The following is a 119,060-nucleotide window of genomic DNA, read 5'->3' as shown; positions in this document are numbered from 1 at the left end:
TACTAACTATTACTAACGTGAAGAAAACCCGGAAAACTGCATGTGGTCAACCTGTTGGCGAGGCGCGAACCCACGACCAGTGTTCAATGGTTTTATCCACTTGGCACCGCAAAAGATTGGCTCTTAATATCACAGATTTCTACTAAGCAGTTGTCTAGAATACTTTTGGTAATGTAGTGTATATACTTACATATGCAAAATAAATATTAATATATAATAGCGAGGTTGAGGCCGAAGTTTTAAACACGAAAACGTGTACGTCGGACGTTCAGCGCCGCTTTTCTGCAAGCCTAGAAATTTGACAATGGCGTTTGGAATGTCGAGCATGATTCTACTGACTTTACGAACGCCATTGTCAAACTTCTAAGCTTACAGGAAAGCGGCGCTGAACGTCCGACGTACACGTTTTCGCGTTTAAAACTTCGGCTTCAACCTCGCTAATATATAAATTAATCTGATAATTGCAAGCAAGATTATCGGAAAACGCATACAACAAAATAATAACACACGTAAAGGATTTTAACACTGTCGGGATTTTTCAACATCTTTCAATTACCGTATTTTACGGACTATAAGACGCTACGGACTATAAGACGCACCTGAATTTTGGAGGCAATTTTTCGAGGAAAAAAGTGCGTCTTATAGTCCGTAAAATACGGTATTTATTTTATGCCGTTACTCTGTTATATTTTACGTACAAAATTAATGTTTTCCCGCACCGAATTTTTTAAAAAATTTACAAGAGAAGAGAAAACACAGTTTTTAATTTAAAATACGGAATTATAAATGGCGACTTTTAGCGCCATTTATCGTTCATCTCGATTATGCATTAAACAAGAATTTTTTTTTTACTTTGTTATTAAAATAGTGTAACGACGAATTTTAAATTCTAAATATTATACGCAGAAATTTATAAATTGAATTTATATCAGTAATTGATTTAAAATTTCTTCCAATGTGAAGAGAGATGTCACTAGAAAATATCCCGATTCGATCAAGATGGCGGATTCAGGTTAGATTTTTGTTAGAAAATTGGAGTTTTTTTCGTTTCTTCCTCTCCATATTTACTATAATGTATTTCGCAGCTAAGCAGAAGCGTATTAAATGTTATAATACGCAGTAAATATCCATTATTACACTATAGTATCTTCCTTAATAATGATAACAATAAGCTACTAACAGGATTAAAAAAAAATTAGTCTGAATGTATGTCTGTATGTAGATTAGTCAATGGGAAAGTGTATGTTAAATAGTTTTAATGATATTTTTTTTAATATTTGGAGGATTTTGTAAGTCATTATTTACCTCAGCTTTAAAATTTAAGCTAAATTACAAACATGAAAATCTGATCTATATTTTATACATATATAAGGATAATAGTAATTGTGATATTATAATTTATCAAATTAATCTGTTGTAACTTGCCTGAATGATATATTGTAACTGTTCAATTTATTTATTGTATTGTTGTAACTGTAGTTACTTATGTGAATATTGTAACGCCGTTTTTTGCTATTTTGATGGCAAAAAGTCCGAGCGGAAGATGAAAAAGTGTTAACAACATTCGTCTATGTTTTATTGCTGTCTGCTTGCTTATATATAGATCAAGTATATTAATATATATACAATATAATATACAGAATAAAAAAATTCAAATATTTAATATTCTAACATAACAATTTCCATAGAAACACGTGCTCCACCGGAAAGTGTGGTTTGCATAGAGCTACAGACATAGACGATATTATACTATTAAATTTTTAATTAAAAGAAATTAAAAATTTAATAGTATAATGTCTGTAGCTCTATGCAAACCACACTTTCCGGTTGAGTGCGTGTTTCTATGGAAATTGCATCAAAATTCAAATTTTTCTTAAAACAATTCATTAAATTCTAATAGTTAAGCAATTAACTATTAAATTTATAATAATATTTGAGATTTACTTTAAAGAAAATAAGTTGTTTTCAATGTTATAGCCTGGCATAAAATTGATGGATTTCGTCTCTTTTCCCATTGTTTTGATGGAGCACAGTTATTCTGTTATTGAGTTGTTATTTATTTTGTAATTTTTTTGCTAAATTAATAAATGCTCATAAATTTCATTTGCTTTTATGTATTATCAAAATTAAGAAATTTTATTTATTGTTTTTATATTTTAGTAATTAAGAAGTTTATAATTAGATTAGTTATAAGTCATTTTTACCAGTCAAATATTTTCACATTTACATACCATATAACTAAATATATATTCTACTTTTCTAATAACATGTGGTATGATTGAATGGTTTATTTGATATATTTGAATTTATTAAAAAATGTTAATTGAAATGTAGATTGTAAATGTTAACAATACAAGTTATGGGTTGAAAATATTAAGAAAAACAAAAATTACAGATGTGTTTTTTTTATACATCTGTACAAATTAAATAACCTATATAATAAATAACTTAAAAATTAAATTGCCAATCCAATATTTTCTGTATGGATAATAATAATTATTTACAAGAGCTGTATTCCAAAATTATATTGGGTTGTTCGGAAAGTAATTTTGTTTTTTTATTACTAGAGAAATTAGATGTATTTTTATCAGTCAATTTGATTTTAAACCACATTTTAAGCTGACATTTTAAGGCTTATTTGTAAAAAATTTTGTTTGATTCTGTACAATTGTTTTTTTTTCGGTGACCCATCAAATATGGAAAATCGAAAGCATCATTTTTGGCATATTCTGCTTTTTTATAACTAAAAAATCAAAATGCTGTTCAAACAAGAAAAAAATTGTGGTACGTGTTTGGAGAAGATGTGTTGAGAGAAAGACAGTGCCAAAACTGGTTTACAAAATTGCGTTCTGGCAATTTTAATATCGAGGATTCACCACATTCTGGATGGCCATTTGAAGCCAATGAAAACAAAATAAAGGTACTGATTGAAGCAATCTGCCGTATAACAACACGTGAAATCACTAAGAGATTAAATCTGTTAAATTGAACCGTTTATTATTGCTTAAAATGAATTAGTTTCATTTCAAAGCTCGATACGTGGGTTCCACACGTTATTAACAAGAGATGCTCTGGTGGGATTTGAAAGAAATTTGCTTTTGAGCTTTTACCAGACAATTTAACAATTGATTCGAAAGTGTACTGCCATCGAGTGAACAAATTGAGTAATATCATCAAATAGAAAAGGTCAGAATTGATCAACAAAGTGTATTGTTTTACCATGATAATGCCAAATTTCACACAAGTTTGGTAACTGGTCAGAAACTGTTATAGCTTAGATGGGATGTGTTATCACACCAACCATATTTGCCAGATTGGGCACACTCAGATTATTACTTGTTCTGGTCTATACAAATTTTTTTTAACTGTAAGACATTTACTTGAAATGACAATGTAAAAAATCACTTGGATCAGTTTTTTGTAAACAACGATCAAAATTTTTATGAATGTGAAATCATGCTACTACCAGAAACAATGACAACAGGTATTTGACCAAAACGGTCAATATATAATTCAATAAAATATTTATTTATTATAAGAATATTGCATTTATTTTTCTATGGAAAAAACGAAATTACTTTCCGAACAACCCAATAGCTTGGTTGACAAAACCAAAAGCTGCAAAAATATAGAAATAAAGGGGTTAGGGAAAGAAGGATAACTATGATACTTAAATAAATATTGTGTAATATAAAATTAAGTTTAATTAAATTTACATAAAAAATACAACAATATAACAAATATTCTTTAAAACATCAGAAAATTTTTAAATAACTTTACACTAGTTGATATGCACAACTCTTCTTTAAAAGCTAAGAATCTATAAGAAAAATCACTTTTAAATTCCAGCAAGACTAATATAATTTAATATAAATTAATTTTTTGACAAAACTTCTCAATCTAAACTAAATTATAGTTTTGCTGGACTTTGAAGATGTTTTCTCTTATACTTTACCATTCCGTTTGTTCATTTTACAAAGCTAGGAATCAAAGACCGGATTGTTTTGATCTTCAAGTTTTTTTGAATTTCTCTACAGGATTTTGACAATGCTTCCAATTCTTATTCAAAGTTCACATTTCATTCACTTTTAAATCACATTTTGTTCACATTTAAAGATCAAGCTTTTGGTGACTGGATCAATGCTATAAAATGATAGTTGTATGCCATTGGTAATAGTGATAAATGCCAAAAATTGAATTATTTTTTTTAGTTATGTAAACACGGCATCAATTTCTGTTTTATTTTAAACTTCTTAAATAAATGTTTGATAGCCAAAGTATTAAATAATAATACAACATTGTAAAGAACTCATATATTCTTTCATTAACTTGTTCTTGCTAAAAATCACATTAATTCAAGACCACATTTGACAAGAGATACCTGTAATTCAATATATATATATATATATAATTTATTATTACAAAATTTTACAGTTAGTACTTAAACAGTAGGTGTGTATAAATGTTTAGCAGTTAATGAAAAATTATATTAAGAGTTGGAGTTGGAGTAAATTATTTAACTTTTGCATTTAAAAATTAATGCAAAATATAAAATTAAATGGATAAAAAAGATGATTAATCTTACTATCATAAGATCAAAATTCAAACACATGATTAGAAAAATTTTATTATAAAAAATGGATAGAGACTATATGTTTTGAAAAATTTGTACGATTAATATGTATTTTTAAATTAAAGAGACAATGTATCATAATTTTTATATCTCTTATTATCAATAATAATCATAATAATAATAATAATATAATCAAAAAAATTGTTACTGTCGTGCAGAAAATTATCAGATATAACTGTAAATCAAGAATTATTTGTTGTTTTTACATTGTTCTATTTAAAATTATATTAATAAATTAAGGTTTACTTTTAGAAATATAATAGTTTAGTAATAAATCAGTGCATTTTTAATTACATGAAATAATATGAAAATTTTTATTTTATTATATTTGAAATATTATACAACTACTAGCTTTACAGTGCAGAATTTATTTGATTGGTTTTTTTTATTTCTTATAAAATAAAAAATAAAAATATAATTATGTTATCGATAACATCAGAGACAGCAATTTTTTATAATAAAAGCCTATACGGTTTGACATATCTCCTCGAAATATAGATACATAGAACGAAAGAATAACCGAGATTTATTTCTGACAGAAAGATAGTAGAATAAGACATTACGGCAGCTTTTTTTTCTTAAATGTATAAAACATAGGCAGCGTAGACTATCAGATTTGACTTTGGCTTTGCAGGTAAATTTTATTGTTTCTAGGTTTATAATAGTGTATAACTTGTTGTGTTTTATGAAAATTTTAGTTAAATATTTCCTATGTAAGGTTTTTTTTTATTAAATGAATTTTTGTTTTCAATAAATTTCTTTATTTTTCATTTGAAATTTTTAAACTAATAAATAAATTAAGTATATAACAGTCATGGGCAAATGCGGCTCTTTTTGAGTTACATGCGGCTCTTGCACAAAGTGCTATCCTTCCCAGCCTTACCATACTATCCACCACAACAGTACAGAACTGCGGCTCCCATGCATTTTGCAAAACCTACATTTCGGCTCCCACCGAACTCTTGCTTGCCCACCCCTGGTATATAAGTTATAGGTAAAAGGTAACAAGCTAAGCAGAAAGTTGGCATTTGTACAAAAAAAGTTCTTTAAAAAATATCTGTCCTTGAAACTATGAATCAACCTATATTAAACTTTATTTGACATTTCTGATTATTTACTACACTGTATTTCTATAAAAACAAATCAATATAAGAAATATTAATTAACTAATAATTACTTACATTAAAGATAAAAATAATAATAATTTTCTTCTCTTCTCTCATCATCATTAATAGTTTGAAAATCACTTTTCATTACTTATTTATTTTAGATTTTTTAATGATAAATCTATCACTTCAGGAATTCAAAAATAAAAAGTCATGCATTCGTAGTTGTTAAAATATATATGTAGTTTAATATATGAAGTATTTATTATGCCACTCTAAGTATTGTATATTGTTATAGGAAGGATAAAATTTGTATTAGACTAGTTTTGTAGCTTATTATTATTTATCATCATATTATTAATTGATATTGAAAATTTCTTTACGATGTATTATTACAGCAATGATTTATTAATGATTGAGTAGATATTTTTTTAAAATCTAATTTATATATATGTATATTTTTCCCTTTGCAAACATCTTTTCCTTATAAAACAGAACTGTTTTTACATGCAAAACATATCTTCTACAATAGAAAATATTTGAAAATTATATAGCCTAAATAAGAAATTTCAATTTTTAATTTGTAAAATAGAGGATGTCAAAAAACTTTGAAGAATTATTTAAATATTTTATTTGTAAATAATTTTACTGTGAGAATGAAATACTTATTCAAATTTTGTTAATATTTCAGATGATTTAGAATTAGATTCAGAAAGTAACACTGGTTCGGCACAAACTCCGACTGTGCGTAAAAATATTTCCCTTAAGCTAAAAGGGAAAGCGAGAGGACGTAAAATTGGACGAAGAAGTGTGCGAGCAAGAAAAACTCCTAGTAAAAAAGCTGCTTCCCATTCGACGGGTAATTCTAGATTTGAAGATGATGATGGGGAAGAAGATCAAGCAGAAGAATCTACAGATAAAAAGTGTAAGATGCTTTAATTAAATATACCATAATTTATAATAATACAGTGGAACATCACTTAACGAGCATAATTCATTCCAGAATCTTACTTGTAATGCGAAACATTCGTTAAGCAAAACAGTTTTTCCCATATAAATTAATGTAAAATACGATAATGCATTCCATGCCAAAAAAAAATACTCAAATATTTTATGTATAATGTTTACTTAAAGAAAATTATAAAATATACATTGTTAAAGAGCATGAATCATCCTCATCTTTTTTTGTAGCTCAAAATGAACCATCCTGGAATGCAAATTCGATTTGCAGAAAACAAAAAAAATCGAAAAAATATGTCAAAATGATATGCCAAATTTTTGGGCTATGTATAGGCTATAATTAAATATTAGAAATTAATTACTTTGACTAGAGGTAGGCAGTTATGTTTCCATCTCATATTAAATTTAATAATTATAGATAATTAATTTTTAATTTAGACATTTCTAAAATTTAATTTGGAATTGGTCATTAAATTTAATACTAGATGGTAGCGTAACTGCCTACCTCTAGTCAAATTAATCAATTTCTAATATTTAATTATAGCCTTTACATAGTCTAAGAATTTGTCATATCATTTGGCATGTTTATTATATAACGGGCTATGGTTTTGATGTTTATACGTAACATGTGTGAATACAAGTTTAGAAAAATGTGTGATCACAAGCGACACTAAGATGCTAGCGCAACGTATGCTAAACACAGACTGATGGAGCATACGCACAATCCGAGATTTCCCCTCTCCTCGTCACTCGTTATGTGAAAGGACGTTCATTAAGCGAGTCATTTTTTTTTACAATTTGCTTTGCTCATTGTGCGAGGTATTACTTTAATATAGAAATGATTGTGTATGTATGTGGTATGTGTAACAGAAAGAGAAATTAAAATTGTAGGTCACTTTTAGAGTAATTATAAAAGAAATAAAATATATTTATTAAATTAAGACATACAGTATATATTGTAATTAATTATTGTATTTTGTAATTTGTAATTTTAATTATTATAATGAAAGAAATGATTAATTTAAGTTTAAAAAATTATTCTTATATCTGCATTTACAAATAACTAAATTCAGATTAATGTTAAATAGCATTTTAATAAAATTAGCAAAGGTAATGAACTTTGTTACAATAAATATTAGTTAAGTCATAAGTAATAATTTTTTTTTTAATAAGTTTTAATAGACCTTATTTACATTTAAAAAAATATTAATTTATCCAACATACAATTTCCTTCATTAGATGTAATATTTTTCCATCTATTTTTAAGTTTTCTGGTACCTTTTGTGTAAAAATCATCGGATTTTTATTCCAAAACATGTTTCTATGTGCATCTTGATAGCTTCTTTAGAATTAAAACCTTTTCCATTAAAATTATTTTGAAGGGATCAAAAGATATGGTAATTTGTAGAAGCCAGATCAGGACTGTAAGGCAAATAAGGAAGAACTTTCCATTATGCTCTCAATTTTTTTTGGATGACTATTGCAAGTTAGGGTCAAGCATTATTGTGTAACAAAATAATGCCTTTCTGTTTGTCAAATATGGATGTATCAATATTTCTTGGAGTTTTTCATTAAGTTGTTAAATTCAAATAGTTGCTGACAATATAAATTAGCATTTATTGTTTTATTTGGATTCAACAACTCAACTTAGTATTCCTTCATATCCCATTAAACACATAGTAACAACTTTTGAAAATGAAAACTAAACTTTGGAGCTGGAGTAGCCTTTGGATTGAACCACTCTGACAAATGATGTTAGCGTGTAATACCCACTTCTCATCCCTGGTTACTATTCTGTCCGGAAATGAGATGTGTTCTTTTCTATTAAGAAGTGAAACACATGATCCAGATGATTCTGCTTGGTAAGATTATGTGGAAACCATGTTCCACACTTGTTTATCTTTCTCACTTGTAACTGTTTAATTACTGTTGATTGAAACACTCCCAAGTTTTTCTGCAATTTCTTGTCTAGATAGATTGGGTTAGCTTCCACTACTTCATCACTTTCAGCATTTTTCTAAGTTAGATCTAGGGAAGTCTCATCTTCAAGACTGAAATCATCATAAATTTTTTGAACTGATGCTGACATTTTAGGCTTTACTGCCATGCATATGACTATGTTATTTGTTGTTGTAACTGTAGTGTTGTCTTTTTTAAATTCATAAAACATTACATGCCATAAAAGTTCTGAGAAGTTCATTTTGAATGACACTAATAATTTGACTTTTTTAAAAACATTCGAAAATTGTTATGAAAATCATTATTAAACTGTTAAGTAATTGAAAAATTAGCATTTGAGCTGATTGATAGGTTACATTAACACAACTTATGCTATAAGCATGAAAATAATGCTTAGAAAAAAACAGCATTTTATACGATTCAGTTCAATAAAATATTGTAATGCCATGTGTATTTATTGCACTACATGTTTTCTGTGAAGAAGACATTTTAATATTTATATTGTTAATTTAAATTTAAACTATTGTTTGATTCTATAACATTCAATGTTTCATTGCAAAAATTTTCTGTAACTAAAGCTGGCCTAAAAAGGCCAAAAACATTTGGCTACCTGAAAATGCAGTTGGATTTCTATTTTAGAATGTGGTGTGAAGAATTTTGCAATTTAAAAATAACTAAATTTTCTGATGATCAAAATTTATAAATTTGTAAATTTGAATACAGTATTTCAAAGTTAAAACTAATATATTCTTTCAAAAACGGGTATAATAATTTCAAATAAAAATATGGAAAATGTAAAACAGTTTTATCTTATATAAATTATATACTACAGTTTTCTTTAAATCACTTTTTAATGAAGCAGTAAATCAGTTATAAGAATATTTAAATATACAGGGTATTGCAAAAAAAAAAAAAAAAAATGTATCCTTCCTGGAAATGGGTGATAGAACTCATTGAGATAAGCAAAAAGTGTAGAATGACATATTTGCAAATTCATGATAGTTAAAATATGCAAGTTTAAGTTGCAAATTTGAACCTACTTTTTTCAGGAACTATGCTATAGTTATTACTATTTAAACTATCATTTTAAGGATAGACATTTATTGAACTGAACAACATTTTAACATGAAAAAAATGCAGTAGTACCTGCTTAGTTTTGCACAGTAATTCCGTAAAAGATGTTTCCAGGCAGAAGTGTATCTACGAAAGGCGGGGGGCCCGCCCCGGGTGTCACCCGTGTAGGGGTGACACCTGGTAGGCCTGTACCTAAAAAAAAAGAAAAGAAAAGAAAAAGGTCAACGGCTCACTTACCATCACAGTTTCTTCGGTATGAGGAGACGCCACAAGAGCTCGCACCAACTGAAAATCTTACTAAGATTTATTCTATAAATCTAAACTCATACGTTGCGACATCGCATATTCAATATAGCGTTCAAGTTGCTCGAGTGCAAAGATATTACAGTTCAACAGTGTTTTATAAAAGAGTTAAAAAGGGTGACACCACAATATCCGCACTGGGTGTCACCCATGCTAGCTACGCCACTGTCTCCAGGTTATTTTAGTATCTGTGTTGCCTGAAGAGAAAAAAGTAACTACAATGATGAGCTTTTTGTGATTGCTTTTTAATTTGTCCTTCCATTTTCAGTCATAGTATGTCTGTAATGGCAGCTCATTCTAGCATCATTAGGTGAAACTTTAACCTTAAATATTTTGGTAACTATCGTGAATTTGCAAATATGTTGCTCTACATTTCATGCTTATCTCAATGAGTTCTATCACCCATTTCTAGGAAGAACACGTTTTGCAACACCCTATATATGTACTACAAGTTATTTTGTATATGATTACAAAAAATAGATTCCCATTTTATTTGTGGTGATATTAACTTACGTAATCATTTTAAACTTTAAGAGTTTTTCTTTTATATTTAATATAATTTATTAATCATGATTAAAATATAAAAAATAAAATGTTTTTTATAGTTGACATTGAAGAAGATATTTCAAAATTGGAAACTCCAACATTCACAACACTGGAACGTGGTTTACCCGAACCTCTTCACAAGAACAAAAAACTCAGATGGGATCATAGAGTAAGAATTACTAAAACTTTTTCTCACAATTTTTTCAATTTTAATAATTATTCTGCTTTTATTCTGATTGTATTTTCACATTTCACTGCATTTAATCAAGATTAATAAGAGCTAAATTTGGATTAAATTCTGTTGAAAACTTATTCTTCACTAACAATGAAATTTCTACTCTTCTCAATTCTTCAAACTCTACTTTCTCACAGAAAGTAGTCTATCGTACTTGATTTGAAAATATCTTTCTCTGGAAGTGAAGACATGAATGACAATGTTACTAATTCTTTTATATTGTACTGGATGGAAGCATTTTTAGATATTGTTATCTGATTTTAAGTAATATCTCCTGTAGGATTTGGGAAATAATAAGGCTAATTAATGATTAAAATAATTGGTCAAACTGTACATGGTTAGGCTGCCATCTTGTGTAAGGTGACCAGATTTTAACATTGAAGTGGGACAAAATTGACGGGGGGAGTGGTTGTCTTGTTGAAAAAAATTGTTCTAGAGCAACAAATTTTATCAAAAAACACAAAAATGTATTGTATTATATTTTTTAAAATTTCAACATATGTAAAATTTACAAATATAATAAATATATATACTATTATAAATCTTTAAAAACCATTTATTCTTTAGAATATTTCTCAGTCGAATTAACTTTTTTTTTCTAGATTGCTGTCATTATTTAAAGTGTCATGAAATTTTTTGCAAGAATTTGTTAAATTACATTTCACACATAATATGGCTTTCAAAGTCTCAACACTTAATTGTGATTTATCAGATGTCTACACTTTATTTATGGTAGAAAAAATGCATACAGTTGTGGCATTGGTTCCTGGTAAGGACAGTGCGTATTCCACAATTTTTAATGCATTATTGTATGGAACAAGGTTTGTTTCAAAATGATGAAGTATTTCTAACCATTTGTTCTCTGTTGCAATTTTTGCCAATCCCCAAGATTTAACCTTTTCCTTATCAATATATTTTTTAAATAATGATACCTCATTAAAAAGATTGTTTTCGGAAATATTACTATCTGGAAAATGTTGACTAATGTGATCGAATGATTTTTGCACATCTTCCCAATTAAGTTCTTGTTTTAGTATAACCCAATGAAAATGTTCAATGTCATTGTAATATACTGTACCGTCCACTCTTCTAAATAATCTAAGCAGTTACTATAGAACTTTCTGGCATGATTCATGAAATTTGTACAATTTATTGTGCCTTGTTCTTTTAACAGACTTATACTTTTGCGGATGGTTAACGAAAGAAAAACGGGGGATGCGCTACTCTGTTGCTGCAGCTGTGCACCTCAAACCATTTTCTGTCAGTCTTTGCCACAAACAAAGAATTTTGTCAGCGCAGCATTCTTTATTTCCAATTTTCACGCACACCTTGGTACTGATACATGTGATACAAAATGATCTTTATGAATCTTAAGCATAAGACACAAGTTTATGACACATAATTGACGAAAACTTAATCTTTCTAAAACTCGGGACTTTTTTAAAAAGCGGTGGTACGCGGGACAAATTGTTAAAAATCGGGACTGTCCCACCAAAAATGGGACATCTGGTCACCTTAATCTTGTGTTAAATTTAAGACACTGACAATTATGTTAATTAATCTATTTAAAGAAATCTAAATTTCTGATTTATTGACTGTTTAAGTTAATAAACAGAAATAAGTTTAAACTTCTTAATAACTGAGTTAGGCAGCCATTTCATGTTAATCTTTTGACCAAATTACTTTGCTTAATTAGCTTTATTTTAGCCCAAATGTAATATGGTAGTAGTTATCTGGTTTATTGAATTATTTCAGTTTTCTGAATATTATTTCAAAAATTTATACATAAGAAATTTTTAATGACATTCACATCAAAGATCGTAATTTGAGGTTTACATATTATTGATAGCGATGTCGTCAAATTTATCCTAATAACAATAAAATAATGTAATTTCATTTTATGGTTATTGCAAAATTTTTTTTTTTATTACGAAATGCAAAAATTATGTTGAGATTTAAAATATGGCTTACAATATGAAATTTACTTTTTAATAGTATTCATTCTGTAAGAAGTAATACTATTAAATTGAAAAGGATATTGAAGTGAAATAATTCATATAAATGTTATGAATTGATTTTCATTACTTCAGGATTAACTTCAAATTATTATAAATAATTTTTACTTGAAGTTTGCTGATGATCAGCATGATTGCAATAGTGAAACATCTAATGAATAAACAGTGTAAACCATAGAGAAATCCTGCTAGTCAAATTATAAAGAAGAGTAATAAATCAAATACGGTCAAACTCTTATGACGAGCACTAGCGATCCAGCAACATTTCCTTGCTATAACCACTACTCATTATATCCATGAAGAGCAGTGACATAATTAGGAGGAGAATAGGCAGCTGTTATGGTCACAAACACATAAGAGACACCCTGTGGGTGACAAAATTTGTTGCCCATAAGAGGCCTCTTACATGTTTGCCTCTTAAGTGGTAGGAAACCATTAAAGTAGTGCTTCATCTATGTTTGCATGCTCACACTTCCTAAATTTTTTTTGTTTTGGTTAAATTATTCTCTTGTGCCGCCAGATAAACATCTTTATTTTTCCATAATGTCAGTATTGTCAAAGAAGACAAAACCTTTCTACACTGATATTTTTAGTATCACATTCTAACTCATGAATAATTTCTACATTTTCTTTTTTTCATAGACATCTTTCTCGTGGAAGGATTTGTTTCTAACTACAGTACTTTGTAATTTTACTATTGCGATAATTAGGTAAATTGGCAAAGTGGGAAGCTAGCCAACAGGTCTCCAAAAAGAAAGTTAAGTGATTAATACATAAAACTTAAAACTGAAAGGGTTACTTTCTATTCCAAGAATTCAGTACAGCATTTCTTACTATTTGAACAATTAAAAATGTTTGTCTGCATAGCTACCAACAATTTGCTCAGTATATCTGTGAAGTACACTCGTTATAACCGTGAGCAAATTTACGGAAATATGTGTAAATTAAAATTGTGGCATTTTGCCCGTTATATCCATGTTTGTTATAAGTGAGTTTGACTGTATTAAGTTGAATCAGTTTTTCTGTTTTATGTTTTAGAGCAGTGGTTCTCAAAGCTGGTGCCACGGCACCTTGGGGTGCCACAAGTACGCCACAAGGGTGCCGCGAAATTTTTAAATAATTAAATTAAAATTACTTAAAATAATGGAATTAAAGTATTAAATTAAATAAATATTGGTTTTTTCTACTAATCTTGTTACGTCGCCACTTGTCTCAGTGACTCGGTAATTGGCGATACGTAAATACTAGAAAAAGAAACGAACTAGTTACTAGTTGTCTGTTCTTCTGTTCCTGCAGCGAGTAGAAATGCAATATAAATGCGTTGAATGCAGTAATTGTTTTTATTATTGTTATATGTTCAGACAATAACGAAAAAGCATCATATACAAATATTTTTCTTCTTTACAAGAAAAAATAAATTATTAACTTGTAATTAAATTTTATAATAAAATATTGAAGTTAATTATGTTGTTCAATATCATGAATAATTTTTTCATTAAAAAAAGAAAACGTGAAGATTTTAATGATCAAGAAGTGGTTACTGGTAGCAAAGCTAAGGAATCAATTAGCACTAGTAAATCATAAAAAATTGAGAGCTCATTTTATCACCAGATACCTTTATAATAATAACTTTTGTTTTGAATGTTTTTGTGTTGTTTGGAAATAAACTTACTTACTTTAAAAAACTTTTATTTTTTTTCAACGACTTTTCATCCTTCATATCTTTACTAACCGTAAAAAAGCAAAAAAAAAATTAATAATAATAATAGGGGTGCCGTGAATTTTGTTTAATAATTTCAGTGTGCCACCAGACAAAAAAGTTTGAGAAACACTGTTTTAGAGCAAGAGCTTTAAGACTTGTCATACTTTTAATGTTTGTATATTTCAGGTTGATAGTGAAAATTATATTTATAATAGCAAAATGATAAAATTGTCAAACTAAGCAAAATTATTTTAGCTTTACTCTTGTTTTACAATGACTTCTAATATCCTACATCAAGTATATTAACATGGTTAATGTATCATACAAAAATGGCATGATAATTAATTTGTATTGATTATTATTCAATTTAATTAATACCAAGACTTTCAAAATGTTTATTAACACATGATAACAGATAACAGAGGCTACACTCGTAATACAAGGTTGCCAAATATCCGAGTAGCTTTACGGCCAATACTATTTAGTGCATTAATAATAAATTTCTAAATTCTTTAATTTAGATAAACTAACATTATTTAAAACACTATCATTATATTATCAGATTACAATGAAAGTCTAATCTAAAAGACGATAACTCGCTAAATTTTATCATATTTTATGAAAATTGTTTGGCCATGACAATCAATTTTTTAAAGCCAAGTACTTCCCCCATATGGCAGATTTAAAGAAATTTTGGTCATAAACACAGATGACGAATTTGTTAGTTATGTATGAATTGTCTTTCAACTCATTTGCTAAAAATGTGCTAGTAGCTTGTAAATATTAATGTGGCCACTTTTGAGGACAGATTAATTGATATGCATTAATCAAGGAATTACTATTTATATTTTTTATCATCAGATTTTTGATAGCATACAATTTATAATTTAGATTACAAAATGTAGTGTATGCGTATACTGTATGTGTTAAATAATAATTATTTGCTCATTTCATTTATTAGTACTATTCGGATATTTTATTAGAGAAATTTCAAGACATCACATGTAAAAAAAAAGAATTATAGAATATGATCTCATTAGGAAATATTTGTTTTTGCTTGTTCTTTATTTTCTTTATCAAAGAGTTTTTCTTATTTTATACTCTTTTCATCAATACATTTTATTTCATAAAACTGGAATATGTAGACTTAAACTGTAAGAAACTGTTATGGCTATATATTTTAATTTAGATAATTCTAAAAATTAAATATTTCATTATTTTAAATAGTTTAAAAAAAAAACTTTTTTCAATTTTCCAAGAGTTTTGTAATAACCAATTAGATAAAAATGCAATCCATTCATTTAAATAGTTTGAAAATAAAATCACTACTTTTTCATTCCTACTTATTACACATTGAGGGTTTCATATTATATCTTTATTATTCATTAAAAAATTACCAATATTTCTTATAAATCTAATTCTTATGCATGTTTTATTTATGTGATTAATTAGCATTATTTAATAACAGATCAATTCATTTTCTATTGAGAGATGCAATATTTTAGATTTGTAATCTTTAAAGAGATAAATTACAGCGATTTAGGAAATAATAACTCCACTAATTGAAGTTTTAATAATAGAAATGAATTCTTAATGATCCTATTTATATTTCTTTTATAAGTAGAATGATCTTTTCTTAGTCTCTGAAGAAATATGTATCGTAACAAAAACATAATTCATGGTGATAAAATATAAGTAAATGACCTAGCATGATATAATCAGTGAATATTTAAAAAATATGCAATAGGCACAATGAAATACAAACAATTGGTAGCAAGCCATTATTAATATTTTCTACTCAGTATTAAAGAAAACTGATATAATTGAATAATATTTTGCCACTATTATCAGGATTTACGGACAGTGTTTATTGAAGAGAAAAATTTTATTTCAAATCAGTTTTTTCTTAACTATTTTGTATCTTACTATTATATTATTTGTCATTGATTAATAAGCATATATTTTCAACAGGAAATGAATCAACTTTATAATATTTACAGAAAACAAATACATATGATGTTATAGTTTAGAAACTTTATTTCGTAAACGCAGTATATATTAAAATATTTAGTCTAGTTTTAAAAAGTAAAATGACACTTCAAAATTTATTGTTTTATGCTTACAAATTAGATATCTTTTTTCCTCTTTGAGCAGTAGTAACTTGTAGCTCAATTTTTATATATTACAAAATGCCTGAATAGTTTGGATATATTTTGTGATATTCAAAAATTAACTTCTGGAGTATGTTAATTAATATTTAATTTTATTTATTATACAGTTATATTTTAAATCTAATAAAAAATTGAACACTTCAGACAAGTTAGATATTATTTATTATTAAAGGTAAATTTAATTGGAGAAAAAGTGATTAATCCAATGATCCATTGCTGTGGAAACTGTTCACTTCCAATACTGATGTATGGACGAATGGTAGGTATTTTATTCTGTTTTATTTTTTCTTACACTTCCCTGTATATTTTAATATGATTCTGAAAATATTTTATTATATCAGATTCCTTGCAAGCATGTCTTCTGTTTAGATTGCACAAGAAATTCACAAGGAGTCTGTTACCGGTAAGATATTTATATTTAACTCATTTACAAGTATTAAGAGATTATTTAAATCACATGGTAATACTTATAGCAATAAAATTTAATATTGTAGATTTTATAGTTTTAAACGTCTTGCATATTCATACATATTTTTAATATTTTCTTTGCACTTACAAGGAAAAATTATAAAGTGATACAAAAGTTTGGATAATATAGACATATAGAACATTTGTCTACATCATTTTTTTTTCACTAAAGTGCATGAGGATAGAAATGTCAATTCAAAATAAAAATTAATTACTGTATTCTTATATATCTGTAAAATCAAGATACATTAATTTCTTTGCAAGTATATTAAGGAGAGCCCACAAACTCAACTAATAAACTTCCCCATTGTCTTGTGTAAGAACCTTCTCTACATAGTTTTAAAAACAATTTTCAAACTTTTCTTCAAAGAATTTGAATTTTAAACATCTTAAGACTATTAAGTTTCTATATTTATATATTTTTTAATATATTGTCTGATACGTTGATATCGAATGTACCCACCCTATGAGCATTGACGTTGGATGAAAAATGCACACATTTCAATCACACTTAAACTTTTGTGGAATTTAACAAAATCCAGTTGAAAGTTGTTTTATTTTTATTAAGGTGTAATATTTTTTTTACAATACAAACTAATGTCTTCAGGTCTTCACGATTCACATTGATAAGAATCCAGTGGAATCCACCAGGAGACCTGTAGAATACAACTAATAGAGTATTGCAAGGACATATATTAAACAATAACCAGAACTTTAATGTATTTAAACCTTTCTTCATGCCTCTCGAACAGCCCAGGTGGCTTTTGTACTTTCACTTTTGGTTCCTTAGCAGTGGGAAAAGGGTGGAGTTATATGACCTGTGTGCACTAGAAAAAACTGAAATCTATAAATCAGCTAAGAAGGTAGAATGTGTCAACTCCAGAGATGTAAAGGAGGTTGCATTATAAAATATTTTAATATGTTCTTTGAGGGGGTAGACTGTACTACAATTTACACAAAAAGCATACATACTACGTGTCCGGTAATGTTGGAGATGATGGATGGGATACACTAGTTATTGAAATATTTAGAATTTTTGGAAATATTGTTTAAATAATAATAATAAAAATATACAGAGTTTTTGAAATTTGAGATCTGAAAATCCGAACTCAAATGTTGGTTACAGTTCAAATTCTAGAACTGAATATCCTAGACTAACATTTTTGGACATGGCAAATGCCCTTTTTCATCTCTATTGTGAATAAATTTTGCTGAACTGTAAGGTGAAATAGTTTTTCTTTTCTTTTTTTGCTGTAAGTCATATTAGAAAAGATAATAAACAAATGTTATTCCAGAGATAATGATACTTTGTTGAGGCATTAAAAAAGATAAATAGATGGATATTAGAAATTCAAAAGGAAAAATAAAATGCTTAGCATTATTAAAATAAGTATAAATACGTTTTTATTGCACATTTATTTCTAATTTAAGAGGAAAATTAACAGATTTGATATTACTTAGCAGATGAGTAACATGAGTAGTGGGGTGTAAATAGATGCAATAATCTCAATTACAGCAAAATATCTTATATATTCATCAGTGTCTAAAAAATTATTCAGTATGATTTATAATAAATAATTGCAGTTTTGGCTCCCAATATGATGGAAATATTTATTTTCAGATATTTTTGAATAATCAGGTCTTTGTACCTAACAAAAATTGCATCATTTATATGATGCACTTTTGAAATATATGAAATATGCAAACAGTCCAAATAAAAGATTTGTATTAGTTGTTTACAATTTTCAAAAACTACATTGCCAATTCATGCTTGACTCCAATAACATGATGAGATGAAAGGCTTTATCTAACATGTTAACAGTCAGATCTCTTAGTTCCTTCATGCAGTATTCTTTATTCATCCATCTCCTATCATTGCTTCCTTGACTGTTTTTTCATTCCATTTATTCCAGTATATACATGTTGGTTGTAGTCCAAGATATTCCAAGTAGTTGTGGATCTAGAGACATTTCAAATGAATCTACTTTTTCCTGCCATATTTCCTCAGGGTCCAAATTTCACATCCATACATTACAACATAGGAAATAACCATTGCTTTCACAACCCATCTTCATAGACATTACAGGATCATGAAAGATAAAGAAACTTCAGTTTCTCCATTGTTTTCTTGTATAAGAGTAGACTCCATTTTCTCTCTTTTTCTGACATTGAGCTCATGTCTGTAAGTTTTTTTGGCAAAATTACATTAGTGGGTTGACATTGTCCTTTTCTGAAACACTTACTGACCTCCCAGTCTAGATTGACACTGTTCAGTAAAAATAAATATCAACATTTCTGAGGTGCCATCATGCAACGTAGTTCCGAAGATTATTTATTTTACCCTATTAAGTAAAATTATTAAAATATAACTAAATACAATGAATATATTTAGATACTAGTTATTCTGACCTACTGCATTTTAAATAACTATGCATATATAGGTTTTGAAAGTTCTTGCAATTTAATTCTTTTACTTTTTAAATTATTTAGATGTAATGAGAGAGTTACAAGGGTAGAACAAAGCAAATTGGGTACAGTATTTTTATGCACTTTTGGTGGTACAAGACATGGCACTTCGGGTTGTGGAAGAACTTATCTAAGTCAAAGAGATCTACAGGTAAACAATAAAATAATTGTTTAATTATATTTCTTCTAAGTAACTAAGACCTTGTAAAATCTTTTAATAGGCTCATTTTAATCATCGTCATTTAATAAAACCTAATCCGGCACCTACCGTTGAAACCAATCATGCACAATTAACTCATGCTGCACAAGCAGCAAATAGTATTCCAGCATCTCAAGTTGTTCACAAGACATCTCATTTACCTGCCGGTCGTGATCCTAGAGATCCGAGAACTCATATGGTTGTCGACAACGTTCACGGACCATCCCACACACCACCTCAAAATCCACACATGCATGCTCATCTACAGTCAGAGCATCCAGAAACATCAGACTCTTCACGTTCTGCATCAGGAAGAGGTAGCCCTGCGGCATCATCTCGTTCTTCTCACATATACTCTCATCCTACTACCACCATACATGCAGCATATCCATCTACTATTCCGGCAGTTAGCACTCGTCCAAATCTCATCACCGTGCCCATTCAAGACGACAGTACTGCTTCAAATCAGCACGGACGACTTCAGTCACATTCAAATCAGTATCCTCCTAGTGCAGCCGGGCAGAGTCATCAAATTCCTCCAATGCAACATCCAAATCCGCCAAATCCTTATCCTCCGCCACATCATTATCAACATCCCCATCCTTCTCCTACGTCGTCATATTCTCCAGTACCACCAGTTACTTACGGTTCATCTATGACCAGCCAGTCTTTTAATCAGCCGCCACCACCACATATTCCACCCCCTCCAATGCACAATCCCAACCAATCAATATATTCTAATCCACCACCACCAGTACATCATCCACAGCAGAGCAATTATTCCGCTCCTCCCATCGGTTCGGTGTCACACGGCATTCCACCGCCGCAACGATTCCCTTCCTCCTCCTCGTACGACGACAGTTCGTATTCCCAACCCTGGGGTTCCGGTCCACCTCCCTCTCATAATCCGCATCAGTCGAGATCAATACCAGGACCACAAAACAGTCCAAATATGGCTCTCTTACAACACGGTCCCGGAGAAGCAAATTTTAGGCCTCCATACTATTGACTGACGAAAAAACATTACTTCCAAGTGTATCGATCATAGTAATTGTATATTGTCATTTCTGTGTAACTAAAATACAAATATGTGCGATTGTAATAAAACGAATGAGAATAATTTTTATAAGATTTATTTATCTAGTTACAGAATAAAAATACATTTTTTTTCGTTTTAAATATATATATATACATAATTGCATCAACATTTTCTTTGTGAAATAAAACATGGAAATGTATGTATAGTTTATCTAAGTTTTTGAGTATGTATGAATATAAATTCATTGTAAAAATGAAAAATATTTTCTAATTTTACAATTCTTAAATTGATTCATAATGTAAAATACTAACATCTTTACTCAAAAAAAAAAAAAATAAATGATGATAAAGTATGGTTTGATATATTGAAATAATTAACATAGACAGAACAATAACATTTCCATATTTTAAATCTTCAGTTAGTTTAACAGAAGCACCTTAAACTAATATGTACATTAAGTTTACAATTAACTATTCATACATTATCACAATAAGTTATCACTAATACATTGATAAAGTAAAATACCAATGCACTGGATTATAAATTTATACATTTGCTACTAACCAGCAACAAAAAACTAAAATGCATATTCCTGATCATTAAATATTATGCAAATAGATTTAAAGATTGTTTTTTTTTTTTCCTGAAAAAATTAATTATTGGTCCACAAATTCATGAGCGGTAATCTCAATGAGCAAAATAAATAGTGTACATGTATGTATATAATATAGTAAATGCATATGGCGCACAAAATGTCAACAATATAAATTTTAGCACAATGTGAAAACTAATTTGACTCAGATTTTTTTAAAATTATAATCAGAAATAGGGCATGCAATACGTCGTACATGCATTTCTTTTTTATATATATATATATTTATATACAAGATTCGACAATGCACCGGTCTGATTAAAATATAATTCTGTCGAGTGTCCGCAACGAATTTTATCAAACTAATTCGATATTAATTAAAATTTGGCACTTTCAATAATTGCTATTTAATCGGCATTTATTACAATTTAATTTGACAGAGAGCAATCAAATTGATTAATCTGTTTCAAAACAGATTAATCAATGTGCATTTGATTATTAAAACCATTAGATATTTTTTCTTAACATGTTACGTACATACTTAATCCTTTCAGTACCATTTTTATACAAAAAAAGAAAAACTTATTAATTTACATAGTCTATTTTAATTCAGTTTTATTAAATTATGCAAAGAATATTTTTAAATCTTTATAAACAGTCCAAGCAAAACAGTAGAATGAATATTTGAGATCAAATCTCAATCCATCAGCAGAGAAAAATTCTTTCTTTGCAATAATGGCTGGGATTCAGTCTTAAAAATTATTCTATTATTTTGCTTGGACTCCATTATTTTAATGAATTTTTTTGTCGTAAAGACTCAAAGAAAATGTCTCGCTATTCTATCGTATTTTCTTGAAAAATCTAATTGTAAAATAATACAAAATTTACATTTCAGTTTTTTAGGAATGATTCGTGGTTATTAGTATATATAGTTATAGCATAAGATAAGAATCTAAATTCAATTGCATTTTTAAAACTATGTAAGTTTTAAAAAGAAATGAGTTTAGATTATAATTTTGAATAATATATAGTAAAAATGTTATCAATTTTATAATTTCATTTCAGATATGTCTTATTGTTTGATTTTATAAGTTTTCTAGAAACACGCACGATTTTTTGAGAATGTAAAATTTGGAATGGTAAGAACTAATAATCAATGATTTAAGTTAAATTATAATCATAAAATATATACGAGTAAGTTAAGTTTTATTTAGTAATAAAGTTGCTGAAGTGATGCTCAAATGATTATTTCATTAATAATCATAATTAGACAAAATCATGTGACTCATTTATACTCATAACATACCGCTTTTGATTTTAATTGAAGTGCAAAGTAATAAATTACATGATTTGACAATTATTCAAAGCTTGAAAGACAAAACTAGATTAACTAATTGGCATTTAAATTTAATTAATTAACTAATCAATCAATCTCTCTATTTCTGATAATGACAAGATAATTCACTGATAAATTAACTTACATCTTAAATTAACAATTATTAAATATGTAATTTATGTTACTATATTGTTGAAATGTAGCCAATACTTCTGTTCCTATTCGAATTTGAATTATTTCTTTCACTAAATAAGTACATTCACCAGAAAAATAAGTCAAAGACAATATGTGACTAGTTTAGATACAATGTAACATCCTAAGAAACAAATCTTTAAGAAAATTAGAATTTCCTTGTTTTTATTACTATTTTTATCTAGTCTGTCCAATTATAAACAAAATAAAAATTTTCTAGGTGAGTTTTTTGTGTTTACACTACCTAATATTTTGTTTTTTCTATTCCTTACGAAGCAGAAGACATGAAATTCAATAGACAATATAAAAACTTTTATTTGATATTCTTGGAATGCCAGCAATTAGATATATTAGGATATGTCCAAACTTAAAATCCATTTTTCAGAAGTGATTCATTTACATTTGTAAATAGAATATTTGGCTTATTTAATATTCCAAGCATGAATGACTGAACTATTATTATACTTTTTTCATTGTTATTCTGCATTTCTCTAGTTACCTTTGCCTAATGTAGACTCAAACGTTGTAATTGCCAGTGTTGCCAAAATATATGCAAAAGAATTGATACGTGAAATGATTCACCAAATATATTAAGGGAAACATTAACATACGTCATGTCAAGCATCCCCAATTGTGTTAATTAATGTGTAAACATGTGTGTTGTCACTTCTCAAAATAGGATATAAAATCTTCATTAACAAAAGTCAGTCTAAATCTTTGATGTATCATCACTATGATAATGAACAGCTAACAATTTTTTCAGTATGGTTCATCATAGACAAAGACTACTTCCCATACTGCTTTATATATGGTATATAAAACCTTCATTTGATCAAGGAAAAGTTTACTTACAAGGTGTATGTCAGTGAGAGAATTTCAAATGTTATCCCTCAAGTCAGTAGTAAATAAATCTGAACATTTAAGTGTTTCTTGTGATAAGTAGCAGGCCATCAACAACCATGGCTAATTCACAGCCTCACCAAATCTATCGTCTGCAAGTAAAGTTTTAATTTGATCCTAATAGACATATCTTTATCATTTTCAATGCTATAATTTTAAAATAAAATTTGATATAAATATTTTATTTGAACAAATATTTAGAATGTCATTTATAATCACTGGAATGTAATTTTCAAATTTTAAATCATTTAGAAGTTTTCACTTCTATTTGTATTGGAATTCTGCATCTCATCTCCGAGCGATCTCGTAAAGTCATATATCATTGCAAGTTGCATAAGTATGTTACAGTAAAGCCTGTAAAAGACTGAACCTCCCTAAGACAGAAAATGGAAGTTACTAATATACCATCAAATTTTTTCTACAGAATCTGCAATCCATAAATAGAAAGGTATGTTATGCCTCTTGTTAATTGCTAATGTATTAATTAGAATCTTTAAAAAGGAAACTGAAATGCGTGTTGAATAGAAAAACCTGACACACTAAATTTGATTTCATTCCCAATGCTTTTGTATTTATTTTAGAAATTAATGATTTTATTTAACAAAATTAAGTTCATAAACATCAATAATTGTTTCAAAGACATATGTGATATGGACCTAACAATACACCAGTACACAAACTACAGTTAATATGTTCAACAAGAGCTTAATATTGAACAATAAAATATAAAGGTTTACTCATTTTGAGCATGTTTCAACTAATCTGGAAAATATACATTAAATCTTATGCCAAGTTTAGATTTCAACATCATTCAGATCCTACACATGCCATTGATGAGTACCGCTATTTTTCATTCACTCTAGTCACAAGATCTTATCTTCACAAGAAGTTTTTTCTGTTGGCTACATTCCAGTAGAAAATTTCACAGCACATAAAAATAAACTTGCTCTGGATGTTTAGTTTAGGCAGAAATTAAAGAAAATATTTTACTGTGTTTTAAGCATATGTTGTGTTAGCTTAAGTTTAATTTGGTTTAAAAATAGTGAAAAGATTGCTCTGATTACTTGATGCATTGACACATTTTAAGAACACAATACTAAAAATGTCAAATATTTGAGGATTGTATGAGTAAGACAAATGCAGAGTGAGCTGAAATTTGAGCAAGTAAATTAACCAAGATGGCATTTAAGTCATACTGTTTTCTCACTGAAAATGCAGAGATTTCACTTAGAATACATGCATGAATATACAAATATAGTTACTGAAATGAATTAAGAATATCTAGATCAAAACTTGATGAAAAAAGTGCTCACATTTTGAAGTAGTGAGCATATTCAAATATTTAAAGCCTGTCTAAGATTGTAAAGGAACTTAAACCAGTTCTTCAAAGTCCCTGCAATTTTGGCTTTCACAGGTTTTACTGTACATATGATTTAAATTGTAATGTATATGTATTTTTGAGATGTTTTTACTGAAAAGAGAACAGAAAACATTTTTATAACTCAGAATTAAACTTGTACTGTTTTATATTGTTATCAGGCTCCCATGGCCTAAAGACATTAATTTTAGAGTTAATTAATAAATATATGTATATATTTTCTTCTAAACAAAAACAATTTCAATTCCAAATATAAAGAAAACTCTCACAAACAATGGTTTCAAGTTCATCAATCAACAATTCAAAATGTATTTTATGTAATACTTTTATGACAAATCCAAGTTGAATATATATACAGGTACTCCTCACTTTACGACCTATCTGCTTAACGATCACTCGCACTTACGACCAATTGAGTTTCGACTGCAATTCAGGGAATCCCCTTTCTCAGCTTGAGTGTCGATCAGTGGCGAATAGTGACATGTGCACTAAGCGTACTATAATAGTCTTATAGTACTATAATAGGCTAATAGCGTACTATAATAATCTTTTTATGAATATACAAATTATGCAACAAACTTTAAATTTAATTTTACAACGATTTTATATTCCCAGTGCAAGCTCCTCACTTATCGACCAATTTGCTTAACGACGTAGTCGTCGGAATGGAACTCAGTCGTAAAGTGAGGAGTACCTGTAAAGTAAAATTTTATAATTTATGTATGTGTATATAACCTCATAATGTATAAATATGTTGTTATAATTGTAAAAGCAAAATATTTATATAAAAAAGTGATATATCAGTTATACTATAAAAGTGAAATATAATATAAAAATGCATTCAAAACTAAGTATAAATTTTAAACCAATGGATATGATATGTGCAGGGCTGGTACTAACTGTAGGAGTATTCCACTGTGGTACTCTTCAATAAGAAAAAAGTTAATTTAGCATAATATTTAAATCTGTTATTTTGTTACATATTGCTAAAGTGTTATAACATTTTTTTTTTATTAAAAAGAGTTAATATTCAATATATAATTACTTCAATCTGCTTAATTTAAAGAAGAAGTTGGTTCCCTCAAATTAAGCAGATTGAAGTAATTCATATAATATGGTACCAAGTATCATGAGTTATTGCAAACAGATAGCCAGAAGTAAAAGCCAGCTATTCCTATCTGAACTACAGAGCAGGAGAAGACAATGCTATTTGTGATATGGTGCCCCAAGCACTGCACTGGATATGTGAAACTTTTTCTTTTTGCACACTGATTAACAAAATGAATGTGATACTTTAAAGTTTTTCATACAAGTAGTATGAAAAAATTGATTCCTTTAAATGACAAATCCTACTAAAAATTAAACTGCATGATGTGAAATTCAAACTGACATTTATAGAACCCAGCCTAAAGATTGTTCATACACAATTGTATTTGATGACTTTTTATTGTGTACTTTATTATCTGTTCTCCTCCTACTTAAAATATTTTATGATTGAAACTTGATAATGTAAAATAATACACTAAATGTAACACAAGTATATATGCAAAAGCTGGGTCCACAAAGACCTAATTGTTCCTAGAAAACTATCAATAAACAAAGTGCCATATTTCTCATACATTTTCAGTTTGACATTAGTAAATCTAACTTAAAAGCAAAAAATTTTCTATTTTAATTAAGACTAGTATAAACTGCAAAGTAGGCATCTATTGTATATAGAAATATACATATTTTATAATAAACAATAAGAAAATATTTCAGATCCTGTTATTTTATACATTGACATGGATGATGATCAGAAATAATGTAATATAATGTATATAGAAAGCTGTTAAGGCATTAATAGGCAAATTCAAACTAGAACTGTATACTTAATAGCATTCCATTAAATACTAATATACCATAAAGAATGTTATATAAATACCCTGAATTAAACAAGGCCTATAAATTCATATTTGAAAGGAAACTGTCAAGAAAAATTAATAAACGTTTAGTGATTAGCTAGTCACTAAAATAAAATACAGCAAATTTTATTGCAATAAATAATAGGCAAAATACTTTGTTTAGTAAATACAAAGTTGCATAATTTAATAGTAAATAGAAGCAAGAAAAATGTCACTAATCCTCATGAATTTTTGCCTCAAAGAATAAATACAAATATGATATGAAGGATTTAACCTACATTTAAAGTGAAATTTAAAACATCCCACTTTATTGGTTAACTTCTAACTCTTGATCCTTGATTGTGAATATGAGCATTAATAGCATGTTAGATCCCTGCAGGTATATCGTGCTCGTATTTATTCTTTGAGGAAAAGATTCATAAAAATCAATGTCATTTTTAACAATATTTCTTGATTTACCTCAATTATAAAAGGAATAGAATTTCTATAATAATAAAAATAATATGTACATAACATTAGTAATTCAATATATTATATTACATATATGTATATATATATATGAGTATGTTATAAAAATAATATTTTCTCTAAATAACATGAAAACATACATACCGTAAATATCGTATTGGCAAAAATATCTGGTTCTGAAAGGATTAGTTTTCAAATCGTCAATTATTGTTCACCATAAACCGATCGGCAACAGCTTTAACATTCCATTTAATCCCATCGCCTTGTAAGTAATTGTATCAAAATTGTACTACCCTATCTTTTATGCAATACAAATCTTTAAAGTGCTTTATTTTTATTTTTTTCAGTTTTTTTTGGAAAATCAGTTATTATAGAATATAACTGAAATTATAATAAGACTTTTTAACTATGGAATTATCAAAATTACACAACATAGAATGTGCGAGAGTCCGAAGTTTTATGATATGGACTAACTGTTCTCCATTGAGTGCAGTCCAGATGCCTGTAAATAATTAAGAAAAAAAATCAGTATATTTTTTTATATTTCAGAAACAATTAAGGGGAGAACATCCGTACATACCTATCCCCTAAATTTAAACAATTATTAGAACTTCTTTCGGTCGGTGATAGTGTAGAAAACGGTGAAGTTCTGATTTTTAATCAATAATTCTATCAGTCTGATTGTAAATATGAAATTTTAAATTCAAAAATAAGATACTTACCTAATGTGATATTTTTGATAATAACGAACATCTCTGAGTAGTGTATGTGCAGAAATGCTTAGATTTGCCTGAAAGTATGCGGAAGAAATAATAAATTTTATAACCGAATTATTTGTAAACTGTTACTTAATTAGTAAAAATTCAATTATAATTCACTAGAATGAGTTTTTATAATTAAATATTTAACTTACTGGAAAAGAATGTGAACGAAGTTCTCTCAAATCAATATGTCTAAAAAATTCTAACCGAGATATCTGTAAGAAAATGGAACAAAAATATTGAGCTTTTGTTTTTAATTCTGATTGTAATTTCAATTAATTCTGGATTTTCCATCCCACAAGAGTATTTAAAATTAAATTTTTTAAACTTTTTGGCAATAAATAAAGTTCCTTACAAACTGAAAAATTTTTAAAATTTGTAATATTATTGGCATAATATTTATAAACTATTAATGTTTAGAGCAGATGTGATAATGTATAAATATTTTTACATTATTTTTGTCTTGTTTTGAAGGATTTGACACTGAAGAAAATATTATAAAATTAAGCAAATAACTGGTTCAAACTGGTACATAAGAACAGATTAAAAGCAGATTTGATATCAGCTGTTGTCACATGTTGTGTTATGTTATAATTACTATCATTTTACTACACTGTCTTGTCTTTTATATGCCGAGCTTCTACATAGCTTTACAGATGATGACCTGCAGCACTGTGCAGAAGCAGAAGGAAGGATCGTACATTGAAGGGAAATACAACTAAAGTGTGTATACTACTCAAGATTTAAAGTTCCGGCTTCAGTCTCATTATTTTCTAGCCACACCTTGTAGTTTTCTTCTGAGTTTAATTTATTGACCGTATTTTAGAGAACAACAACAAGAAACAAACATTTTTAAAATTTATTCTTAACCTAACTATAATAAATCTTTTTTCACTAAGACATTTGTTTTATGTTACTATATCCTATATATTTAATTTTCCATCCTTTCTATTTATTGATATTTTTTGCAGGACTTTAATTCAGGTGCATTTTACCTATAGGGACAAATTATGAACTTCATTTCAAAATGTGCTAAGTTATAAATACAGTAGAGCATCGGTTATCCGACTTAATTGGGGACTGGGGTTGGTCGGATAACCGAAAAGTATGAAAAAATACATTATTAGTATAGTGTATTAGGCCTGGTTTAAATACTAGCCTCCCTTTCATAGTCAAGCCAGTGCTGCCAGCTAAAACATGCAAAAATTTAACAAAAATAGTATTAAAGTAACCTAGACATAACCAAATATTGTAGCGCCACATCACTAGCGGACATTTGAATTCGGTTAATCGGGGGTCGGATAATCGATGCTCTACTGTATATATATAAATAGTATGCACTGTTTAACATACACATGATGGTGTTCCTGTAATGTTCTGTGACAGTTTTGTTTCATTATCTCTGAAATATTAACAGCAGATGACATTTCAATATTTTATTTTCTTATGCTAAATAGTAGTAGTTTCATCTTTATTACTTACTAAAGTAGGGGACTCAAACTCAAATGCAGCAAAGGGCTAGTCAAATACATGTACCGTATTTTACGGACTATAAGACGCATTTTTTTCTTCAAAAAATTGCCTCCAAAATTCAGGTGCGTCTTATAGTCCGTAGCATCTTATATGTATTTTATATGTATTTAAAAAAAAAAAATGCTTAAAAATTAAAGTGCGTCTTATAGTCTGTAGCGTCTTATAGTCCGTAAAATACGGTATATCAGATGCAAGACGTATTCAATATTATCTGATAAACCAAAACATACTATAATTTAAAAAAGGGTTCTAAAAAAGGGTTCTAAGAAAGGCCCTTTTGTTGCCAGTCCTTTACAACTTACATAAACAGTTAGACGTTTGAATTTTTTCTGTTTTAATCCCTGCAAGATGTTAGAAACATTTACTTTTAGAAAAGAAATCATCAAGGCTGCAGGCCGGATATGAAGTCTTAATGGGCCGCCAGTTTGCGACCCCTACACTAGTGTAATAGAAAGAGAAAGACACTATTATTAATCAGAACAAGAAAATAAAATTTAGAGACTTGACTAAGCTGATTGGGCAACAGTTGGCAATAATTTTAACATTGAGTATTTAAATAATTTATAATTACAGGCATATATAATTAATTTTTGTTAATCAACAAATATTTATAACAAACTACTTTATTATAAATGTCCATGCAGTGTCCTGTAGCAGAAAGTCATCAATCTTAATGAGCACGTCATTCCAACCGCATCTTATCCACTTTGAAAAATTATTGTAAAGGAAAATTTCTAGTGTAAAAAGAAACTATTATAATAAAATATTTTCGTCGTTCAAAAACAGGCTTATAGCATTCTACATGTTAGTTTATAAACCAATGTTAGCATTGTCGAGTTTAAAGCTTTAAGACTTTATTGAATATGAAAAATGAATACAATGCACCTTGAAATGACATGCCTCTTATATATAAAAGTAATGAATAAACAACTTACTTCTTGTATAAGAGGATAATGAATGCCTTCTTGTCTAAAAATAAATTTTAAGACCTGAAAAAACGATCATCATTGTTTTAAAAAGCTTTGTTTATAACTTTTTAATTTAGAGAAAAAGACAAATTTATTCTATTTTTACTTTTTTTTTTAACTACTAATGTTTTGAGATTGCCCTGTTACATTAAGAAAGATTAAATTATTTTGATTTTTATAAATTTAGGCCAATTAATTTATTTGTTAACTATTCCATTAAAGAATAATAATAAAAAAGCAATAATTAAAAATATTTGTTGTTTTTTCTTTTTGCATTTTATTCTTTTAAAAAAATTTTCGGTGTAATTGTAATAAATATAAACATTCACATATTTTCTTGAACATTTTTCTTTTAACTATTTGTTACTGCCGACATCGCTAGAAAAGTGTTAAATATTGTAATTTTTCAAAAATTTCTGATAAATTTTTTGAAAATGATCCTTTAATAAATAATTAATGAGATATTTAGACAAGAAATCAGAAAAAACACTAAAATAAATTTAAAGTGTCTTCACATTTCTTCCTTTTTTTACAGTGCGAGAGCATAAAAGTATTAAGGTCAATTTTATCCTGAGGCTCTCGTCCCTTCAATATGCAAAATGTTAAAAACTTCCAGCAGTTATAAACTTACTTTAATAATCCGTGGACAATGATTTAAATCCCTGTAATTCTTTTCTTTTGGATAAGGAGTATTGAGTTCGTAACCAGCAGCCATCTCAAACAAAAGATGACCTGCAAAGTAGATTAATAAAAAACAAAGATAAAATTTTATAATATAGAACATTAAGAGATTCAGCTTTGTTTGAAATTAACTTGGAATAAAAATTATATTCGTTAATTAAACTGATTATTTTGAATTTATTAATAAAAATGTTTTCTCTCTACTTATTTCATTTAAATGCAAGTACAGTCAAACCTGTATATAGCAAACACCTGTCATTAATGGAAAATTTCTTTGATCCCTTGAATTTTTTGCAAAAAGTGATGTAAATTAACCTGTATATAGCAGAAATTGGGCCGTATAACAGAAAAATCAATGTCTTTATCCAATTTAACACAAATTTAACAAGAAGTTTACAAGCCTAGAATGTATAAATCATTAAAAAAAGTCAAAAAATACACATAGCAATACAGAATAGCAAAATATGACTAGTATAATATAGTAATTTTATTGAGATTTGAACAAAGTAGTTTTATTAACAGCTATTTTTACTTAACATAAATATGTGATGTAATTATAAGTTGTGAAATTTAACATGTTATTCCTGACATGAGATTTTATTCTTTGTTTTGAAGCTTATTTTAAACTTTTTTATATCACACTTTGTTTGAATAAAATCAAGTCAAAAATGTCTGCAGATAAAATGCACCTTGCCATGCTTTTTAAATTTCTTAAAGGATATCATGCTATACAAACAGTAAAAAATACTCGTACTGTGTATGGAGAAGACGAATGTGTCAACTGTGGTTTTGAAAGTATCATTCTGGAAATTTTGAATGAAAGGATGCAAAATGCACCGGTCCCCAAAAGCCGTTGAAGAGAAATTGTGGGAAGAAATTGTTAAAGATTGTTGAATAACAACTCTTGAATTTGCATCAAATCTTACTGTGTCACAGACATGTATTGTCAAAACACTTCATCCACTTGACATGGTAGTAAAACATGGTGATAATTGTGTTTTGCAAACAGTTTGTTTTTTTGTCACTTATGAAAAAAAAACAACTGAATTGAGTATAATTTTGTCTGACAAAGATAGGCAGCTGTAAGATTTTATTTTATTTTTAAATTGGTTATTCATTTTTAACTTAGAGAACTTTTTTACAGATGAATGAAAAAATTAAAGTTAAAATAAAAATATTTGTTATTAACCGAAAATTTGTCCTAGTGGGTGGCGATTGTTCATTCGAGTACTGAGGTACGGTACCACTGTATTTGATTAATGCAATTTTTATGTGCACGGTAACATTGAGAAATTTATTAATTGCATTAATCAAGGAATACCTATAGTAGGAAACCTGTCTACTACAGAAGAGTTATTCAGTCCCTTGAGGTTCCATTAACAGGTTTGACTGTAATAACATATTATATAAACTGTAGATATTATTATACATGAATAAACAAAATCAAAATGCTGGATTATTGGCAATCTCCTGCAAACCAGACAGGTATATTATTAATTATTCTAGTAGATGTAGTTGATCTTCAGTTTCAAATACAATATCTCATTTAACAATTCAATTAAATTTAAATATATATACCTGTCCAAAATGAAACCCAAATAAAACAGAAATCTACCTAATTAAGAAAAATTCTTTGGAACAGAGTGATTTTCTATGTTAAGAAAAAAACAACAATTCAAAACAGAAACACGCCAAAATATTTGGAAAAATATTTTGTACTGTGTGATTCTGGTTTATGAAGGTTTTACTGTATACAAGCCACTCAAAAATTTCCAGGAATGGACCAAAAAAATCAAAATGTGTTATTAAACTTCTTTATATCCCTTTTCAAAAAAATCACCTGAATTTTCATTGTGTACCAGAAACACATTTAATTAATAACCAATTTCTTTGAATTAAATTTAAACTTACTTTAATTACTATCGTTATTAACTAATGAACAAAATATACATATATTTTATAACTTACCAAAACAAATGCTATCAACGCAATCTTGATTATCACAGATATACTTCTGAAGTAGAAAATAAATGCGTGTAGTATTTCCTAATAAAACATTTTCCAATCCGGAAATCCTAAAGATGTTCGTTAATAACCACTTTAAAAATCTGATATTACATGTTAATTATATCAATTTCATGTTAGACTATAATTAGTTCTCTTTCATTCTAGAAACTTAAAACAATCTTTTAATTTCATTATCTGCTTGTAATAACATTAATTTTGGCACTTTATTATCTTGGTAATAATTAACAAGAAAGAGTTTCTATAAATTAAATTATTATTATTATTATTTAATTTATTACCATATATATCCACGATGGCCAAAATGAAATTTGCAACTGCATAAGGCTCTTCTAGACCCTTACACAATTTATTTTTTATAAATTTGGTATACATACAGAATACACTCAAACCTGTTTTTGTGTGGTCTTTTTTTGTGCGATTTTTTATTTGCGCGATTTGTTTTGTGTGATTTTTTGTATGCGGTATATGAATTTCAATCAAATTGGTATACTGCACAAAAATAATTGCACAAAACACATTGCACATATAAAAAATCGCACAAAAACAGGTTTGAGTGTAGTAACTATTTGTAAGCAGTAAGTTTTCTATTATGTGATGTCATGTATACATGGATTGTAAGTGTAAGTTAAAAATATATTTATCTAGTCAATTGTAAAGTAATCATTAAATAACAGTAACATTTACTGTAATATTTTAACTATATATAATATAAAATACCACTTCTAATGTGGCTCCTAATATGACAAATTTTGGCCACTTGATATAAATATGTAAATAAAAACCTACACCTATACAATATTTGAAGCTAAAAAACTAATACTGTATGAAATGAAGCTTGAGTTTATTTGTTAATTCAAATTATTGATACTTTTTGATTATTATTATATAAATTATTGATATTTTTGCTCATATTCTATGTAAACAGAATATGTTTACATAGAATATGAGCAAAAATATATTCCATAAAGGTAACCAAACACATTAGTGAATGGAGAAGATAAATTTGGTAATAGCCAAACTGATATGTTTATTTGGCACTAAATAATATCTGCTGGTATGACACACTGGCATGTTCCAGGTAAAAATAGCCCTGATTATAACAACAGACCACTTTAAAAAATGCACGGACAATAAATGTGATTGTGAACTTAAAATGTTCAGCATCTCCTTCGTTTTTATGTTTCACTGCCCTAAATTCCACCAGCATAGAGCAAAATTTTTTAGGGACACCATCACAAGTGGACTAGCATGGCCACCACAGCTGGCAGACATCTTTGCCAACAAACAGCTGTGGTGCAGCCTACAAACATTCGTCACGAAGACAAAAGAACTTAAACCAGACTATCTCAAAATACAGCAACAGTCACGAAATGACAATAGTCCAATCCACCAAACATCAGAAAGCGAAACTGAAGAAGATAGCAAGGACAGTTTCTGAACATATATGCTATGTACTGTACTGTACATATATAACTTCACCTCTGTTTTACATTAATTGTTTGGTATTGCCTTATATTAAATTGTAAACCTTAACCCTGTATACTGTATATATTGTCACACCATTTATTTTATATGGATTTTTCATAATTGTTTATGCTGTTATTGTATTTGTTTTGTTTATTAAATAAAGGCAATGCGGTGCCCATGGATCCCATGGTCACTTCCTTCCTCTCTCCTATCTATCTAACTTCCTCTTGCTGCTTATCACCTTACCTTTGAACTGTCTTTCCGTTTCCTATCTAAAAGGGCTAAGTCAGTCAGCTAAACAACTGACAGCTCTCTTCTCACCCTCTTTTACAACTACAACTATAACAACAGATGGCAGAATGAGTTTTACGAGTATTTTACTATTGTAAAATTTAAAATATAAATATTTTGTCTGATGATACAATTGACAAGATGGTAGACACAGGTAAGGCATTGACCTACTGGTGAGGATATCTGAAATAAAAATTCAGATGAAACTCTCCATAACTTTTTCATGGGGATGTGTTAGGCCCATTCTCACTCCATGGCCATCCCCACTGTGGGCTTGGTTAAACCCATGAAAGGTATGTGAAAAGGCCCTCTTAATGTTCAAAGAATTGTACAGTTGTCTGATATTGGCTGGCATCATTATCAGAAAATGCTCTGTCTTCATAGTGTTAAAAAAAATTATACAATTGTCAAAACAAGATTTTATGTTAAAATTGCTTTAAATTCTAAGTTTGATTATTTTATTATTCATTAAAGTTTAAAACATTTAATACCTGGCTACTCCATTTTGAATGATAACATTTCCACAATGAAGATGGCCAAAGGTTGGAAAACCGTGCTCTCTCATAAAAATCATTCCTTCTAAAATTTGACGTCCTAACTGTTGTATTTGAGATTCACTGAGACCTGTGCCGTAGTACTGATATTTCTCTCTCCAATCATGTTGGCAATTACTCTTGAAAGATAAATTGTATATATAAAATTAAAGCAAAAACTAGTATTTTTAATACTAAAATACAGTTTTCTTTTTAATTATAAACCGTTTATCCTTACCTGATAAATTAAGTCCTTAAGACTTCCTTTGTCATTAAAAGGCATTATAAATACTACAAACTGTTGTTGATTTAAGAATGTAAAATCTACATCTAAGATAGGATATATATAAGGATGTTGAAAAGCCACAAACAATTCGAGGAGTGCTTGTCGAGTAGTAGTATTGCAAAGAATTGGACAATTGTCTGATACTGGCATCATTATCAAAAGACGGTCCGTCTTCGTAGCGGTATCTCGGACAAGAAACCAATGTTTGTCGACCCTGCTTCCTAAATTTAAAAGAAAACTGGCATTTGTTGTAATCTTAAATTAAAAAGAGAAGTCATTTTAGTATCCAAATGCTACATAATTATTACTTAATATAATAAGTTTTTTAATTTTATTTCAAATAATTATTTTATTCATATTTCTGCCTACCTAAATCATTTAGTTGTTGAATAAATACGTATCTTAAAGAATTCTGGAGATAATGTTGACAGTTTATCAGAGCCAAATCTAGTAAGAAAGTAATTTTAAAGTGTTATTAATTTTATAATTTTGTAATTCATTGTAAATTTTTAGTTCTTATATACATTTCTATATGCTCAACTTTATAAATACAGTTTAAGGAAACTATTTACAAAACCTTTAGGATAATGTCAGATTTTGTATGATGATTTATGTAAAATTTATAGGAATTTATGATGTAAATGTCATAAATTCCTATAAATTTATGACATTCACATCATAAATTGTTTTTTCATATTTTTTCATATTTTAAAAACTGAGGCATCGTGTTTGCTTGCAGTTTTAAAATATACAAAGAAAATATGTAGTTATTACAAGGTGCAGTTAAAAAGTTCTGGGACTGGTGATATGGCACTTAATCAGCTATGTGTTGAACTTGCACCAACTAGGATGCATAATAGACATTGTTATTTAGCTTCCCACCAAATTTTATGCCATTATTGTATATAGTTTTTTTCCCTATTTAGATTAGATCAGTGCTCTTGTCAAATTTGCAATTTTCATTGCTTTGTAAAATGAATTCTTTTAAGGAACAGCATGTTTGTGTGACATTTTGTTTCAACCTTGGCAAGACTATAACAGAAAAGAAAGTGATTACAGGAGACAAAATATGGATTTATGGCTATGACCCCAAGACCAAACAACAATTGACTCAATGGAAAAATTGTGACCCACCCAGACCAAAGAAAGCAACCCAAGTGAAGTGCAATCCCAAACAAATGCTCACCGTTTTTTTTTATAAGACAGAAATTATTCTTTGAGAATCAAACCACAAAGCCAATCTATGAATCAAAAGTTTTATATGGATGTTTTGAGGTACCTACTTGAAAATGTCAGACGAAAAAGACCAGATCTTCGGAAAGCTCAGAACTGGTTGTTGCATCTTGACAACTTTTCTGCCCACTTAGCTATCTCTAATCAACAGTTTCTTGCCAAAAATAAAATGGCCATGGTTCCTCATCCTCCTTTATTCACCAGACTTGGCACCATGTGACTTTTTCTATTGTGTGGCTGAAAAAAAGCTGATATGCCAGTGATTTGAGAACATTGATGACATTCAAACAGAACACAGAGTGCACTTAACAATGTCACAAAAAAGAGTTCCAGGAATGTTTTGAAAACTGGGAGAATCTATGTATAGCTGCAGAAGGAGCTTATATATACACAATGAAATGAACTCAATAGACACCAGGCTGTACATGTATCTTTATTCTGCTGTTTAGCTGCTGATACACATTTCAGGCACTCACCCATCTTCTGTTGGCTTTGTTATTCCATATTTAACAAAGTGTATAAAACATATACATTTTCAGAGTGGTGAGAATGCCATGTGTTTATAAAAGACCACTAAAAAATTGGAGTTAGCATTGATATGAATATACTAGATTCTTTAAGTCACTTCATGTACTCAGATTACCATGTGTTTATATGTTTTATACACTTTATTAAATATGGAATAACAGAGCTGACAGAGGAGGGGGGAGCACCTGAAACACATATCAGCACCTAAACAGCTGAATAAAGACGGATATAAAGTAAAGCCTGGTGTATATTGAGTGCACTTCATTGTGTAATAAGGATAAATTGTTCTCTTACTGTTAGTAATATTTCATGTAAATATTCAAAATACAGTAGAACCTCACTAATCTGAACGAACTAAAGTCAAAACCTGTTCAGATTAAAGTATTTCAGATTATCCCCAATGTATTTTTTATGTTAATATTTCCTCAATACACTGTGTATAATTAAAACAGTAACAGCAATTCATTGAGTTGCAGTTAGGAATACTAATGCAAGAGAAAATGTGTAAGGTTCCAGACAGAATTCAAAATCAAGTTAATTGTATATTATATAAAAAGAAAGAAAATGTTACGGTAAGATCGGAACAAAACTTGTGTAAGCTTTGTAAGAGAGAGGAGAGAAATGTAGTTATCAAAACGATGAGACACAGAGGTGAAAAGAACAACCCAGGACAACTCTTGCATATGTTAGACAATACATCAATGTCAACCAAGAGATCGAGCCTTGACATCAGCAATCATAAGCAACAGATCAAAGTTAGAGTAAATTAGAAAAAGAGGAAGGTTTGACGGTCAGGAAGATATTGCGCATAGTCATTAAAATTCTGAATTGACAGGGAAAGGAAACAGCAGACTAAATTACAAGTGTAGGGTTCTTGGTTATATCAACATCTCCCAGTAAGATTCGAAGGATGATGTTGAATAAACTTTCTGAAACATACCTTTCCTGCGACCCGAAATGGTCTGTTTTCACCTGGAAACAGTAAAAGGACCAATCGGGGAGTGTGACAGGGAATTAAGAACCAATCAGAAATGACAATTTACTGCAAAATTCTATAAAGACCCTGAACTGGAAGTCAGGAGAAGTCTCTCCTCAACTGCAAAATTGTTACCTGTATGCAAATCTTGGAGCTGTGGACCCGTCCCGCCTTGCTCCAACTTTCTGTGAACACTAAGGGCCGTTTGATGTCTGTCCAACTGCAGCCTTCCAGCATCTGATCCAGGGCAAACCTTTCACATAAATGGACTTTATTGTAAGACACTTGTCATCCCTGCCTCCTCACCATCATTCATATATGCGAAACTTCCTTTGCCATTCCTGACACGGGATTAAAGTCACCCTCTTTCATCGAGCGTACAAATGCCAAAGAATAAAGCAGCGGTGTTGTTATGAAACCAACTTTTCCTATCCAAATACCCTACTCTTGATGGAATTTTCTTTATAATTAATTAGTGGAGAAAAATCTGTCATTGCAGAAACATTGTGTTCATGTCTAAGTAATTTTATTGATTCAAGTTATTATTAGTTGCTGTTCAGGGTATTACTTTTATTTTATCATTTATCTGTTATGACTGGTTAGTAAAATGACAAGTATATGAAAGCATAGTTCTAGTTTAGTAAAACAAAAAATTAGAAGTGTTAAAATATTTGAACAAAGGAGAAAGTGCAACTAAATTAGCAATGGAGTTTGGTGAAAAGTTATGATAAGCGACTGCCAGAAAAATTGTAACAAAACTGAACAGTTTTGCACATCATCATCTCAGTGCATCTTGATAAATGGTATATATCAAAGGTTTTGCAATTTGATAAAGTTGATGAGGCACTTCACAGTTTTCACAACAGAGGAATTAAAAAGAACGTCTAAGAATAGTCCTCTTATACAAGAAAAAAACCATTGACTAAACAATCATATGCATGGTGGTGATTATTATTTCTACCAATAAATGGCTGAATCATTGGAAGAGGCATGGAATATGTTAATTATTAGTAACAGGCTTAAAGTTATCAGTTTATCATTGCACAGAAGAAAAATATAAAACTAAACTTGACAACTTTGTTATGTTCATGGGTTACTTGTCGAAGGAAATGTACAGTACAAGCCTGTGCTGTCTGTACAAGTAAAATGTACAGACAAAACAGGCTTGAATTTCAACATTTTACCATTGAGAAATGAACACATTACCATCTTTTTGTGTAGCATTGCAATTGGCACAAAAAATTTCCTTAATGATTTTTGGGAAATCAGTAAAATTGAACGCTTTAAAACATAAATATGAACTGTCTTCCTGTTTATTGTACAAACTAAAAGAAAGTGTAGATGGATGGGAGCTCTTCAAAGAATGGTTTAAGGAACAGTTTGTTGCTGCAATCAAAAACTTCACTAAAGAGAAGGGTTTACCTGCATGAGTCCTACTGGTAATTGATAACACAATCTCATCTGAGCCATTCTATCCTGTAGAGAAATCAAAGCAGCTCTCCTACCTCCTAATGCAACTCCATTATTACAATCAAAGGACCAAGGTATTCTTCAACATATAAAATATGGTTATAAAAAGAAATTTCTGTACACCCTTATTGAAAATAAAGACTCAAACTTTTCAAAGCTAAAAAATTGAAACAAACAATAATTAAAGATGTTAGTTATTGGATGGCTGAGTCTTGAGACCATGCTAAACAGGGCTTATAAATCATGAAAAAAAATCTGGTCAGACATTATGGATACCAGCAATGAAAAGTTATTTGAGAAACCTGACAAAATTCTACCATGTGAAACAGATTCCAGAAGAACTTGACAAGAATGATGTAGTCAAGAGGGAAACAGCCTGTGATGACCAGAGCCACTAAATATACACTGACAGCAACATTATTTCCATAGTCCAGAGGGAAAAAACAACTCAGAAATGAGGAGGAACAAAACATCAAGGCACCGGTATCACACACAACAGCTGATAGTGCCTAGAAATGATACTCTGTTACATCGAATATGTTAATGTAACACCAACAGATATAATGCTCATGCAACGTTGCAATACATCATGTTTTGCTTCTCTAACAAAATAGTTGACTAATTTTAAAAATCCTTTTGTATTTTTAATTTACATGTGTATTTAAACGCATTGTATTTTTTATTTTATATCTGCATTTCGTGTGGTTACTAAACACTTAAAACATAACTAGAAAGAGCCACTAATGTAGTTTAATTTCATTACTATTGTATATACATACTTTATTTTTTGCAATTTGTGTCTATTTCATAATGCAATTATGATTTTATAACAAATAATTAGCTAAAACACTGCTTAGTAAGTAATTGTAGAATTTACTAAGCAGTGTTTTAGCTAATTATTTATCATTTCTTCAAAACAATTTGTAAATATTTTGGTGCACACCTCCTGGAAAGTTTAAACTTGTAAGTCTTTTTTGTTTTATCTTAATCATTAAAATTAAGCAGAACTTCAGACTATTCAGGTTTGAATTAGCAAGGTCTTATATATTAAATATACAAACAAATTAAATACTCTATTAAATTTATAAAATTTGTATGCTAAATTAGTCATCTTATTTGAATAATGTGATAAGATTTATATGAGATAATATACTTCGATCAGCATCTCTCTGAAGCTTCCTATCCATTTCCAGACGATCTTGTAATACCGCTTCATCTTCTAAAGCTGTATATTCACAGAATGGTCTTTTCCTATAAGAATAAAAGAAATGAAAATATAAAGGTAAATTTCAAAGACATCTTTTATCCTATATAATCAAGATAATCAATGATCAATTTCTAACTTTTAAAATAAAACTTTTCTTAAATTACATACAATAAAATTAATTAATTAAATTAAATAATAAATTAATTTTGAGTAATTTCAAATAATTCAAATCATTCTCTGCACTCAAAGCTAGAACTACTTAAAATCAATAACACAAAAAACCTTTCACACTTTGTTTCTAGCAATATATTTACAAATTTACTGATTACTAATTCAAATCATCTACAAAGTGATTCTTATGATGTGTCTATGTAGCAAACAAAACAACAACACTGATACATTAGATTTAGTGCATAATGTTCAAGAAGATGCAGATTCATACAATAACATGGATATTTGAGGTGGTAGGATGAAGTGTGGTCCCCTCAAATAGCTGAACTGCAGCAAATCTGTGTGTCATTGACTCAATTAGGCTATCAACAAGGTATTGAGGGAGTTGTCACTTCTGCATGAAAGACTATTTCCAGTTCATGAAGGGTCAAAACAGATGCTTACCTTGTTGCAATTTGTCTGCCAAGGGCCTCTTAGACATACTCAATATAATTTGAGTCTGGGGAGCATGCTGATCCTTTCCTGCTTCCTAAAGCATGTGATCCACTAGCAGAGCTAAATAATGCCTGTCAGTAGGAATAACTCACTAATTGCTCCAGCATAAAGCATGACAATAGGTTAGACAATCTTGTTTCTGTACCTGGCCCATCAGACTGTCATTTCTGTTGATTTGCAGACTTGTATGTGCACAAATGCTTAGGCCAGTCCAATCATCAATCCATCTTTGTCATACTGTGATATTTCTTGCACAAATGTTGGATAAATTCTTGTACTTTGTTTTCTTCAGATGAGACTTGTTAATTGTATGACTGCAGAGCAAATCTGGACTCATTGGTAAAGAGAACTAGATTCCACTCATTATATTCCCAATCATGATGGTTTTCTACCAAGTTTCTGCAGGCTATATATTATCATGCAGTTAAAGGGGGACAAATCATTGGCCTATGGTGCATAAAGGCCACTTTGATGAAGGCAATTTCAAGTAGTTTGTTTGACCAGATATCTAGTGTCCTGTTGCCAGGTGAAGCTGGTGTTAGAGATCTGTAGCTCTCCTGATATGCACTTACAGTAGATAATGATCATTCCTTGTTGTTGTTTCTCTTGGATGTTCTTGACCTTGTCATCTTAAAACATTTCCTGTAAGCTGAAGCAGAACCACAGTCAAGAAATTACATTCTGCAACACTTCCATGACTTCTGCTACCACCCTCTGCATATGGCCAGCGTCCAGCCTTCGAATCGCTGTCCATGCTGTTGATTCAGGTAAATCATGCTGACAAGACATTGTTGAAAACAATTACTGTTTAAAACCAACAGATTTTTACCAGGAAAAGCAATTTGCAGTTGAACAAGGGAGGTCCTAGAGCATCATCATTTATACACAGATTGTTCATTTACATAATCTGTTGTCTCATATACTCATCTCCACACAGATATGCATCTCTCTCTCTGATGTCTGCATCATATTCCATTTGTAGTAGTATGATATCACATGATTAGCTTACAATACGTCATTGATGATCATTGATGACGTATTGTTCGTTGATTTCCTAATTGTTTTGACCAGTGTATATTATATTAATTATATTAAAAATAAACTTTATTACAGTATAATGCTTGCAAATGAATTGTCCAACAATCATGCTTTATGAGATTATTTAGTTGGTAAGTTCATCAACACTCACAGAAGCAGTGCTATGAATGATAATTATGCAACTTTTTAAAAAGTCATTGATTCAAATTTTCTGTCACCAATCTAAACAAGACTTTTAATATTTTAATTATTTTGCAATATTTTTTCTTATCTGTTGCTTGAAAATGTTTAGGAAATTCTGTGCTATCAAAAAGCAAAAACATAATCCAAGTTATCCTAAATTATATCACACAATTTATATATTACAAATATGTTGATAGAATAATAAACAAAGTTTATTTTTAACTAAAAATTACTTTTATATCACCAAACATCTAAATTATATCCATTAAATTTTTTAATATATATTCTTTTAATTTTTTATGAATATTTAACTCTATTTTTTACATAATTCAAAAGTAATAAATCACATGTATTATATTATAAACATCTTTATGTATAGAGAATTTCATAATGAAAACTAGTAATAAACTAATAAAACTATTAAGTTAATACAACATTTTAACATAGTAATGTTACTCAATATTAGCGAGGTTGAGGCCAAAGTTTTAAACGTGAAAACATATACGTCAGACATTCGGCGCTGCTTTCCTGTGAGCCTAGAAGTTTGACAATGGCCTTTGGAATGTCGAGCATGATTCCACTGGCTTTCCAAACACCGTTATCAAACTTCTAGGCTTACAGGAAAGCGGCGCACTTAAAACTTCAGCCTCAACCTTGCTATTATCTCTGAAATTATTTAAAATGATTCTTGGAAAGTTTTGCCAATTAAAAACTGTCAGGTTAAAACACCACCAAAAGCTGAAAAATAATATAACAACTCTCAAATACTTCCATATTTATTCCAGCAGGTACATTTATTGGAAAAAAATGAACATTTTTGATCATTTTCAGACACCTTCATCACGTTATTATATATTCCACAAAGAACTATCAATGAAATTCGCACCTTAAAATTCCAGCAGAGTAAAATATTTTACTTACAGTTAATGTTTTCACCCATCTGAAAAGTCCTCGAGCAGGGACAAATTTACCCATAAAGCTAACTAAGCTACAGCTTGCACCTCATTTTTTGGGTTTAGACGTTTACTTTAAAAATTAAATTGATTTGACTTGACTGACAACTCAAAGCAAGTTTACAATTGGGAGTTTTTTATTTAGATGAATCATTTTTTTAATTTGAGATAATGAAATTTTACCATTAATAAAAAAATGATAAGTTTAAAATTTTCAAAAGCACCGATCAATTAAATGCATGAAGTCCTTACTAGCTTCAAATTAGCTATGTAATTGGTTGTTTATACCTGCCAAATGAGTGACTTGTGTTTTCAGTTTCGGTGGAGATAATGTTTGCATTGCGTGTCATCTGTCATATCTGATAATGCATATGGGCCATATACTATGGCCTGGTCTGACCTGCTTTTTTTAAAAATAAAAATGTAAAATGTAAATCTTCAAAATTCAAATGTTTCTATTGCTGTTTTGATGCTACGTCTACTAAAAATTAACATCTTTATTGTTCTGAACTGCCAATAAATGGAACTATCTAGAATCTGTCCTTAAAAGTAAAACTTCCTTGCTTGAAGCATAAGGCAGCAATATAATAATGTAAATTATAAAACCAGATGACTGAATAGAGATACCCGAGTTTTGTTTGCTAAAGCTGATCAAAAGTATACAAAACTTCATTCCATACACTGGATACTCACTAAATCTAGTTGGCAAGAATGTTGCTTCAATGATATCAATTTCATTGCTGCCTATACCAAACATACACTTTTTCCCCTCTTCAAACAAACAACAGGACATGAAATTCATATATTCATCATTGATAAAATGCTTATCAGATTTTAGCTATAGAAATGAATTAGGACTCGCTGATGCTTTAGAAATAATACATATTGATATTGCCAAGAAGAAAAGCTGACGTAATTCAAGAAAAAATGGAAGAATTAGAATTTGTATTCATGTTGGAACTCTGAAATCATGTTTTAAAATAGTTTCACAAAACATTATGTGCTTTTGTTGGAGCACCTTAATTACTTGATTAATTAATTGTGCAAATTTGTGTACGTCGATGATTATTTATACCATAAAACTGAGAAATGCCTTTGATGATTAAGGAAAAAAAAAAGCAAAAGGTAAGTTTCCAGATGTATGCAGAAAAACAGGTATATAAAGACATAAGAGATGAACACCAGGAGCTAATAACTTGCTAATGCCAGGAGAAAAATTTCATACACAAAAGATTTTTCAATCTTATTTGATTTACACGAACTCTTAAAAAAAACTCATGTACGTCAAACAGGATACATTTACAAACGCACTCAAAGTTTTCATTCACATTGGATTTGCATGCCTGAGAGGAGGAATTGCATGCTGGCTTAACTGTAATGAAACAAACTTATTCCAAGGATGTTAACATTAACTTAATTGACTAACTGGTGCATTTTCATGCATACCATATTTCCATATATATAAGAGCACACTTTAATACACGAGATTGCTCTTCTAAATGAGGCAAAATTGGCACTATATTCCAAAAGTATCTAAAAACTTCTTTTTAATATTTTTATGATATTAGAAGCACTTTTACTTTTTCACTGTTATATATAACAGAGGGATAGTATGGCAATCAGTCAAGAAATGACCCCATGATTTTTATGTTTGGATTTAGGACACCTTGAAACATCAAGAAATGCAAAAAAATTCAGGGGTAATTCTATATATATGGATGTTAGTGTGTGTGGCACGATTTTGTTCACCCTGTTTGAAGCTTAATAACTCCTGAGCTTTATGTCAAAAATTTCTGAAATTTTGCAGGGAGGTTTGTTTATTAGGTGGATTGATGCTATTAAATTTTGGGGGCTAAAAGTTGAAGGGGTGGGGAGATAATGGAGGTCATGTGTATCTCCAGTAGGGTTGGACTTAATGATGATTTTACTTGTTATTAGCATTTACAATTGTTTTTTATAAAACTCATCCCTACCCTCAAAATTAAGCTTTTTGACATTTTATAATAATGGTTACCACAGAGCTGACTGAACAGTTATTGTATCACTACATTTACATATAATCCATGTTGACACAGCAGTGCAATGCTCTTGTAAGCCAAAACGTGCTGGCACACACAAGAACATGCTCTTATTTGTATGGAAATATGGTATGCAAAAAAAATTATTCACACACAAACATGTTTAACCATGAAAACCTGTACCAAATAATCTTTAGAGATAAAATTTAATTAGCTTTCCTTAATGTGGAATTTAGACACTTCTTAAGTTTAACATGCACAAACTGTACAAAAAACCAATACTTTTTGCAGTTAAAAAGACCTAAGAAAGAACTACATTCCACTATGCAACAAGAAAAGCTTTCGGATTTTGCCATTCTGTATATCAAAAAAGACAAACTTTGAAGTTTGTCATTACATAACATTATTAGTGATTTTGCACATCAAAAATTAAGAAAAGTTAAAAGTCGTCGATATTGTTAAACAACACTTACTTAGTATAATAATAAAATAATCCTTTTTTCAATTATAAATTTCTTATTTTAATTTAAACTATACTTTAAAAATATAACCTGGCAAAACAGGGCCCCCAGAAACATTGACAGTTTAGGACATCAACCGCTGTAAATCCAGTCCTGCTTTTAAGATGTTAGTTACAATAAAATATTTTGCAATTCTGGAATTCTAAAATGCAAGTTTCATTAACAGTTCATCCAATTTAATTGCACTTAAACTTATCAAACTATTTGATAAGAATATAACTTAATAAAATTTTATGTCTACAGGATAACAAAATATATTATAAATTAAGTTTTTCTGTGTTTTCATTACTTATTTAAACAAGTTACAAAATTTACAATCAGATCAAAAAGAATTACAATATATAAAATGCTCTTATATCAATATATATTCGGTAATCGAATTTAATTTTAATTAAAAACAATATATATTTTGAATATAATAATAACAGTGATTTATTAGAAATAAATACTTGACTATCATACTTAAATAGAATTCCAATTTTTATACATTTATTGAATATTCTATTAATGATAATTATTAAGGTAATATAAATAAATTCGTGTTATTATATTAGCTTATTCGTATCTTCAAATCTATAAAATTAAAAATTTTTTCCTCTTATCAAAGACAGAAGATTAATAATCTAAGTCTGATGGAAAGAATGCTAATTATTTTAGACTAATGCCTTGGAAGAGTTGAAGTAGAGATGCTGAAAACAAACTTGTGATCTTGTTTTATTAAATGATTCTGGGGATGTGATTGCTCCGTATGGATAAATCGATTAGCTAAACAAACACTCAAGTACTTAAAAAGGGATATTTTCTGGCATCTTATTAAATTAATGATTAACATTTATGAAATGTTTTTCATTCCATCATCAGACCTTTGTAGTTTAATGAACATTTGAATTGTAACGTTCTGAACTGGTTCATAATGCTGTGATTTTAGCTAATCAGTTTAATATATTATTAATTACTCACTGCCTAATAAATTAGTGTTTACTAAGAAATTCCTCGTCGATTTAATTAAAAAAGCTAAAGCTTTATACGTGCTACAGAAAAGGCACAGAACAAGCAAACTGTATGTAAACCACTATATAAAATATAAGTTAAACACAAGATAAATTTAATTTATTGTACATTTTATTTAATATTTATTAAAGATGAAAAATATCGCTCATATAAATAAATTATCATAAAATTTTTCATGCAATTAAGAGGGAAAAAATAGCAAAATATAAATGAAAGTGCATTCAATATTTCAAAACAGAAATTTAAAATGTAATATATCATGTAATACAGGATAATTTAATTATGTTTTTTCATACAATTTACATCGGTTAACGTTATAAAGAACAAAAGATTATCTCCCCCCCAAACAAAACTCCTACAGAAAACAATAGTCATTAAAAGTAATTTTAGACTTATATAGATTTTTAAAACTACAGTAGAGACTCGTAAATCGGAACCCCGGTAATCGGCACGATTTTCAGTCGGACTGTGTCGTGCTGAATCAAACGTTTTTGATACTAAATTTACTTCTAAAGTATAATTTTCATGTTTTTATATTCTTCAATATATTTATTTTGTTTGTACAAAATGCAGAAATAATTTTTAACGATATGATAACCTCGATTATTATTATAAAAATTTTCGTTAGGCTTAAAATCGACGAAAATTCAACACGAAGCGACACGCAACGGAGAAAAATTTGAACATCGGACAGGTTAATATATTTTTTTTCGTACATAAACCGTAATCGGAACAAATCCCTAATCTGAACAACCCCAGTCCCCAATTGATTCCGATTTTCGGTTCACTACTGTATTCTAAATCTAACTTTCAAAACTATAATCTATCCAATTAGAAAATTTACAAAAATTTCATTATAACTGCATCATACATAACAGAATTAGATACTCAAAAAGCAACCATTATTATTGTATATTTATTATATGATACCGGCAAAACCCGATTTTACGCCAAACTAGTTTAGAATTATTATTCAAGTATATTAATGGTTAAATATATTTATGGTTCAAATAAAATTAAAAGGCAATCAATTAGATAAACAATATTTATTCAAACATAGTCTACTTAATAACTATGGTAATTTATTAGAATAGGTTAGTGTGAATGTATGTCTCTTTAATTCAAATAAATAAATCTGGTAAGATTTATTTATTTAAAATAAACCAGATTTATTTATTCGGATTAAAGAGACATGCATTCACATTACTTATGTACAGCTACCACATCTGACATTGAGAAGAATAGGTTAGGTTAGGTTAGGTTAGAACGCGCGTCCCCACTGTTTCCTGTCTTCTGATTGCTGTACTCGGAGACGAGCCGCCACCTTCGATATGTAGGGTAACATTAACCCCGTTTTTTATAATTAAGTAGATTATGTTTGAATAAATATTGTTCATCTAATTGATTGCCTTTTAATTTTATTTTAACTATTAATATACTTGAATAATAATTCTAAACTAGTTTGGCCTGACACGCTTACGCCAAACTAGTTTGGCCTAGGCAAAACCAGTTTGGCGTAAAATCGGGTTTTGCCAGTAACATATATACTGTGAAGAGTCTATCAGAAAGTTATTTTAAAGATTAGATTAAGTGTGGTACTTTCAATTTGCAGCTAATTATTGCTTACTTCTACAGCAGGAGTCTCCAACCTTCAGTTTGAGAGCCAAATACAGTCACACAAACCATATTTTCCAGCCTACATAGTTTATCATCATAAACTTTTGTAAACTCAACTAAATAATAAACTTTGCTGCAAATGATTTTTTAAAAACCTATTTAAAGAAGGAAGTTTGTTAAATTTTTACAAATCTCCTCTGGAAGAGAATTTCGAAAGTCTTAAGTTTGCACAGGGAATATTTTGTATTTTTGCTCCATGTACCTTTTCAAAAATGAAATGCAGTTTGCAGTATATAAAATCAAGATATACATCATTATCATCCAATGAACATCTAAAGGAGATTTTAATTCATCGGGTGCCACAAAATTTATCCCCAATTTTGATGATGATCTTTCAAAAAAGCAATTGCAAATTTCTCATTGATTTATGTCTATTGTTATTCAGAAAAACTTAATTACTTATGCGTGCAAAAAGTAATTAAAAACAAAATGAAAACGCTTATTATTTGTAAGAAAATTTACCAAGTAAATATCATGTGATTAATATTGTAAATCTAAAATGACAAATAATATATTGCAACATAATTACAATGAAATTAAAATATAGTACAGTAGACCCCCTATAACACGGTAGATGCGTTCCGTGTTATATGAATTCTGTGTTGTACGAGTCACTTAAATACATGAGCCAATCACAGCCCGGACGTGTGCAGTTTAGGGGCTATGGCTGTTTGAAAGATTTTCTTCCATAAAATTAATCAGTTTTTGACTAATTTGACTCAACATTTCCAAATCACGTATAATTTTTTGGAAATAATCCATATAAACTATGCTATAAACAAAAAATTGTAGGATTACTTACCTAGTGTGCACCGTTCGACGACGCCATTGCTTAAGTTTGTTTTTGTTGCGGAGCTGCTCGTCGAACGGTGGGTGCATGTTTCCTGATAAGTTATTTTTTTGTGAAAAATTTGCTGAAGTTTGGAGACATCATTAATCTATATATATAATCAAGACAAGTTGATAATAATAATAATAATCAGCGCAGAGCCCAAATGGTAAGGGGTTGAAAGTTGAAATTTGGTACACAGTTAGGGTACGTCACGAGAACGCACACTAAGAAGGGATTTTTTGAAATTCCTCCCCACAGGGGAGAGGGCCAGGATTAAGTCTTAACACTTCAATCAACGAGGAAAGTGTTACGTAACAATGGAAGTATTAAGAGAAAGCGACGTGCAAGACGCAGATGCAGTTTTTTCCGTTTTTGCGGGAAATCAAACATATTTTTAGACCTATCTAAAAATTCTGTAATTAGTCTGGAAACAGGGAGGACCCAATTCCTGCATTCTGTGAAAACAAATAAGGTTGACTATAACGTAATAATCTTAATGTTCGCTAAAACAGTTAGGAGTTGAAATTTGGTACACAGTTTGGTACTTAAATCTGGTACCCTAAGTGTTAAGTAACAATGGAAGTGTTAAGTAACAATGGAGAACAAGAGAAAGCGACGTGCAAGATTTATGGGCTCTGGAAAAAAAAAAAAAAAGAAAAAAGAGAAAGAGTAATACGTTAGAACACATTCAGTTTTCAAATTTAAACAGATTAGTTCGGTTTTTCTTTAGAACATTCGATGAAAATCAAACGATAAAATCAGAACACGTTGTGAAAATCGAACAATATTAGAATATTCGATTTTCAAATTTGACCTTTCTTTAGAAATATTTAGTTTGTTGATGAAATTACTCTTTTTCTTCTGTGACTATAATATAATAATCTTAATCTTTGCTATTGTTACTTTTGCACGAGCAACGCCGGGCCTATCTGCTAGTAAAAATATAATTTTTATGGCTGTTAAATAATAAATGGTTTTTAGTAGGTCCGCTGCTCATTTAAACTCAACAGTTTGTGCAATGTCCGCTATTGGTCCAGATTCGACCAATCCTGGCATGACACGAGTTGGCGATGACGTTTTACTGTGTTATACGAGTCTCTTTTAGCGTGTTATACGAATCCATGTTACATGAACCCATGTTATAGGGGGGTCTACTGTAATGCAAACATTAATGAAATTCTACTTTTGCAGTAAGCAAATGACAAGAATGTCTTTCTAATTAAAAAGAAAATAGTTTGATTAAGCAAATTTAAAGATCTTGTAATGGTAATTTTTGTTATCATACATTAAATCCACAATTTTCAGAATAAAGTATATATAATTTTTTAAATTTCATAAGTATGAAACTTACGGACAAAATATACAGTTAAACTATTATATAATACATTTAAATACAGTATGTATCAATATAAATACAAATACTTCTTGTAATGTACTGTACTTTATATAATGTTAAAAAATTTCATTCAAAAACTTAAAAATTAGCTTAATTTGCACTTTATTGTAACAGACATTAAAAAACTAAAGCATGCTATAAAAATAAAAAGAAAAACAAAATTTTATATATACTTCAGGTTCCTATTAAAGTAATGATCTTAAAATCATTTATTAGAACTATTATACATTTAACTATTATAATACATTTATAAAAATTTCAAAATATTTAAATTTTGTTCTTTTAATGGTGAGTAAAAAAATACAGAAAATAAAAATCATATCTTAAGATTTTAAATCATCTTCAACTGATAAAGATAATACATATACTATAACAATGATTTTCTGATGCTTCAATAGAAATGAGATGAAATAGAAATCAAGATTTATCTAAGAGATCGGTCTTGGATTTATCTTGATTTAAAATGAAAAATTTTTCTAAATATATATTACAATACATTATATTTATATTTCATGAATTTATTATTTAAAATGCTTTCTATCTTACTCTTTATATATGCATATGGCAATATAACGAGCAAACATGTTGCACATTTGCCTACCAATCTATCAACAATTGCATAGTATTATTATTCACTAAACAACAAATAGTCTATTGATAATCTATACATATATAATAGAGATGGTTGTTGATGTTGATGATGATGATGATGATGATGATGATGACGATGATGATGACGACAATGATGACGACGACCTCAGAGCCCAAACGGTTAGGAGTTGAAAGTTGAAATTTGGAGCACAGTTAGGGTACGTCATGAGAACGTACACTAAGAAGGGATTTTTTGAAATTCCCCTCCCCCGCGGGAAAGAGGGACAGGATTAAGGCTTACTGTGAAGAACTCTGCTTCCATTATACTATTTTAGATGCGGTTTTTATTTTTGATTGTGTTTTAATAGGATATGTCACAAAAATGTACCAGTACACTAAGAAGGAATTTTTCAAAATTCCCCCACAGGAGAGGTTGTTAATGCTTCCCCCACAGGTGGAAGTGTTCACAATGGAAGTGTTAAGAGAAAGCGACGTGCAAGATTTGCAGGCACAGATGCAGTTTTTTGCAGGAAATTGAACATATTTTTAGACACATCTAAAAATTCTCTAGTCTGGAAACAGGAAGACCTAATTCTCGCATTCTGTGAAAATGGGTAAGATTGGCTATAATGCAATAATCTTAATCTTCGCTATTGTTACTTTTTGCCCTAGCAACGCCGGTCTTATCTTCTAGTAATAATATAATATAAGAAATTTAAATACGTTGAAAAATATCATAATATAATCATAAAAAGTAGTTTTGAAATTTTAATCATGAATTTAATATTTTAAAAATTATTTTAATACACTGAATAAGAGGAAGAATATTTATGTCAATGCAATTCCATCTTACTGTTGTTCTTTTCAACAATCACTTTATAAGCAATAACATTTGTATATATCACTGTTATAGAAGATCATGTTGCTTACAAACTTCCTAATTAAAGTTGTTATATATTTTTTTTAAATTAATACTTAAATATATGAATAAATATAGCAAAAGATGTTGAACATACTCGAATAGAGAAGTATTGATGAATAGTTATAAAGTCTTTATATCTATCTATTTTTCACTTATAACCAAAGCCAAATAAATGACCAACATGAAGGATTGGGCTGTTTTTAAAATATCCCGATTCATTACAGCAATCGTTTGACTTATTTTTCACTTATAACTCTTGATAATCTATACATATATAATGATTTTACCAATACCAAATGATTTTTCATTTGTAATAGGTTTCAATATATTTTTACTAGCATATTCATATTGCATAATTAAATAAATTGGGATGTAATAATTTATTAATCACAGACAATTCAGCAAAATATTTATTGCAGATATGTTTTTGATTTATTGGAGATTTGTTGGAGATTTATTGGAGATATGGATTGGAGATTGGAGAAGGGATGATTTATATGAAAAACTAAATTGAAATTAATCAAAAAATACTAATTCTCCAATTACAATATACTGGCAACTAATTTAAAATCCTCAAATGCAAAACTTGAACAGTAACAATCAAATGAAGTTAAATTCTAATGTTATAATATTGTAACACAATATCATCAAGACAAGACAATTTTCAACATTGAAAAATCCAGACAAGATATTTCAATATTGCAAATCCCTACATGGCAAAGCATAATAATATAAAATTCTGACAATAATTTAATTTAGATTTTTTTTTTATCTAGTCATGATAATTTGAAATTATATATGAAAATTATCATTTGAAACAGTATAGTATTTTAAAATACAGATATAAATATTTAAACACAGATATAATACCTTTTATTTATTACCTTTACTGAAATTTTTCATCCATTTTCATTATTGTAAAATGCCACTTTATTTTCAGAGTGTAATTGATTGTCATGAATAAATTTGACATCGAAGGATGGACAAGCAGGAATGAGATTCATCTTTAACAGGGAGTTTGGAAAGGCAGTCGAAGGAAGTTGGAGATACAATGAAAGGATCATTTTAGCTAAGATACGAGCAGAATCCAGAAATTTGATGTTGATACAAGTCTATATATCAACCACAAGCTACAAGGACAAAGACATAGAAGAAGTATATGAGCAAATTGAAGAAGTTATAATGAAATCCCAGATAATGAGAATATGATCATCATGGGAGAGTGGAACACAATTGTAAGAGAAGGCAAGGAAGACAATATCGTTGGTAACTTTGGATTAGGTAGAAGAAACACCAGGGGAACCAGACTAGTAGAGTTTTGCTAAAGTCATGATCTCATTGTATCCAATCCCTTGTTCAAGCAGCCAAAGAGAAGAAGATATACTTGGACTAAACTGGGAGACATGAAATGGTTCCAAATTGATTACATCCTTGTGCAACAGAGGTACAGAAACCAAGTGAAAGTGAGCAACAGTTACCCTGGTGCAGATGTTGACTCAGACCACAATCTGGTATTAATGAAGAGCCACCTATACCTTAAGAACAAAATGGTAAAACCATACAGAAGATGGAACATACAAAAATTAAGAAAAGACACCAATGCTCAGAAGGAATTCAGGCAAACAGTAATACATGAGTTGACAAACTTACATAAGGTAACAAATAATAATATAGATTCCAAATGGGATAATATCAAAACAGAAATCATGAAAACTGCAGATAAATATATTGGTAAAGAAAGCAAAATAGTTTACAAACCATGGATTACAGCAGAAATACTGGAAATGATGAAGTAGAGAAGGCTTTACAAAATAGCACACAACTAGGAAAACTACAGAAGATACAGGAACTTAATTAACAGAAAAACGAAAAAAGCAAAGGAAGAATGGACCAACATAGCATGTAAGAAAATAGACGAGAATATGAAAAAAGGAAATATGGAAAAGATGTACAGGCAGGTGAAGAGAGAGATAAAATATCCTATGAGCATTATACTGGGAGTTGGAGAAAAACTTTTAGAAACAGAAAACTAAGAAAGGAACAAAGAAAAAAAATTATACTCAAAAGAAATATCAGAAATAACAAAACGGAAAGGTAACAGCATAGCAAAGTGAAAGTATATGTTGTTCCATTACTTGATGAGAGGGAGGAGTGAATAAAGTCTATGTAGGAGCTTTGAAAAGATCACTACAAACTAAGAAAATGGAGCATAGAAGTGATTTCATTTCAGAAGAGGAAAAAATCATGCTGAGTCAAAAAGTCCTTAATAAGGAAAAAAACTAACATAGGAAAGCCCAAAAATATAAGAAATAAGAGATTTTGGAGAGAGCATGAATACATGAAAGGCATTTAAGAGGGAAAGTAATTAATGGCAAAGAATTTGAAACATTCCCAAAGGCTTGGAAATGGTTCATAAAAGTATATTTTTATAAACCATTTCCAAGCATTTAATAAAGTATATTTTTTTTATGGTGTTAGGAACCTATTTTTTATAGGGACTTTTGTAAGAAATGAAAGAAGCAATTCATTTTCCATGATCTTATCATTATTTTATAGCTATCATTGCTTGTTGATGTGAAAACACAGTTCTTGCAGGGAGAGTATGAAATGAGAATGGAAGATTCAAGTAATTTTCTTATTAGGATGGGATAGTTAAGAGTGGGTGTCAATGATTTTATATTGTACAACATCCAGCATTCCTGATGACATATAAACAAATTTAGGTGACTTAGCTACCAAGCTGATTAACTTGTGTCTATCTGACATTCGGCCTGCTTGGAGAAACTAATATTAAATAGCATGTCTATTAAAACATGGTATTTAATATATTTTTAATATTTGGCAATAATCATCAGGCACTTTAATAATCATTAAAACATTTAAACATTTAATATAATATTTATTTTCATTATGTATACAAAAATATTTGTAAAGAAAAAAGAATAAGAATGAAAAGTTTATAAATCATACTCAATGAATGAAGGAATTTATTTTTAAGCGAATGTATACTTAGAAATGAAAAAAAATAACCAAGAAAATTTTTAATCAATATATAATTGATTATAAATTTTTTAATATATGCTTTTGTAACATTTTTCATAAAATATATAGGCTACTTGTAGAATTTATTAAGTTAAATTGATATAATCATATCTTCATGAATCAAATAAAATAAAATAAAAACAAAACCTTTGAATACCAGTAACAGAACTTTAACGAAAACTTTGAACGTTTTCAGCCTTCACCAAGGCCTGCCTCTGGTTTTTTAATGAAAAAGAACTCCAAAATGGAATGTTAGAAGGATAATATTTGAAAAATCAATTTTTAAAATTTCGAATACATCACAATGTAAGCCAAATTCATACATCTTCATGGATGCAATAAGCAGAAAAAAAATGACAGAGATAACAATAAAACAAACTAATATATCAAACATAATGTTGAATAATATGAAATTTAAAAATATATGTATTATCTCTTCTATTTATATCATAATCCACAAACGACACTTCCATTATTGTATAAATATTTGTTTTTGTATTTATAAATAACTATAAAAAGTTTCGTAAATACAGCACTTTTATGAGAGAGACGATTCTTCTAAAATTAAAAAATTTATTTTTAAAAAGTTAGTTAAAATATTATACACTAAGAAATAAATATTAACTCAAGGAATAAAATATTAGCAAGGTTGAGGCCAAAGTTTTAAATGCGAAAACGTGTATGTCGGATGTTCGGCTCCGCTTTTCTGTAAGCCTAGAAGTTTGACAATGGTGTTTGGAAAGTCAGTGGAATCATGCTCGACATTCCAAATGCCATTGTCAAACTTCTAGGCTTACAGGAAAGCGGCGCCGAACGTCCGAACAGCCGAAGTTTTAAATGCGAACGTACACGTTTTCGCATTTAAAACTTCGGCCTCAACCTCGCTATTAAAAAAGACAATAATGTTTGGCATCATTATTTTTAAAAATATTTGAACATTTTCAAAGATAAGTTGTTTTGAATTCTTGCTGTTTTAAATCATGCATTTATAATTGATAAAGTTTTTAAAATCTAGAAATGGAAAAATTTCTATGTGATAACAATTAACATAGATTATAAACAAAATGGCCATTTTTTGTAATCTAAGGCAGAATTGAGAGCTATATTAGATAAAATATTAGAGATTTATGTATATATTAGCCCAGAATAACTAAAATTCATTAATAAAACTTGTATAAAATCATATACGTGTTAATATTGTGAAAATTCAGCTCTTGAGGAACTTTTAACAAGTAACACTGAATGAGTGCCAAGAATAATTTTTTACTGATAAGAGATCTTTTTAAATTCAATGTTTATTTTAAAATTAAAAATCTAGAATTATAAAAACATAGCAGACAGACAATGACTAATTTAAATTCATTTTAATTACAAAAAATGTAATGTCTGTTACTTTAAATCATTTAGTAAATAAAATATTTTTTGGGACTTCATTCCATCATCAAATCTGTATACATTTGAAATGAAAAAAAAATGATAAAAATATTCATTTGAGCTTTTAATGAAATTTGAAACAGGACTGGCTTAAATTGAAGAAAAGGAACAAATATACAAAGTAAATAAATTTTACTTTTATTGTTATTTCTAAAATTAATATCAAAAAACATCTTAAATCCAGTAAAAATAAAAATGCTTATTAATAGAACAAATATATTCAACCATGTTCAATGGCAATCTTTACATTCTAGAATGGAATTTAATAACATCAAATCTTCTTTATAATATTTTCTAACAATTCTCCAGTAGCTTATCATCTTGATAATGACAAACATTTTTGATCCTTCAGCTGGATCTTCTTCAGGTTGAACATAAATGCTGTGTTTTAAGAAATGTTCTGTTAATCAAATACATATCTAGATAAAAGTTTGACCTGATAAAAGGATCGAAAATGTGTCGTTATCAAGATAATAAGCTACTGGAGAATTATTTAAAAGGTACTACAAAGAAGATTTGGTGCTATACTTCCATTCAAGTATTAATAAGTGTGAGTAGGAATTTAATAAACAGAACACACAACCAAATCAAAACCAGCAACCATGTAATTAATAAATAAAGAAACAGTTACTAATGTTTTCATCTATTTAAAATAGACATTATCAGGCACATAACACAGAACAAATGACTACATTAAAATCCTATTTTAACATAATTTGATTAAGGATTTTAACGTAGCTAAACAGTGGCATAGCTAGGATTCTCTGGTGTGGAACCAGATTTGTGGACCCCTGAAAAAATTTTTTGGGTCTTTTTTCGTGATTTTGGGGCCCCCATGGGCCTATCGTTTTCCAGGGGCCCAGTGCAGACCGCACCTACCGCACCCCCTAGCTACGCCACTGTAGCTAAAACTGGTTTCGTTGTGTGTGTTTATCCTATCCCAGTTTTGAAAAGTTACAGAACAGGAAGCACATTTGAAATTAAAAACTTTCAAAAATTACAAATTTAAATAGCAAGTTATTTCTAAGCAGGCAAATCTGTTTTGTTTGTTAAATTTAAGCTCATCCATTTTTGAATTACATTTAAATGCTCAAACAAATATTTCTATAGTTCTTGTTCATTTTGAATACATGGAGCAGTGGTTCTTAACCTTTCCAACTTGTGAGACGAAGGTTCCTTCGTTTCACAAGTTGGAAAGGTTAAGAACCACTCATATACATTTATTGAGAACCACTAAGGTTAAGAACCATTCATATACATTTTATTACGTGGAGCATTAGCATCAATAAATTCAAAAATCAGTAAGCAATTCCCTGTTTTCTATTATCATAAAACAATGAAGCAACAAAATAATAAATTTCATTGTACTGAACAAAATAGTAAACATGGAATTTACTAAGAATAAACTAATGTTGTTGTATCATACATTGGAATAAATTTGCAATAAAAACTTTAAAATCCAGATATTCTACAGAATGCAGGTTGAGAACAACAGGCATAGATGATCTACTAACGAGACAAGAAAGTTCCAAAAATACATTTTATTCATTAATAAATGTTGACTCCTATACTTAATATAGCATTTTTATGGTTTTCTATAATTTGTTTTTGTCATCTCAAATCATTACTGTATTTGCTTTCCAATTTTATTTCAGTTTGTTGTATTTATAGACATAATAAAAACATTTCCTAAATATTTATAATAAAAAAAAAACTTTATATATACACGAGTTTCTCGTGTTCGTACTAAAATCTGTCGATTCTACAGTAATAAATTCTAATATATTATTTCTTTTATGAAGAATAGATTCAAATAAATTTAGAAATATTTTTAATACATAGACATTAAACCTCATTACTTTTTTAGAATCCTGAAGTATATTAGATTATCATACATATAACTTACCTGCAGCGAAGAAAAAGCCAAACTACTATGGATGCCAGTGTGACTGCTACCAGTCCACCTATTATTGCTATCTGCATAATAAATAAATAAGTAACTTTTGGGAAAAAAATATATTGGATAAAAAAGGAGTATTATTAAAATCAATGCATTTAAATTAAAAACTGAAAACCTAAATTAAATGCAAAAAAGAAATGCTATAATAAACATTCACAAGCAAGAGATAAATATATGCACTATTACATGCAACATTTAATATCAACATTAGATTACATACAATATGTAAAATGTTTATAAGCAGATAATAATTTCAAGTATAAAAATGAAAAAGTAAAATAAAAATTATTACACTTTAAATATATTCAATTTTTAAATTCCGCATAAGCATAAAAAACAAATGTTTTAATAAATCAGAGGCAAATAATACAGAGTTTGTAATTTTCCTCACAATAAATTGTTAAACTTTTATTTTTTTAAATTTAAAATTTGAATATATATACTGTATATACACATTTCGGTCTTGATGTTCTGGAAATTTTCCTATCATAATAACATCATTGTTTTATAGTTGTTTTATTTGTTTATAAATAACAATTTTATAAACAAAAAATTATTTATAATAAAATCTGTTTAAAGTTTTGTATTACCATATTTTTGAGGTATATATTTAATATTTAAATGACAATCATTTAATTTGAATATGTCATATAAAAAAAATTGTTGTTATACCGTACCAAATAAATTATTCTTTTAAAAATTCGATGCTAATCCACTGTCTAAAAAATTTATAATTTTTCATGTTTAATGCTATATATTAATAAGGTCTTTAACTATTTTATTAATTCCAGATCATAAATAGAGGAACTAAAAAAAGAGAGTAAGTTCTGAATTTTCTATGAACCTGGAATAAGAAACTCTTACTTACTGTAAAGTGATAAAAATAATTAAATCTTGATTTAACATAAAAAATACATTTTCCATAAAATAACTAAAAATACAAAAAAATTCAGTAGAAATTCCTATTAAATTATCTCAGTACATCAATGAAATGACACTTTTAAACATAAATATTCAAAATATCTCTGTTTGAATAGCTCATAAAGCTTTTAATAAAGAGTTCAGAAATAATATATTTAGTAAATATAAATTATCTTACATTAAATAAATTATTTAAAAAATGAAAAATTAAATATGTTTTGAATAAAATCCCAAATTCAGATGTAAAAATCAAGACAATTGGATCTTTAAATTTATAATAAATTAATAAACAATTATATTTAACAGATATTAACTATTTAAATTCCAGTACAACATTCAAAAATGAACACCAAACATTTTTACAGTTACTGATATATTATAGAAATCTCGTGACCTTTATCTGTGATTTAAAATACATCTTAAATCACTAAATCAATTTTTGACTGATGTTTTGTTTTTAAAAAGATAAATTATAGCAATAAAAATTTTGATTAATGAATATCTACATTATAAATTTGTTATAAGCTATATATAGAATGTGCTATATATTGAACATAGTTTTAGAGTCCCTGTAAAAGAGACTTATCTGCAACTATCCTATGTTTTAGAATGAAGCATTTTTAATAAATTCATAAGATCTCTATGTACAGTTTTTAACTGTTTAAAATAAACAAAAAGATTTTTCTATAAAATTATTATAAATAAAACTTTATCAACCCATATGCAATACTTTTATAATATTTTGATACTATTTTAATACATAAACCCTCTTTTTTATACATAATTTTAATTACTGAGAATAATGTAATAATAAAATGTAACAATAAACAAATGAAATGAGAGGTGTCTTGACAGATATTTAAGATATTTTTGGAAATATTAACATCAATTTATTATTTTCTTTGTTCATTTTTATTGAAAGATTATTTATAATAATTTCTTATAACATTAAAAAAGTAAAACAGACACATTCATTTCTTTCTAATTTATCATCGATTGAAGTATAACCTATTGCTAAAATATCTAAAGAAATTAATTGAAATATAATCTTTATTTAATAAATTAAACAGAAATTAAATCTTATGAAGTAAATAATATTTTATAATTATTAAAATCTATTATATAATATTTCTCAAATACAAAAATAAAATTGAAGAATAAGTAAATATTTTAATACCTTCAATTTTTTTAATATAAAGTATAAACAAATAATCTTTATGGTTAATGTTACCTATGGTTCCAAGATGGCAGCTTGTCTGATTCCAGCAAGGAAACAGTGGGGATGCATGTTCTAACCTATTCTAATAATTTTGTTGGTAATAATTATGGTAATTTATTAGAACAGATTAGGTTAGGTTAGAACGTGCATCCCCACCATTTCCCTTCTTCTATTTGGCTGGAATCAGAGACGAGCCACCATCTTGGAACCATAGGTAACATTAACCGTATTTTTTAAATTTACATTTATGATTTTCGTTATTCATATAAAAGATAATGTTTTTATCGGCAGATTGGATAATTATTTTAATAAAAATGCTAAACTCATATTACTTTCAACTAATGAAACATGCATGAATTTCCTGGCATAAAAACTAAATGAACGTATTTAGTAATAGACTAAACTTGTTATTATTTTGTATTATTAAAATTTATATTGAAACTATAATTCCTTATTAACAATTAATAACACAAATTCTCTTCTAGAAATCAAAATGTTTTTATTGTTAAACATGTTTATATCATTCTCTAGATCTAAAAAATTTTTTAATATTTTTACAATATGATTTTTATGTTAATTTCCACATTTTAATTTCTTATAAAACATTTTAAAATTATTTCTTACATTAAGCTTACGAATTTTTATATTCTAAATCATCATTATCAAATTATTTTCATACATTTTTCATCTTAGAACTTATGGTAAAAAGTAAATTTTATATATAAGTTTTGGTAATAACAAAGAAAACAACAGTACTAATGTATAAAGAACTGTTTAAATTAAATATTAAATGTAATTACTCCGAAATTAAGAACAAATAAAAATTGTTGCTGGTTATATCCAGATTTGAATTAATATTTCAAATATTTCATCAACAAATCAGTATTCGTGTAATTGTATCAATGCGACAGTGTATTACTCTGACACAAAAACATTGGAAAATATTAATGTGTAACAAACCTTCTAATAAAAAGTTTTCAAGTTAGCATTTATAATGATTATTATATATATAAAATATACATAAATTTCAATGTTTTTATAACTTTTAAATATGAATTTTTATAATAATTTTGCACAATGTACAGTACCATACCATTCTGTTATGAAAACTGTTCTGCAAAAGAATATCATAAATTATCAAATTACAAATAACAGCATCATTCTAGCATTATATATATACATAACAGATATAGATAGGAGTAATAATGCAAAATTTAACAGTAACACTTTTATTATCACTTGGCTTTATGAAGGATTGGGAAGCTAAATGATAGTAAAAATATCAAAAACATGATACTGATTCATATGTCCAGGTGCAAATTTAAACAAAAGCAGTAAGCTGTTTATAATATTCTTAATTTATATTCCATAAACCTTCAAAATTTTAAAGTCGAACAATCATAAATTTACATTTTAATGTTATTTGGGATCTAATATGAAACGATGATAACCTTTTCATATCGTGAATTTAGATTTCAAATAAAATTAAATTTTTTCTCTATAATAGTATAAACTTTAACAATAGTTATAATTAGAATTAAAACAGATATAATACAGTGATGGTTATCAAGTAAATGTACGGTACATTTCTATGCTATTTTAATTATTCTGATTATTCAAATGTGCGTATCACTTATCCCCAAGAGATAAATAAAATCAGAAACTTTATAATCATTCTCGTACATAAAAGAAATAAGCTATTTATAAAATGCTTTTAACTTTGAATAAATAGATTTTCAACAAAAGAAGCAAATTCTCAAAAAAAAAACAAAAAAACACTTAAAAATTCCAAACGACCATATTTTATTTTGCCAACCATCGTATAACGTTAAACGATTAAAAAAGATTGCATTTCATTCAATTAATTCTTCTAATTGGCATTCCTACAGTGGCCTGTTATACCTTCAAGGGATCCACAAATTTGAATTGGGAGGCTTCGCATTCGATTTTTTTCGCCGAGGGAAAATATTTTCTTACAAAAGATCAGTTTGTGGCCCCTGTCGAATGGCGAAATCACCCATAGGATAATGCGCCAGTGGACAATTACTAAACATTTGTTTACATTCTACACCACCAACATCTTATTCTCTTTCCTACATTAATTTTATACGTTATTAATGCAAGAAATCAAGTAATGTCTTCTCTATTTTTAAACACACAGTTAAAAGCTAAAAATATATAATTTAATCAGAATTCTGAACAGATTAAATTATGATGATTTGATTTTACCTATTATCTATTAAAAAACATATAATTACCCAAAACATGTGTTCTGTTTTAAAGTAGATGTTACTTTCAGTTAATTTGTTTATGCATTTGTATACATGACAATTAACTAAAAGTAACACCTACTCCACAAGCTACATACTGATGCATTGTCTGATAATCTTCATAAAACTACAGTATATGAACTATAGGCATGGGTTAACTGTATACAGAAACCTGACCGTCCTGAGAATGATTTTAAGCCACTTACCCAGTAATAATGATCAAAAAACGTCTTAAACTCATTGTCCATCGCCTTCTTTCCTACTCGACCATGTATATAGGACGATGACAACGGTTCATACGTTAAGTTTATTAAAGCAATTAATATATTTACCCATTACCCTTTTAATTACTGACAGATCATGGCTTAGAAAACGAAATAAAACCAATCGAACGGAACGTGTTCACGAATATTAACGAAGTAACCTTGCCAAACTTTAACTAAACTCATGACGTCAATTTCACACGTCAATTTCTACTACACTAGCACATGCGTTATGATCACTTCCGTTTCCTGCATACAAAAAAAATGTATATATTTATATGTAATATATCTGTATATATCGCCTCGATTTCCTTATATTATTGATTTAAATGCATATTAAGTCGTTTAAATACGCTTTATACGTACATCTTTCGTAAAATTAAATATATGCATATGGCCTATTTATTTATATATATGGAGTATATATTATTATTCGGCGTCGAGTTTATGGAAGGCGAATGCTACGGTTGATTTTTTTAATGGTGTAGCTCGGTTAGGTTGTAAGGTACGTGGGTGACCTTTATTGACCTTTGACACAGTTACCCCGCGAAAAAAAAATGGTGCGCAGTCGACAGGATTCGAACCTGTGCGGGAATATCCCAATGGATTTCAAGTCCATCGCCTTAACCGCTCGGCCACGACTGCTTATGCATTAATAACCTTTCATATTCTTATATAACGAGAGCGTAAGCGATTAAATAACAAAGTGGTGGTTCGGAAAAATATAATTAATGGCCGAGTTAGAAGGCGCGTGAAATAATACGAAACTTTCGTCCCAACACTATTTTCGAAAAGCAATGTGTTGTAAAGCAGCGTGCATAACGATGTACGTCATACAACGCCATCTATTAACAATTTATCGATTAATAATTTTTTTGATTACGTAAATTTATTTACGTTTTAATAATATTAATTAACAATTTTATCCGAAGATACGTATTCGAATCGAATTTCAGAATATTAAGAGATATTTTTAATCGATAATCGAACAAAATTGAAATAATTTACGATAATTCTATTTAACACGTAATCGCCATTATTAATTATTTAACTGTGTTTTTAAAATTAAAATTATGCTTAAAATTAAAATTCGATAAAATTAACGTAACTTACATATAATCGTATGCACATATCGAAAAAATAAAGGAACGCTCCATCCGAGTAATACAATAACAACAAGAAAAAAGAAAAAAAAACCTTGAATTATTTAAATTTTATTTTAAAAATACTCATGTCGGAAATACGATAGATATCTGCATTAAAAAAATAGGAAAGTATCGTAAAAGTTTCGAATGAAATGATTCATACAGCCGCTCTTAACGTTGTTTTTCTGTTACTCTTATCTTGTCGTATTTCTTGCGATAAAATATTTTTATTTGTCTACAAGAATAGATAAAAATTTAATTATACGTGTCTTCTTTTAGGGCATTATATATTAGTTAAATTGCAATAATCTAGATTTATTTTATAAACGATTGATTTTCCAATCGATAGCTCTCGAACCCTTATATAAATATCGCTTCTCATACGTAATTAATCGATTATTTTGCAAAATTTTTGATTAAAGTAAGCAATATTAATCGATTATGTTCTCCGGCATGTAAAAATATTCATTTTTTTCTATACAAAAATAATATATAATTAAATGACTATTAAAAAATTAACGTGAAAATTTCTTCGTAATATAAAACTAGAAATATTGTTTTTTAAATAAAATTTAATTTTGTTAATTAAATCTGTTTAATTTCTATCTAATTACATTATTTTTGTGCGCAATAGTCAAAAAAATTCTAATGATTGCGCATCACAATTATTAATTTATTATACTGTTAAGAACAATCAATCAGAGAATATTTTACAGAATATTTCGAATGCAATAAATGTTTAAACATAAATTAAGCGTAAATTATTAAAGATCGATTATTAATTTGACTTGATAACAGAAATAAGACTAAAAAAAAATCCTTTTTAAAAATTAATAAATTTAAAAAAAAATTATTTCTATATCATTCAACAGATGGCACCACATAAGATAATTTTTGTTTAAAAAATTTAAAAACGTATTTAAATTTAAAAATCGTAAAGAGTTTTAATTCCCGTAATATAACATAATAAATTATAAAATTTTCAATTCTTACACTTAATAATATTTAAATTTGATATTAAATACTTAATGTAAGTAAATAATCAAGACTAAGTCTTATTTAAGTATCGTATTTAAACGTTAAAATCTTTATTTAAACGTCATTTTGACGTAATAATTTTTCATAGACATCGATTCGAAATTTGAAATTTCAAATTGTGACGAGTTCGAAAACGGGTGTTTGACATCACACTTTAAATTCCAACAAGGATCAATCGACCAATGAGAAGCGTCCAGCGCACAATGTCGTATGGCAACGTTGTATCATTCTATTGGCTGGTAGTAAATCGTGGTGTTATCCTATTGGTGGTGAACACGAGAAGAAGCCGGTAGGGATAAAAACCGTGGAACGTACTTCACCTAATCACATTTCGATCAGTGAACATTGTTGTTGGTACTGTTTGATCCCATTTTTTTCTTTTTAATAACCGAATTATTCAAATATGAGAAGAAAACTTTTATTTCTAGGCGTGTTGTTATTGGCAGGTTAGTGAATTTTCTCTTCTACTAAGTGAAATTTAATAATTATAATTTTTATTTTTTATTTTTTTTATAATAAATTTAGAAGATTCTAGAATTGCTAGCTTATTAATTGAGTTTTAAAGAGTAAAATTGATAAATTTCCTGATTAATAAACTTTTCATTTGCAGGATTTCCTTTGTTTCAGCACCTCTTAAATGTCATTTGTATTTACAGATTTCCTGAATTATAAAGACAAAGTTCTTATATATTTTTATAATAAAAATTATATTTGATCATTTATAAACACTGCTGAAGGTACTTTATGACTTCACCTTCAAGTTTGATTTTAATTGATTGAATATTAACAAAGATATGTTTAAAATTCATAAATAACCTCGTCTTTTTATAAAATTTTAACTTCGAATCGAGTATTGCTTTAGCAAACAATCGGAGAGAGAAATGATCATAAACAAAGACGCCGTTTCCTGTAATATTTAAAGAGCGGGATATCGGGTGCATTAACCTGACAGATTGATGTGTCTGTAGCTTTTGAAAGAAAATTTATGATTTTGCAGTTAAGAAACTTGCAAAATTAAATAACTCAAACATGTTTACGGTTTAAAATGTAACAAGAGTCTAACCGGTTGTGTTTTTCTTGTAGCTACTCTCTGTTTGGCCGAAGACGAGACCGAAAATGAAATCAAAGTCGACGAAGATTTGGGTAGCAGCAGAGAGGCTTCTCGTACGGACGACGAGGCAGTACAGAGGTAAAATATTCTTTTATTCTTGGATGACAATTTACGGTATTTTATACAAGTAAAAATATGCGAGACTGTTTTTTAGTTTGTCTTGTTTACGGATAAAAACCATTTGTTCAGACATTGCAAACTAAAATTTTTCATTTATATAAAAATAATGACAAGCTTGTGAAACTTTAAATGAAACATGTTCAAAGATGTTCTTTTGTTAATTGTGTACAATCTATTTAGGAATCTTAACTCTTCAGCCTGTCTTATTGTAGAGAATCAGATTAGGAAATACTGATGATGTAATCATACGTCTGACTTTTTACTCTAGTATTTCTTAGTTTATGCAATAAAACTCCCATAACCTGCAAAGAATAATTCCAAAAAACAATAGAGAATTTCAAAGCATGAAAAAATGCTATTTTACGTTTCTGATTTTGTATTTTGAAAATACTGTTATTGCAAAAATAAATCCTGTTTTAATCTTTAGGAAATTTGAGTTTATACACTTAAACAATTGTCAAATTCTAAACAGTTTTTACAAATGCAAGTTTTATTCAAGTAAAAATTATCACCACTTTAACTTTGAAACATTTTTGTTTATCTTCAGCAATAATATCTAATAAAATCACTTCAGTTAATATGGTGAGTTAATACAGAAATCAAATTGTTTCAGGTTGTAATTTAAAAGTAGACCTAACTTTTTAGGAATTTTGGTGAAGTTCACTTGCCTTCATTTTAAAAGGGATATATGGTGATCTCTGCCACCATATATATGTAAAACATCACTACCCTATTTATAATAATTAGTTTGAATTACTCACTTCTCTGTATTTAGTATTGTAAATACAATTATTAGTCAATAGCGAGATTGAGACTGAAGTTTTAAACGTGAAAACGTGTATGTCGGACGTTCGGCACCACTTTCCTGTAAGCCTAGAAGTTTAACAGTGGTGTTTGGAATGTCGAGCATGATTCCATTGACTATCCAAACACCATTGTCAAACTTCTAGGCTTACAGGAAAGCGGCGCTGAATGTCCGACGTACACGTTTTCGCATTTAAAACTTCGGCCTCAACCTTGCTAATGCATCATTTAAAATCACACTTTTCAGATTTGTCATTATGATTAGCTTTGTAACTTGGTTTTTGCTATGTCAAGCACACCAATTGAATGTGTAATCTTAGTCTAGAATCTAGAATTAATCACAAGCAGTAACTTCAGTTAGTGCCTTTTATTCATGATAGAAAACATGCAAGGGGAACAAAGCAAGCCAACTAGCTTGGTTACAACCACACACCAAAACCGGTTTTTTGAACAAAAGAGATTTGTGCCTAATTTATTTCTCTGTTCCAAGATTAAGAAAACACTTGGACAATAAAACAGTACCAAATTTCATGTCACTATAAGACTTTGTCAATAGCTATTCTTTTCTTCTGGTTTTTTTTTTATCTATAGTCAAACCCATTTAATATTGCATCTATGGGACTGTCAAAATATGATGGCGTTAAGAGGAATACAAAAGAAAATTTTTAGATTTGATGAATAGGTTTTAACTGCACCAGTACATGAAGACCTACTGTATCTCTTACATTTGCCACATTAAATTTAAATACATAACAAACAGTTAAAGTTATTATCAAGTACAAAATTGCATATACTGTAATCATTAAGTTAAATAAGGTAAAAAAAAAAAACAAAGAAAACTATACCTTTGCTTTCTAAGTGTGGATTTCTATCAAAGCATGGTGTTTTTTTCCAATTTTTGGTCAAGTAAACTGTTAGATTTCACACTTAAAACCATTAAAAAAAATTAGATTTTATAACTTAAAACAGATATTTTGTTATGAATTTAAAAATTTATTAATAATTTTAAAAAAATGTCAGTAAACTGTGTTGATAACACTTTGTTTAGCTGTTTATGGCTGTGAACTTTATAATACGTGGAATGTACTGTGCATACAAACACCTTGACATTAACTGATTTCTGCTAATAGAGGGACTGATATTTAACCATAGAAAACTTTATAAATTTATTTATGGGAGGTTAACTGGCAATAAATTTCTGACAATAACCAGTATCTGATTGTGGGTCCGACAGTATCTAGTTTTTTTTTTTTTTTTTTTTTTGTCTTTCTATATTCATCTTCTTTCTTTGAAATCCAATGCAGCTATTTTATTTCTCAAATGTGAGCTATATTTTTAATTAATGAAGACAATTACTTTGAGTAATTATGTAAAATATTATCTTGGAAAAAATTCTTGCACAGATTCTGTTCTATTTATTCATTATAATGGAGAAATCTTTGAGAGTAACTTTTCTTCTGGGTGAGAGCATTAATTTTTGTTTTATGTTGTTATTCTAAATTTTTGTGATGGAAATAGTTTACAAAAAAATATACTAGTCTTCTTATTAGAACAAATTTTGAAATGGATTATATAGAATAAGGTGATGCTTTCAGGAAGGACTTTTCAAGGAAAACTATTTAGATGTCACACGTGAAGAAAATTGGCAAACTTCATGTAGCTAGTCCATTGGTTAGGTGCAAACATATGCCAGTTATCAGTATTCGGTAATTTTATCCACTTGCCTAATAATGGTGCCTATCACTTTGGGATTTACCAATACTGATAACATTAAGTAGAGCAGTTAATAAAATCAGAATTACTACTAATTGTAGATTTATTTGACTATGATATTAAAAGAACATGCTAAAACACAAATTTATGAATTATAATTATTGTTGTTAACTAAAAGTAATTCATCCAATGTGCGCTGCTGTTTTTTGTTTTCGTTTATTTAGTACTATCTTTAATAATAACTAATGCATAAGCGAAGCAAAAAAATTCCAACAATTTAAATTACAGTATGAAATATTTGACATATAATTATAATATACTGTAAAATATTTCAACTATTCAAAACTTTTCCCCTGAAAGGAGTTAGATGTCTGGCACGACTCCATTACTAACGGAAAAATATGATGTACAGGGGTAAGACACTGCAGTACTGATTTGAGTGGAGAGCATATATTTTAAATTAAATAAATTAAAACTATGATTAAAAATTGCAGCCCAGCATTGTGATGATGTCACAACAAATAATTGCTCGTTAGTATTTATACAGTTGAGGTATAACTTAATATTTACTTTAACAATGATAGTTTTTTTTTTTTTTTTAATGTTTAACACCTAACATAATTGTTAAAAAATGAAACATATTTGTGCATTTGTATTCACTTTAGAATATTGATTATTTTTTAAAAAGTGTGTGTGTAATTTACAAATATATAAAATGCATTATACATAGTTAACAACCTAAAGATCTAAATACATATCGTATATCTTGGCAGATAAGATGATAGTTGAATCATAAAAAAAGGCCCCCAAAATCCAGGGTCGTCTTATAGGACAGATACAAAAAAAAAAAGATTGAAATTTATATAAATTAAAACCATTATAAAAAAAATGAACAAACTAATTATTTACTAGTAGAGAGTAGGGTATGTGCACAAAATAGAATAGCCCATATGACATTTTTGTGAATAGTCAATTATGAGTAGGACATAATATGATAGTTTGGGGGTCGTCTTGTAGGAGAGATATATGCTAAAACTATAAAACTTCGACGAAAATTTATACCTCGTCTTATCTGTCGAGATATACGGTAATACTAAAATAAAATGTTTGAAAATTTTTATTACTGATTCTGCATCTCAGTTGTACTACAAAATTGATTTATTTTATCACAGTAAATATCTTAAATCAGAATTCAGTACCAAAAAAATGTTTAGGGTTGAAGTTTAATTCTTTGGCTGCAATAAACTATCAATTAAGTAAACAGTAAATCTAAGGATAACAATTCAGCAAATTGTTGAAACCTTTGAAATTAAATGTTAAATTTGAATGGGTCAACAATTTACAATCTTACTATAATAAATGGAAACTATCAACTGATATTTACCAAGTAATATATCTTGTTTAGAACATTCTCAATCTTTTTCTATTGAGATTAATTTAAAATTTTTAATTCTGATCAGCTTTACCGTCTTCATTTTTGTCTCTCTTTCTGTCTCTCTCTCTCTCTCTCTCTCTCTTCAACCAATGGTTGGTGGGTAAACATGGATTTATGCAGTCTTATAGCTTCTCTCTTTGCTTAGCTAGCTATTTTATCTGTTGATAAGGCCTTTTCCATAATAACTCCTCGAGATATTCCACTCTGGGTTTTCTACGTCCCCTTTTTCTCTCTATCTTTCCTTCCAATAAAACATTTATCCATTCTGAGTGTCAAATTAGGTGGCCAATCATGTCATTTCTCCTTTCCTCTATCATTGTCAAAATCTGTCTCTTTTTTGTTGCCTTTTCCAAAACAGCCTCATTCTTTTTTTTCATTCACAACACTCGCATCATTCTTTGCCAGCACTGCATCTCAAAGGCCTCCGGTTTTCTTTTCTCCGATGTTTGGAGTGTCCATGTCTCCGAACTGTACTATGCTATTCTCCATAAATGAATCTCTTCCTAACATCAATTTGATACATTTTTCAATGTTAACATCTGTTGTTTCCTATAAAATGCCTGTTTTGCTTCAGCTATTCTCACTGTAACATCTCTTTCACTCCTTCCGTCTGTGGTAATTATGCTTCCTAGGCATGAGGTAATTATCAGTTTTGTATATCGACTACCAATATCACTTCTTTTATAATTTTCATTATGAAATTTTTGTATAAAAATAAATTATATTTATAATCATTAGCATTTGGTTTAAATCTTGGACAGATTATAAAATTTTCTACATTTTTTCACTTGGCATCATCGAAAATTGGTTATATCTTCAATATTGAATTTAATAAGTGTGCACAATATGTAATAACATATACAACATACTACATATCTTTTTTAATGATTAGAATATCAATCATTTTATTTTTGACAAGACTGTCTTGTTTATAAAATTGCAGTGCCTGCTCACTTACCAGCTTAGAGGTATGAAGGAGTACATGTCAGGAGTTGCAATTTGGCACAGAGTATTAGGTGCTCAAATCATGCATGTATTAAAAAAACCAGGCTTGTAGGTACTCAGGGAACTGAGAACCAAGTTAAAATAAAATACAAAATGGTAATGCACTCTACAAACAGGCAGTAGTGCAAGATTTGTGCATGCGTTGTTTATTGGGAAGTTGGAAATGCGAATGTTGCTAAACCAAATTTTGACAGACCAATCTTTGAAAAAATCTATTTACCTGCCCCATGTTATTCCCCACATATCTCTGGTTGCCATGTGCTGACCTTGACTGGTTGACCAAAGATATCTCGTTTCATCATCAAAATGTTTTTGAAACTAGATAGCGCTAGTTAGTTTTAATATAAAATTATAAATTATAACTTCCAAAATATAATTTTTCTTTTTACATTTTATTAATATATATATTATATATATATATATAATATATATATACACAAACAACAGTATATATACAGGGTGTCCCAAAAAGATGTACTCACTCTTTGATAGACGATTAATAATATGTTTTTTTAATTTAGTAATAGGTTTTAAATTAATGTATTTATTTATTTGTTTCTTGATTTAACTTCTTAGGACTGTGTGTTTGTCAAGACACATCTATTTACAAAAAAATATTTATATATTTGACAATCAAAGAGTGAGTACATCTTTTTGGGACACCCTGTATATTGTTTGTGCAGAATAATAAAATAGCTTTGGACGATACAACAGCCAGGATTATTTCTTTCAAAAACTGGAAATTTTCATTAGTCATCGACAAAAATTCAACCCAGGGTGACATGCTGCAACGAAGAGAAATTTCAAAATTGGATAGGTTAATTTCACCAAAAATGCATTGTGGACGACCTCGCGGTCGTGGCTTGTGAAGTTTGAATGATCACGCTTAAAACCAGCGATATCAAAGAAAATTAGAGAATGAGAACGAGACCCGCCAAGCGTCAGTGATCTCGCTTAGTAGTGAGTCTCCGAGACACAGTCTTGTCCCAAATACAGCTTTGCCATTTTACTTGTTTTAGATTATATTAGCAATTATTGTTACTAAAGTGATATTTTAAATTACACTGCATTAAAACGAGTTGGAAATTAATCTCTTTGAAACTTATCATTTTCTCATGGTGTATCATTTTGAAAGTTGTTATTGATATCAAGGATCAAATTTTAAATTAAATTCTAAATTTTATATTAATTTATATTTCACTTAAAATCTAACTTTAATTTTTGCAGTGTTAAGCAAATACTATAGTTTGTTTCATTATTACTAATATTAATAGTAAATTAAATTTATTCTAAACAAATTATTCGAACGAATAACTTAGTTCAAAATCAGTAATCACAGTTGTGCAATTGCCCCATGGTGTCTTTATTCATGCAACATAAAAGATATAGCCAATAGCATAGGGGAGGACAGTACCCTAATTGGCACTTTTGTTGTATTGCAACAAAGAGAAGTTTTTTATTAGGATAGATAAGATGATGTCTAGTGATTTTTTTTATTTTTTCACAAAAATACTGCTCATTACCAGAATTTCTGACAATGATAAAGACCACATTCCTTTGAAGATGTCCTTATTGATCCTTGCACTTAATAGCACCAGTAAGTGTCCTAATTCTTTCCATGGGTTTTCCCTATGTCTCTGTCATTTTTCACTTTTTGTCTAATTATGTTGTGTGTAACCCCACAAAAAACACAAGGATTGTTTAGAGTGGCACAAACTCTAGCTACGTGACTGATTGTACCTAGTATATTCTTAAATTTTTCCTGAACAAGTTCTAATCTCTATCAAATAAATCCTAAGAATTTAGCTCTTTCCAATTGATCATCATTTTTTTTTTCTCTACTAATTATTTCCTTCTGATTGGTATTTTTATTAAATGCTTGTGTTAATTTTGTTGACCAGGAAATGTTTTAAATATTAGTGAACAAATTACACATTTTTTTTTTATTTAATTGATCTTTTGTTACAAATTGTTTTTAATATGCTTATGGTTATGCTATTGTATATTTTTGCCAATTGAGAGACGCCAAGGTGACCTCACTCGGGATGCTCGTACGTTTAGCATCGACCCTATTCAAGATTTTAGATAAAATTTTTCTACGTAAATTAAGGAACTATTTTATTAATAAAACTGAAATAATGCATGACAGAAAGAATTTTAATAATTATTTAAAATTGTAAATGAGGCAATAATAATGATGATAAATGCTGTCAAGACAGATTTTGTTTCTTTTTTAATTGTTTTGTAAAAGAGTAATTACTAAAATAAACAGTGTTTTTTAAATATAATAATAAAATATGTCTTACGAAATTTTGTTTTTTAATCAAATTTTTAAATTAACATTAGCTAAATATTTTCAAATTTAGTTTTTGAAAATATAAATTACATCTAATTTACAGATTTTTTTTTTTTTTTTTATAATAAATATTAATAGGATGATGTAAATCAAAATGTCTAGCAATTTTTAACGTTTGAGAGTTTAATTTGTAAAAATAGAAAATTTCATCACCATTTTAATTACATATATTAGAATATTTTTAGATTATTAATACATTTTTACGTAAATTATATATGTATAATTCTCATAAAAACATAACCAAAGATCTAATGATTTTGGATTTATTCAGTACTTTATCATTAAACTTTGCCACACTCGATTTAGATAGTAACTTGATATTAGGATCAAAATGAATTTTTACGCAATAAAATTCATTTTTTTTCTCGTGTATTTTGGAATTTGTCTCTTCTTATACTAAAATTGCTTTTCCTAAGTCACTAACTTAATCATACAGAACATTAACTAAAATATTCCAATTGAATATTTTGAATAATTAGTTTAATGAATTAAATAAGTTATTTCATTTAAATAAATCTAAATTACCATAAAGATATAATTTATATCTAGCTGTTACATATATTATTTTGTGATTGCTATCCTGCAATCAGAAATGGCCATTATGCAACTCTTCTGTCAATTACTTTATTAATACAGGCTTTGAGATTTTGTAATATTGTAGAAATAGTTTATTTTTGTTTATAATACGTAGCTTTGATTTGGTAGAGAAAAATTTAAATGCTTTTAAACGAATTATTAACGTAAATCCAATTATGCCAATTACAGAATGGATTCTAAGAAATAGTATAATAAATATTCCAACTGCCAGAACTTCTTTAATAATTTAATGTAACGTCATTACAGTTTTGTGTTGACATCCTTTTACTGATATGTTATGTTACCGGCAGTCTGAGTGGAACACAAGGGGTATCTAGATAATGCACTCAAAAGCACCATAAACTATGTACAATTTTGTAATCATTATGTAAACAGATTCTTCAGAAACAACACTATAATGGGGAATTTATGGTCGTGAAAATTGGATATTAAACTTGATTCAACCTTCATTCGTAGTAGGGATTTATTTTTACCCATTAAATTTTGAATTAGTGAGGTTTTACTGTGTTTATTTTGGAAATAAAGAATTGCAGTTAAGTAATGGTTTGCTTGATTTGTATGATTTGAATATTATGAAGTTGTTACTTCACTATTTTATAAAATTACTAGACAAATTATGAACTTAATTTCAGAAAAAATCTTTAATTTTAGGGAGGAAGAAGCAATAAAATTGGATGGATTGAGTGTAGCACAAATAAAAGAAATGAGAGAGAAAGCAGAAAAGTTTGCATTTCAAGCCGAAGTCAATCGGATGATGAAACTTATCATTAATTCCTTGTATAGAAATAAAGAGGTAATTTAATTATAAATAAATGTTTAAAAAAGTTTATTAGAATAGTCTTTTTTAATAAAATTTTTTAATAAAACTTTTAGATATTTCTTCGTGAATTGATTTCTAATGCTTCGGATGCATTAGACAAAATCAGAGTGCTCTCGTTAACAGATAAAGATGCTCTATCTGCTACAGAAGAACTGTCAATTAGAATAAAGGTATTAACATCTTTAAAGCATTTACAAAAATAATATAACCATGAATATATTGTTAATAGCAAATTATTTTCATGGTAGAGTGATAAAGAGAACCATCTATTGCACATAACAGATACAGGAATCGGTATGACCAAAGAGGAACTAGTTAATAATCTTGGTACTATTGCAAAATCCGGAACATCTGAATTTTTGCAAAAAGTAGCAGAATCTGCTACTACTGCTGAATTAGGAGACATGATTGGTCAAGTAAGTTGTTGAAATAAAATTCAAATTTAAATATTAAAGTTTTTAAATGGCTGTTTTTAATTTTTTGGTTTACCTCTTGACAGTTTGGGGTTGGATTTTATTCATCTTTCTTGGTTGCGGACAAAGTAATAGTAACAAGTAAACACAACGAAGACAAGCAACACATTTGGGAATCTGATGCTGCTTCGTTCACAGTTAGTGAAGATCCAAGAGGTGACACACTTAAACGAGGTACCACTGTTACTCTCCATTTGAAAGAAGAAGCCCGCGACTTCTTGGAAGAAGATACCTTGAAGAATCTGATTCAAAAATACAGCCAGTTTATTAACTTCAATATCTATCTGTGGACGAGCAAGGTAATCATATATCTTAAATAATTTTATATTGACTAATTTTCATAATGTTTGAATTTCAACTAATTCATTTTATTTATTTTAGACTGAAACAGTTGAAGAACCAATTGAAGAGGAAGAAGAAGAAACAACAACAAAAGAACCAGCAACAGAAGAAGATGAAGATGCCAAAATTGAAGAAGAAACAGAAAAGGAAGAAAAACCTAAAACAAAGAAGGTTGAAAAAACAACCTGGGATTGGGAACTGATCAATGATTCTAAACCGATTTGGACTAGAAAGTAAGCTAATATATGCACATACTATGTTGAAAATAGAATAATCATATATAAAAAGGAATATAAAGCACTAGCATACTTCCTTTATATAAAAAGTCTTTTCCTTTGTCAAAAATGTGATAAAACTTCAAAAACTCCCATTTACATAATTGTAAAATATCTCCAATTTTTTAATAAATAATCACCATAGATATCAAGTAAAGTTCAGTTGGTAAGATTTCATTTTTCTTTAAAAATGTATTATACCTCAAATTTCTACCAGATGACAAGTTTTTTACTTTACAAAATTTCTTGACCAAATTTTTTTCTAGTGCTTTTTTTTAAATATATAATACATACAATAGACTTTAAAAAAATTGATCTAAAGTAGCTAAGCTTTCCAGATTCTTCAGTTATGTTAGATATCTGCTAACAAGGAGAAGGGTCAGACATTCAGGTCTCTGAAACGAGCTGAACTTGGTAAGCACGTAGTCCTAAATGCAAACAGCTCCTTGTCCAAATTATAGGACCCACGTCTCAAGAATTTCCGAGAAAAGGAACTGTTTGTATTTAGGGCTATATGCTCACAAAGTTTTGTTCAAATTTGAAACTTGAACATCTGACCATCTCCTTGTAAGTTGTACTTTTATAAAAATTTTAAAACATTTTATAGTGATAAGATTCAATGTTGCATAATTGATAAAGCATTAGTAATGACAATGAGATATTTTAAGTAAATATGCAGAAGAAAAATTACCCTTTTCCTAATACATTATGAGTAATTTGACAAATTTATGTTATCACAAACTTGATTTAAATTATTTATTTAGATTATTAGGAAGATAAATAAAGCAAATATACATACTAGAAGATAAATTAAGCAATTTAATTCTTTTAGAAACTATATTTGACACTTTAATAACATGGCATTGAATTGGGTTGATGTGTAAGTGACCAGTATGGTTACATATAAAGTAGTTTATTAATTAATTGCTCTGGAGCAAAGATTGGATGGGAGTCCAGGTAGCTTAATTGGCAATGCATTTGTACAGTATACAGGAGTTGAGGGTTGGAAGTTTTGCTCAGAGCTGACCTTTTCTCCCAGAATATTCTAGATTTAAATTATTAGATGATGCTCTAACTACCTACCTATAATAAAATTATTTTAATTATTAAATTATTCTTCAGCCCAATTTTTACTAATCTGGCAGTTCATTTGGCATTATGTTTGATATTATGAATGTACCTAGACTTGTTTTTTTTCTCTAAATATTGGTTAAATGATTAATTTACATATTTTTATTCTAGACCTAATGAGATTACAGATGATGAATATGAAGAATTTTACAAATCAATTACAAAAGATACCTCTAGTCCTTTAGCAAAGATCCATTTTGTTGCAGAAGGAGAAGTCACATTTAAATCTTTGCTTTATATTCCTAGTGTTCAACCATCAGAATCATTCAACAGATATGGAACTAAAGTTGATCATATTAAGGTATTTTATTATTATTATTATTATTATTATTGAACAACTTATATCAGACTAAAATTAGCCAATGTAAATGTTATAACGAGTTTTTTCATGATTTTTCAGTTATATGTCCGCAGAGTTTTCATTACTGATGATTTTCAAGATATGATGCCAAATTATCTTAGCTTTGTAAAAGGTGTGGTAAGTATCCAGAATTCTAAATTTTGTCTTTTAAAATAATCTAAACAAATGCTTGAAGTATTTAGTGAAATTTAAGTACTGGTACTTAAAACTTTTATTTTTATTCTCTTCTATATTAATGCATATTTGATAAATTTTCTTATAGATTATCACTGCACTTGTCTTATTGTGAGAAATATTATATTTTAATTAGTTGTATTTGTTTTACAAAATTAACAAGCCTAAATTGAAATGTTAGATGAAAATTTAATTATTTTAATATAAAACAACTCAAATTAGTAAGAAATTGAATGTTAAAGTTATATATTTTGTATTCTTACAAAACTTACTATTAAATGAAATTTTGAATTATTTATAAATACTTATTTATTATATATTTATTAATTTTTTATTTAAAATACGTTTTACATATATATATATTTTAAATATTATTTGGGGAGAGTTTTTTTTTTCTTTAAAAATTTTTATAGCCATTACCATTCATTTTATGTCCTTAGCTACATTGTTAATGTGAATTAACTTTTAAGAGTTGCATCAATTACTTGAAAAATTTTAAATTTAAAAACTTTTCTAAATAAAAATTTTATTAAAAGTAATTTAACTTTTTCAGGTTGATTCTGATGATTTACCATTAAATGTTTCACGAGAAACATTACAGCAACATAAGTTATTGAAAGTCATTAAGAAGAAACTGGTCAGAAAAACATTGGATATGATTAAAAAGATACCAAAAGAAGAGTATGAAAAATTTTGGAAAGAATATAGTACAAAGTAAGTTGTAAAGTACTATTTTTAGTATCTTAGGAAACCGACACTAACTGTGGTTGGTAAAACTTCTGTTAACCTAACGGGTACTTTACGTGGATTCGAGATTAGTTTGCCAGGCCTGGGCTTTTACGCATGCACCGAAAATATTAGTAAGAATAACGACAAATATCAAGTCAAAGCAAAAAAGTTTCAAATATATTTAATTAGTAAATAGAATTTACTATGTACAATTGTCTATAATCCAAAACAAAATTTATTAACGAAAATCAACAAGTCAACCCGACAATAAACTCAGCTACTTAGCTTAACTTAATATTAATTCCCCTTTGATAATTCGACAAATCAAATACTTAGGAACTATGAACAAAATCTCTTAAGAACGAAACGTCTATCCGTCACCTCACTATACTAAGAACCTATTTCCTCAATCCCTTTCGCTATCGTCAATCGAATTCCTCTTTAACACCTTCGATTGCCTAATTCTCACTCTGGACTTCGACCAGGAATCGCCTCTCTTTCTTTAGTTGACATGCTGGTTTTATACTGTGAGGTGACGTCACAACTCAGCTGGGTTACTCCCCTTATTTACATACTTAGTTTTCTAACATTAAGTTTCTTTCTGGCAGCTTTAATTTTCTGACAAAAGCTTATAAACCGTTTACAAAGTATTTCGCACAATTTTCTGGGATGTTATGATGGTTTAGTAAGTTCTTTGCTAGTGTGGGGATTCCCCCCTCCATTTTTTTTCTGCGGACTGTTTATTTCCGCAGGGTAGCGCAAGTGCACGAGAATTTTTCCTACGGCGCTAGTTTTTTTCGTGAGTTGGTTTATCTTTTTTTTTCGTTACTAATAAGAAGGTGGTGGGGAACCTTTGTCCTAAATAAACATAAGCCCCAAACAAAATATAATAAAACGAAAAATAATAATAAAATAAAAATAACGCTCGGACTCAGTTCCTTACAAAGTAAAGTAATTATAAAAATAAATAAATACTGTTTTTTTTTTTTACTACTCATATAGAAGTAAACAGTATATTTTGCTTATATGGCAACATTTTTTAAAAGTATTAATCAGTTCTACAAATTCTATAACACTTCAGATAAAACTTAATAGTTTCAATGAAATAAGACAAAATATTTCAAACGGAGAATTTTTCCCATCAGTAGAATTTCTACATGGATGCATGCATGCGTACATGTCTTTAAATATAATTTAAGGAAAAGAAATAATTCTTCTATTAAAATTAAATGTTTTTCAAAAGTGCTCATTAAGTTCATTTTCAAAAAAAAATTTTCCTAAAATTTATATTTTAATAATGGTTTCTTAGGTATAATTGTGGTGGTTATATAAAAGTCTACATTACTCTGTTTACAAATTTTAGTGTGACAAACAGAACATAGAATTTTAAATTACATAAAAGTTAACTAAACAAATTATGAAAAAGATTTATAACTAAAGTTTACTGTTTATAAAATTAAAATGGAAGATCAATTTTGATATTCTTTTTTATTATTTGGCATCAGTAACATTTTAAACTGCATTGTTTGTAATTTAGAAAAATTGTTGTTTCCAAAATATCCTGTCAACATCACTTTAGTGCATGTTACTTACTGTATTTGAAATTGAATTGTTAGAATGTGAATTAATTTCATTCTACTATTCTTTTAGAAATAGTGTCATAAACTTCTTCATAGTAGAATTGCTAAAATTTCTTTTAGCTTTATTACCTTTTAAGCTAAGCTATATTTTTACTGATAATCATGGTCATCATTTAAGGTTCAAAAATTTCTGGAATTTCTTCATTATATAGAAATTAATAGCATTAATGTTATTTAAAATAAATATTCTTTAAAAATAGCTTCCCTGAGCAGCTGTACACATTTATCAGAGTTTATAAAGTTTTGTAAACACACTGGAATCTTTCTTTTTAAAAAGATCTCTAAACACATTTGCCACATTTTAATAATTTGATAGTGACAGTCGCAAATCAAAAATATGCAGGATGTTTTAGTGACATCTCCATTGTGTTTTAATAAGCACTGCTTGACTATTTTAGGATTGATGTGTAGATGCATTATTAAGAAAACAATTTTTTGTTTTACACTTGTGTGAACTTGCAATTTCCACATTGCTGTGTCATCATATGCTTCCTGAAACATTGTTAATATCTGCTATGATGACTTTTTATGCAAAAGAACAAATTTTGATATTTGCATGTTGCTCAGTTGTTGATATCTTCAACTCACTTGTATTAAACAAATGGTTAACAAATTGTTGGTGCTTCACATGTACAAGAACTGATGCTATAGATATTGGCAACAGCTAGATCCAAAAATATGAGGTGAATATTCATTTGAGGATAATTCTAGAAACTTTTGAATTTTATGATTTGTTTTAAGGCATGCAAGATTAAATGTGCAATACAGATAACAAAAATAAACAAAACTTTTAAACTATATAAGCAATCAGTGCAGGAAAACAGTAAAAATTAAGGACGAAAAAATTAGTTCTTTCGTTAAATTTGTCATGTTGTACAAATTATTAATGAAATTTTTATTTATAATAAATAAACGTTGAAAAATTATATTTAAATCTAATTCGTTCACCTTTTATAAATGTTTTTCATAATAAATAAGCTACAAATGGATTCTGGTATATATTTATCTAGTGTTTAATGTCAACGTAATTAGCAAATTCAAAACATTATTATTAACTCATGTTATAATAATATAGAAAAACATTTTCTAACCTGGAAGTTTATTATTAATTATATTTTTAATAGTTTTAATGTCAGTCAACAAAACTAGAATTTCCATTAAATGCAGTCTTGTTTATATATTTGCTTATGTTCTTAGTCAGTTTTTATCAATATATGTGAATCCCAAACAGATTACATTCAGTAGAAGCCATGTACTGTAAAATTTAACTATATTAAATGGTGTAAAAATAATTAGTGTTGTTTTGTTTTTAAAATTAACTGGCTTTTTCTCTTTTGAATATAGCCTTAAATTAGGCATCATTGAAGATCCTAGCAATAGATCAAGATTGGCTAAATTAGTGCGATTTCCATCATCATATGCTCCTTCAAATACAACATCTCTCGCAGAATATGTCGAACGAATGAATGAAAAGCAACAGTATATTTATTATATGGCTGGATCTAGCATGCAGGAGGTAAAACTTTTAGTCCATGACTTTTTAATTCAAATAATTCAGGTATAGACTGTAATATACTTTGTTTTTAAATTTTTTTCTTAAATGTGTATTACAGGTGGAAAAATCTCCATTTGTGGAACGTCTGTTGAAAAAAGGATATGAAATTCTCTACTTAACAGATCCAGTTGACGAATATTCAATTTCTGCACTTCCAGAATTTGAAGGGAAGAAATTCCAAAATGTGGCTAAGGATGGTTTGAAAATAGATGATGGTGAGAAAGCAAAAGAAAAACAAGAAGCTTTAGCAAAACAGTTTGAATCTCTTACTAAATGGCTAGAAGAAGATATTCTTAAAGATAAAGTAAGGTTTAATTTTGTATTAAAAACATTTTTTATTTATAGAGATGTACTTTAATTAATTCATTTTTTTAGATCTCTAAAGCCACTATTTCTCAAAGACTTCACTCGTCACCCTGTGCATTAGTAGCGAGTCAGTTTGGATGGACAGGCAATATGGAGAGATTGGCTAGAAGCAATGCACATAGCAAATCTTATGATTCAGCAAGAGAGTTAGTATAGATAAAATTGAATTTTTAAAAGTTTTAACATGTTAAAGTACTAAATTAAAATTACTTTTCCAGTTATTATTTAAGTCAAAAGAAAACATTAGAAGTGAACCCATATCATCCACTCATAAAAGAGCTTCTACGAAGAGTTGAAGTAAGTATAAATGTTTGTTTTAAAAATTATTTCTCCATGCATAATTTTCCATTAATATGTGTAACTTAATTGCTTCTCAATCTGTTTTATATAAATGTCTGTATAGTTACTTCATCAAGTTATCATACATTACTAAAAATATTTAATCAGACTACATCCAATTTAAAACCAAGAAAATTAAGTTAGATAATTTCAGTATGCAGTGGATCAGAAGTCCCAAACTTTGAATGTCAATCCTTTTATACAAAAATAAAATCCTCTATCAATTAAAATCATAAATAAAAAATTTTATTTATGATTTTAATTGATAGAGGATTTTATTTTTGCAAATATTATCATATTATATACAGATATACAGACAGATATAAAAAAATTATTAACAGTAATCCAACAATATTACAGGAAGATTTGAATGTACAGTACTTAATAACCTGATTTAAAATTATTTGGAAATAAATTATGTAATTATTGATCTAGTTGGTTCATTTCTTGATGATTGATAATGTTCATATTGAATTTATTGAATATATACAGTTGGGTGTGATTTTTTTCATAGTAAACTTTTTACTTTTAATCAACACATCAACAACTTAATAATAAAAAATTTGGCAATTAGGCATGGTATATCACACGCCTGGCCAACCCAAATTGTTTTGTGGGCCATTTTGATCACGCGTAACATTACAGTGGGCCACAATTTAGGCAAGCATGCTTTTAAAAAAGTAAAACAAATACAAAATGAATATGATTTTATTGTTATACCAAGAGTTCGTACTTGAACTTGCACATTATAACAATGACACGTGCAAATTTTCATTTATTTAATTGTTTTGGTATTCACATAACGGGAAACAAAAGTTTTAATAAATATATAATATCGCTTAGCTGGCCACACAATTTAACATGGGCCGCAGGTTGGCCAGGCCTGGTATATCATGACATTATTGTCAACTGATATCTTCAAGATCTGGATTAAGACTACTTTTTCTAATCATAGTGGACTAAGGTATTCCAGTGTGAATTTCCATAGCTGCTGAAAATATAGTTTTTGTTTTAATCAATTGTATTAAATAAAGGTGGGAATCTATTTCTGTAACAATTGGACTACATGATTCTCAGAACTATTATGTTCTGTCAGAATTACCTGGACTGTTGGTTCTCATTGGTTTTATATATATAATAGAATGTTTGCTTCTCTACTTGTAACTTTTTGACCTATCTGCACCAATTTTTTTTAATAATAATACTCTGAGGAAAATATAGACTTTCATGAAATCTGAATGTCCTACTCATCTTCTAATTTGATCTCCTCCATATTTCGTGATAAACATAACAATGATATGCTAAAATAACCAAATTTTAATATGTAATTTATTATTAAATGTCTATTTGGACCAACTTATTATTAGGACTTTGTATCTATATCCAAAGCATCAGTATAAAGATGAGCTCTGAATCAGAAAAAACAAAATTTCTTTATTATATCACCTGTGGTAATTTTTCCTGTACACATATTACATGTGTTTCAGGCTGACATGCCCCTCATCAGCAGTATTACCACGACATTGTATGAGGATGCAAATTTACTAATGTACAACGAAATTATATTTTGAAGGAATTTAAATACAAAATTGCATAATTTCATTTTTTTTAAGAGTTGTTCTAATCAAACCAATAAGCTATCCGTCTCCTAATAATAATTTGTGCCCAAGTAGACATTTAATAATAAATTAGAATTAAGGACTGTAAGGCAACTATATTTAAATTTTAATACTGTTTTCCTTTTAATGTTTAGCTTTCTCACTTTTTTGCTGGGCAATGCTAGACATATCTTTTAGTTTCTAATAAAAACAAGTAATTATGAATTCTAATTATATTTTTATTAAGTTTTTAAATATCATTAGTTTTGAGTATTTTAAATTTATAATTTGATTCCTAAAATCTCATGGAACATTTTCATTTAGTTAAAGTTTAAATCCAGATACAGTTCAATATTCAATGAAAAGTCGTATTCATAAAAGTACAAAATGAATGTATTTCCAATTGGAACTGTCTCGACACTCAGTGTTGAACTGTTCCTACTAGTATAGAGTCCAAAACAGTTCCAACCTGGAACTACCCACCTCTACTAAAAAAACATTATTATTAAATGAAATTTATGAATTTACCTTACATTTTTAATTCAGATATACTTTCTGCCACATTGCAAGTTCCATTCATAGAAAATAGGCTGATTTATTCTGATGATTAGTTTACTATAAAATGTTTAATGGGCTGATTATGATTCATATATAATAATAAATTCCCATTGTAAATACTTGTAATGTAAATTAGAGAATGGTTGGTTGTTTTTTTCATTTATTTATTTTATTGTATTGCCATGGAAATTGTGAGAATATTATTCAGTTTGAATATACAAAATTTAAACAAGTGTGTGCAAAAAAAGTATGCTTTCTTAGGTCACTAATTGCTTAAGTAGTTTCTACTGTGTAATCTTTTATGGTCTTGTTGTTGTATGTTATTATGTAGGTTAATGTTACCTATGGTATCCAAGATGGCGACGGGGAAATTTTTCTACCCTACAATCTAGACGGCGGCAGGGATTTTTCCCCCGCCCGTATATTGCACGCGGCGACCGCGAAATTTTTTCTTTCTACCGTACATTTAAACGGCGACGTGAAGGTTATTTCTACCCGACGGTCTATATTAAGAATACTAAAAAACACACGAACGAAAAAACAAGAGCACTTACTTTGTTACTGAGCCTTTCCTCTTTTTCTTCGTTTCCCGTCGACTGAACTTGATTCTCCGGCATGAGAAGAGGATCTCTTTTGCGCTTTTCTTTTAACAATGTTCTCGTTTTTTTCCACCTTTTTCTTCTTGGCAATAGGTGCGGGAGCGGCCGGAATGGTCTCCGGTTCTTTCCAACTAGGTACTTTTCCGCGACCGGGAAATATCATTCTGACGTGTTTGATAAAGGTGTGGAATTTTTCGCCGGGATTTTTTAACGTCCAATTGTGATACTTCTTATACATGAATGCGTACATATACGAATCCGACAAATCTTCTGTGTAATGTTTCGGCAAATTCTTCTTGTTTTTTAAGTGACCCCACAATCTTTCGATATTCTGAGTATGAACGCCTGTAATCGGATTGACAAAATTTTCAGAGTGGTTTACTGTTTTATGAGAAATTTCTATACCTTCTAAATCGTCGATGTGGTTATATCCCTTCCATTCGTCTGTGAACACTGAGCTGCCGGAGTTAACGTATTTCGAAATGATCCAATTGAGAGTTATTTCAGATCTGTCATTAACCTGGCATATAAAACAAGTCTTGTCCTCCCGGCACAAACCTCCGACGACCCATTTAGTGCTTTTCATCTTTCTTCCTTTCTCGTATTTTCGTTTACATATCACTGTTTCGTCTATTTCCACTGTTTTGCCGACGCCTCCTATTTTAAACGATGTCAGATTGTGTAAGGACACTAACATAACGAAACGTACGTGGTTAGCCCAGTCTATTCCTGCCTTTTTAGAAACGCCCGAGGAAATTGCCGAATTACTCGTCGTGCACTCTAAACCAATATAGTGCCATATGAATGCCAACAGATTGGCCCACGAAACATTGCCGCATTTCCCTTTGAACGTTCCATCGAAAGCCGAACTATTCCGCCTGCATTTTCGGCAACGCATCGCGCAAGAATTCCGGTCGCTGCGATAAATCAATTTGCATGTTTGGCCGCATTCCTCGCAAACTTCCTCGGCGTGTTGGAGGCCTAATTTCACGGCGAATTTCAGTCCGCCATCAATTCTTTCGTCTAATCCCAACTCGGAATACTCCGCTTCGATTAACTGATAAAAACGTCGTCCAGTACACTGTTTCCAAAATCCGTCCGATTCTAAATCACAATCCGCCATGACTCGGTTGCGAAATATCTATTCCAAAAATCACAGAAAACGCTTAGCCTACTTTTCAATATAAACAACTTTTCCAACAGCCTAAATTCGCAAATAAAATTAAGAACATTACAAATTACCTCGTAATAGAAAAATTCCAGAAGTAAGAAAAAACCAACGAAATCTCTCGGCACGACAAGACGCCCACTCATACTCGGAGGAAAAATTTGCATAATTCCGATAACACGCAATTCGAAGAATCAAAGCGCCCTCTACGGATATCTTCAGTTGATGACGAAATCATGACGTAATCCCGGTCGCAATCTCGAACGGAGAGTGAAAAAATTTCCCCACCGCGGTCTAGAATTTCCCCGTCGGCCTCTAGAATTTCCCCGTCGCCATCTTGGCTACCATAGGTAACATTAACCATTATGTATAACTATTTTATTTACATTTATAGTTTTATATTTTTATGTTGATTCACTATTGTTCACTTTTTGCATTTTTAATATGAATAATTGTTGTGGGTGAGATATTGTCATCAAGACATGGCCAACTGTAAATTAAAGGAATTTATTTTCAAACAATTGGCTTTAAGATTTGTACACCATGAGTTCTTATAAATCAGATTCGGTGACTGCATTATATAGAATGAACATGGATAGTTGTTCATTTTATTTAAATACCAATATAGTAAGGTTTTTCTAAACTGATGTTTTGTTAGTTTTCATTTTACAATAAAATCATAGTAATTTTGCTGCCTCCTATAATAAGATTTAAATCCTTATTTCGATGAAATGATGAATGACAAAAATATTAATTTTGCATTTTAAAACGTAATCACATAAAATTGCAGCATTGAAAATTAAATGGCTTTGCTCCAAATTTATTGATTAATTATGTGTCATTGCTTTCTTGACAAATGAATGAATTAATGCTTGGTGTTTGATGCAAAAATAAAAATAACATTTGGTTGTCAACTTTCGATACCTCAGAGTTTATTGACCTCCTGAATTATCCCTTTGGGAATCAATATCAATTGCTTTGGGGAATTCTTTCTACAGATGAATTATTAAGTAGCTCATAAATGTTCACAAAATTTGTACATTAAAATACAATATAATTTTCTGTAAAAATTACGAAATTCAATTGTAATTAAATACTTTCTTCACAAAGAAAATAATTTCATTATTAATTAACAAAATATTCAATATAAATATCAATATATAAACATGAATTAGTATTAATTAGTTTGTGCATAATGAGTTTAGTTTTTAACATTTCTACAATTTACATATCTTGATAATTCAACACACATTTTTTTTAAACTTTTCTTCTTCTCCCATTTATTAACTGTTAATCAATAGTAAGAAAACAAATATATACTTTCCAAGAAATTTTGATACAAACAAAAACAGTTGGGCTGGTTTTTCAAAATACATAAATTAATTCTTGATAAATACTGTATTTTACGGTCTATAAGACACTATGGACTATAAGACGCACCTTAATTTTTAAGCAATTTTTTTTAAAAAATACCTATAAGACTCACCTGAATTTTGGAGGCAATTTTTCGAAGAAAAAAGTGCGTCTTATAGTCCGTAAAATACGGTAAGTTGACTAAATAGCATGTTGAAACATTAATATGCATGTATATTAACAAGGTTATTAACAAATAGAAAAAATACACTAATCTGTCTTTATTTTAGTATACTGTTGATAGATTCTTATTAAAATCTCTAATTTATTTTATAAATTATTCATATTACTACTGCTATTTCTAATTATTATAAAAATGGATTCTGATGAAATTGTTACTGCTATGCCAAGCTAAAATGTTTACTAGTTTTTAATTTTAAAAAAATTTTAAAATGATTTACATGTAGTATAAATCATTGCCTAAACTATACTGAAATCACATAGTGTGTTGATTTAACAATGGTAATTTTTTTAAAATAATAATGTTCAACCAAAACATTGTTAGTTTTTTAAAGATCTTTGTTTAAAAATTAATTTAAATTTACTTTAATGCATACATACATTTACAGGCAGATAAGAGTGATCAGACAGCTCATCAGATGGCCAATATTATGTTTGAGACTGCAACATTAAGATCTGGTTACATGCTTCAGGATACCTCATCTTTTGCTGAAAGAGTAGAAATATTGTTAAAAAAGACACTTGGAGTACCAGAAGACTTACAGGTAATTTTTCTTAAGCAATTGTTTGCTCTATCTTAAATTCTATTACTTTGTTTTTACTATCTTTTTGTAATGTGATAAATTAAAATCTGTTTATAAGTAAGATAACATAATAAAGAATGGAATTAATTTGGACTTCTTTTTGAAAATTTCTTAGCTGAATTTATTATATCGTATTTTTGAGACTACTAGCAAGGTTGAGGCTGAAGTTTTAAATGCAAAATGTGTACGTCGGACGATCGGCACTGCTTTCCTATAAGCCTAGAAATTTGACAATGGCATTTGGAATGTCAAGCATAATTCCACCAACTTTCCAGACACCATTGTCAAACTTCTAGGCTTACAGGAAAGCGGCGCTGAACGTCTGACGTACACGTTTTCGCATTTAAAACTTCAGCCTCAACCTCGCCTACTAACAAGCAACTCTCAAACCTGATAAATTTGTATTATGCCAAACAACTACCGGATTCTATCAGGCTATTTATCTGCATTTACATTTAATTAATTTTTAAATAATTTGTAGAAATTACTTACTTTAATTAACTGGGGATGGTTATATCATAGTTAAATATACCTGGAAGAGATCATACTGGAGGTTTGGGTAGTAACTTTTAACACAGCCTTATGGTAAGTATGAGCTGTGTGTTTGAGTCCCACTCTGGGCTGATTCTTTTATTCCAGAATATTCTAAAAATTATTTAATTTAATTATAATTATTAAATTTAATAACAGATGGCACCTAGCACCTCCCTCTAGAACTGATTATTTAGAAATAAATAACTTGGTGGAATCCAGTAGTTGTTTGGCATGACTACTAACAAATGCAGATAGAAAAATCTTCTTGTTTACATTATTAGTCATATTTGTTATTTAATGCATTACTTAATATTTTATGTATTCAGCAAATAAATTCAAAATGAATCCTTCAAATATAAAAGTTGACTAATAAAATAAAATTTCACTTATTCACACAGGCAGTTTTTTAAAATAAATATTGATTTTTTTTCTATTTCTAAATTATGAAAATGTTAATGATTTTATATATATATATATATATACTGAAAATTTTACTTAAAATTTTTCCACAAACTTATTTAGGTTGAAGAACCTTCAGAAGAACCAGAAGATGAAGAAGACCAAAAAGAAGAAGATGCAGAAGTAAGAAGAAAACTTTCTTTTTTCTCTCCTCTTGTTGTTCCTTTAATGCATTATTTAATACAAAAATTTTCTTGTTTTTTGTAGGAGGAGGAGTCGGAACACGACGAATTATGAAAATCGAACATCATATAATTCCATAATTTTTGTATTTAATCATCAACATTCTTCAGTCAAGTGTTAAAACATCTGTTGACTAGATGTCATTTCAAGTTCCAGTTTGAATGTTTAGTGTTCGGGGCAGTTATTCTGTGAATGGCTTCCATAGAAATTCAAAATGTGAACTCTAATTATTTTCATTCAGTACATTCAACCAATACATTTCCATGAACTGTTGAATTGACTTTTGTACAAATATTTTCAGTATAATACTGTATTTTTTGTTTACTTAACTACCAAAAATTAGACAAACATACATTTTTATGTCTACTTCATTAACTGCACAATTATTTTGTACATTGGTATGAATAAAATAAAAAGTGAAAGTTGAAATTCATTTTTATTTGCTTTTCTAAAATTCTTTTGAGTTTAATTTTATATATAATTGACATTGGGATAATTTAATAAGAATGTTTAAAGTACTTTAAGATTCTGTGGATATTACCTTATGGAATCAAAATACTTTGTCATATCACTGGTGTATTGTCAAACTACACTAAGTGTCAGTTGTCTTGATCAAATCAGTGTTGAAACATTATCAAATAAGTTTTGAAACCAATTCAAATATTTTGAAATTAATAATAATTCAATTATCTAATTTTAATTGGCATTTAAAAAAATATTATTATTAGTATATATTATATAATGTGTTCCTACACATCTGAAAAATCGTGGAATTTGCTTCCTTTGTCAAGCATATTGTCAACAGAAAATCAATTAAGGCAGCCAAGTGTAGCTGTAGCAAGAATTAATGTGGTGCAATACCCCTTTTCATGGACCCAAAATTTTTCCCAAGCTTACAAAGTACACAAAATGATACCATTTACACAATCAAAATTATTAAATAGTTTAACAAAATTCCAGATTTTTTTTTTTCCTCTTCTTCCAGTTTATCAATATTTTATAAAGTTCAGGAAATTAAGTATTTTTTTTTATTATTCGTTAACAAATTCTATATAATCCATGTACAAAAGTATATATTAATTAAATTTATCTCTTAATTACATGGCTTCGAAAAAAGAAAATAGACTTGTGGATTAATTAATAACAGAATTTTAATAATTTAGTTATACACTTTTTATAATTGCTATTAGAAAAAATAACTAAAACATTGGAGAATCAAAACATATGTGCTTAGTAAGTCAAATGCTGTTTTATTTTGTCAATGTGCCATACTGTAAGGGACATGAGGTTCAGGGAAAGTTATGGAAATTAAAACAAAAATTTGAGTAGGAACCCTGTATATAAAAATTCATAAACTTTGAACATAAAAGATTTTTAGTAAATGATTTTCTATTTAATTTAATTTTAAATAATAATTTAAGGAAATTACAGCAACATGTAATTTAGTTTAAGGAATCTCAAAGTTGCATAGAACCAGATTCTAAATATATTTGCCTTATTCAAAAAATTATTGCTGCTGCTATATATTTTAGTTCCTAGTTTAATAGACACATAATTTGGCTTAAAAACATACAATAACTGGGGTGGCCACCCATGAATCCCCTATAAAACTGCATAAGTTTTAAAGTAAATCAAACTCCATCTTTGTGGCCACTGGTCTCATCTCGCTTTAGGATATGGACCATTTAAATGATATTAGCTCTGTTTATGTGTTCAACAGAATAGGAAAAACAACATTTCTAAATATGAAATATTGTTTATAGCACTTAAAATGGAATTGAATTTTGTTCCTGTAGTTTTGGAACAGTTTGCCAAGTTTTCTTCCACAGATGACATTCAAACAAAATATGTTATTTGTCTATTGTAAATGCAGACAATTGTAAATCAGCAATGATTGGTCTATGTCACTCACAAAGTTTGAACAAAGAAGAATTTGACAAGACTGATGTAAAAGTCAGTTTAATTATTAACAGATTTTTTTTGACACATTGCATATGTAATGACTTCTGTTTAATAATTATATATTTCTGAATTCTGTTTAAATACATCATTTAAATGAAACCTTTATTAATTCCATCTGCTGATACTAAACAAACTGGGGTTCATTCAAGTACAGTACTAATGCAAACAGTACTACTACTATACATCAATATTATATTATTAATGTTAATACAATAATTATTCTGTATAAAAGTTTGAGCTATTGTACATTGTAAAGAATGTACAGTATTATGTGAGGTTTTTTTGTTTACTTTAACACATTATAAAACAGATTATAAAAGTAAACAAAAAACCTCACATAATACTTGAGAATCAGCTAAAAATGATTTAAAAATAAATTAAATATATTAACAGATTACTTTTCGTTAACCGCGGGGCCCAGGCAAATTTGAACTAGAGGGCCCGTGTACTTGACTTCAGACATTTTTCTTCCGGGGAATTTGGGGCCCCAGTCAATTGCCCTGTTTGCCCGTAGGATAATACGCCACTGATAAAAATCATTACAATTTCCATTGACATATCCGAAACGAAAATAAAATCAGGCGTGCAAACTGGTATGACCTGTATCAATTGATCCAGTTATCAGGAAGGAAATCATCATTCATTAGAAATTCATTTGTCACATGCCGTCATCAAACGATTCGTACCTATAGTAACCACAAAAGAATAAAAAAATAATTGCCCTAAGATATTACATAATAACGTTACACTATCCAGGAACAAGAATTTAAATACCGGTCAAGATAAATTAACCATTTTTCATGTTAAAAGAGTTCATATTGCCTTGAGATGATCCCTCTGACAACGTATTTCTTATTGATGCTCGCCTGACCTTGTAGTTATTTTTACAGCATTCAATTACAGAATTATAGTAGTACTCGAGAATGTTATCGTTAAAATTTACGAAGTGTAGATTAAATTTTAGTGTGAATTTATGCCTAAAATTTATTATTTTTTATAGAAGATTTCGTCTTTAATCTGGAGGAAATCGATCGCGGCCATAAATGAGTTATACTGTTAAGATGCAGTGAGTTACCACTTTACCTTTGACTGTGGACGAAAATAGGACACCATTTTTAATACTGGAAGCGCTAACATTTGAGATTATTTCCGTATTGCTCCTTTTAAATATATATATATATATATATATATATATATATTTATTTATTTATTTAAATATTAAATACATACAGTAAACACGGCAGGATTTGTCTCAGTTAAACAAGCTGTAGCTTAGGGCCTCACATTTTTACGTGTATCATTAGTAAAGGAGAAGGGCCTGTCGTGCGCTTTAGCTTAAGGGCTATCCATTATTTATTTGTACAGTTTAAGGGGTGGAGAAAAGTACATTATTTTACACGGGTATTGTCTTCTTGGTCTTTTTTAGTAATATTAGTAGCATACGAATTCGTTCTTATGTCTACTCGAGTAATTTCTTCAATGTCAAGGGTCCAAGAATGTACTGTACACGTAAGGGGGAAAGGGATTTGCCAAAAGTAGGGTACGTCATTGTACACAGCAGGAAGGGAGGAGGTCTAAAGTGGCTAAAAAACTATACGTTTAATTAATGGACGGCCTCCTTAGGACCACATTAAGTCTAAGTTTAGTTTTCGTTAACCGCGGTAGGAACCCCACTATAAATTACTAATATAAAAATTGAAATGATCCAGGCGATGGCCTTCTTTTCCTCGAATAAAAATAAATTCTAGTTTTTATTAGAAATTATTTCAATTGTGTCAATCATGTTCCTTTTAATATTTCTACATCTCAACAAAATGAAAAACGATGTTCCATTGTGCTCGTACTTCGTGTAATAAAATTTATATTACTATAAAAATTTACCGACGAAAAAGAAATTATTCTCGTAATTGACGTATTATTATTGTTATCGAACCCATTCGCACGATTTAAATGACAAATCTAGGTCCTAATTAAAATAGGGACATGTGTTCCAATTTGTAACAGGATGTAACGTAGAAAAAGGCACAGATTATTTTTTAATTTAAAAATAACTGGGGGTTGAAATTTTTCTACATTTTATTGCCACTAGAAACAGTATTAAATTTACTAAAGGGGCTCAAAGATGTGTTAAAAGAACAGATTCGTATACACTGATACCACTGAAAAATTACAGGTAGACAATGCCTCTACCCTCTTCCTACCGATCGTGTATAATGCTGTACTTTTCGCCACCCTCTTCCTCTGTACACCTAATTGGCCTTAGTACACTGATAAATTTGCTGTAATATTTGTAATACTAACTAAAGTATTAATAAAGTTTAGTGTTTTTTCTATAATTAAATTGGTGGAAGAAAATATTTCTAAATTTTTAAATGCATAAACATGGATAACAATACAGATAGGAAGTCTGTTTTTGTGTGTCTTATACACGTCATAGGAGCACACTTTAAGATATCAATGGCGACGATCTGTGATGTAAACCACTGAAAGTTTATCTTCTTTTGTTTATTATTATTATTTATTTATTATTTGTTTTTTATTTAAACACGAGCAAATGTTAAATTTTTCTTTTAAATATATCATGTTGCTTTTATTCGATTCAAAATATTATTTATAGCGTTTCAAGTTTATTACTACTTGCAAATCAGTAACATAAATAATAAAACATTCAATGCAACAACTTTTTTTTTCTTAAATTTCCTTGGAAATGTATAATATATCGCTTGTTTTGTTTCTCTTGCAATTTTATATTTATAAACAGTAGGGCCCGTGTTGCCGAGTCCTTCGGTTAGACCAACATTTCTAAGAAATGCCAAAGGGCCTTTAGCATTTCTAAGTGCTAAAGGCGTTGAGTATTTTTTAAAAAGCATTTGCAAGTACTGTATATTTTAAAATACTATATCTTGTGTTAAAATATTTAAAAATCAATTCTCGAATAGTAGTTGAAATTACGGTTAATGTTACCCTAGGTATACAAAATGGCGGCTCGTCTCTGACTCCAGCATACAGAAGCGGGGAAACAGTGGGGACGCACGTTTTCTAAACCTAACCTGTTCTAATAAATTATCATCATTATCAGCAACTAAATTGTTAGAATAGGTTAGGTTTAGAAAACGTGCCTCCCCACTGTTTCCCCGCTTTTGTATGCTGGAGTCAGAGACGAGCCGCCATTTTGTATACCTAGGGTAACATTAACCGAAATGACTTACAACACTTCTGTAATTTCTACGTGCTCACCCACGGACTTTCTCTTATACAGACGTTTCCGAGACAATTTTGTCAACAGAAATGTTTAGTATTTATTGCAAATTGTACTGTATATCATTGTCTTCCGTGGTATCGAAATCAGTGTTAGGCTCTTCTGAGTCAATATGGCGCCATAGAATTAGATATACAGAAATAAGACGAATTATTATTACACATCGAATCTAAGACGTGCTTTATTTTAATACTAAAGTTTGAAAAAGTACGTCTTATATTCGAATAAATACAGTGTTATGGAGCGAAGAGGCACGTACAGATATTTGCAGAAGATGGAAACGTTACATCACCTGTTTGAAAACTAATTTTAAATGTATTGATAATGCAAAAAGATAAGAACAATAAACATAAACAGAAATCTATTCCAAGAACTTCGATATATTTGAATAGTAAATTAGGCCTATAGGAAATTTACCGGTATTTCATCATATTTTCGTCTTTAAATATACAGACGCACGCAATACTTTTCTCATACTTTGTTAAGACAGGAAGGCACAAATCCGATGCTTTAATATTACACAGATTACAATGGTATCACAAATTGCCTAATTGCTCGCAAACCTGGCTTTTGGGCCTCGTATTTTATTTGCTAACATACAGTCGAACCTCCAATTTAGGCCAATTTTTACGTTGCCATCGGTGGTCGTTGTTTAGAGGTTTGATTGTATTTATATAATGGCTGGAACCAGATGTTATCCCGAACAAATTTACACCTAACTAAACTAAAGTTTAAAAATTGTCGAACGACGTTGCGTTTATTTGTCCGATAAACTGTTTAAAAACAATTAATTATAAATAGCATTTGAGTAAATACTGCGATTATCTCCTTTTGATGTAAAACAGATATAATACTAATAAATAACGATAAGGTAGACTATTAGTAAAATTAAACTATAAACAGATTAGATAGGGTTTCTGAAAAGTAGCCCCTCTGACAAGAAGGGTCAGGAAGGCCTTTTGGCCTAGACAAATTATTTATTCTACTGCATTCCTTGTCAATTAAGAAAAAATTATCTTTTTATGAAATTTTAATATATTGGAGGAGTAAGTCTCTCCATGTATAAAATGCAACGTTGAAAACCTATAGTGATGCCCACTACAATGATTTTGTATAGAGGAAGTAGGGTAATCAAGGGCCCAGGTCTTATTACCTTTGTAAGTAGGATAAATAAGTTAAGAAATATCAAATAAATCCAAGAAAAACATATGAATGTGACAAACTCATTTATACAAATGTATAATAAAGTCAGATAAGCGATAGAAGTCAGATATAGATAAGCCCAAAAGCCAATTAACCATTGTAAAAACTAATTTGCTTAATACTTTATTATTTACAGATTTTAAAAGTGGCTAAAAGTGGCTATTAAAAGCTTATTGAGCCTTGAATTAGTCATCAATAATATTCGAAAAAGTAAAACATAAGATTTATTGTAAGAATTATATAAATTTCACATTGCATATTGTTTTCTGCATTATTTATTCTTGTCAAACAAACTATTATTTTCTATGCTAGAAGGTCGTAGTTACTTTTTTCAGTAATTTAAAATAATAATAATAAAATATAATTAAACATATTTCATTGTTAAATGGCATTTATAAAATTATAGCTTTCTAAATGCCATTGTTCATTGTTGATATTTAAAAAAGTAAACAATAAAAATAATATATAAGTTATTAAAAATATTATATTTCAAGTTAAAAATAACTCATTTAGAGGAAAACACAATGGAAAATAATAATAATTATTATTGTTATTGTTATTATAGAAAATCATAATAGAAAATTTAGTGGGAAATATATAAGCAGATAAAAATATAATCTATACAAGTTTTATGAATAAGTATAATATATTAATAAGCAATTTATGATAAGACAATATGAGAATTTAGTTCACATTAAATATTTTCTAAGTAAAAGCTGATATAATGATTACAGATTAGCAAAATTGCAACACTAAAAATATAGAAAATGTGTAAGATGTGCCTGTGTTTATTGAAATTTTGTAATATTAATATGTTAAAAAATAATAATAAATATATGAAAAACATTTATTATTACATAAAATGTTGTTAATTAAGCTTTACGTATTACATAACATGCACACCTTCTTTACAATATTTCAATAAAATAAACTTATAAATATCAACTAAATACTGTTTATAATTTATTTTTAAATAATAACCATGTTATAGATTACACATTAAGTGAATGCGTGAAAATTTCTATATCTTTCTAAACTAAATTTATCATGTCATTAATATATTTGGACTGATCTTAATTTTTAAAATTAATTTTTATATGAAAAAGTATTTGTATTTCATGTGTTTAAATTTTATACTTGTTACAACTGGAATCCGTATTCTCACCATTATTAGGTTAAATACATTTACTCGAAAGTCAGCTAGAGATCTGAGGAATTTCCTTCATCATTTATGAGCTTATCTGCCATATTTTTTCCTTCCTCTATCTCTGCAATGCTGTCTCCAAAGAGTCAGTTTCCAATGTGTGATTTTCATTCGTAATCAACTGTGATATCTTGTCATTATACTTATTTATAATGCCTTGCTGTAAACATTATCAAATTCTGTTCTTGTCCGTTCCTTCAACTTTGTTGCAGGACCGTCTTAAAAGTATTATTAACCTCTGGAAAACGCAATGCACTGGGTCCTGCCTACAAAACCGGCGGGTGATCGGAAAATTAGGGTTAAATTCCGGTCTGCGCATAAATTAGCATTAGGCCCCCGAACAAATGCCCAGCGTGCTCGTGCGTTAAGATGGCATGCCGGGCAGTTTAGAACATTCGGCTACACTGCTTCGTTGTAGCTGAATGTACTAAACTGCATGCAGTAAACATATATAAATCATTTCAAATATATACAAATGTTGTTATTATTAGCGAGGTTGAAGCCGAAGTTTTTAACGCGAAAACGTGTACGTCGGACGTTCGGCGCCGCTTTCCTGTAAGCCTAGAAGTTTGACAATGGCGTTTGGGATGACTTTCCAAACGCCATTGTCAAACTTCTAGGCTTACAGGAAAGCGGCGCCGAACGTCCGACGAACACGTTTTCGCGTTGAAAACTTCGGCCTCAACCTCGCTATTGTTTCAAACACTAGAATACTCGAAGTAAAACATTTGCTTTTTGCCTTGTTTTTTCCATTAAACTTGTCTGAATCTTATATCGCTGATAAGCGTATCAATATATTGCCAGTGGCATCAAAACGTCCAAATATACCTGTTGCTGCATTAGTTTTCCTGACTATCTTGTCTTGCCAATTAGTTTTAATCGTTTCCTAAATGTTTCCCAACAACAACACAACCATTCCATTATATGATACTTTCACAAAAGTTGCTAAATTATGAAACAAATTCAAATTATGAAACTGCAGGCATGCAACGTTTTATTGTGTCAGTTTTCACCAAATTCAAGACATGGGCATAGCATTAATAAGCCACTTCAGTAATTTTATTTTGTAGACCGTTATACCGGCCACGGTAGCTTGCAGTACTATCAGAAACTTTTTTGAGATCAATTTTAAGATGCTGCAATGTTTTTAACATATTGTTTACTGGCCAATCTGCCACTGTGTATATATGTACACTACTATAAACTAAGTTTTTAATATTTAAATACAAAAAATTGCTGTTAAAAACAGATTGAATAATAATATAAAAATAAGTTTTCCTGACCATCTTTGTCATTTTTGAACAGATTCTAATTCAAATTTAATTTGATGAACTTAGATTAAAAAACTGATTAATTATATTTATTAATATTAATTTCTTAAAAATTTGTACATTATAATATAACTGAGTGTTAAAACAGTGTATAAGAAGATAGAAAATAAATGGATAACCTATTTTATCTAGACCTTGATATTACTTGCAGTTTTTTTAAATTAAAATAATAAATTATTATGGTAGTTATAAATTTTCTGGTTATTAAATTTATAAAATACAGTCCTTACATAATTTGATATATATTGTAGAGTGTTTATCAATGTTTATAATTAAAGATAAATTTAGTATACAGTTATTAAACTGTTAATGTTAACCTAGTTAATTTTATTTATTTTAATCTGCTAAAATAAATACTAAAATTTAAAAGCGATTAACTAAATACTGTTAATTAGAATTTAAGTATAAAATTAATTTTGATTTTTATTTTAAATTTTTTCTATAAACTTATAAGCAGACCACTTATAGCCTTCTGTAACATGTAATACAGTATATAAGAGGCCTTTCCCTTTTATCAAATATACAGTACAAGGCAATTTACAAGTATATAAAATGCTTTTTTGTGAATAGAGCGAGGGCCTTCATATGGTAAGAGGACCTAAACTGTAGCTTATTTAGCTTATGTTTAAATCCTTCCTTGTTTCTTAGCATCTAATGAATGATTAAAAAATTAAATTTTCTTATATATTTTTTTCTTTAAAAATAAAAAAAAATTTTTAAATTTATAATTTAAATTTTATTGGAATTTATGGTTAATTATACAGCATTCAAATTGTCTTTTAAGCATCATTTACATTTAGAAGTAACTTGTATAAGAATGTTGTATTTGTAAATGTAAACAACACTTTAAATTATTTATCTTATACATTATGAATATTCAACACATTGGTAACATTTAGTTTATGAAAGAATAAATTATTCTTGCTGCTTTAATTCATAAATAGAAGAAAATTTTGTATAGTTAGTTTTTGTTTTATTTAAATGTTCAGTCGGCATAAGCCTGTAATTACTTATGCTTATTAATTATTACTACTCTTATTATTATTATTAGGTATTTAATTATATATTCTTTATAATATTAAACCAGATTTATAATTTATTAAAATATATGTATTTCTCTTCTTTCCTTTTTGTCTACAGCATACCTGAAAGAGACATTAGCTGGTATGTATGTATAAATGCTCTGTTAAAGACTTGTTTTTACATTCATATAAATGGATTTCTATCAGAACTTCTAAAAAAGGAAAAAATATATTGTCAGTGATTAAGATAAAAAGAAAATTCTCAATTTATACAAATTGAGAATTCAGGAAATTCAACATAAAAAGTTCTCAATTTAAATAAGATTCTGATGTTATAATGAAAGTAACATACCAAAAAGAGTTGTCTGAACATATCTATTTTCATCTTTATGAGTTCAGTCACATTTGTTTCTTTTTAAAATTTTACTAAAATTTTTTGCATTCTAAAGAGTTGGCAATGAACCATAAAATTTATCTTAAATATCTAAAACAAAATATCGCACATATAATCAGCTTTTAAGAAGCTTATTAATAACTCTGTGGTTTATTTTATTATTAAAACTTGCTTAAAAAATACATATAAAATTTAATATATAAACCACATGTTTATTCAAAAATCCAGACTAAAAAAATTAGTGTATGGTTTATAATTTTTCAAGTATATATTTATTACTTAAATTATTATATCTAAGTAAAATTGATTTTCTAAGTATAGTTATAAGTCATGATTATAATTATATTACAATTTCTTACTTATTGTTCTAGAATTATAATTATTAAATATTTTTAGTGTATGCATTCATTCAATTCTGATTAATATGCAGCATGTATTTTGTATAATTGTAATAGTTTAATAATCCACACACCCAAAATTATTCAGCATTAAATCAGACTTATATATTAAATGTAGGTAATTTAAAGTGATATAATCACACAAAGAACTTGTTTTGGATGGATATTTTTGCAAAGATATTTTTTAAAATAATATAAATTTCATAAAAAAATATAAAAATTAGAACTGTAGAAAGTCAAACATGAAACCAAATTTAATATACTAATTCCAAAATTAATACCTTTTAAATCATTAGCCAATAAAGGTTTTTTTCACAATACAAATTTGAAATCCTAATTATTTCATAATCAATTATAATTCCCATTAGCATAATTTAATGGCTAGCAAGAATCTTTTTTTTTTCTTTTTTTTCATAGCACTGACTAATATGATTCACGTTCATTTATAGTTCTGTTAAAGACCTTCGTACATTTATTAATCGCGGTTTTGACATTGATTTCTAATATCTTTTTAAGCGTGAAATGAATAATAATAAACTGATTTGATAATCTTAAATTTCTATGTCATTGTTTAATAATTCGGGGGCAAATGCCGATAACACGAAGCACAATTTTTAAATAGAAATTGGAAAATTTAGCGTGTGATGATATCTATATTTAAGTAAACAAATAAATAAAAATTTTTAACTCCACTTAAGGGCACTAAGAGGGCCTTTAAGTTAAAGCGAGCCCACTATGGGTTCGGCCAGGCCCACAATGCAGCGGTTTGGTGATGAGGAATGGAACTCGAAAAGCCCATCACCGTAAAATTTCTGGGTTTTTTTGACCCCTTCGAAAGGGATCTTGGATTCTCCACAACGGTAGGCTACCATACCGCTATTGTGAATGAGAGACACATCTCACTATATTGGGAAACCAGTTAACGCCTCAAAATGGCATGTAAGTGAAGGTCGCTCTGAGTGGTTCCAATAGCATGGTCCTCCTGCCCATTATGCCGCAGCGGTAATAAACTGAACTAAGTGCATGGCACTGTAGAATGGACCCGTTGCTCTCCTGATCTTAATCCTCTCGTATAGGCCTACAGAAAATATGATTCAAAATTTCTTTTGGATCATATCTTCTGTTGAAATTCGGAGGTATGATAAAGAAAAGGAGTTTTTGGTAAAGATCATCAACATTCATCATCTGAAGTAATGCATTTCGAATAAATGTGCTAGGATTGATGAAGATACTGCATTAGACCTACTGTGTGGTGTTTACGTCAATTTCGCACAACGTCGAAATATGCTCTCTAATAATGAAAACTATGTATGTTGAAAATGTCATTCACCTGTGTCCTGTTGTTTTATCTGTTGTAAAATTTCTTTCGAATCATATCTTCTGTTGAAGAACTTATTGCTTTCTGTTGAAATTAACTAGGTGCCTATTTTTCGCATTGATTAAACGATAAGACCACTATATGAAATTTTTATGACAATACGAATCAGTCAGTTAATTTTCAAATTAATTCCCAGTGGCCGAATGGATAAAACCACTGAACACTGCTAAAGTACTTTACTTGCAAAATGGAAAACTTTACTTTACTCCGATGGAAAACTGTACTTTACTTGTTCGCGGATTCGCGCTTTATTAACAGGCTAACCATTAGAGTTTTCCGGGTTTTCTTTACCTGTCTAAACAGGGCCAGTTTTCTATAGAAAATTCTCCTGGAGGAAACCCCCTTAGTAGATCTTATAAGTGTTGAATTGTCTTCTCCATTAATCCAATCATTTTCGAAGTATTTTATATATACTACATTATAAGTTGTCAACAGACTTTAAATATCTACTCTAAAGAATTTATCATCATCATCATCGCCATTTTGTATCCACTGTGCCAAAATATTGCTCTGTTAATCATATCATCCTTAATTTCCTTCCGTCATTTCAAATTTGGTGTTTCCTCAATATCTAAAAATTGTATTCCTATTCTTTCAACATCTTCGTACATAAGTTTTGTGCATTAATGAATTTACCATTATGCAAATAATAAATACAAAAAATATAATAATTTAAAATAACAATTCACCAATGTTTCATAGATCAAAATCTAAAAGTGAATATATAGATAATGAATTGAATATACCTCTAAAGCACGCGAAAAAAAAAGAAGGCCTGTGTTGAAAACGACTGTATGAAGGTCCGGGGTAGAGCGGCTTTTTAGCCTTTTATTTATTTATTTATTATTATTTTTTTTTTTTTGAACAGATTAAATGGGTAGAGCCATCGACAGGAAGAATTAGGGAAAAATTCCTTGCTTCCCTCCCGATGGAGTCTCAGGTCTACATGGCGTTAGAATGATGCCATGATTGTTAAATGATTGTGAATTTACATTAAAATTTTAAACTAAAATAGAGAAGACTTAAAAAAAAGAAGTGTATTAATCTGTAACGAAACTTAAAAGTCATTGTTTATCCACGTCATTTTAGATAAAACAGTATATTTCGGTTTATGAGTTAATCATTTATATCGACATCTCTGATATGTCTAGACGTGTATCTAAGAGATAATCTTTCATTAGATAGGTCGGTCAAATGTAAATGCGTAACATAAAAAGTTCTTCTATAAAAGCTCCAACAGCAGTTAGAATCCCATCAGCGTTCTTCTAGAAACAAGAACACGAACAATAGAAACAATGACCATCGATATCTACTATGCTCCAGTTAGTGGACCATGCCGCGCTGCCATGATGACAGCAAAGCACATTGGTTTGGAACTGAACGTTAAGAAGATTAACTTAATGGCAGGAGAGACCAGAAAACCTGAGTATCTTGCTGTAAGTTTTACTTTATTTAAGCTATTAAAATTAAGAAAAGTAGGCTTATGTATAATATTCTCTGCAGATGAATCCTCAACATTGCGTGCCAACCATTGATGACAATGGATTTATTTTATGGGAAAGGTGAGTTTCGTTTTTCGATGGTCTCCATTTGCATAATTAATGTCTAATATTAAAATTACGTTCGTTAGCCGAGCTGTTATGACATATTTTGTCAACAAATATGCTCCCGAAAGCGATTTATATCCCAAAGATCCTCAGAAAAGAGCTTTAGTGGATAAAATGCTCTATTTCGATATTGGTCTTTTATATAAAACCTTGGCTGAGACTTTGGTAAGTTACAGGCATATAAATTATAAATTATTTTCAGTTAATAATTTATGTACTTTTATAGTTTGGACCCCTTTTCCGCGGGGAAAAACTTAATCCCGATAAAGAAAAAGCATTCAGAGATGCTTTAACTCTGTACGATGGATATCTTCAGAAGACTCCTTACGCAGCTGGATCTCATATTACTCTGGCAGATCTGTCATTGTTAGCTTCACTCAGCTTTACAATAGTAAGTTTACCCTACAGTTAAAGAATTTTCTAAATAGGAAAACATTTTTTGAAATGTTTATTTTGCTGTTTCAGCTGGCAGATTACGACATTAGCGATTTCCCACACGTAAAAGCCTGGTATGAAAAAGTAAAAGATGAACTCCCTTACTACAAAGAAGTTAATGAAGAACCCATGAATGCATTCAAGGCTATTTTGGAACAGAAACGGGCTAAAAAATAAATATTTCAACCTGTGTTTTAAATGATTTTTTGATATTGGTCTGTGGTTTTGTGGTAAATGTGTTTTGAATAATTTTTGATGTATTTTTGTAAAATTGTAAAAAAAAACACACACATTGAGTCTGTTAATTTTAAATTAATTTGTTATTTTTAATGATACAAATAAAGTAATTTGCAGCATAAATTGTTTATTTTGTGATTTCTTTTTTAAAATTTTACTTTCCTACCGTATTTTTTATTGTACAGTCAAACCTCTGAACAACGGGAACATAAACTTTGGAGGTTATTTGGGTTATTATTTTGGATATTATTTACAAGGTGTTTAAATAATAGTGGGACAAATCAAAATAGGATAATTATGCATCGAAGAATAGGCTCAAAAAGCAGATAAACATTTTTTAAATTTAAATAATTCAGGCACAATATAAAAACTTATGATATCATCTCCATATGAAGCCAATACGTGACTGCCGGAAGTAATTCATAATTACAGATAAACAACTATGAAGACAATTAAATATAATTATAAAAATTGGCCTTCATGCTTCTCTAATTCTTCTGAATATTTTATATACAGTAATATATACTAATAATAAAGTATATTCATAAACAGGTAAGGAAGCATAGAAAATGCTTTATTGTAGTCTTTAACTCTTAGTTCTCACGAGGAATATGTATTATGTAATACACTAGTAATGAATGGATAATTCGACATGTTTCTGTCATATTTTTAAAGTAAATTTATAAGCAAATAAGTTCAGACTTGTCTTTCATCTGAGTGCTATTTTTTGTGTTATGCATCCCTGTAAAGTTTTCACGCTAAGCAGTATAGCAATTTGCCGGGCTGATACAGAACGTTTCTATTCAAATATAAATTCAGAATTATTTTAAAAAAGAAATACTTTTTACAGAATATGCATTCATTTTTTTATCTAGAAAAATCTCTTTATCTATTATATCTTTATTATCAAGTGTATTTTAAGCAGTAATTTTCGATGATGATTTAAAAGTATTTGTTTATATTTGTGTCTTCAAAGTACAATACTTTGTACTTGTGTCTTCATGTAATTCATAGGAAATTCATAATATATTCGTATTATTTCTTATTGTACAGTAAGTAGTATTTTTCCAATTGAAGAATTACAAAAATTAGAAAAGCTTAGCGCATTTTTTATTTCTGGAATAAATAAGCGAGATTATGGTAATAAAATAATATAAAGTTCATCCTTGGATTTTAAAATCTTTACAAGAATCCGGTTCCAGATGTATTTTTAATCAATTTGCATAATCGTAGACAGGGACGAGCCTCACAAAGGTCGACTTTTGCCGGTGTTAATCGTGTTCCTGTGGTCAGAAAGGATGTGAGAAGATAACAAATTTTATTTGTATTTAATCGTTAAATTATTTTTAAATAGTGATATAATACTAATTATTTTAAAAAATTATTCCCTCGTTCTTAGAATTATTATAAACAAAATAACACGAATTAATAATTACGTAAATACTGGAAAAACGTGTAAAGCATTAATTATTTCTATACAACTTTTCTGTATTGAGCTGAATACAGAAAAGTACTGATAAATAGAAAAAAGGTCTTCTTTTTTTCGTGAATTTCTGCTTATTTACCTTGACTTACCTGATTTTTAATGCAAATACAAGCTGCACACTTAATCTCGTACTTTCTATAGCATTTTTTCATTAAGACCATGTGGCATATCATATTTTTCCATTAAGGTAGCGTGTTTTACTCTTGTTTAAGGCTATTTCCATTCTTTTTCTTTATAGCTAGCTGTTAGGCTAGAAATGAAGTTAAGAGAAAAATGTGGCTAGATATTTATACATAAACAAATAGCTAATTTAATAGTATTACGGGATTAAAATATCATAATAAAAAATAAAATTAATTAGCCTATTTACTTTGATACAGAATATATAAACGCAAGGAAAAAGAAAACAAATTGCCAATTATTGAAAATATTAATAGAAAATTCATAAGTTTTGACTCTTAATCCTTAGGTGCATTCGTTTTGTTCAGAATGGTATACATATTTACGTCATTCTGACGTCATTCTTACAGGCCTACCTTTTTTTTTCTTGTAATGAGAAAATGTAAAAATGACGTCAAATTGACGTAACAGCGTAAACTATTCTGACAAAATGAATGCGCCTTTTGGTTTTAAATACGAACATTAGTGTATTGTTACCGTTGATATTTTCTCGTGCGAATTAAAAGCTTAAAATTAATATTTGCAAACAATTTTCCTATATATTTTCTTATTTAATTTAGTAGAAGAGCACTTTAGCCTTCTCTAGTTTCAGTTTCAGTTCTGGTTTTGTGTGTAAAAAAATGGTTGCTAAGCGGAAAATGTTGCCATTACAGCAAAAATTACCTGTGATTAATTGTGCAGTGGATAAAGGTGAAAAGCTTCAAACAACCTTCTGTTAAATTCATGTTGTCAAATAAATGAAAATACAGTACTATAAATGAGAATTTTATTATTCCTGACTTGTATTATCCAGGCACACCTATCTCTATCATTATCCCGTTTAATGGAGTTTTCGCTGTACATCACTAACATAAATACAACTTGTACTGTACTTAGAGGAATGCTTTGGTTACAATGCTTGAAGCGTTTGCGAAAATTGTATTATTATTGTATCTGTCATTTCTACTATTACAGTATAATAGATCTACAGGATTTGTTATATGATTTTTGGGAGCATTTCGAGTAGAGATGGGCAAATTCTACCCGCGTATACTGGTTTTTCTTTAATTTGTTGATATATTAAAATAAATAAAAAAAAGCCAAATAATAAACATTAAATAAATTAATGTAAGTATCCGGGGTATTCGAGATATAGTTAATAAAAGCTGGTAACGTTGTTGTTGCTAGACTTTCCAGGCAAAATTTGTTTTCATTCCTAATAATTGCCACCGTTACCTTTATTAGTCTTCAGATTGGTTCCGGAGATATTAACGAAACCAACGGCCATATCTCCCAAACCAATAGTCCGATTTTCCTGAAAATTTCTAGAAACATTTCTCCCTAATACAAAAACCATCCTGCAAAATTTCAGAAATTTTCGACAAAAAGCACAGAGTTATTAGGTAAAAAACATCGTGTCCTCCACACACAAACATCCATATTCGAACATCTAGCAAAAGTGATGTTCGTCCATCTCTAATTTCAATTGAATATTGAATGAAAATATATTTAAAATATGTGTTCTTTTACATCTATATTCCATCAATTAATGTATTTGTATAGAATAAAACATTAGTATCGTATAAATTCGTATAGTGCTCATAATAAATAAACTGTTATAATGACACTATTGTACTAAGTTATTATCTAAATAAAACATGTTTTACATGTATTTTATTACTATTTTACTATCAAAAATCAATTATCTTGAATGTTAAAAGTTATTTACTAGTCTGTGTATTTTATTTAATCGTCTACTCTTGGAGGAATGTAAGCCATTTGTTTCTGATGTATCAGTTAGATTAAAATGTCATCATGACTGAATACTGCCATTTCCTCTCAATTATTTATACTTATCTATAAGAAATGTTACTTTTTTTTATCAAAATTTGATAAGCGGGTGATGATTCTAAAAGTCCATTTCAGGCATTTTTCTCTTTTAATTTCAATACATCACTTAGAGTAGGGGTTCCTAGTATGGTCGCTAGCGATCTCTCAGGGGTCAATAGATTTATCTGAGTGTTATAAATTACTAGAGATCGTTTGAGGGTCAGTGAACAAATTAATAATATAGTACAATGTTAATTGATATATTTTCAAATTATATTAAAGTATAACACGCAATTTTTATTAATTGCAACAATTACATTATACTTAGTATAGGCCTAAATATATTTTTTTAATGATTTTATTTATAAACTAGCAGGTAGGCCCGTAGTAGTTAATCCTTTGCATTCTGGAAAGCAGTCTTGGAATTGACAAGAAGTAGCAGTGTTGGAATTGCTTATACATTTAGAAATGGAGAACACAGGAACAACCTTTCTGCAAGTTGCTATATACTGATGCAAGTTGTCGTCTTCTGAGGAAGTCTCTTCCACATCTGTACTATTATCTGCGTGGATTAAATGTTTAGCAAGGCATAAACGGAACTCACGGAAGTCTTAATTAAATGGTAAAATTGCCAGTAAACGTTTGTGACATTTTTCTAGCATATATGCTAGCCATGTTGACAATATAATGCAGAGCACGTACTGTTCGCTTTCATTGTTTCGCAGCAAAGCGGTAGTACGAGATCATTTGGTCGCAGCACTCCCCGTGTATGAATTAGAATTCCCTATCACAGTAAAGCAATATATCTCCGGTGTTACCGTTTACATCATCGTTTATCGAAACAGAGGAGCACGTCCATTTGTTAAAGAATAAAATAAACTGAAAGCCAGGAAAACATTAAAAGCAGAGAGCCGATTGCCTTCTGCAATTACACGGCATTTATGACATAATTATAGGATCTAAAACACGAAAGTTTATCAAATTGATATGTAATTGCATTCCCTAGAGTGATACAAATATAATCTACTTATTTCTAGTCTTTTAAACACTGTCTTTTGTGTTTTTAATATACTGGAGTCACAAAAATCTAAGTGAACCGAGCCTAAATTATATGAAAATGTCTGCATCTTCATATAATTTAAAATCTCTTAATTTGCATAGTGAATGTTAAAATATACTCTTAAGTTAAAGTTGCATTCGTTTCGTCAGAGTAGTGTAAACCACTACGTCAATTTGACGTCATTTTACGCTTCCTCATTAAGAATGACGTCAGAATGACGTAAGAGGCTGCACTATTCTAACAAAACGAATGCTGTTTAAACATTCCCAGTGAAATATTTTCCCTTAAAGTTGGCAAATTGGCAAGCTTTTGGCGTTATTTACAGAAATATAATGTATAATTTCCATTCGAAATGTGAAAATTTAATTGGAAAAGTATATTAAATGTAATTCTCTACAAATGAATGAATATTAAAACTACATATTATATAAAATTAGTACAATACATGAGGCCCTATCGCAAAGGAAGCCAATATGACCATTTATTAACTAACGAAAGCTTCAAATACATTTATTAAAAAATATTTTTGACAAATTTTATTATCTTAAAGTATAATGAATGTTTTAAACACTGTCTTTTGTGTTTTTAATATACTGGAGTCACAAAGATCTAAGTGAACCGAGATATCGATCCATGGGAGCCCGTAGAAGATTTTCCAGGGAGAGGGGCAAAGCTTGGAGACATAATTGCATCAATAAACTTTTATTTAATTATTTAAATTTTGCGGTTCTACACAAGTAGATTATAGTATTGCATCAATACAAAAAGACAGACAAAGTGTCTGGTGATGGAGGGTGTAAAGTTTCGTATCTCAATCACTTTTACGATTATAATTTGTGGAATTTTTTACTCTATCCCAGAGAGGGACAAGTGCTCGGTTTGCCTCCCTCAGCAGACGTCCATGTCTCGACCTGTGAGAGCCTAATTTAGTCATAATAAACACATAGACTTTCATCTTAGTCCTCGAAAAATGCACAAAAAAACCTCCAAATAACGGCCATATCCGAACAATGGTCATTTTTTTTAACGTTCCCGTCAGTGACCGTTGTTCGAAGGTTTGACTGTAATTACTTTACATCCTCTTACATTAAAAAAATACGGTAAACAATCATTAATTTTATTTAATTAAATAAAAATTAAGAAAAAAAAACAATTGAATTTCCACATAAGTTAGTCTATAAGCTTATTAAAGAATTGATTGAGTAACATATAAGCTAAATTTTTTATGATTCAATTAAATAAAAATGATTTCACTGAATCCACTTTCTTTGATATCACTTAATAACAACCTCTATTTCAACGTTAAGTGGTTATCAAGTACCGCGAAAGTATGTGAAAATAGGAGTGTTTTCAAGCTATCTACGAGACTTTATAGAAATAAAACTACTGGATAATGTTGTAAAAGAGTTAAATATTAAAAATCTAGAGAATATTCCATCCTATAATCGTGTCTACTGATTAAAATAACAGTAATTCGATCCTCTAAAATTTATTTTTCCATTTGAATTTCGGCTTTATGTTCTTTTTGTTTTTATACCTTTTTTTAAAAAAATTTGTTTAATTAATATGTTTATGTTTTTTAAAAAATTTTACTCCAAAATGTGAATTATACGAAATGTAATTAAGTGTAATTACAGACTAATAAATATAAATTTGGCCATGAACTTTGAATGTCCTTAATTGATTTCAAGCATCCTTTGGGAAAGTATAAGGCTTGAGTTTTGTTTTCAGTTCTGTAGAATTAAATAGAAAAAATATTAGATGCCATTTAAAATATGTTTAACGGAATATTGAAGAGACATTACTAGATAATTTATGTAAAATGTTTATATAAATCTGTTGTATAGGGCCTGTCAGCGAGGAGTTGACAGGGTCGGATTTGCATATAAGCTAAATAAGCTGCAGATAGGGCCTCGCGTTAACATTAGGGCCACATGTCTAAGTTCAGCCCTGACTGATGGGCTTAGAGGGGCTCGTGGAGCCTTTCTGAATTTCCGTAGAAGCCAGTAGCAAAACAAAACGATTAAGGTGTCGGCTACTAATTAAAATAATTCGAGAAATGATATTAGGCCTTTTAAAAAGACCCCACGTTTACATTTTGTACTGGGTCCAGCAAAATACGAAGCAGATTTTGTAAAAAAAAAATATGAATAAATTCGATCGAAACCACATAAATTTTACCATAATGAGACTAATTAATTATTATTAATTAAACGTAGCAGAGAGTAGGCGCCATTTATGCGAATTAGTTTTAATTAATTGTGTATTTAAAATTAATAATATCATAAATATTAATATAATAAAGTATTATTAAAAAGTATTTTTATTTATTGAAATTAATAAATAATGATATGGGCAATCTGCCAAGAGGTATGCCTTATGGGAGGATTTTTCAATGAGAAAACATGTGTTCGATCTTGGAAACGTTTCTATTCCCTATTTAGGTGTAAGACACGTGAAGAATACCTAGAAAACTCCACGTTGGTGAGGCGGGAACCTCCGACCAACTATCAAAATCACCATTCAGTGGCGTTATCCACTCGGGTACGGGTGGAAAAATGATTTGGCACCGTAGGCCAGGATCCTGCGGGTTCATTAATAAATCTATCATTGATCTTCACGAATGGATGGACACTATTAGAAAAGGGAGCCGTAAAGAGTCGCAGGAAACGGAAATGTCTATAAAATCTGTAAAAGTCGGATACGACTGAACAGTTAGAGAAAGAAAGAAGAGGGGGAGGGACCAAATAGAATTTTGCACGCATCACATAACACTTGTCAATCATCATTTCGAAAACAATATTTGACAGTATTTCGAAATTTATCACAATTTCATTCATATCCTTGATGCATATCAAGCGTAACTTTTTTTAAATCAATTTTCATAATGTAATATCGAAAAATGATTTTGAACAATAAGTATTGTTCAGATCGATTTTTTTATTCTGTTCAACATCATTAAACACCACAGATAGATAGATAATAAATTATTATTATTATTATTCCACTTTTACATTTTAAAAATGCATTTAAAATGACGGAAATAAATACAGTCAAACCTCTCAACAACTGATAGAAAGATTTAAAAAATGGCGCCGTTTAGAGAAGCGGTCGTTATTGCAGGTTTGACCTGTATATTTTATAATTATCGTATAGTAAAAGAAATTTAATAACGTTTTCTCTAATTTAATTAAATTTTATCAAGGTTTAAATATAAATTTCCAAAGAAATGACTTGAAATGAAAGTCTGAAAAGTGAAAAAAAAAATCATTAAGGACATTAATTAAACTTGCTTTTAAATATAAAATTTATCATCTTGCAATCTGTCATCTTTGTTCTTTGTGTGGAGATGACAATGTGATTTATCATCAATCAACCAGTAGAAGAGTGTGACTTTGATTTTCTCTTGGAGGAGACTTTGCATTTTTTAGTACTGTCAGATTTTTTTGTTGGCACTCGAAGATGAAAGGGTATCGGGTAAACAAAGTAATTTTTTACTAGCCCATTTTCTCTTATATTAACAATATGCAAAGATTAATAGGCTATATCAGGGCCGAATTTGCGTGTGACTAAACAGGCTTATGTTTCTATAACTTAGGGCCTTACATTTTTACAAGTAATCAGGGAGGGATCTAGAGCACTCGAGTTTTCCTTACCTTTATAAATACAGGAAAAATTTTAATGCGACAAACTTCATCCTGTACCACTGTGGATGAAGAATAAACTCTTCATCCACAGTGGTACAGAAGTGAATTTGAGGTTACGTTCTAATTCGGGACTCCCTTTAATATAGGTTCTAGTTACACTACTTCATGTATTATTATTTGATGGAAGAGGAGGGTCTGTTATATGTTATCGGCTATGTTATCGGTTTAAGTCCATCTCTAAGAGATTCTTTAAAAAATTCATATTAAATATGAATATTTAAAGGATCTCTTCTGTTTTTTTCTGTGAATATTCATAGAAAATGAACTTTTTTACTTATTCAATTTCTCTTAATTTACGAAATTTAAATGTTATCAGAGTATACAGGGAGTAGATTCTACGAATATCCACAATTTCAATGGATATTCACGGAATCTTCTTGGTATTTTCACTCCACCGTTCTTTTCTGTGTGGATATTCATAAAAAGATTATTTTGACTAATAAAAATCTTTCTTACGTTCATAAAATGCGAAGATTGACAGACTTTACAAGTCAGAAAATTCTATGAATGTCGATATTTTATACGGATATTCGCAGAATTTCTTTCGTGTGTTGCGGTTTTCTGTACGAATCGTCTACAATAAGAATGTCTGTGATTGCCACGAATAGATCATTATCACACAACGTAGCAGTTTATACGAAATTTACCACGAAAATTAATTAATTTATTCTTAAAGAGGGCCGCGTACAGTTTATGGGAGGGGTGGCGAAAATTTCATCATTGCACACCATGGGAGGGAGGGGTGTCTACGTGAACTTTGTCATGGATACGAATCTGTTCTTATAAGCCTAGTAACTAGTCAAGTGAATAAAGTATCAGTTAAGGTCACTTTTTTTTTTAAATGTTGTACTACTGTAAACGTAGTTAAAGGGGAGAGTTTGCCAAAAGTACAACATTGTATACAACAGGAAGGGAGGAGGTCAAAAGTGGCTCTAAAACCGTAATTAATAGACGGCCGCAGAAGTTGCAACGTAAAAGCAATTAAAAGTTGTGAAATAATGTCAGAGAAAATTGGTAAAACTGTCGAAATTTTGCTGATGGAATTACTAAACAACAACCATAACTGAAATTACGTTTAAAAAATTTAATAAGTTTGAATTAGTTTATATACGCAATTTCGCTTTATAACATCATACTTTTAAAGTAATAATTCAAAATTTTATGCCGGTAAATTATAGTTTACGAGTAATTTAAATTTATTAACCATCCAGTTAAACCTGATTAAAATCATTTTACACTTTCAACACAAGATGGCGGCACGATTAAAACAAGAAATGCAATTTATTTTAATGACATCTATAAATAGCTACTTTTGCTATATAAACTACAATAAATGCCAGTTGCTTTAATGCACCAGACTTTGAAAGAAAGAAATAAAATAAAATTTTAAAAAATTCACTTTTAAGTACTCTAATTTTAAAGCGAATATTCAACAACACGCGAATAATTTCACGTGCAATCCATCAAGGGAGGTAAAGTAGAAGGTCTGTCACTAAATGAAAAGTATTTATAAAAAGTTATATTTAAATATCTAAAGTTAAACAAACTAACTTTAAAAAGTTCTCCTTTTTTTTTTTAAATAGAAAGTAACTGGAATGGTTTCATCTCGGTTTGCAATGTGTAATTTGTTACTCTTCGAGCGACATTTTATGGAAAAAAAATCCCTGATTACCTTCTTTCTTTTACTTAAAAAAACGTGAAGAAACTCGGGATAATTTAGGAATTTCTTTATAAAATCCTTGCTGGAATCTAGTAATCTATGTTGATAGTGAGCAAAAACACTCTGAATGCCAGCAAAGATTGCTATCTTCATATATTGCAGATGCCACGGACCAAGAAGGAAGAATAAGAAGAAAAAAAATCCATTTCAGTAGGCCATCGTGGGGATTTTTTCGGTGGCAAATACTTTCGAATAATCAATACTTACCCAGTTGTCCTTCGAGTTAAGATTGTGTTTTAATGGTTATGAAATATTACTTGTTATTTGCATAAGTTACAAGGTTAATAATTACTTAAGAGGTTCCAGAAACAAGGAAGTTGTCCCGAAACGTGTCAACATCCTTGTGCTTTATAAGTTCTAAGAAATATTTAGATTTCTCTTTTACGGGCCTAAAAATGAATTCGTAAACTCGAAATATCGGCCGAGAGATTTATTATTTATTATTATTTATTATTATTCTTTATATTTAATCCATTGTTTCCTATAGGAAATAAGGATAAAGAGATATCCTGTTATTGATAACGAGAGTCAAAAAAGTCATTCTTATCGCATTAAATTTGTAATGGGCTGCACAATTAGGACTAATGAAAGGAGGGATGAATAGTGTATACTGTACTCTAAACCCGGGAAGTTAATGTAAATCAAAAAAGGAAGGGAAAAAACTAGGAGTGATGACAGAAACGTTACATATCAACTCATCACTAGTTTGTTAAATTCACGTATAAAGATAGTAAAAAAATAAAAAAAGAAATAGAGAAATCATACGATGCATTTATTTTGGGTGGTTTTTTGGCTCCCGATACTAAAAACTTAAACATTTAAAAGCTTTAACGGGCCCTACATAGGAGGAGACTTCGTACATGTCCATATAGAGAGCCACAACAAGGGTGTGTTTTCCGAATGGCGTGAGTAAATCATTATGTAATAGGGCAAGTTTACGGGAAATTTACCACAGAAAACGTGAAATGTATCATAAAAACTTGAAATGTAACGAAACTATGGCTTACGAACAATTAAAAGTTACGAATTACGTTAAACAAATTCATAAATTCTCCATAAAATAATGGAATTTTAAATAGCGCGATGCTGTAAAAATAGGTAACATTAGAAAGTAAATAAAAGTATTACATCATTTCTATTCCTAGAAGAGCTAGATTTTAATAAATCAGGAAGGGTCAAGGAATGAATAATCCCGTATCTTCGGGAGATAGGAAGCGTATCTTCAATGGAAATTGGGACAAAGCGAGAAACTATTCTTGTCCTTGTTTAATCCATAAGAAATATGTTTTCCAGTGTCGTTAATAAATGGAAATATTCCAAAAGATCGTTATCACAGTCTTCCTTCATTATATAATGATGAAAATTGAAGAAGAAAAAAAACCAGCATAGAAACAAAACAGGAAACGAAATTGCAGAAGCGTTTCTATCTTGTCCGTGAAAAACGTAATTTCCTTATTATTTTATAAAGATTATACGTTAGAAAACTTATAATTAAAATGATTTTCCTTCTTCCCTTCGTGTTTGGATTATGGAGGAGCATGGCTCCATCTCAATTCTCAGAATAGAACCTTTGCAAACTCCGCCCAAACGCAGCACGTTATGGCCGTCCTTCGAGATATTTTAACAGTTTTATTTAGATTTGCAACGAGTGGTGTCGTGTGTCTGGTGTGGATGATGATGATGATGATGGAGACAGAAACTTTATTGCCGAAGTGGGAAATTGATAAAAAGGAAATTGAAACTGGCGCCATATTATTTAAAAAATAATTAAAAATCATTTTGTGTGTCCAGATTATCTTCGATTCTTTCAGCATTAACGGTGCTATGTGATTTTCTGTTGATAGAAGCTTGACCGTAACGATGACGGAAATGCAGTCAAGTGGGTGTGCAACTCAATTTTCCTTGATAACTTACAGCTCTGGCACACGTTATTCTTTGTTTTCTGGTTCTGCAAACCTTGAAGATCGATTAAAAAAATCACACATATATATATATATATATATTATACAAGTTATAATTATTATTTCGTTAAGCTGAGAGGTGGAGAAAAAAATAGAATAGTGCTTACTTTGCTGTTTTTCAGAAAGATGTGGGCAGAAAACTCTCTTTTTAAGGTAACCACGTAAACAAAAATGAACGTAACTGAAGCCAAACTTAAGACAATAAAGTTACACAAACACAATATATATAAGTAAGGTCGTAGTTTTACATCAATAAAATTCACAACTCGACTTTAGTATTCTATACAAATACCGCTTTTGATGAAAGTAGGCGAGTCGTAAAGGCTACTTTACCATTACTTAGATTGAACGAGTCGTTTTAGAATTCTAAAATGGCTCCTTTGTTGAAATGAAACCGATATTTGAAGTTATGGAACTCCTATTAAGTTCGAGTGAATATATGAGATAAATGATAATAAATCTTGAATTTATACTTAAATAAACACTAAATCGGGTTAAATTATGCGTTAAAAAATCTCTTAAAATAGCTAAATTAATACTGTTTTCACCCGAAAATAGTAATGATAATACTAAAATTCACACAGATAGTATTGTTTTAATGGCGTGTAAGTGGTTTTTTTCGAAAGAAAATAGTACTAATTAATTATTTAATTGGCAGTTAGCACTGTTTCCTGTTGAAAAACAGTACTTAATACGGAATTAACAACTTTAATTTAGTACTTTTTACATCATTCATCGAGTTACCATCCGATACAAACTTAGAAAAAGGGGGGGGTTTAATTTCGATCCGATTTGGACGAGGAAAAAATTTATAAAAATATAAATCGCTATCGGAATTAGAGTTTCCAGCATGTCCTCCACTCGTACATTTTTAAAATGCAAAACAAAATATATAAATACTCCTCTAACAAACTATCAAATTTCCTATATATTAATCTCTTATATTAATGTCGTTAACCTGCATCAAAATGACTTTCTAACTGTTTATTTATTAAATAACAATCATAAAACGTGGCTTAATAGACCTATTTATACATATATTTATTGAAGATTATATATATATATATATATATATATATATATATATATATATATATTTTTTCATGAAGGAACTTAGCAATTTTTTTATTTATTCTTTCGTCTCCTTGATCTTGCGGACGAGAAAGGTTGCAGTTGGTATTTTTTGAGAGGCGATAAAGGGATATCTCTTCCTCATTAAGGCCTCATATCTGATTTTATCGAAATTTAAGCTTTCAAGTAACGATTAAATACCATTTAGGCGAGGCGTTTAATCGTTTCTAGTAGCGTTTAGGCCATTGGACTGTCCGTCTGTCGGTTCAATTATTTGATTAAATGGTTTATTCCCATCAAACTTTA

At 28.9% G+C, this 119,060-nt stretch overlaps 4 protein-coding genes and 1 non-coding gene across 13 annotated transcripts; 3 read left to right on the top strand and 2 right to left on the bottom strand.

Annotated features, from left to right (window-relative positions):
* The first annotated feature begins 817 nt into the window (after window positions 1-817).
* LOC136975805 (E3 ubiquitin-protein ligase Hakai-like) lies at window positions 818-20,957 on the top strand. Its single transcript, XM_067270950.1, has 7 exons — window positions 818-1,012; window positions 6,431-6,664; window positions 10,641-10,750; window positions 16,877-16,963; window positions 17,046-17,107; window positions 19,663-19,789; window positions 19,860-20,957. Exons 1-7 carry the CDS (start codon window positions 1,000-1,002, stop codon window positions 20,844-20,846), a joined length of 1,620 nt encoding a protein of 539 aa, XP_067127051.1. The 5' UTR covers window positions 818-999; the 3' UTR covers window positions 20,847-20,957.
* Window positions 20,958-27,977: 7,020 nt separating this feature from the next.
* Slob (Slowpoke binding protein) lies at window positions 27,978-66,734 on the bottom strand. Of its 8 annotated transcripts, none has more exons than XM_067270939.1 (13): window positions 66,696-66,734; window positions 59,799-59,869; window positions 41,555-41,652; window positions 36,564-36,641; window positions 36,147-36,415; window positions 35,867-36,048; window positions 33,558-33,664; window positions 31,540-31,640; window positions 30,876-30,929; window positions 28,560-28,622; window positions 28,369-28,436; window positions 28,227-28,295; window positions 27,978-28,148 (listed from the first exon to the last, which is right to left on the bottom strand). In XM_067270939.1, exons 3-13 carry the CDS (start codon window positions 41,586-41,588, stop codon window positions 28,070-28,072), a joined length of 1,104 nt encoding a protein of 367 aa, XP_067127040.1. In that variant the 5' UTR covers window positions 41,589-41,652; window positions 59,799-59,869; window positions 66,696-66,734; the 3' UTR covers window positions 27,978-28,069. The 8 variants fall into 8 exon arrangements, with proteins under 8 accessions (XP_067127040.1, XP_067127034.1, XP_067127033.1 ...); XM_067270933.1 differs by lacking the exon at window positions 66,696-66,734 and adding an exon at window positions 65,639-65,665; XM_067270932.1 differs by lacking the exon at window positions 66,696-66,734 and adding an exon at window positions 64,345-65,269.
* Window positions 65,089-65,170, bottom strand: TRNAS-UGA (transfer RNA serine (anticodon UGA)). Its single transcript has one exon. It is a non-coding gene; the product is annotated as a tRNA-Ser (tRNA).
* A 202-nt stretch (window positions 66,735-66,936) lies between the features above and the next one.
* On the top strand, window positions 66,937-91,763 carry Gp93 (heat shock protein 90 Gp93). Of its 2 annotated transcripts, none has more exons than XM_067270930.1 (17): window positions 66,937-67,154; window positions 67,792-67,897; window positions 76,501-76,642; window positions 76,723-76,839; window positions 76,918-77,085; window positions 77,169-77,441; window positions 77,524-77,717; window positions 79,002-79,191; window positions 79,291-79,368; window positions 79,979-80,139; window positions 83,139-83,310; window positions 83,408-83,653; window positions 83,725-83,861; window positions 83,934-84,012; window positions 89,960-90,115; window positions 91,211-91,270; window positions 91,358-91,763. In XM_067270930.1, the coding sequence occupies exons 1-17, from the start codon at window positions 67,112-67,114 to the stop codon at window positions 91,382-91,384; spliced, it is 2,349 nt and encodes a 782-aa protein (XP_067127031.1). In that variant the 5' UTR covers window positions 66,937-67,111; the 3' UTR covers window positions 91,385-91,763. The 2 variants fall into 2 exon arrangements, with proteins under 2 accessions (XP_067127031.1, XP_067127030.1); XM_067270929.1 differs by having other exon boundaries at window positions 66,938-67,154; window positions 91,355-91,763.
* Window positions 91,764-104,713: 12,950 nt separating this feature from the next.
* Window positions 104,714-105,883, top strand: LOC136975800 (glutathione S-transferase 1-like). The gene is made up of 5 exons (XM_067270928.1): window positions 104,714-104,917; window positions 104,985-105,043; window positions 105,112-105,253; window positions 105,315-105,479; window positions 105,554-105,883. Exons 1-5 carry the CDS (start codon window positions 104,777-104,779, stop codon window positions 105,698-105,700), a joined length of 654 nt encoding a protein of 217 aa, XP_067127029.1. The 5' UTR covers window positions 104,714-104,776; the 3' UTR covers window positions 105,701-105,883.
* The last annotated feature ends 13,177 nt before the right edge of the window (window positions 105,884-119,060 follow it).

This window comes from Centruroides vittatus, unplaced genomic scaffold (genome assembly GCF_030686945.1).
Source record: "Centruroides vittatus isolate TY-2023 unplaced genomic scaffold, ASM3068694v2 contig_388, whole genome shotgun sequence".
NCBI lineage: Eukaryota > Metazoa > Arthropoda > Arachnida > Scorpiones > Buthidae > Centruroides > Centruroides vittatus.
The sequence above is the reverse complement of the archived record's forward strand: the minus strand, read 5'-3'. Positions and strand labels throughout refer to the sequence as shown.

Excerpts from the sequence above, each read along its gene's own strand:
- LOC136975805 (XM_067270950.1), top strand. Across the intron at positions 17,108-19,662 it reads TCACAAGGAGTCTGTTACCG|ATGTAATGAGAGAGTTACAA; the intron begins GTAAGATATTTA and ends TAAATTATTTAG. Across the intron at positions 19,790-19,859 it reads TAAGTCAAAGAGATCTACAG|GCTCATTTTAATCATCGTCA; the intron begins GTAAACAATAAA and ends ATCTTTTAATAG.
- Slob (XM_067270931.1), bottom strand. The coding sequence starts at position 64,510 with ATGGACAATGAGTTTAAGACGTTTTTTGATCATTATTACTGG. Across the intron at positions 30,930-31,539 it reads ATTGTCCACGGATTATTAAA|GTCTTAAAATTTATTTTTAG; the intron begins GTAAGTTTATAA and ends TCGTTTTTTCAG. Across the intron at positions 28,623-30,875 it reads ATTATCCTCTTATACAAGAA|ATATCTCGGTTAGAATTTTT; the intron begins GTAAGTTGTTTA and ends ATTTTCTTACAG.
- Gp93 (XM_067270929.1), top strand. The coding sequence starts at position 67,112 with ATGAGAAGAAAACTTTTATTTCTAGGCGTGTTGTTATTGGCAG. Across the intron at positions 77,086-77,168 it reads TAGGAGACATGATTGGTCAA|TTTGGGGTTGGATTTTATTC; the intron begins GTAAGTTGTTGA and ends ACCTCTTGACAG. Across the intron at positions 77,718-79,001 it reads AAACCGATTTGGACTAGAAA|ACCTAATGAGATTACAGATG; the intron begins GTAAGCTAATAT and ends TTTTTATTCTAG.
- LOC136975800 (XM_067270928.1), top strand. The coding sequence starts at position 104,777 with ATGACCATCGATATCTACTATGCTCCAGTTAGTGGACCATGCCGCGCT. Across the intron at positions 105,044-105,111 it reads GGATTTATTTTATGGGAAAG|CCGAGCTGTTATGACATATT; the intron begins GTGAGTTTCGTT and ends TACGTTCGTTAG. Across the intron at positions 105,480-105,553 it reads CTTCACTCAGCTTTACAATA|CTGGCAGATTACGACATTAG; the intron begins GTAAGTTTACCC and ends TTGCTGTTTCAG.